The following is a 144,179-nucleotide window of genomic DNA, read 5'->3' as shown; positions in this document are numbered from 1 at the left end:
TATAATTACTTAGCAGGAATAAGTCTAAATCATGGGCAATATAATCTTAAATGCGAAATAAACGTGATAGAACAAGGAAAACCATCCCAACTCAGCCCGAAATCGGGGTGTCACAAGTCATGAGCTACTACAGAGTTTACTAATATTTTACAAAGTCTGGAATTATCATAAATAACAAAGATAAGGGAGAAAACGGGGCTGCGGACGTCAACAGCTACCTCGTTACTCCTAGTCACCGCCTGGCCTGGAAAGAATCAGCGCTCAAGAGCGAACTCAGCTCTGCCTGTATCTGCACACATGGTGCAGGGAGTAATGTGAGTACTCCGACCCAGTGAGTAATAAAAATAAATAACGACTGAAAACATGAAATCTCATAACGGCACAATATAGCGCTATCCCAAGCAGTAAAATCAGTTATACAGTAAAACAGTGAGTATCAGATAATTCTTCTTTTAAAACAGTAAAGACAAATAATTTCCACAGTAAGGATAAATCAAAAGCTTGCCCCTCGGGCTCAATATGTAAATCTCAGTATAGTATCAGCCCCTCGGGCTCACTCCCAACTCACCAGCACACAACATCAGCCCCTCGGGCTCACTCCCAACTCACCACACACAAGCAACGGCCTCTCGGGCCCACTCCCAACTCACCTGGGTACCCTGCGCTCACTGGGGGTGTGTACAGACTCCGGAGGGGCTCCTACAGCCCAAGCGCAATATCAATAGGCCTGAAAGCCTTCACACATCACACTCGAGGCCTGAAAGCCTCCTCACATAACACTCGAGGCCTGAAAGCCTCCTCACATCACTCAACATATCCTCACGTATGGCCCTCGGCCTCAATCAGTCCAGAAAATAATCATAAGCCTCTTGGGCATCAGTAAAACAATAGTGCTCAGCTCAACAGCATTATAAATATCATTAAATCTCGAGTTGAGTATAAATGTAGCTGAGTTCACAAAATAATATAATTCAATTGGACTGAGTTCAAATAATATTTCAATTCGTGAGGAAAATAGTGATGTAAATTCACAAAAGATTTCAGATAATTGGCACGAAGCCCAAATATGGCAATAAGCCCAATCATAGTGAAAAACAATAAATCTTTATCAATTACGCGGTAAAAATATCAACTGGGATGGACCAAGTCACAATCCCCAATAGTAAATGACCCCGCGCTCGTCATACAACGCGTGTCTCATCTCAACATAGCAGTATGTTGTGCAATCCGGGGTTTCAAACCCTCAGTGCATCATTTAAAATCATTACTCACCTCAAGACGGTCCAACGTCTACTCCGCTATGCCCTTGCCTCTCGAATTTACCTCTTCGCGCGTCGAATCTAGTCAAAACCACAACAAATACATTACAATAGGCTAAGGGAATATAACCCAATCAAAAAGACTCGAAAAATATCGAAATTCACGAAATTTGCAAAACCCGAGCCCTGGGCCCACTTCTCGAAAAATTACAAAATTTACATCATCGGATTCCTCGTCTCGCCACGAGCCTGTACATATCAAATTTACCAAAATCGGAGTTCAAATGACCCCTCAAATCTTCATTTAATCCTCTTAAGTTTCAAGCTCTAAACCACCATTTTTGTCCATAAATTATTTGAGTTTTCAGCTCTAATCCATGTATTTAACTTGGAAATAAGTAGAAACAACTCACCTTTGATGCTTGATGAAATCCCCCTTGAAATTCTCTCCAAAATAATCCAAGCCAAATGAAAGAAATGAAAGAAATAAGCCAAATCCGTGTTTTAAAGAATCTGCCCGTGCTTCGTCGAGTTGTACCTTGCACTTGTGCTATACACGTTGTACATCCTATTAAAATTTTCCCTTGTCGGACACCTTCTGCTTAAACACCCATAACGTCTTGTATAAATATCCAAATGATAAATGGTTTGAAGATTTAAAAACTAGACTCGAAGATATTTAATTTTATAGATTGTACACCATATAACTCTTTATATATCCCGAGATATGAGCTTCTAAAGCGCATCCGTAAATTCTGTCGAAATCGCTCTACTAGCCATTTTCGATCCATCATAACTTTCTGAAATAGTATCCAAATCATAAATAGTTTAACTTTCTGAAAACTAGAATGTAAGGGCTACAACTTTCATGTTTTTCAATATTTCTGATTTCTTATAGATTACAAGATATGAGCTTCCAAACTGGACACCTCGCGCCTGAAATTTTCTGGGCACAGCAGAAGCCTAAAAATTTCTGCAATTTTTTTCAAAGATGAAATAGTCCGTTTACCCACCCAAAACTCACCCGAGACCAGTGGGACCTCAACCAATCATGCCAACATATCCCATAACATCGTTCAAATTTTTTCCAACCTTCGTAACGCTCAAAACAATATCACAACACCAAATTCGCATCGGATTCAAACCTATGAACTTTGAAACTTCTAACTTCCACATTCGATGCCGAAATACGTCAAAACTAGTCCGAATGATCTCAAATTTTGCAGACAAGTCCAAAATGATATAACGAAGCTACAGCAACTCTCGGAATTCCATTCCGAGCCTCGGATCAAAATCTTACCTATCAACCGGAATTCGCCAAAATACTAACTTTGCCGATTCAAGCTTAATTCTACACCGGTCATCACAAAAATATTCCGGACACACTCCTAAGTCTCAAATCACCTAACAAAGCTATCTGAACCATAAAATTCGTATTTCGAGCGCTCTAACACATAAGTCAATATCTGGTTGACTTTTCCAACTTAAGCTTCCTTAAAAGAGACTAAGTGTCTCAAACCTTACCAAAATCATTCAGGAATGACTTCAAATTTTTGCACACAAGTCACATTCGACATTACGGACTTGCCCCAACTTTCGGAATCGCATTCCGACCCCGATATCAAAATTTCCACTTCTGATCGAATTTTCTCAAAAACCTACAAATTTCTATATTTAGCCAAACGGCTCCAAAATGACCTACGGACCTCCGAATTCACTTCCGATCGCGCTCCCAAATCCAGAATCACCATACGGAGCTACTCCCAGTCTCGGAATTCCAAACGGACATCAATAACACTGAAATGCATTTTAAGCCAAACTGATGCAATTTCTTCTAAAATGCTATCTTCGACAATAGACGCCAAAACGCTCCCGGGTTATCCAAAACCGATCCGGGCATACGCCCAAGTCCGAAATCATCATACGAACCTGCTGGAACCTTCGGATCCCAATTCCGAGGTCGTTTACTCAAAATTCCAATCCTAGTTCATTTCTTCAATTTTAAGCTTTCAAAATGAGAATTTCCATTTAGATTTGACTCCAAACTTCCTGAATTTTAATTCTGACCATACACACAAGTCAATATACCTGAGATGAAGCTGATCATGGCCTCAAACTGCTGAATGACGCACCGGAGCTCAAAACGACCGATCAGGTCGTTACAAATATATTCATTGAAAAGCATATTATCTTAGAGATTATTACTTGAAGGATTTATAGGCGAAAGATTTATATTTGAAGGACTTGATAAATTGATTGTACTTGTATCTATTATTTGTTGAGAAACATTTATGGTGTTCTTGTTGCCTGCTATTTATATCACTGGTTGATCATTGTTTCCATCATTGTTATCTGCTTCCTATTATTTTTATACGCTATATTGCACAGGTTTATTTGGTAGTCTGGTCCTAGCATCGTCACTACTTCGCCGAGGTTAGGCTAGGCACTTACCAACACATGGGGTCAGTTGTGCTGATACTACACTCTGCACTGTGTGTAGATACTGATACCGGAGCGCTTGGACCGCAGTGAGGGTGTTGTCTTCAGCCCACACAGGCGACACGAGGTAGTCTTGTAGACGTCCGCGGGCCTTGGCGTCACCTCCTATCTTTTCCTTTATCCTGTTTCCTTTACTCATTTCAGAAACAGTGTATATTTTATCTTTCAGACTTTGTATGTAGTATTCTTAGACCGTCTGTGAAGCTGTGACACCAAATTCTGGGTATAGTTGTATTTAGACTTCCGCAGTTTTGTATTAAGATAAATTGTCAGATTTTGTCTTCTGCTTAATTATTTTCGTTATTTGCATGATATCTACTCATCACTGATAATAGTTTAAAACTGGAAATGGTTAAGTAATTAGGATAATTTGGTTTGCCTAGATTTCACCAGTAGGCACCATCACGGCTCTCGAGGGTGTGAAATCTGAGTCGTGACACGTCTGTACTTATCTTCGAGAGGCTACACAACTGTAGGAAATTCCCCTTCTTTCATTCCTTATCATGCGATATTGATTCGGCTCGAAGTATATAACTTATCTTCCTTTACATCCACTCGTATATAACATTACGCACTCAGGGTTCGCCATGCGCCAGTGGTTCGTGATGCTACAGATAGGCTACGAAGGAGTCAGGGATGCTCAAGCATTGTCTCAACATGTTGTTTAGAGTGAAGACCCAGAGGTATTGAGAGACTATTCAGTTGATCGTATGGAGGCATGACGGTTTTCGACATCTGGTTGATGAGTGCGAGCTGGGAAGGTTTAATTGGTTGACTAGTCGTCGCAATTTTGGCAAGGTCACAAGGTGGGTGTTGATTGGGAGTAGTTATTTGTATTAGAGTACCTTGTGATTTGTGTTGTGCAAGCTGTGAAGAGTAGTTTTGTGTATTGTCAAACATTGTTTCCCATGGCTTTGCGCCAAGTGAAGGAGTCCAATAGCGGCACTCAGGTTGTAGAGTCAGACTTATATCAGTTTTGGCTGGAGGCATGTATATATGTGATATTGTTGGATTCCCGGATTTTGCATTTGACCAAGGATCGATATTTTGCATGAGATAATATTGGGGCTTGCAATATTTCTACATTAAAAATGGATCTACATTTCAGCATCAAGGGGAGTTGGAGGAACAACTTCAGATTCATAGAACGTCTATTCAGCTTAGGTGGCATGGTTGCGACAGGACAGGGTGCTTCAGAGGAAATGCAGTGGTTTATGAGCTTCTGGCTACGTGGTTCGTGTTAGGACCATCTGTATTTGGGACTTTGATTGGGATTGTTGCATATCGACTATTCGAAGAAATGAGTCAGTTCAGTAGTGTTGGGTCAGCATAGCAATGAAAGTAAATGGTCCTTTTGAATAGGAATTCTCTACTGGCATTTGTGGCAGCACTCTTGTATTGGATGGTTTGTGTGACTCGATCGAGTTAGGGAGGTGTAGTCCCGATGGCTTAGTTGCGTGCGGGCAGATCTCGAAGGGTTCTTGATAGTTTGACTACGGCTTGAGTTGGGTGTCTTCTATGGGCATAAAGAATATGTGGTACATTATGGTTTTCTCCTGAATCAGTATCCAAAATTAATAGAGTGTTGGCATTACTGGCTATCATATGTGAAGAATGTGTATTTTGGAAAGGACCTTGAGTTTCGGTTTGCGGGTGCGTGGCTAATAGCATGTGATTACTGGATTTTGAGACTTTCGAGGTTCATATTTTGTTGCGCGGCCAGAATATTATATGGGTGCTTAGATAGGATGATGGAAGGTGAGTGATGTATCAGCCATTTGATCTACATAGTTGAGTCCGGGTGTGGGATTTTTAGTATTCCTGAGGTTTTAGGACTAGGTGTCCCCGTATGTGGGCTATTTCTTGTTAGGGTATTGTGAAGAAATGTTGAGAATGGGGTAATTAATGGCATGTATTATCGATAGGTTACCGTTGATTGTCGAAGAATATTTACCTAATTGGGAAGGATCCGGATTTGGTTTGGGCCTATTTGGAATATCAACGAGAATATGTGTTTCGTATTAGGTTCAGTTTGTGTGCTCCTATAAGGTTGTCATTTTGATTAGGTTACCAGGCAGGATGGGTATTATTTGTGCCCCTAGCCTATGTTATGTGCTACTCTTTTATGTTATGCCATACGGCGACATTTTATGATTATTCCCCACGCACGTTGTAATTCTGTTCAGGCTTTATGGCGATGTGGGTGAGATAACCCTCGTGATGTTAATTTCTCATTGCACCTCAGATGTACTTGTTTATTTTATGTCTTATTACTTCTATTCACTTTTTCCCACAGTTTTATTTGTGCACTATGTTGTACTTGATATCAGTATTCATATGATCAGTGAGCCCGAGCATTTTTGGCTCGACAAGTATTTGGGAGTGGGTTGCACACCGCATTAGATGTTATGTAGTATACTGGATTGATGAGTATTTGGGAGCGGGCTACACGCCGTAGCGGATGTTATATGAGATACCCTTTACTTGTGTTTATTTGGGGTTCTACTTTTCCTCTGTGGAACAATTTGATGAAAACTATATTTTCATTGTTGCACATGTTACACTTGTTAGAAAATTCTTCTACTTTACTTTTCCTTACCTGTGCTACGTAATTGAGTTATTGTTGGTTCAGTGTACGAGCTGTATAGTGTGAGAATTCGTGTGTTTCCATGGTGAGTCATTAGTTGGGCTGCTTGTATTGGTCGAGATGTGGTTCTTAGACCTGAGAGTGGTACTATGGTATTTGGGGTGAGGAGTGTTTGGAAGTATGTGGGTATTTCTGCTAAAATTTGGATAATGGCCCTGCCGGGAAAGAGGGTTTTGTGACTTGTTAACTTCATAGGCGGCTACAAGTTCCTGCATGTTTCTTTATCTTGGACAGTGATGTGGAGATCCAGAATAAGGTTATATTCAATGTGAGGTGTGTTGTCGGCATCTAAGGTATTATTTGAACAGCTATGGTGGTCAGAGGTTATTGCTTCGGGCATTGAGTTGTGTAGAGCAGCATGTGATTGTATTCGGGATTGGAATTTTTTGCTCGATTCAGCTTGTTTGGGTGTGTTCAGTGTGATGATGTGGAATTCGGGTCCTATGATGAAATTCAGATGTTGAGGTTTGAGGTCATGTTCTAAGGATATAGGCTAAGGAAGAGATGAGATCTTCAGCTAAATTGCATTGCCAGTTCTACTTAGGTTGGGTGATGGAGAATCACCCCGGTTGTATGTATGGTGAGCTCATGCAATGGTTCGGGGGCTTTGGAGCAACTTCGGCATGTTCGAGGATGAACGTATGTTTAAGTGGAGGAGGATGTAACGACCCGACTGGTCGTTTTGAGTAATTGTGCCCGGTTTGGAAGTTTGAGGTCTTGAGAAGCTTCATAATATGTGTACTGACTTGTGTGCATAGTTGAATTCAGTTATCGGATGATTCAGAGTCGAACGGGAAGAAGGAAACTAGCTTTGGAAGTTTAAACGGTGAGAATTTGACCGGAATTGAACTTTTGGGTAAACAGCCCCAGAATGGGTCGTGGACGACCTCAACAGCTTTGTATGGTGATTTTGGACTTAGGCGCGCGTCCGGATTCAGATTTGGAGGTCCATAGGGTAAATTGAGGTATTTCGGGGAAAGTTGGAAAAGTTGAAGTTTGGAAAATGGAAAAGTTTGACCCATAGTTGACTTTTGTGATATCGAGGTCGGAATGTGATTCCGATAGTTGGAGCAGCTCCATTTCTGGACTTGTCTGCAAAATTTGGCGTCATTCCGGGTTGAATTGATAGGTTTCGGCACGGGTTTTGGAAGTTAGAAGGTTTGAAAGTTCTTAAGTTCAATTCTTGGTGTGATTTGATGTTGCAGTGTTGTTTGATATGATTTGAGACCTCGAGCGAGTCCGTGTTAGGTTATATGACTTGTTTGTGTGTTTAGGCGGGGTCCCTAGGGCCTCGAGTGTGTTCCGGGTGAGCTACGAGTCTTTTTCCCATTGTTTGGACTGCTGTATTCTGCTTCTGGTGTTCTTTCTCCGCTATCGCGAACGGCCCCTCGCGATCGCGATGTGTTGTTGCTGGTTGCCTCTTTTTCCCACATCGCGTTCGCATATAAATTCCCGCGATCGCGAAGGTTTGCTTTCCTCCTCTTTGCGTTCGCATCCATTGCCCCGCGTTCGCGTAAGCTCCTGCCATTGTTCATCGCGTTCGCGTCCCTTATTTCGCGATCGCGAAGGGTATTTCTGGACAGCTTGATTCTCTTCTCCGCGATCGCGACCCAATCTCCGCGATCACGATGCATAAATCCTTGGGCAGAATAAATAGTACTCCAGTCCGAGGGTTAGCCATTTTTAACATTTTTGGAGTTCTAGAGCTCGATTTCGGGCGATTCTTTGTGGGTTTTTCAAACAAAACGATGGGGTAAGTGTTCTTCACCGAGAATTGATTATATTCCATGAATTTGTCTTCAATTTTATCATTTAATTTGTGATTTGGGTTGAGGAAAATGTGGGTTTTTGAAGAAAATGTCTAAAATGAAAAATCGTGATTTGAGGGACCAAATGGTATCGAAATTTAATAAAATTTGTATGGTTGAGCTCGTATTGGAATAGGTATTAAGTTTTTGTAAAATTTGTTGGGTTCCGAGGTGCGGGCCTGGGGGTCGACTTTTGGATCAATTTTTGGATTTTGTTAAAGATTGAGACCTTATGATCCGGAATAGTTTCTTATGTGTTTTATTTGTGCTTTGAAATTAATTTGGTTAGATTCGAGCCGTCCGGAGGTCTTTTCACCCGAGAAGTGCATTTTAGAGTATCGGTTATTCGTCATTTGGGTAAGTATCTTGCCTAACCTTGTGTGGGGGACTTCCCCTTAGGAATTGAGTCTTCTATGCTAATTGTAGTCCGTGTATGCGAGGTGACGAGTGTGTGCTCAAACTTATTTGTAGAAAATATGCTCTAGGATTCTTAGGTCCTTATGTTCAAATGTGGAGAGTATTCCGTTATGATTGAGTTTAATAATTGCTTAAATTGTCTCTATATGCTCCATATGATATTGCTGGCTTTCCTTGAATTCCTACGTGTTGCATTGACCTTTAATCGTCGTAATTGAAGTGATCGTCTTCCTTATTGTTTTGATATTTCTTGGTTGTGAGTTCCTCTGTGACTTTGTACAAATAGGTTACATGTCCAATTGTTGTGATTTTCCGGTGTAGATATCAGTACTTGTTATGTCTTGTTGTTTAGCTAAGGTTTCATTGTGAAGATAATTTTCGGTACAAGTTTGGTTATAGTTGATTCCCTTGCCAGAACATATTTAATCCTTACTGTTGGTTCCCTTGCCGGGATATGGTTGTTTTCCATATTATTCCCTTGCCGGGATATGGTTGTTTCCTTATTGTTTCCTTGCCGGGATTCTTTTGTGATTAGTGTTGGTTTGTATATTATATGGATCAGGTTGCGCGCCCCAACAATATTAAATGGATCGGGTTGCATGCCACAACATCATTATATGATTTGGATCGGGTTTCACGCCGCAACAATATTAAATGGATCAGGTTGCACGCCGCAACATCATTATATGATTTGGATCAGGTTGCACGCCGCAACAATATTATATGATTTGGATCGGGTTGCACGCCGCAACATCATTATATGATTTGGATCGGGTTGCATGCCGCAACAATATTATATGATTTGGATCGGGTTGCACGTCGCAACATCATTATATGAGTTGGATCAGGTTGCACGCCGCAACAATATTATATGATTTGGATCGGGTTGCACGCCGTAACAAGAAAGAATAAAAGTGAATATTGATTCTTATGGTGAGAACGAGAGTAAAAGCACGAAGGGTGGTGCCGTGCGTTTCCTGCTGCTGTGTTTATTTGTTGATTATCAATTCAAGTATTTAAACTGTTTAAAATTCCCTTACTATTGTGATCCCTCGTGTTAGAACCTATAATATTTTCCATACCTCATCATATTTATGTACATATATATATATATATATATATATATATATATACACACACACACTCCAATACCTTAAAGTTCAATAATGGTTACAGTCGTATTTTTACTTAAAGAGGAATTTCTACTAAGTTTTAAATTATTAAATTTCATGAAAAGGGAATAGTTAATTCAATGTTGTATTTTTAAAATTAAAAAGAGGTATTTACTTTACTCAAATGATTTCAACAGAAACAAATTTCATCTTTTCTCGTTGGCTTTCCCAATTAGTTTAGAAATTGAAATTTTACTTATATTTGGCAAATGAGACTCCTTGGGCATATTAAGTGCATCGTACGGACATTATATATTTTATAGCATGTGGGTTCTATTGTTAAAAGTGAAATGGAAAAAGATGGGGGCACAAGGTGCCATGTATGCGGAAGATTCGAAAGTTAAGATTATGATATGAGAAACCGAAGATTGAGATGGTCGGTATTGTGTACTAGACTTGATGTGATTGATTGTGTGGGAATTTCCTTCTTTAATTAAATAGATTCGTACTTGTCTCTGTTCCTGTTATGCCAGTGTTGATTTACTTGTTACTTGATTTACTTGGTTATCGTTCGTTACTACTCGCGTTCTCCTTTATTGTTCTTACTATTTGTATTTTGATTTCTTTCCGTTGTTGATATTACCTCGTTATCTTTAACACGATGCTTTATTATCATACTCTATTCGCTTCATTTGACCAGTAGGTGTCTTAATTGTTCCTCATCACTGAGGTTAGTCTTGATACTTACTGGGCACCGCCGTGGTGTGCTCATACTATACTTCTGTACCTTTTTGTGTACGATCCAGGTATTGATCGATAGTAGTTGTACGGGTTGTCGCAGTGAAGACTCACGGTAACCTGCTGCTGCATTCGCAGGTCTCAGAGTCACCTTCATTTGTAATTACTTCCATTTACTCTTTTGTTTCGGGGCAGTGATGTATTATTTTGTGTAATTACTCTTAGATGGGCTTGTGACTTGTACCACCGGTTTTGAGAAATTTTGAATTATTCAGAGTTGGTTAATTTAAAGTTAGTAAGCATCAATGTTATTTTAGTTTATGTTAGGCTTACCTAGTCTAGAGACTAGGTGCCATCACGACTTCTTCGGAGGGATTTTTGGGTCGTGACAATTATAATAATTTTAAAACTCTCTACTAATGTTCAAAAATATCTTATCTTTTTATTATCTTTGAATTAAAAAAATAAAGAGTTTTTTCGAAATAATTTATTTCCATTTTAAAAAAAAAATATTTCACGTCATACCAATTTTTTCTTTATATATACTCTTTGTTACACTTAAAAGTCGCTATAGAAACTATCAATTAGAAACCAACTTATCTCTTGTTGTGTTGAAAAAAAAACCTTTCACATAAACTAATGATTCAAAACTAATATTCTTCAACGAAAAAAATATTACATCCTTGCAATATTGGCTGACTACAGCTAAATGAAGGGGTTTCAACTTATACCCTTCTATTTCTTGAATGTGCTAAATTGAAATTAATGATAGCAATTGTATATCCAAAGTTTTGTTTATTTGTTTGATGTCCATTTATGCAAATTGACTCCTCAAACAAATATTCTTCAAGAAGAAAAAAGAAACAACTTTTTTTAAAAATATTGACTGATTTTGTGATGCTTCTTTCTCCAGCATGTATGTTTACTTTATTATATATGTAAGTAAATTTTTATTTGGTTTTTTAAACTCTTTTTTGTTATTTAGATAAATATAGACGTGTACCCTATATATTACATTTATTTTAAAAGAATTTCATTTTAATTCAAATATAGTTACAGTATTTCAAAGAACTATACTTATAGGATTTTAAATGTGAAAGAGTTTTATAGTTATTTGGAGTAGTTTTTTTTTTTTTTGCTAGAGGCGAAGTAGTATTTAAATAATTATAAAAATAACAAAAGTTCCTAACATGATTTCATATGATCATTAAACGAATTAAGTACGATAACATGATAAAAAAGGATTAATTTTATTTTTAATTTAAATTCGAATTTTATATATTTATATTATATTATATTATATTATATTATGTTATGTTATGTTATGTTATGTTATATTATATTATATTATATTATATTTTATTATATTATATTATATTATATTATATTTGTATTTAACTAAAATAGTCAAATATAGAATAAAGTTACCATATACTATTAACATTTATTAGCTTGCCACTTGACTTAATAGTAATGTCAATTATATATGGTAACTTTCTTGCTTTAATATCCGAATTAAGTCTCTCTCTCTCTCTCTCTCTCTCTCTCTCTCTCTCTCTATATATATATATATATATATATATATATATATATATATATATATATATATATATATATATATATATATATATTTAAATTAAAAATAAAATTTATCTTTTCTTATCATGTTATCAAACTTAATTCGGTTAATGATCATATGCAATCATGTTAGGAACTTTTGTTATTTTTTTTAATTATTTAAATACTACTTCGCCTCTAACAAAAAAAAACTACTCCATATAACTATAAAACTCTTTCACATTTAAAATCCTATAAGTATAGTTCTTTGAAACATTGTAGTTAGATTTGAATAAAACAAAATTCTTTTAAAATAAATGTAATATATAGTCTACACGTCTATGTTTATCTAAATAACAAAAAAGAGTTTACAAAACCAAATAAAAGTTTACTTAATATAATAAAGTAAACATATATGCTGGAGAAAGAAACATCACAAAATCAGTCAATATTAAAAAAAAAATTCTTTTTTCTTCTCGAAGAATATTTGTTTGAAGAGTCAATTTGCATAAATGGACATCAAACAAATAACAAAACTTTGGATATACAATTTCTATCATTAATTTCAATTTAGCATATTTAAGGAATTGAAGCGTATAAGCTGAAACCCCTTCATTTAGCTGTAGTCAAGCCAATATTGCAAGGGTATAATATTTTTTTCTTTGAAGAATATTAGTTTTGAATCATTAGATTATGTGAAAGGTTTTTTTTCAAACTCAACAAGAGATAAATTGATTTCTAATTGATAGTTTCTATAGCGACTTTTAAGTGTAACAAAGAGTATATATAAAGAAAAATTAAGTCATAATAGGGGCTCAAAAACGTGTAGGATTCAGCAGAGTTTGTCCTCTGCAGGCGCATGTTAAGCAAGTTTTAGCTAACTTGCGCTTCAGCCATGGCTAGACATAGGAAGAAGCTTCCATCGCCATCGGAAGCTAAGGAATATGAAGGAAAGGAGGAAACACATGCTCACAATCAACCTAGTTGCTGGTTAACAGGAATGGGTAGTGCACCTACAGTTTTTCATAAACCAACAAAGGATGGGAAAATTGACGGAACGACGGTGACGCCGGACACATGTATTCAACAGAGATTACTTCCGGTAACTTTTGGTAGTTTTTTGCCACAAAACTTTCAGCAAATTAGGGAAGAAATTGAAGAAAATAAAGCGCAAACTCTGCTGAAAGAAACCACGGAAGCTGCGCAAGTCCATCGGCGATTGCAATTTTCAGCACAGGTAAACTCAGGGCAGATCCGGCAAGATATGACATGTCCAGTGGAAGTTGAGAGGAAAAAGGAAGCCATGCAGAAGAATCGAAGCTCTCAAAAGGGGAAAACATTATGCTATGTACCGCCTGCTATGAGGGATAGTACTTTTGTCGTGCAAATTGAAGATGAGGATACGAAGGAACAGGAGACCTACTGGAGCACAGCTTTGATTGGGTTTGTGCTAGGTGACAACCCTTATGAGAAAGCAATGGACAACTATGTCACAAATGTATGGAATTTTATTGAGAAGCCTCAAATTCTATATCATGAGGATGGATACTATATTTTCAGGTTTGAAAATACTGAAGATAGGGACCTAGTACTCCAAGCAAGACCTTATACATATCAAACAAGCCTTTTGTGCTGCAACAATGGAGAATGGATTTCAAATTTGATCCAGGAAGTGTGAGTGTGATTCCCTTGTGGATCACATTTCTAGGTCTATCACTGGGTTTTTGGTCTACATAAGCACTCAGTAAACTAGCTAGTGTTGTTGGGAAGCCTTTGTACACTGATAAGATCACTGCTGAAATGGAAAATGTGTCCTATGCAAGAGTTTTGGTGGAAACTGACATATCTCAACCACTACCAGATAGTTTGAAATGCAAACTAAGAGGGGAGTAATAATTCAGCAAATTGAATATGAATGGAAGCCAAAGTATTGTTGTGACTGCATTAGATTTGGGCATAATTCAAACGAATGTTGGCTCAAGGAAGTGCAGGAAAAGGCAGTGGAAGTAAAAGTCCAACAAAGGGATGCTGGGAAAAAGAAGCAACAACACAGAGGGACCTTGAAATGGATGCCAAAAGATAAGAGGAAGGATGATGTGATTCAACATACTAGAAATGAAGGGGACATGCAACAAACAAATGACAAAGGAGATGATAAGCTTACTGATAATGGAAAAATGAAGGGGAAAAGTGTACAACAAAGTGCAGTAGTTATGATGCAGTCCACAAAAAGGTTCTCATTGCTGCAGATAGAAGATGATCTAGGGGACGCTGGCCCATCCAGCTTCACCCAAAAATGATCATATGCACCTAGAATATAAGGGGTTTGAACAAGGCCCATAAGCAGAAAGAGTTAAAAATCTTTCTGAGGAAACATAAGGTTGAGTTTATAGGCTTTTTAGAAACAAGAGTAAAGGAAATGAAGGCTAACAAGATAATGAATAAAGTATGCAGTGATTGGAGATTTTGCTGTAACTACAAGGAACATCCAAATGGAAGGATTTGGCTATTGTGGAAACAAAATGTTGAGGTGCAAATACTGTTGCTTGATGAACAGTTTATACATTGTGAAGTCCAAGAAAGAAGTTCCACTTTCAAGACTTTGATAACTATGGTGTATGCAAGTAATGAGGTAAACAAAAGGCAGCAGCTATGGGATAAACTTGTGAATTTAGGAGCAACTATTAAGGAGAGTTGGTTACTTAGTGGAGACTTCAATAATGTCTTCCACAATGATGATAGGATAGGGGCTCCAGTTACACAAAGTGAGATCAAGGGGTTCCAAGATGCAATTATTACCCTGCAACTCACACAAAAAAAACTACAATTTTCTCATAGTCTCTTCTTTTATTTCTAAATTTAACACGCTCCAATATTATGTCACAAACTCAAAGGTTTCTCTTTAGATTAGACTGTTTTGTAATATTCAATCATTGTCGCATGAACAGAAATCAAAACTCCTGTAAAAATAATTATCTCTTTGAATCGTTTTTATGTGCAAAACGAAAATAATTGAACAAGCATGAGAATAATGTCATGAATTGTATGAGGGAGTAAAAACTAGAAAGTACTAATTTAGTTAAATTACAGAAGTAACATTGTAAGTAAAGTACATAAGAATTATTTGGCTTTACTAGTTATTTACGTTATGTTCAAAATATATATATATATATACTTAATGAAAAGCTCTAAACACAAGAAGGCAAGTAGGCAACCAAACAAGTAAAAAGGAATACTTAAAATTTTATTTTATTTTCTGTTCTCAGCGCATGTTAACGGGACCTTGCTAACGTAAAAGTCTATAATTTATTACAAATATCAGGGTTGTACAAAGGAATCCAACAAACGCACCAATCCGATAATCCAAGTCAAACCGAGAAAAAAATCGACTGTGGTTTGGTTTGATTTGGTTTGGTGTTGGAAAAAAAACTCGACCATAATTGGTTTGGTTTGGCTTTAACTAAAGAAAGTCAAACTGAAACCAAACCAATCGACATTACATATATAAAATTTTTAGATATATTTAATATATAAATATACTTATTGTAATGTAATTTATAAATATTTCTTAAAAAATTTCATAATTTTATCTTTTAAGGTATTATTTCAAGGTTGGATTTAGAATTTTTGAATGCTCCAATAAGTTTTATAGTCATTAACATTAGTAAATTAAATAATGCTAACAAAAGCCCAAACCAAAATCAAATCAATACTAATTCTAACAAAAGACATTCAATTCAATATTACGAACGAGAATGTATTGAATATCTATTTTTTTGTTTTGCAATAATTTAGATAAAAATGCATAACCTATATTTATTTTTCTTTAGTGTTTAGTCATGTAATTAATACTCACTTATTAGTCTATTTATTTTAGCATGACTTAGTACTTTTAGATTATGTTTATTTTTATTATAGCTTTTTAATTAGCAATATTTATATTACATAATTTATTGTCTTTATTGTTGAATATTTTAGGATGATGCCATGACACATCTCATATTTTATATTATTTTCTTGAAAAATACTTTATATAGTTGTATCTTACTAGGATTAAAGAAATATTTTGAGCATATATTATATATTTTGTTCTACGAAAATTTTACCGAAAAAAACCCCGAAAACCCCGAAAAAAATCGAGAATGAAAAACCCGAGTTTTATTGGTTTGGTTTGGTTTGGTCTTTAGATTTAATAACCCGACACAATTGGTTTGGTTTGGTAATTGTAAAATCTGAACTAACCCAGCCTACGTACACCCCTAACAAATACACATGCAACTAAGAAATATTCAATTGAAGTAATATTTATTAATCCATAAAGATAATTTAGAATATAGTACATTTTTTGATAAGAAAATGTATTAATAAAAATAAATGGGTAACAATTTTTAAAAATAAATGAATCTTCTAAAGAATATTTCAAGTTTGAAATTAAAAGTCATTTTTAACTGATTTTTGTGAATATATATAATTCATGATTTTTTCTACTTTTAAAATAACAATAATATAGACTTAGGTCGTGTTTGGTATAAAGGAAAATATTTATTAAAAAAAAATTTAATTTTTGCATGGTTAGCTTAAATATTTTGAAATATTTTTCTCATGAACTCATTCTAATTCAAGTGGAGAAAAATATTTTTCCTATGAAGAGAAGGAAAAATATTTTCAAAACTCATTTTTAACCTTCTCCACAATGACAGATCGACATGAAGCTTTATGGGTGCTTAAGTACCCATTATCTTTGACTAGACTTAGTAGATTTGCATAGGAAATTATAAAAAAATTTAGATAAGTATTGAGCGAGCACCCATTACTAAATTTATTTTCTCTTCTTTTGGAACTTTTATCTGCGCGCACCCATGACTTTGAAATTATGGATCCGCCACTACTTCCTCATCCTATTCCTCCCCCGCACTAACCCTCCCCACCCCGCCCCACCCACCCACCTACACTGCCCCCAACCCCACTGACCCCACCTACCCTCACCCAACTCCCCACCCCCACCCACAAACACCCCCACCTACCAACCTACCTCATTCGTGCCTCCCCTCCCCTCACCCTCGTCCCATTGTATTTGTATAAATTATATATTTTTTCACAAAAAAATTCTACTCACTAGTTAATCACTAGAAATGAAGATATCTAGATGAAAGTGTGAGTAGCTGTCACGACCCGAATTTTTCACCCTCGGGAGTCGTGATGGTGCATACTAATGGGAGCAAGGCAAGCCAAATCTTAACTACTTGCTACACTTTCATATTTGCTTCTTTTTAACAACACAAGTCGATAATATGATAAAAGCAAAATTTTAAATAAATAAGCGGAAGTTAACAATTATATATCTTAAGGCTACGTCTATTACAACTCTTAAAACCTCATATACCCCAAAACCTAGTGTCACAGACTGTCTAAGAGTTACTACATACAAGGTCTGAAGAAATACAGTACACTATTTCTGAACAAAAAGGAAATGAAACAGGAAATAGAGATAGAAGGAGATGCTAGGGCCTGCGGACGCCTGCAGGTCTACCTTGGGTCTCCAGGTGGACTGAAGGAAGCACTCCAACTACTGTCCGAAAGCTGCTCCTGGATCTACACACAGTGCAGAGTGTAGTATCAGCACAACCGACCCCATGTGTTGGTAAGTATCTAGCCTAACCTCGGCGAAGTAGTGACGAGGCTAGGACCAGACTACCAAATAAATCTGTGCAGTTCATATATATATATATATATATATATATATACACAGAGCGGAAAAGAAATATAGAAATAACCAGTCAATGTGTGAGGGGGAAATATGTTGTGGGGAAGATAATAGATCCGAATAGAAAGGCATCAAGTAAGGAATAAAACAACATAACTAGAATATCAACAAGGAAGCAGAAATCAACAATTTGCACGGCATCACCCTTCATGTTTTTACTCTCGTTCCACCAAAACAATCATATAATCAAAATGTGCACGGCATCACTCTTCGTGCTTTTACTCTCTTTCCTCACCATATAATCAATAGTATCGGCATGGAATGGTACGTCGTGCGGCACGGCATCACCCTTCGTGCTTTACACTCTTTCATCACAATAACAAACAATGCACGGCATCACCCTTCGTGCTTTAACACTCTTCCTCACCCAAATAACAATCACAAACAAAGGGGCAAGGGAATAAACAAAATAATAATAGAAATTCCGGCAAGGGAACACAATTAAACAATTAAATCCCGGCAAGGGAACAACATCAATAATCTCAACATCCCGGTAAGAGAGATAATTAACAGAGCAACAATATCCCGACAAGGGAACAATTTAATAACTCATTCTCAATTTTTCTTCACAATTCACTTCACAACTCGAGTCAATGCTCTAGAGGTTTGATTATCACTTATTCTTTCACAACTCATTTCACAACTCGAGCCAATGCTCTAGAAGTTCAATTGTCACTTGTACTTTCACAATTTCACTATACAACTTGAGCCAACACTCCTTAATATTCATAGGTCACAATTCTTTCCACAAGCTTTATACAACAATTAGGAATTTTCACCAAGGCATGGATAATACAATGAAATCATGAAAACCAAAAGGGTCATCACCTACCTGTGACCTGTGACGACCCAAAAGGGTCATCACCTATTTCTAATTGAAATCTGTGTCTTCGAGGCCCTGAAAACCTCATTTAGAGTCACCTCGATTTGTGTGCGCAGTCCGGGTGCGTAGCCGGAAAGCTTAAATGTGAAATCTTGTGAAAATTGCTAAGTTTTGACCTCGAAATGAATAAATTTGACTTCGGTCAACATTTTAGGTAAACGGACCTGGACCCGTGATTTGACGATCCCGGAGGGTCCGTAGGAAAATATGAGACTCGGGCGTATGCCCGGAATCAAATTCCGAGGTCCCCAGCCCGAGTTATGAATTTTTAAGTGAAATTGTTCTCTGAAAATGTTTAAAGAAAATGGAAATGAAATCTGATTAGAAAGCAATGGTATCGGGCCCGTATTTTGGTTCTGGTGCCCGTTACGAGTCTTATATATGTTTTGATCACTCTTGTAAAGTTTGGTAAAAAACGGACGTCGTTTGACGTGATCCGGACCCAAATTGGAAAATTGATGTTTAAAAGGAAATCTGAGAAATTTCATGGATCTTGAGGCTCAATTTGATGTTCAATATGTTATATTGGTGATGTGATCACACGAATATGTTCGTAGCGTGTTTTTGAGGTAGTGTGCATGCTTGGTTTAGAGTTTTGAGGGCTCGGGTGAGTTTCTAGTAGGTTTCGGGATGCCTTAGGCTTTAGAAGATCAGATGTTGCAGGTTCAGGAATTTTGACAGGTCTCTGAACCCTCTATCGCGGTCCGCGAGCAATCACGTGCGGCCGCGGAGGGGCCAGCGCGGCCGCGGTCGCCTTGAGCAGTCTGCGGTGGGTACTGTGCGGCCGTGGTCGGCTTGGTGCAGTCCGCACGGGGCAATGATCCGCAGTCTTTAAGGAGCCTGCGTGGTCGCGGTCCTTCTTGCGCGGTCCACGGTGGGAACTTCAGAGGGGTATAAATACACGTGAATTTAAGTTATTTTACACTTTTCAAAACCCCAAAACATAAGAGGCGATTTTCCAAACAACTTTTCTTCTGCGAAATGATTGGTAAGTGATTTCTAACTTATTTTCTTCACTTCTTAACATCTTTTAACATGATTTCAACTTCAAATCAAAGATTTTCATGGGGAAATTGGGTGATGTGGGTAGAATCTAGGTTTTTCTAAAATTAGGGATTTGGACCTCAATTTGAGGTCCGATTTCAAAACAAACCATATATTTGAATTTGTGGGGGAATGGGTAATCGGGTTTTGGTCCGAACCTTGAGTTGCGACCACGTGGGCTCGGGGGTGAATTTTGACTTTTGGGTAAAACTTTGGAAAACTCATTTTCATGCATTGGGGTTGATTCATTTAGCATTTATTAATGTGATTAAGTAACTTATGACTAGATTCGAGCAGATTGGTGGTGGAATCAAGAGGTAAAGCTATAATTGAGACTTGAGTGGTGTTCAAGGCATCGAGCTAAGTGTTTGGTTTAACCCTAGCTTGAGGGATTAGGAGTTGAGTCATATTTTCTACTTGCTTCTTGTTGAGTACGACGTATAGGCATGGTGACGAGTATTTATACGTTGGTGTCAAGCATGACCGTGGGTCTTAACTTGAAAGTTGTCGTGTTTTTGAATGACACCTTGTATACTTTAATTAATAATCCTCTATGATTAATTATTTCCATTAATTGAACTGAGTATTAGCAAAGTGAGATTGGTTATAGCTGATTCTCCCTTGCCGGGGTGACTATTTCGATATCCTTGTTCCCTTGCCGGGAAGTTATTATATTACTTATGTTCCCTTGCCGGGATTTCTTGTGATTGTGAGATGAACTGAAATAGGAGCGGGTGGTACGCCTACCACAAGACATTATGACATGGGAGCGGGTGGTACGCCTACAACAAGATATTATGAAATAGGAGCGGGTGGTACCCCTACCACGAGATATAATGAAATGGGAGCGGGTGGTACGCCTACCACAAGATTGATGAAATGGGAGCAGGTGGTACGCCTACCACAAGATATTATGAAATGGGAGAGGGTGGTACGCCTACCACAAGATATAATGAAATAGGAGCGGGTGGTACGCCTACCACGAGATAGAATGAAATGGGAGCGGGTGGTATGCCTACCACGAGATATGAGAAATGGGATCGGGTTGCACGCCTGCAACAATAGGAAACTGAAAGTGAAAGTTGCCTTTATTTTCTTCATTTGTGATAGAAGTTATAGTGCTAGCTTCCTTATTATTCCCTGTTATTTCTTTTAACTGCTATCCCCGAAGCATATTCCCCTTCCCCAGCTTTAACTGCTTATTACTTGTTTACTTTTACGCCATATATTATATAACTATATAGGTTTATCTGGAGTCTGGTCCAACCCTTGTCACTACCTCGCCGGGGGTAGGCCAGACACTTACCAGCACATGGGGCCGGTTGTGCTGATACTACGCTTTGTGCTCTTTTGCACAGATCCAGGTTTTGGACAGCAGCAGTAGCGCGGGAGCCAGCCTTCAGTCCAGTGAGACACTGAGGTAGCCTTGCAGGCGTTCGCAGGCCCGGCGTCTCCTCTATCTTTTATTTCCGTCTGTTATCTCATATATTCGAGACAAACAGTTTATATTTTCTTTCAAACGGTTGTATTTAGCACTCTTAGAAGTTCGTGAGTAATGTGACACCAGTTCTTGGGTAGAGGCATATGTTGATTCTTGCATTATTGTTCAGTTTTCTTTAAATTTAAGTCTTTTGCATATTTATTTAATTCTGTTGCTTTCATACTATAGCCGATAATTATTAAAAGAAGTAATTGCTAACGATGTAAGCAGTTAAGGATTGGCTTGCCTAGCTCTCATTAGTAGGCACCATCACGACTCCCGAGGGTGGGAAATCCGGGTCGGGACAAGTTGGTATCAGAGCTCTAGGTTACATAGGTCTCATAACTCACGGACAAGCTCAGTAGAGTCTGAGGGATCGGTACGGAGACGTCTGTATTTATCCCCCAGAGGCTACCAAGTTAGGAAAACTTCACTTTTGTTCTTTCTTGTCGTGCGGATTTTTTCCTCAAATGCTAATTGAACTTCTACTCTGTTCTTCATAGATGGCGAGAACACGCGCTTCCTCATCTACTGCTCAGCAGCCCGAGCCCCTACAGCAGCTCCCACTAGGGGCAGAGGGCGAGGGCGAGGCCGTGCTAGAGGCCGAGGTAAGGGCAGAGCTCAGCCCCGAGCAGCGGCACCAGTGGCGGAGCCTCAGGTTGATTTTGAGGAGGAGGTTCCAGCCCCAACATTTCCGGTGGGCCCAGCTCAGGTCCTAGAGGGGTTTATCACTACCCCAGTTCTTCAGGACGCTCTGGTTCGATTGGTGGGCCTTATGGAGAGTGTCACCCGAGCAGGTTTTCTTCTTGTAGCACCAGCCACTTCTCAGGCTGGAGCAGGGGCTTAGACTCCTGCTACACGCACTCCAGAGCAGGTAGCTCCCCAGATTCAGGTTCCAGCGATTCAGCCAGCGGTGGCAGTTCAGCCGAGTGTAGTGGCTCAGACCGGCGATGGAGCGGCTATGTCCGCCGATGCTTTGTGGAGACTGGACAGATTCACCAAGCTCTTCACAATTACTTTCAGCAGAGCTCCTTCTGAGGATCCCCAGGATTTCCTATACAGCTGCCACGAGGTTCTCAGGAACATGGGCATTGTTGAGACCAATGGGGTCGATTTTGCTGCATTTCGCTTATCTGGATCCGCCAAGACTTGGTGGAGGGATTATTGCTTAGCAAGACCAGTCGGATCGCCATCTTTGACATGGGAGCAGTTTTCAGTGTTGTTTCTGGAGAAGTTTCTCCCCGTGATGAAGAGAGAAGCCTATCGGAGTCAGTTTGAGCGCCTTCAGTAGGGTTCCATGATGGTCACTCAATATGAGACCAGGTTCATTGATCTAGCTCGCCATGCTCTTGTCATACTTCCCACCGAGAGAGAGAGGGTGAGGAGGTTTATTTATGGTCTTATTCAGCCGATTCGTCTTCAGATGGCCAAGGAAGCTGGGAGTGAGATTACATTTCAGGAGGCGGCCAATGTGGCCCGCAGAGTTGAGATGGTTCTGTCACAAGGAGGTGGTTATGGGTCAGATAAGTGGCACCGTCATTCAGGTAGATTCAGTGGTACCTTGTCCGGAGGTATAGATTCATATGGTAGAGGCCATCTTCCTAGGCCCTTTTAGTCAGCTCTTCAAGTCTCCCATGGTACTTCAGGTGGTGGTGGTTCTCAGACGCACTATTTTGATCAGCAGCCTTACAGTGCACCATTAGCACCTATCAGTGTCTTGCCGCTTCAGAGTTTCTAGGGTCGTCAGCCCCAGTAACTGAGGGCTTGTTTTACTTGTGACGACACGAGGCACATTGCTAGGTATTGCCATCGAGCTTCGAGCAGTTCTCCGCATCAGGGTTCTCGTGCTATGGTATAGGCACTAGATCCCACAGCCTGCCCAGTCAGCTAGAGGCGGGGGCAGAGGTGTTAGAGGTGGAGGTGGAGGTATAGGTCCTAGAGGTGGAGCTCAAGCCGCCAGAGGTGGAGGCCAACCAGCAGTAGGCCATCCCAGAGAGGCAGTTCAGGGTGGTGGGGCCCAGCCCCGATGTTATGCACTTCCAGCCAGGCCCGAGGCTGAGTCTTCAGATGCAGTCATTACAGGTACTATACTGGTTTGTGATAGAGATGCTTCAGTGCTATTTGATCTAGGGTCTACGTATTCGTAGGTGTCATCTTACTTTGCCCCGTACCTGGTCATGCCTAGTGATTCATTGAGTATTCCTATTTATGTGTCTACACCGGTGGGTGATTCTATTGTGGTCGACCGAGTTCATCGTTCTTGTATTGTAGTGTTTGGGGGTCTTGAGACCCGTGTTGATTTGTTTCTTTTAGACATGGTCGACTTCGATGTTATATTGGAAATGGATTGGTTATCCCCGTACCATGCTATATTGGATTGTCATGCCAAGACCGTGACCTTAGCCTTACCGGGTTTGCCCCATTTAGAGTGGAGAAGGACTCCTGGTTATTCTACCCGAAGTGTTATTTCGTATGTGAAGGCTCGGCATATGGTCGAGAAGGGGTGTTTGGCATCTTTAGCTTATGTTCGTGACTCCAGTGCTGAGGTTCCCTATATTGATTCTGTGCCCGTGGTTCGTGAGTTTCCTGAGGTTTTCCCTTCTAACCTGTCGGGGATGCCACCCGACCGGGACATTGATTTCTGCATTGATCTGGCTCCGGGCACTCAGCCCATTTCTATTCTGCCATATCGTATGGCCCCGCCGGAGTTGAAAGAGTTAAAGGAACAGTTGCAGGATTTGCTTAAGAAGGGTTTCATTAGACCCAGCATTTCGCCTTGGGGTGCGCTGGTTTTGTTTGTAAAGAAAAAGGATGGTTCGATGAGAATATCCATTGATTACCGGCAATTAAACAAGGTTACAATTAAGAATAAGTATACACTACCGAGGATTGATGATTTGTTCAATCAGCTTCAGGGTTCCAAGGTATTTTCAAAGATTGACTTGAGATCTGGCTACCACCAGTTGAGAATTAGGGCATCCGATGTCCCTAAATCAGCTTTTCGCACTCGGTACGGGCATTATGAGTTCTTGATTATATCATTCGGGTTGACCAATTCCCCGGCAGATTTTATGGAGTTGATGAACCGAGTGTTCAGGCCTTATTTGGACTTGTTTGTGATAGTCTTTATTGATGATATCCTGATATATTCCCGCATCCAGGAGGAGCACAAGCAACACCTCAGAGTGGTTCTTCAAACTCTGAAGGATAGTCAGTTATATGCTAAGTTCTCGAAGTGTGAGTTCTAGTTGAGTTCAGTGGCATTCCTGTGTCACGTTGTATCAGTAGAGGGTATTCAGGTTGATCCAAAGAAGATTGAGGCAATCAAGAACTAGCCTAGACCAGTGTCAGCTACAGAGATTCGGAGTTTCTTGGGATTGGCAGGCGACTATCGTCGGTTCGTGAAGGGGTTCTCATCTGTTTCAGCCCTGATGACCAGGTTGACCCAGAAGGGTGCCCAGTTCAGATGGTCGAACGAGTGTGAGGCGAGCTTTCAGAGGCTCAAGATAGCCCTGACTACGGCGTCGGTGTTAGTTTTGCCCACAGGTTTAGGGCCTTACACCGTTTATTGTGATGCATCTCGCATTGGACTTGATGCAGTGTTGATGTAGGATGGCAAGGTCATTGCCTATGCTTCGAGGCAGTTGAAGGTTCATGAGAAGAACTATCCAATGCATGATTTGGAGTTGGCAGCCATTGTTCACGCATTGAAGATTTGGAGGCATTACCTGTATAGCGTGGCATGTGAGGTGTTCACGGATCATAAGAGTCTTCAGTATTTGTTCAAGCAAAAGGAGTTGAATTTGAGGCAGAGAAAGTGGTTGGAGTTGTTGAAAGATTATGACATCACTATCCTATATCACCCAGGAAAGGCCAACGTGGTGGCCGATGCTTTGAGTAGAAAGTCAGCCAGTATGGGCAGTCTTGCTTATATTCCAGTCGGTGAGAGGCTTCTTGCTTTGGATGTTCAGGCTTTGGCCAAACGATTTGTGAGGTTGGATATTTCTGAGCCTAGTCGAGTATTAGCTTGCACGGTCACTCGTTCTTCGTTATTGGAGCGTATCCGTGATCGGCATTTTGATGATCCTTATTTGAGTGTCCTTAGAGACACGGTGTAGTGTGGGGGTGCCAAGCAGATTACCTTAGGTGATGATGGAGTTCTGAGATTGCAGGGTCGAGTTTGTGTGCCTAATGTGGATGGGCTTCGAGAGTTAATTTTAAAGGAGGCCCATAGTTCCTGGTACTTTATCCATCTGGGTGCCGCGAAGATGTATCAGGATTTGTGGTAGCATCATTGGTGGCGTAGAATGAAGAAGGATATCGTTGCCTATGTGGCTCGGTGTTTGAATTGTCAGCAGGTTAAGTATGAGCATCAGAGGCCTGGTGATTTATTTCAGAGGATTGAGCTTCCCGAGTGTAAGTGGGAAAGAATCACTATGAACTTCGTTACTGGACTTCCGTTGACCAGGAAGAAGTTCGATGCAGTTTGGGTCATTGTTGATAGGCTGACCAAGTCAGCGCATTTCATTCCTGTGGCAGTTTCCTATTCTTCCGAGAGGTTAGCTAAGATCTATATCCGGGAGATTGTTCATCTTTATGGTGTGCCAATATCTATCATTTCAGACCGAGGTACGCAGTTCACCTCGCATTTCTGGAGAGCTGTTCAAAGAGGGTTAGGCACCCAGATTGAGTTGAGTACAGCATTTCATCCTCAGACGGATAGACAGTCCGAGTGGACTATTTAGATATTGGACGATATGCTCCGAGCTTGTGTTATTGACTTTGGAGGTTCGTGGGATTAGTTCTTGCCTTTAGCAGAGTTTGCCTACAACAACAGCTACCAGTCGAGTATCCAGATGGCTCCTTATGAGGCTTTATATGGTAGGCGGTGTCGATCTCCGGTTGGATGGTTTGAGCCTTGAGAGGCTCGGTTGTTGGGTACATATTTGGTTCAAGAGGCCTTGGACAAGGTCAGGATCATTTAGGATAGGCTTCGTAAAGCTCAGCCCAGGCAAAAGAGCTATGCAGATCGTAAGGTTCGAGACGTGGCTTTTATGGTTGGTGAGCGGGTGTTGCTCCGAGTGTCGCCTATGAAGGGCATGATGAGATTTGGGAAGAAAGGCAAGCTTAGCCCTAGGTTCATTGGTCCATTTGAGATCCTTGATCGAGTGGGAGAGGTGGCTTATAGACTTGCATTGCCGCCTAGCTTATCAGTCGTGCATCCAGTGTTTCATGTGTCCATGCTTCGGAAATATCACGCCGATCCATCCCACGTGTTAGATTTCAGCACTGTCCAGTTGGACAAGGATTTGTCGTATGAGGAGGAGCTGGTGGCTATTCTAGACCGATAGGTTCACCAGCTAAGGTCGAAGAGTTTTCCTTGCTCAGTGGAGAGGTCAACCCTCTGAGGCATCGACTTGGGAGTCCGAGTCCGATATGCGGGACCAGTATCCTCATCTTTTCCCCGACTCAGGTACTTCCTTCTTCTGTCTGCTCGAGGACGAACGATTGTGTTAGAGGTGGAGAATGTGATGACCCTTTTGGGTCATCACCTGTATTTAATTGAAATCTGTGTCTCCAAGGCCCTGAAAACCTCATTTAGAGTTGCCTCGATTTGTGTGCGCAGTCCAGGCACGTAGTTGAAAAGCTTAAATGTGAAATCTTGTGAAAATTGCTAAGTTTTGACCTCGAAATGAATAAATTTGACTTTGGTCAACATTTTAGGTAAACAGACCCGGAACCATGATTTGATGATCCCGGAGGGTCCGTAGAAAAATATGGGACTCGGGTGTATGCTCGGAATCGAATTCCGAGGTCCCCAGCCCGAGTTATGAATTTTTAAGTGAAATTGTTCTCTAAAAATGTTTAAAGAAAATGGAAATGAAATCTGATTAGAAAGCAATGGTATCGGGCCCGTATTTTTGTTCCGGCACCTGGTTTCCAGTCTTATATATGTTTTGAATCACTCCTGTAAAGTTTGGTCAAAAACAGACGTCGTTTGACGTGATCCGGACCCAAATTGGGAAAATTGATGTTTAAAAGGAAATCTGAGAAATTTCATGGATCTTGAGGCTCAATTCGATGTTCATGATGTTATATTGGTGATGTGATCACACGAATATGTTCGTAGGGTATTTTTGAGGTAGTGTGCATGCTTGGTTTAGAGTTTCGAGGGCTCGGGTGAGTTTCTAGTAGATTCCGGGATGCCTTAGGCTTTAGAAGATCAGATGTTGCAGGTTCAGGAATTTTGACAGGTCTCTGAACCCACTTGCACGGTCCGCGAGCAATCACATGCGGCCGCGGAGGGGCCAGCACGGCCGCGGTCGCCTTGAGCGGTCCGCGGTGGGTGTTGTGCGGCCGCGGTCGGCTTGGTGCGGTCCGCACGAGGCAATGATCCGCATGTCTTCAGGAAGCATGCGCGACCGCGGTCCGCAGTGGGAACTTCAGAGGGGTATAAATACACGTGAATTTCAGTTATTTTACACTTTTCAAAACCCCAAAACATAAGAGGCGATTTTCCAAACAACATTTCTTCTCGGAAATGATTGGTAAGTGATTTCTAACTTATTTTCTTCACTTCTTACCATCTTTTAACATGATTTCAACTTCAAATCAAAGAATTTCATGGGGAAATTGGGTGATGTGTGTAGAACCTAGGTTTTCTAAAATTAGGGATTTGGACCTCAATTTGAGGTCCGATTTCAAAACAAACCATATATTTGAATTTGTGGGGGAATGGGTAATCGGATTTTGGTCCGAACCTCAGGTTGTGACCACGTGGTCCCGGGGTGAATTTTGAATTTTGGGTAAAATTTTGGAAAACTCATTGTCATGCATTGGGGTTGATTCATTTAGCATTTATTAATGTGATTAAGTAACTTATGACTAGATTCGAGCGTATTGGTGGTGGAACTAAGAGGTAAAGCTATAATTGAGACTTGAGTGGTGTTCAAGGCATCGGGGTAAGTGTTTGGTTTAACCCTAGCTTGAGGGATTAGGAGTTGAGTCATATTTGCTACTTGCTTCTTGTTGAGTACGATGTATAGGCATGGTGACGAGTATCTATATGTTGGTGTCAAGCATGACCGTGGGTCTTAACTTGAAAGTTGTCGTATTTTTGAATGACACCTTGTATACTTTAATTAATGATCCTCTATGATTAAGTATTTCCATTAATTGAACTGAGTACTAGCAAAGTGAGATGGGTTATAGCTGATTCATCCTTGCCGGGATGACTATTTCGATATCCTTGTTCCCTTGCCGGGAAGTTATTATATTACTTATGTTCCCTTGCTGGGATTTCTTGTGATTGTGTGATGAACTGAAATGGGAGCGGGTGGTACGCCTACCACAAGACATTATGACATGGGAGCGGGTGGTATTCCTACCACAAGATATTATGAAATGGGAGTGGGTGGTATGCCTACCACAAGATATAATAAAATGGGAGCGGGTGGTACGCCTACCACGAGATAGAATGAAATGGGAGCGGGTGGTACACCTACCACAAGATTGATGAAGTGGGAGCAGGTGGTACGCCTACCACAAGATATTATGAAATGGGAGCGGGTGGTACGCCTACCATAAGATATAATGAAATGGGAGCGGGTGGTACGCCTACCACGATATAGAATGAAATGGGAGCGGGTGGTACACCTACCACGAGATAAAATGAAATGGGAGCGGGTGGTACACCTACCACGAGATATGAGAAATGGGATCGGGTTGCACGCCTGCAACAAGAGGAAACTGAAAGTGAAAGTTGCATTTATTTTCTTCATTTGTGATAGAAGTTATAGTGCTAGATTCCTTATTATTCCCTGTTATTTCTTTTAACTGTTATCCCCGAAGCATGTTCCCCTTCCCCAGCTTTAACTGCTTACTTGTTTACTTTTTCGTCATATATTATATAATTGTACAGGTTTATCTGGAGTTTGGTCCTAGCCTCGTCACTACCTCGCCGGGGTTAGGCCAGACACTTACCAGCACATGGGGCCGGTTGTGCTGATACTACGCTCTGTGCTCTTTTGCACAGATCCAGGTTTTGGACAGCAGCAGTAGCGCGGGAGCCATCCTTCAGTCCAGTGAGACACTGAGGTAGCCTTGCAGGCGTTCGCAGGCCCAGCGTCTCCTCTATCTTTTATTTCCGTTTGTTATCTCATATATTCGATACAAACAGTTTATATTTTCTTTCAAACGGTTGTATTTAGCACTCTTAGAAGTTCGTGAGTAATGTGACACCAATTCTTGGGTAGAGGCATCTGTTGATTCTCGCATTATTGTTCAGTTTTCTTTAAATTTAAGTCTTCTGCATATTTATTTAATTCCGTTGCTTTCATGCTATCCCCGATAATTGTTAAAAGAAGTAATTGTTAACGATGTAAGCAGTTAAGGATTGGTTTGCCTAGCTCTCATTAGTAGGCACCATCACGACTCCCGAGGGTGGGAAATCCGGGTCGTGACATTACCTCGATGCAACGAACACAATTCAAGCCTCAACTACCGTTTTACCTCTTGTTTCCACCACCAACTCGCTTGTATCTAGCCACAATTTGCTTAACGATATCAATAAATGCTAAATGAATTAATTCTAATGCATGAAAATAGGTTTTATAAAGATTTACCCAAAAAGTCAAAAATTGACCCTGGCCCCGCTTGGTCCAAACCCGAAATTCGGACCAAACCCCGATTACCCATTTACCCCCGAGCCCGGATATATAATTGGTTTTGGAATCCGATCTCAATTTGAGGTCTAAATCCCCAAATTTCAATATTCTTAGGTTTTACCCAAAATTCTCAATCCCACCATGAAAATAATTGATTTGAATTTCAAATCATGTTAAAAGATGTTAATGATTGAAGAAAACTAGTTAAAAATGACTTACAATTGATTTGGAGAAGAAAGGTTGTTTGAAAAATTGCCTCTTATGTTTTTGGGGTTTTGAAAAATGAAAATAACTGGAAATCGCGTCTATTTATACCCCTCTCAGACCCTCTCCGCGGACCGCATAAAAAGGACTGCGGCCGCGGAGCTCCACCGCGGACCGCATAAAAAGGACTACGGTCGCGGAGCTCCACTGCGGACCGCAAGAAGTCGAGCGCGGCCGCGGAAGCTTGGCCTTGCTCACCGCAGACCGCACAAATCCAACCGCGGTCGCGGAGGCCCCACCGCGGCCGCGAAGTTTCCACCGCGGACCGCGAGACCTGGCTTCAGAGACTTGCAACTTCTCTGAATCTGCAACTTTTTCCTAAGTTCAAAACTTGCTGAAACACACTCGAGCCCTCGGGGCTCCTAACCAAACACACGTACTAACTCAACAACATCATACGAACTTATATGTGCGATCAAATTGCCGAAATAACCTCAATAACAATGAACCAAACCTCAAAAATCAAGAACCTTTTTTTCAAACTTCATCAAGTATCAAATTTAGCAATTTAGGTCCGAATCACGTCAAATGACGTCCGTTTTCAACCAAACTTTACAGAAATGACTTAAACCATATATAAGACCTGTACCGGGCACCGGAACTAAAATACGGGCCTGATACCATCTCTTTCTAATCAAACTTCATTTCAAATTTTCTTAAAAATGTTCAGAAAACAATTTCCTTTAAAAATTTATTTCTCAGGCTCGGGACCTCGGAATTCGATCCGATCATACGCCCATGTCCCATATTTTCCTACGGACCCTCCAGGACCGTCAACTCACGGATTCAGGTCCGTTTACCTAAAATGTTGACCGAAGTCAAATTATTCATTTTATAGTCAAAACTTATCATTTTTCACAAAATTTCATATTTAAGCTTTCCGGCGACAAGCCAAGACTATGCACGCAAATCGAGGTGACTCTAAATGAGGTTTTCAAGGCCTCAGAACACGAAAGTTTTATTTTACATTCTCCACCTCTAAAATAACCGTTCGTCCTCGAACGGACAGAAGAAGGAAGTATTTGAGTCGGAGAAAAGATGGGAATAATGGCTCCGCATATCAGACTCGGACTCCCAAGTCGATACCTCAGGAGGCTGACCTCTCCACTGAACACGAACAGAAGGAAAACTCTTTGACCTCAACTAACGAACCTGCCGATCTAGAATAGCTACCGGCTCCTCCTCATAAGACAAGTCCTTGTCCAACTGGACAGTGCTGAAATCTAACATGTGGGATGGATCGACGTGATATTTTCGGAGCATGGACACATAAAACACTGGGTGCACGGCTGATAAGCTCGGCGGAAATGCAAGTCTATAAGCCACCTCTCCCACTCGATCAAGAATCTCAAACGGACCGATGAACCTAGGGCTAAGCTTGCCCTTCTTCCCAAATATCATCACGCCCTTCATAGGCGACACTCGGAGCAATACCCGCTCTCCCACCATAAAAGCCACATCTCGAACCTTGCGGTCTGCATAACTCTTTTGCCTAGACTGAGCTGTACGAAGCCTATCCTGAATAATCCTGACCTAGTCCAAAGCCTCCTGAACCAGATCCGTACCCAACAATCGAGCCTCTCCTGGCTCAAACCACCCAACCAGAGATCGACACCGCCTACCATATAAAGCCTCATAAGGAGCCATCTGGATACTCGGCTGGTAACTGTTGTTGTAGGCAAACTCTGCTAAAGGCAAAAACTGATCCCACGAGCCTCCAAAGTCAATGACACAAGCTTGAAGCATATCCTCCAAAATCTGAATAGTTGCTCGGACTGCCCGTCCGTCTGAGGATGAAATTGTACTCAACTCAACCTGGGTGCCCAACTCTTGCTGAACTGCTCTCTAGAAACGCGAGGTAAACTGCGTACCTCAATACAAAATGATAGATACAGGCACACCATGAAGATGAACAATCTCCCGGATATAGATCTCAGCTAGCCTCTATGATGAATAGGAGACCGCTACAGGAATGAAATGCGCTGACTTGGTCAGCCTATCAACAATGACCCATACTGCATCGAACTTCCTTTGAGTCTGCGGGAGTCCAACAACAAAATCCATAGCGATCCGCTCCCACTTCCACTCGGGAAGCTCAATCCTCTGAAATAAACCACCAGGCCTCTGATGCTCGTACTTAACTTGCTGACAATTCAAACACCGAGCTACATATGCAACGATATCCTTCTTCATTCTCCGCCACCAATAATGTTGCCGCAAATCCTGATACATCTTTGCGGCACCCGGATAAATAGAGTACCGGGAGCTATGGGCCTCCTCTAAAATCAACTCTCGGAGCCCATCCACATTAGGCACACAAACTCAACCCTGCAATCTCAAAACTCCATCATCATCTAAGGTAACCTACTTGGCACCTCCGCGCTACACCGTATCTCTAAGGACACACAAATGGGGATCATCATACTACCGATCACGGATACGCTCCAATAAAGAAGAACGAGCGATCGTGCAGGCCAATACACGACTAGGCTCAGAAATATCCAACCTCACAAACTGATTGGCTAAAGCCTGAACGTCCAAAGCAAGTGGTCTCTCACCGACCGGAATATAATCAAGATTGCCCATACTGTCTGACTTCCTACTCAAGGCATCAGCCACCACATTAGCCTTTTCCGGGTGATATAAGATAGTGATATCATAATCCTTCAATAACTCCAACCACCTCCTCTGCCTCAAATTCAGCTCTTTTTGCTTGAACAAATACTGAAGACTCTTGTGATCCGTGAACACCTCACATGCCACGCCATATAGATAATGCCTCCAAATCTTTAATGCGTGAACTATGGCTGCCAACTCTAAATCATGAATTGGATAGTTCTTCTCATGAATCTTCAACTGCCGTGAAGCATAGGCAATGACCTTGCCGTCCTGCATCAACACTGCACCAAGCCCAATACGAGATGTGTTACAATAGACTGTATAAAGCCCTGAACCTGTGGGAAAAACCAACACCGGTGTTGTAGTCAGAGCTGTCTTGAGCTTCTGAAAGCTCGCCTCACACTCGGCTGACCATCTGAACTAGGCACCCTTCTAGGTCAACCTGGTCATCGGGGCTGCGATAGATGAGAATCCATCCACGAACCGACAGTAGTAGCCTGTCAATCCTAAGAAACTCTGAATCATTGTAGCTGATGCTGGCATAGGCCAGTTCTTGACTACCTCAATCTTCTTAAGATCAACCTGAATACCCTCTGCTGACACAACATTACCCAGGAATGCAACTGAACTCAACCAGAACTCACACTTCGAGAATTTAGCATATAACTGACTATCTCTCAAGGTCTGAAGAACCACTCTAAGATGTTGCTCGTGCGCCTCCCGACTGCGGGAATATACCAAAATATCATTAATGAAGACTATCACGAATGAGTCCAAATAAGGCCTGAACACTCGGTTCATCAAATCCATAAAAGTTATTGGGGCATTGGTCAACCCAAATGACATGACCAGGAACTCATAATGCCCGTACTGAGTGCGGAAACCTGTCTTAGGGACATCGGATGCCCTAATCCTCAACTGATGATAGTCGCCAGATCTTAAATCAATCTTTGAAAACACCTTGGCACCCTGAAGCTGATCAAACAAATCATCGATTCTCGGCAATGAATACTTATTCTTGATTGTAACTTTGTTCAACTGCCGGTAATCAATACACATTCTCATCGATCCGTCCTTCTTCTTAACAAACAACACCGGTGCACCCCAAGGTAAAACACTAGGTCTAATGAAACCCTTCTCAAGCAAGTCTTGCAACTGTTCTTTCAACTCTTTCAACTCCGGCAGGGCCATACGATACGGCGGGATAGAAATGGGCTGAGTGCCCGGAGCCAAATCAATGCAAAAGTTAATATCCATGTCGGGTGGCATACCCGGCAAGTCTAAAGGGAATACCTCAGGAAACTCACGAACAACGGGCATAGAATCAATAGAGGGAACCTCAGCACTAGAATCACGAACATATACCAAATAGGCCAAATACCCCTTCTCAACCATACGCTGAGCCTTCACATACGAGATAACACTGCGGGTAGAAAGTGCCTCTCCACTCTAAATGGGGCAAATCCGGTAAGGCTAAGGTCACCGTCTTGGCATGACAGTCCAAGATACCATGGTAAGGTGATAACCAGTCCATCCCCAATATAACATCGAAATCAACCATGTCTAGAAGCAACAAATCCACACGAGTCTCAAGACCCCCAATCACCACAATACAAGAATGATGGACTCGATCTACCATAATAGAATCACCCACCGGTGTAGACACATAAACAGGAATACTCAAGGAATTACTAGGCATGACCAGATACGGTGCAAAATAAGATGACACATACGAGTAGGTAGATCCTAGATCAAATAACACTGAAGCATCTCTATCACAAACCAGAATAGTACCTGTAATGACTGCATCTGAAACCTCAGCCTCGGGTCTGGCTAGAAGGGCGTAACATCGGGGTCGGGCCCCACCATCCTGAACTACATCTTTGGGACGGCCTGCAGCTGGCTGGCCCCCACATCTGGTAGCTTGAGCTCCACCTCTAGCACCTCTACCCCCACCTCTAGCTGGTTGGGTGGGCTGTGGAACACCTGGTGTCTGTACCATAGCACGAGAACCCTGATGTTGAGAGCTACTCGGTCCTCGAGGGAAAAAACTGGCAATGTAACCCGTATCACCACAAGTGTAACAAGCCCTCGTATGCTGAGACTGCTGGCCCTAACGGCTTAAATGACCACCTTGAAAACTCTGAAGCGGCGGTGCACTGATAGGAGCAGGTGGTGCACTATAGGACTGCTGATCAGGATACTGCATCTGGGGACCACGACCACCTGAAGTACCGTGAAAAACCTGGAGCGCTTACTAAAATGGCCTAAGAGGATGGCCTCTACCATACGAATCTCGACCTCTGGATGAGGTACCGCTGAATCGGCCTAAATGATAATGCCTCTTGTCTGACCCATGTCCACCTCCCTGTGACAGAACCATCTCAACTCTATGGGCCACATTGGCCGCCTCCTGAAAAGTAATCTCACTCCCAGCCTCTCTAGCCATCTGAAGACGAATCGGCTGAATAAGACCGTCAATAAACCTCCTCACCTTCTCTCTCTCTCGATGGGGAGTATGATGAGAGCATGGTGAGCTAAGTCGATGAACCTGGTCTCATACTGGGTAACAGTCATGGAACCCTGCTGGAGGCGCTCAAAATGCCTCTGATAAGCCTCTCGCTGAGTAACGGGGAGAAACTTCTCTAGGTATTGCTGTGTGAACTGCTCCCAAGTCAAAGCTGGCAATCCGACTGGTCTCGTTAAGCAATAATCCCTCCACCAAGTCTTGGCGGATCCAGACAAGCGAAATGTAGCAAAATCGACCCTATTGGTCTCGACAATGCCCATGTTCCTAAGAACCTCACGACAGCTGTCTAGATAATCCTGGGGATCCTCAATAGATGCACCGCTAAAAGTAGAAGTGAAAAGCTTGGTGAACCTATCCAGTCTCCACAAAGCATCGACGGACATAGCCACTCCATCACCAGTCTGAGCTACCACACCTGGCTGTACTGCTCTAACTGGCTGAACCGCTAAAGTCTGAATCTGAGGAGCTACCTGCTCCGGAGTACGAGTGGCAGGAGTCTGGGCCCCTCCTCCAGCCTAAGAGATGGCTGGTGCTACCGGAAGCAAGCCTGCCCGGGTGACACTCTCCATGAGGCCCACTAATTGGACCAGAGCATCCTAAAGAACTGGGGTAGCAATAAACCCCTCTGGGACCTGAGCTGGGCCCACCAGAACTGCTGGAGCCAGAACCTCCTCATCAAATCAACCTGAGGCTCCATCACTGGGGCTGCTGCTCGGGGCTGAGATATGCCCCTACCTCGGCCTCGCCTTCTGCCCCTCGTGGGAACTATTGTTGGGGGCTCGGGCTGCTGAGCGGAGGATGAGGAAGCGCGTGTTCTCGCCATATGCGAAAGAACAGAGTAGAAGTTCAATTAGCATTGAGAAACAAAATCGCACGATAGGAAAGGATGAATGTGAAGGTTTTCCTAACTCTGTAGCCCCTGAGGGATAAAAACAGACGTCTCCGTACCGATCCCTCAGACTCTACTAAGCTTGTCTGTGAACTGTGAGACCTATGTAACCCAGAGCTCTGATACCAACTTGTCACGACCCGAATTTTCCACCCTCGGGAGTCGTGATGGCTCCTACTAATGGGAGCTAGGCAAGCCAAACCTTAACTGTTTGCTACACTTTCATCTTTGCTTCTTTTTAACAACACAAGTTGATAATATGATAAAAGCGAAATTTTAAATAAATAAGTGGAAGTCAACAATTATATATCTTAAGGCTAAGTCTATTACAACTCTTAAAACCTCAAATACCCCAAAACCTGGTGTCACAGACTGTCTAAGAGTTACTACATACAAAGTCTGAAGAAATACAGTACACTGTTTCTAAACAAAAGGAAATGAAACAGGAAATAGAGATAGAGGGAGACGCTAGGGCCTGCGGACGCCTGCAGGTCTACTTTGGGTCTCCGGGTGGACTGAAGGAAGCACTCCAACTACTGTCCGAAAGCTGCTCCTGGATCTACACACAGTGCAGAGTGTAGTATCAGCACAACTGACCCCATGTGCTAGTAAGTCTTTAGCCTAACCTCGGCGAAGTAGTGACGAGGCTAGGACCAGACTACCAAATAAACATGTACAGTTCATTTATATATATATATATATATATATATATATATATTACAGCAGAAAATAAATACAGAAATAACCAGTCAATATGGGAGGGGGAAACATGCTGTGGGGGAGATAATAGTTCCGAATAGAAAGGCATCAAGTAAGGAATGAAACAACATAACTAGAATATCAACAAGGAAGCAGAAATCAACAATTTGCACGGCATCACTCTTCGTACTTTTACTCTCGTTCTCACCAAAACAATCATATAATCAAAATATGCACGGCATCACCCTTCGTGCTTTTACTCTCTTTCTTCACCATATAATCAATATTATCGGCACAGAATGGTATGTTGTGCGGCATGGCATTACCCTTCGTGCTTTACACTCTTTCCTCACAATAACAAACAATGCACGGCATCACCCTTCGTGCTTTAACACTCTTTCTCACCCAAATAACAATCACAAACAAAGGGGCAAGGGAATAAACAAAATAATAATAGAACAATTCAATAATTAAATCCCGGCAAGGGAACAACATCAATAATCCCAACATCCCAGCAAGGGAGATAATTAACAAAGCAACAATATCCCGGCAAGGGAACAATTTAATAACTCTTTCTCATTTTTCTTCACAATTCACTTCACAACTCGAGTCAATGCTCTAGAGGTTCGATTATCACTTATTCTTTCACAACTCGAGCCAATGCTCTAGAAGTTCAATTGTCACTTGTACTTTCACAATTTCACTATACAACTCGAGTCAATGCTCCTCAATGTTCATAGGTCACAATTCTTTCCACAAGCTTTATACAACAATTAGGAATCTTTACCAAGGCATGGATAATATAATGAAATAATGAAAACCACAATATAAGACCCACGGTCATGCTTGACACCAACGTATAGATACTCGTCACCATGCCTATACGTCGCACTCGACAAGAAGCAAAAAGCAAACAGGACACAACTCATAATCCCTCAAGCTAAGGTCAGACCAAACACTTACCTCGATGCAACGAACACAATTCAAGCCTCAACTACCGCTTTACCTCTTGTTTCCACCACTAACTCGCTTGTATCTAGCCACAATTTGCTTAACGATATCAATAAATGCTAAATGAATCAATTCTAATGCATGAAAATAGGTTTTATAAAGATTTCCCAAAAAAGTCAAAAATCGACCCCGGGCCCGCTTGGTCCAAACCCGAAATTCGGACCAAAACCCGATTACCCATTTACCCCCGAGCCCGGATATATAATTGGTTTTGGAATTCGACCTCAATTTGAGGTCTAAATCCCCAAATTTTAATATTCTTAGGTTTTACCCAAAATTCCCAATTCCACCATGAAAATAATTGATTTGAAGTTGAAATCATGTTAAAAGATGTTAATGATTGAAGAAAACTAGTTAAAAATGACTTACAATTGATTTGGAGAAGAAAGGTTGTATGAAAAATCGCCTCTTATGTTTTTGGAGTTTTGAAAAATGAAAATAACTGAAAATCACGTCTATTTATACCCCTCTCAGACCCTCTTCGCGGACCGCATAAAAAGGACTGCGGCCACGGAGCTCCACTGCGGACCGCAAGCAATCGAGCGCGGCCGCTGAGGCTTGGCCTTGCTCACCGCGGACCGCACAAATCCCACCACGGTCGCGGAGACCCCACCGCGGCCGCGAAGTTTCCACCGCGAGACCTGGCTTCAGAGACTTGCAACTTCTCTAAATCTGCAACTTTTTCCTAAGTTCAAAACTTGCCGAAACACATCCGAAACACACTCAAGCCCTCGGGGATCCTAACCAAACACACGTACTAACTCAAAAATATTATACGAACTTACCCGTGCGATCAAATCGCCAAAATAACCTCAATAACAATGAATCAAACCTCAAAAATCAAGAACCTTTTTTTCTCAAACTTCATCAAGTATCAAATTTAGCAATTTAGGTCTGAATCACGTCAAATGACGTCCGTTTTCAACCAAACTTTACAAAAATGACTTAAACCGTATATAAGACCTGTACCGGGCGCCGGAACTAATCTGGGCCTGATACCATCTCTTTCTAATCAAACTTCATTTCAAATTTCCTTAAAAAATTTTAGAAAATAATTTCCTTTAAAAATTTATTTCTCGGGCTCGGGACCTCGAAATTCGATTCCGGGTATACGCCCAAGTCCCATATTTTCCTACAGACCCTCTGGGACCGTCAACTCACGGATCCGGGTCCGTTTACCTAAACTATTGACCAAAATCAAATTTATTCATTTTATAGTCAAAACTTATCATTTTTCACAAAATTTCATATTTAAGCTTTCCGGCTATGCGCCCGGACTATGCACCAAATTGAGGTGACTCTAAATAAGGTTTTCAATGCCTCAGAACACGGACATGTGAAAAGGAGAAAACCAGATATGCCCCAGTTAGGACGTGCGATCAATTGGTTTTGATGGGTAGGAGCAGAGGTAAAGGGAGATCTAAGAAGTATTGGAGAGGGGAGGGGGTTGATCAGGCAGGACAACTTCAGCTTACCGAGGACATGGCTCTTGATTGAAAGAAGTGGATAACGAGAATTAGGATAGAAGGTTAGTAGGTAGTCGAGCGTATTTTTATTCTATACCGATGGTTTTAGGGTTAGTCTGGTAGTTTTTCTTGTCTTAAATTGCTAGTAGTTCATGGTGTTTCCCTATTATCTTTCACCTTGTTTTTTTTTAGTATTTTGCTATTGTTACAGCTTGTTGCTACTGTTTCCTTTTGTCGTTATTATCTTTCTGGCCCTATTGGTTGCTATGGCTTGTTTTCACTATTTCTTTTCATCTTTCTTAAGCCGAGGGTCTATTAGAAACAACATCTCTATCTTCTAGGATAGGAATAACCCTACCCTTCCCAGACCCCACGTGTGAGATTTCATTGGGTGGTGGTTGTTGTTGTTAAACACTAGAAAATATTTTTCGAAAAAAGTTTTTCACTCACCAACTAAACATAAAAAAAATAAGGGAAGAATAGTTCGGGACCCTCCTAAACTTGAAAACTTTTGTTTAGTGCATTTAATTTCATGTGGTCTTTAATACCCCCTAAACTAGGCAATTTCATAGCCTCAACCGACCTAGACGCTAAAAATCCATGGGAGTGTGGCACACGCGCCGCCACATGAATTTTTTTGTCCATGTTACAATAAATATATATTTTTATCCTTTTAAGTCCACCAACCGTTTTAATCAGTTTTTTCATGCCAAAATCTGCATAATTTTCTGTTTGAAACATTGTTATTTTGATTAGAATTTTTTATTTAGCTAAAAATAATAATATTTTAATCAAGTTATTTTTACATATTTGGTCAAGAAAAGAAGGAATACACGATTAGAACATATTATTATTGCATCTAAAAAAATAAAAAAAATATGTTGTTGGAACTCAATATATTGGCTAAATAGATATTTTAGCTAAGAATACTAGTAAAATTTTGACCAAATATTTGCGAATTTGACTCGAAAAAGAAAAAAAAATTAAATAAATAATCATTGCATGAAAATAAAAATACACAATATTTTTTTTCTTTTTGGAGAAAATACACCATTTGAACTTTATTATTTTGCTAAATCTTCTTTTTATTTAGATAAAATAAATGGAGTTTCAACTAATTTTTGTAAATTTGGATCGGAAAAAAGATAAGAAATGTATAGTTGAAACATATATTCATTGTATCTAAAAAAAATACAATTGGAATAAAAAAAATATAATGTATATTAAGAAGAAACAACGAGAAATACAATTGGAACAAATAAATTATTATATTTGATTATGTGACAATTAAATTTAAAAAATACCTCACTTGGAAGCTGATTTTTCGATTTTTCATCCCTCCCATGCGCCTAAAAGAGAGTGTATTCACGCTATTTACCACATCAACATCTAGGGGCGGTCAAGAGAATCAAATGTTCAAGTTTAGGGGTATTAACGACTACGTGAAATTTAAGGGGAAACTAAATAAAAGTTGCCAAATTTAAGAGGGTCCCAAATATTTCTGTTGAAAATAAGTGATAAAACTATTTATTTTAATAGAAAAATATCTTCCTTCATACCAATCTCATGCTCGAGGCATGGTTTAATATAACAAGTAAGTAAGAGTTATCAAAGCGGGTCGGCCCAGCCCAACTCTTGCGGGCCACGAAAGTTTATGGGCTGGCCCTTCATGCAAAAGGGTCTTAAAATGGCTAGCCCAATCCAGCCCTAAGAGGGCCACGGGCTAGGACAGGCCAGCCCTTTATTTTTAGTCTTATTTTATAAGATAATTTTATTTTCAAATGGTTAATGAAGCTTCAAGAATCAAGATAAGATGACTAATAAAGAAATGGAAAAGACTTGAAAACATACCAATAAAAGCCAAAATATGATCCATATACATAAACAGATGCATATAGAAGAGACATAAACCCAAAGTAAAATAGAGAAATATATATGCATGTGAATAAAATATGAAGCAAACAGATCATTAGTCAAGTACATAATGGATTAAATAGTCCAAATATTGAACTTATTTATTTGTAAAATAGTAAGATTAGTAAACTCAAGAGAAAAAAACTAATTACCTTGTAGTAAGTCGTCGATGCCGAAGATCAGGAAAGAGGTAGCGATAAAGAATTGAGGATTAAGGGGAGGTAGGCAGAGAGTTGCGGTAGTATGTTGACTATTGAGGAAGAAAAGTTTATGATTGGGGTGCAAGACTTACGTCTTTCGCCCATTCTAAATCTTTACTTCCTTTTTTTAAAATTTAAAATTCGAATTAAATAAATTATTGACCCGCGGGCCAGCCTCGGTCAAGCCTCAAGGGTCGCGGGCTAACTTGGATCGGGCTTCTTAGCCTCAATTATACAATTTGCTGAAAGTATCTTAGCCCAACCCTACCCTAATAGCGGGTTGGGTTGCGCTGGCTTCATTGGCTAAGCCCATTTTGACGGCTCTACACGTAAATATTGACAATAATTAGTAGAAAACAAGGTTATTCAAATATAAAATTATTTTGAACAAGTCATTCTCATAATAAAACATTATATGCAATACTAAAGTAGGAGTTCTATTAAAGAATAATTTAATTTTAAAAAGGAAAAAGGAAGAAAAGTCACTTTTTGTATGGAATATCATGTAATTACCAATAATTTATAATTTTCTTAGAAACTTTTTCATGATAATCCCTTTAGAAATGAAGAATTACACTCTTTCAGTTACAGTAAATTTAGGATTAACCAAATAATTACATGAACATACAAACTAGACAACTCAAAATTCTTACGTGACTTTTCAAACATGTCATCAGTCCTTTCTAAAGCAAAGGTTCATCATGAGATATTTTATCTATCACAAGACAGGAATGTAAGCTCCACAAATTTAAAAATTAAATTACATCCAGAATGAATCATATAAAAGATATTCTATAAGTCTAACAAAAAATTTATAATTTATTCCTTAAAACGCAAACACTGAATTTACCATCCAAAATCACAACTATCTACATACATACATAACAATAAACTGCAGATTGTGGAATATATAATAATATACCACTTCAAAAGTGGGTTCACAATTCGGTAAAAATTGAAGATAATCAGGAACTTCAATTTGGTAAAAATTGAATATACTGGAAGTTATAAAATATGAAACCAAAAAAGAGAAAGATCAATTAGTACCAAATTAGGTTTGATTTTAGTATAATATTTTCAAAAATAAAATACCAAAAGATATCAGATCAAAAAAATTCAAAGCTATATCGAATCAATCCATGAATACTTGGTTGGAATAGGATTTATACCGGTATAAGTTATGTCGGTATAAGTTATATTAAGATAAGTTATGTTGGGATTAGTTATGATGGTATTGTTGTTTATTCATTATTTGGTATGTTGTATTAAGAATGACAATTGCATAATTTCTAATTAAAAGGAAGGTATAAGTTATACCAGAGCTAATTACCCCACCTTCTATAAGGTATAAGTTATCTCGGTGTTAAAATTAACACCGGGATAACTTATACCTGGTTTGCTAACCAAACAAAGTATTAAGGTGGTATTAAATTTTTATACCACCTTTATACCTTCTTATACCTCATACCAAACGACTCCTTAAGGGTCATTTGGTTGGAATATGATTTATACAGGTATAAGTTATATTGGAATAAGTTATGTTGGGATTAGTTATGTCGTGATTGTTGTTTATTTATTGTTTGGTATGTTGTATTAAGAATGACAATTGCATAGTTTCTAATAAGAAGGTATAAGTTATACCGGTGCTAATTATCCCACCTTCTATAAGGTATAAGTTATCCTAGTATTAAAATTAACACTGAATAACTTATACCTGGTTTGCTAACCAAACACAGTAGTAACGTGGTATTAAATTTTTATACCACCTTTATACCTTCTTATACCTCATACCAAATGACCCCTTAGTTGTCTACTTCCACCGGGATTGATATGATCCCGATGTCCTTAATCAGAAATCTCAAGTCCAAGCTATTAAAATTAAAAAAAAAAATTGTAAAAGGTTTTCTCCTTTAATAGGTCTAACTTGAACTCAATTTAATCGACCCACAAAACAGACACCATATACAGAGTAATAAATCAAAAACCAACGACTAGTTCAAGACGAGTATTTATTTTGCCTTTAAGAGTTTGTTTGGATTATTATTACGTATCGTTTCATAATGTATCGTATTATATTGTACTGCATTATATTGTATTGTTTGATGAATACAACGTTTGAATGTATTATATCGTTTGCCGCCGTTTCATGATGTCACACTTCAACAATATGAAGAATAAACTTGCAACACTACTAAGAAAAAATAAATACATAGTAGAATTTAATATAAAAAAGTAAGTTAAAGGATAAAATATGATTATTTAATAATAAGAAAAGACAAGATGAAAGAAAAAAAAGCAAAAAAACGATGCCATCACACAAATTCTATCGTTCCATAAAGTGTCACTTTTTATTATTACGTAACGATAAATTTATCGATACGATATAATAAAATACAAGTAACAATCAAAACAAATATTATATTTAAAGTAACATAACAATACAATACAATAGGTAACGACCCTCCAAACAAGTTGTAAACCATTATTTTTAATTGCAAAATACACTTATTAGTCAGAGGGGCACAATTGTGCATTCATATAACAAGAAGCCCCTATATAGTAAAACCCGCAAACTTGAAAAACTCCACCTTTTTATTCCCCACTCTCTCCTTTTTCTCGCTCTCCTACTACTACTTGCTTCAGCTTCTTTCATCTCTGTACATTGTTTTCTCCTTCCTCCTACATCGTCTAGAGAGAGAAATATTTTTTAGAGAGAGAGAGAGAAATATTTTTTAGAGAGAGAGAGAAAATGGTGGATGAGTTCATGGTGTGTGTGGATAGGATCATAATAGCAACAACATGTTTTGGAGAGTCAGAGTCAGTCGTCAATGGGAGAGAAATTAGCCTTTTGACTAATAATGATGTTGCAAATTTGAGTGTTGAAAATAATTCAAGGGAAATGACGAGTGGAGGGGAGGGTTGTTCAAAGGGAAGTGTAATTAGAGAGTGTAGAATTTGTCAAGAAGAAGATGAAGAAAGTGACATGGAAGCTCCTTGTGCTTGCAATGGCACTCTCAAGGTTCAAATTTCTTTCTGGGGTTGCCTTAAATTTTAAATTTTTTTCTTAAAGTTGAAATCTTTGTTATAAATTTCAGTTTTTTATTTTCTTTCTTGGGTTGGCTTAGGAAATGTGCTTTCTTTCTACTCTTTTCTTTTTCTTTTTGTTATTTTAGTTTTTTTTTTTTAAATTTGTTTCTTAAAGTTGAAATTATTTTGGTTGTAACAGTCAGTTTTTGCTACCCTTTTTATTTCTATTCTTCTTCCCTTTCTGGGGTTGCTTTAATTTTTTTTTTTTGAATTTTTTCTTATATTTGAAAATTTTTGGTAACAAGTTTAAGTTTTTGCTACCACTTTTGCCTTTGCTTTAGCTTGAGAAATGTGTCTTGTTTCTTCTCTTTCCTCATCTTGATTTATTTCAAATGAGTACAAAAAGTTTCTTTCTCTTTCCTTGGTTTGTAGTCTATGTAATATAAAAATAAAAGATTGATGCTTTTTATGTCTTTATGGAAGACTTCAATTTTCTTCTTTTATTTGTTTAATTAACTTTTAGCAACTCCCTATATAAATCATATAAAATGTCAAACGAATTGCACTAACCCATAAAACCTTTTTAACAAATCCAACTTCTTGTAACCAAATTCTTTTTTTTTTTTTTTGGAGTTTGTAGATTTCTTTTTGATTTTTCACATGAGGAATGCTGTATGCTCTGCAACTTTAGGAGTTATTTTTGTTCTTATCTGGAAATAAATCAATAATTGTGCTTGATCACCAAACTTTACTATTTTACAAACCTTTTCATTAAATGTGGATTTTGAAAATTCTATTCTCTTTGAAGAGAAAACTTACCTGCAGCAGAAAATGTGCACCAAACAGTAAATGTATGACAAGAGTCTTTTAACCAAAAGTTTGTTACCTAACCACAGTTAATCATTAACATTTGTAATTGTAATTGTAACTCTTGTGATTAAGGGTATGTTTGGCCATAAAAAAAGATTCTTGAAGTTAAATTTTGGAAATTTATCGGAACTTGGAAAATTACAAAAAGTTATTTTTCAAAATTTTCACATGAAAGCACTCACAAAAATTCAAAAACAGCTACAAATTATATTCATGTCCGAACACAACTCTAATTTTCAAATACCATTTTCAACTTGAAATTTTTTCACCTTTTTCTAAAATTTCACAATTCTTATGTCCACCCACTAAATAAGTTTTAGGGGTTATATTGCGATTTAATTACTTTTTAAGGGAATTTATATTAGTTTTCAAATGTCATAATGTTGTTAGTTAAATGTCATAATGTTGTTAGTTAAATGCTCTTTCAGTTATTCTGGATTCCACCTGTGGATTACAGGCAGTTATTTTAGCTTCAGTTTTTGAGCCACTTTAAATGCTTTTGAAAATAAGATACCACGTTTGAATGATCATTTTCAATGTCTCTTTGGACTGACTCAAGCTGTTACAAATCATAATACTTATGTTCACATTGAGTTTATAGAGCTTGTTAATGCTGCATTTTTACCTTTACTTTCAAGATTTCTTAAGTACACCATTAGATTGAAAAGCTAAGAACTGAAATTGTGTCATATTGGACCTGCAGTTTGCTCATAGGAAATGTATACAGAGATGGTGCAACAAAAAAGGTGACATAACCTGTGAAATCTGTAATAAGGTTGGTAAATTTTAAACACTTCCGCTGTAATTAGAAGATATTTATCTAGCCTCAAGTGAAAATTGAGATGTTATTTTTCTTCAATCAGGTCTTTTCACCAAACTATACCCTTCCACCTGCAAGAAGCAACCCTGATGTAATGGCAATTGATATCAGGTAAGGTTGTCAGTTGTATAATATTTGATGTGTTTTCTCAAATCTTGCAGTCACATTTCTGTGTAATACATGCTTCATTTAATAAAAGTTCTTTTTTAGTTGTTGTGTGTATGGCACTTTTAGTGGTTCCGGCTCATTGAAACTTGCTGTATATGTTGGGACAAACTGTTTTGTAGGTTCATCTAGTTCCGCTATCTACACGAATTGGTTAGTGAATAAGGATTAGTTGTAACCTTGCTTAATCGGCCTCCTTAAAGGAAGATAAGATATAAGAATTTACTGTTCTGTTAAACAGAATATTAATATACCAGACTCCGAAGACTTCTGTTGGCTCACCTTAAATGGATGTTTTGGTGTCAGTTTTCTTGCCTACTTAATGTCTTTACACTGCTAGTTTCAGAAATAGGTCATCATTCTTATCTTTGTCTAGATCACTATCATAAATAGGACGAAGTAACTACTCCAAACAGCTTGAGTACTTAATAACTTGATGGAAATTTTAGTATTATAAATATCTGTTATTTTGAAGTAAACAATGAAACTTCATTCTTTACATAGAAACTTAGAATCTGTTATCTGAAATCTTACAAGTAGCTTTGGCATTAATGAATTTGTTTTCTAGATCAGTAGCTAACAAGCTTTCAAGAGAAGCCTTTAGGGAAATCAATCCTTTTGAATAGTGATCTGGAATTTAGACTAAAGGTTGTTGCATAAGTTGTAATACCATCAATTTCAGAAATTCTTGTACATTACGGATAGATTTACAACAGAATCTATCATTGCCTCATGATCAAAATGGGCAAATGGAAAACAAATATTTTGTATGACTGGTCGAAAAGTGAAGCAGCAGTGTCGGATCCAACTACACTAATATATATAATCTCAAATATCAAGTTTCCAGCATCTATTCAAGTAGTCTGTTTCTGATTGATTTTTCAAGCTTTCTGACTTCTTTGTCCTACCTTTTGTTTAAATCAGGCAAGCATGGGGCCCCGGCATGGATATTAGAAACCCTCATTTTCTGGCTTTTGCCACAGCTGAGCGTCAATTCCTTGAATCGGAGTATGATGACTATGCCATTGCTAGCAGTGGGAGTTTAGCATGTTTCCGCTACGTTGCAATCATCGTAAGTAAAAACTGTGTAATGCTTCTACGATTTAGTGATTCTGTTCGTAAGCATAATATTATTGAAGGTGGTTTATCTTCTATTCATGCAGTTGATGCTACTCTTGCTGATTCGCCAAACATTGATGGTCACAAGGGACTTTTCAATGGTGCAGGACTCATCTACATTCTTCAATGTAAGTTAGAGTTGTAGCTCCGTATATCTTTAGTCAATAACTTGTGCTGGAGAGTGGCAATGTCATGCTGTTCCAAGACTCGGTCCTTTCATTAGGTTTGCATTACTGAATATGATTATAATGTATGCCGTCTCGTATCAAAAATTAATATGACATTTATATCATGTTTCTGTAGTTTAAGTTGTTCGTTGTGGATGCATGTTTATTATGGACAACTTCTGTTTTATTATAATCATTCTATACATAGCGAGACTTGCACAGACACTCTAGTAAATCTGTCTGAAGCATGTTTTGTGAACTTCAGTTTCAGATTTCACTTCTACAGCTGGTGGCTTTCCTCCTCCCTTGTTATGTAATGGCTCGGACATGGTACATGATACAATGCCGAAGGAGGCAGGTGTGTTAACCTAATCGGTTATCCTAATCATTCTCCTTCCTCTTGCCTTCTGCCCTTCAATTTTGTATACCTTTTTTAGTTCTTGGTTGGCTAAATACGATGAAACCATAGTCATAAAGAACTGAATCAAGTACAAAGAGAAGATGTGCATCTCTGATGAACCTGAGAACTAAAATTGCTTAGCTCTGCCTTATTCGAAGTAGCTTATTGGAATAAAATCAGGAAATTGGTTCCTTGGTGTAACTATTGCTAATTTGCTACTATTGATTCATCTCTTCTTTTCTTTTCTTTTTTCAAAAACTTTTCAGGCAGTTAGTTTTTGTCTATTAGTTTCTGAAGCACTACAACTTCTACGCTCATACATCATTGCTAACTTAAAAGACTTCCATAGAGCCAATTTCATTTAATGACTCCTTTTCCTAACAATTTCTTGGATTCTCATATGATCACTATGGTAACCATGGCTTATCCTAATACAGTTAATTCTAGTGAAATGAACCGCTGGGATTTTGAAAGTGGATTTGCACTCAATTGCTCCAGACTAAATTATCCTTGACAGAGTTGGTAGTATATGCATCTTGAAATATAGTGTACTAAAAAAGACAACATTAATGCTTTTCTTTAAGTTGCTTAATTCTGCTCTGTAAGTTGCTGTCCATTGTTAGAATTGCTTGAATGTTGCTATGTAATACTTTCTATCCAACTCAAGTCCTTTTCTTGTAACGTGGTTGAGCTGAATATGAGAAATTTCATATAGTTTCATGCACATATACACAAATGATATTTTTAGTGAAGAAAGACATCTCGACTTCCTTTTCCGTTTTCTTGTTAGAGATCTTAGGCTTCTGATGGTTCTGAAACTGCAGACGGAAAGTTCTTTTGCTTTATCTTACATGTTAACGGTTGATTTCAGGGTTAAGAAGGAAGCCATGGTTGGTAGCATGACCTTTTGCAGCCTTTCTCGTCTCTAATGTTGGACAAATGCTGCTGCTGTACATCAACCTTCTCTTTCCCTAATATCTGTATTTATCTTCCAAGGTGCAAAAGTTAAGCTTAGCACTTTGGTGCTGAAAATCCCTTAGCTCTTCCCCAGTTTCTCCTACCCGTGAACTCGTAAGCAAATGTAAATATGTGAGGATTTGAGTTCACTAGCGGTTTCTATCACCTTGTTCTATAATATCAGATATTGGATGTCACTGAAACAATTGGCCATCCATATGAAATTTCTAATGGAACAGTAAGGTATCTGCATTTTGTTGAGGTAAAGCTTAATTTAAATCATCGCAACCTTGCGATACAGAGGTCAGTTTCATTGGCAGTTTTTGCCTAGTATTGCATGTTTTATCTGAAAATATCGGTCTATGGGGATGGCAACATACAGATCCAGGCAGTTTTGGACTGGGCCTCTTTTCTGTGCTTATAGTGGGAAGTTATATTTAATACTATTATATCTTCTCCTTTATCTTCTCTTCTGGCACTTCATTTTTTTGAAGATGCTGTAGAGGATTAAGTGAAAGCCAGAAAATTGGTTAAATCAAGATTCTTCTGCACTGAAAGATCTGATTAAACTTTATTTTGCATTGTTCTCAAGATTCTTATATCTATTTTTGAAACTTGTGGTAGTCTAGTTGAAAGGTTCACACATGATCAAGCAAGCCTGTCCTCTAACTCACTCTCTAGAAAATTACCCCTATCCAAAAGGGAATAGAGAGAAATGTTCAGAGGCTCAAAACTCGGAAAAGGCATTTTCTTAGATTTAGCGTTCGGACCAACATCTTTTTACCTAATTTTTTTGAGTCCTTTTGGTTAATTTATAGCTATGTCTCTTGATTGGAGTTCAGCTAATCATGGTGGCCGTAGTAATAACATAAGAGGAGTTCCAATTCATGGTGGTCACTGTGTACAGTATAATTTGTATGGCACTCTGTATGAAGTTTCAAGAAAGTATGTTCCTCCTATTATACCTTTCGGTCATGAAACTAATAGTGGGCAGTTAGAACTAATTACGTTATTTTGCGATCTTTGAAGACAGAATAAACTTACAATTCTCTATTCAAATCAGTCAAGTTGAACTGAAAAAGAGAAAAAAACGAACAATACAAAACTTAATTAGGCATGATATCGGTATAATATTTTAAGCAACTGAATATCCAAAATACCAAATCGAAATATTTGAAAAACATATTGAGTTGGCCGATGGGAAATGAGAAGTAAATACTTTTTAGAAACCAAAGTTTACATCAAATTAAACTGGGCAAAATAATCTCGTGGTCACTTAAACTTGTACCCGATTGTCATGTTGATAAATGAACTTTCAAAATTCTCATATGAACACTTCAACTTGAGCATAAGTGAACTAATAAACACCTCTAATCTATGACTCAATCTACGTGGCATCAGTTATTCCTAGTCAGCTATTGTGCGTGTAAGTCACGCCTGGCAGGAGCATGAATGTGATTTTTTCAAGATGAATTTCAGAAACCACTATTGTTTAGTGGCTATTAACTTACTATAGCTACCATATATATAATTACTTCCTATAGCTACTATTCAGTTGTTACGGTAGTGTATTCCCTGTATTCGCGCTGCTGTATTCATGAATACAATATCAAAAAGCGCCTAAAAAACAGGGTAGACCAGCTGTCCGCGCATGTATTCACATGTATTCGCGCCATGTATTCATGAATACAGCAGCAAAAAGCGCCTAAAATCAGGGCAGTCCAGCTGAACGCGCATGTATTCACATGTATTCGCACCATGTATTCATGAATATAATAATGACAATTACCTTAAAAATATGTATGTCCAGCTGTCAAAGAGAGAGGAAAAACATAAATAACGTATTTCATGTCTCAATAGTAGTATGTACCATAAATACTTATTTTGCTATAAAATATAAAAGGTAGCTAGAGAAAATAATATTTTAAAATGATTTTGATTTATAATAAATAAGGTGTATACTTTTGCTATGAGAGGTAAAATTTCCTTTGTTTCAATGGCCAATTGTAATAAACCCAAGGGCCATCTAGTTAGAGGGCTTCTTCTTCCTCCTATGGCCTACAACCTCCATTTTTTATTTATACAAGCTCTGAATTTCTTCTTCTCTTCAAATTTTTTACAGATTCAAGTCAAATTATTTCTTCTCTAGGTAAATATTTTATTCTTCAGGCCAAGAATGCAATGGAAAATCATGTAGTTTGTTGTTGTGGAGTTGACGCTGTTGTGTGCATAACCTGGAAGCCACCAATCCGAGGTAGAAGGTTCTTAGGATACTCAAATTATGGTACAACTAGTCGCTGTAATTTTTTCAGGTGGTTGACCCACCTTTTTCAGATCATTACAAACAAGTAATTTCGGGACTGCTATCAAGAATTCGCGTCAATGAGCAGCGAAGGAACATGGGAAAATAATATGTAATTGCGTTTGTTGTTGTTGCACTGCTCTTTGTAGTGTTATTCTTAGCTTAGGATCTTTTATTATATGTTTATTCTTAACAAACAATGACAATGTCAAGTGTATTAAAGTATTTTGCTGCAATAAAAAGTTATGCTTGGCATTAACATCTGAACATATATTATACAAGTTCAAAACAACCATTTTGATTGTCACTAGCAGGCCATCAAATCTGCATACTAGCAAAAACCAGTTTACTAGTGTGTTTAAAACCAAACCAAAAGAACATTAGCTAAGTTATGAATATTTCAGACCAAATCTTCCACAAAATGACCTACAAATAAGTTTTGATACTAACAGACTTAAACTTTCACAAAAAGAAACTTTTCTTCAAATCATTATGGTTGAGACAGGTTGAAGTTGGACTGAGATTGGCTCAGGTTTCGTTAAGTTGAAGAAGGAGCTTCAAATTGGCTTACGGTTGCCTGATTTATCTCCTTCTAGTCTGTTGTTGAAGCTGCCTTTGTGTTACTGCATTTGTTCCTTTCCACCTTAGTCGAGGTGCTCTATATACAAGATTAATATTGGTCTGGCTAGCATTAATTATTTGCCTAGGATCATGTGTGACTCTGTCCCTTAACCCAAACTACATTCAAATAGAAATATAATTTTATAACTTAGTATAGTAACTAGATACAACAATTGGACAGAATTTCACATACTTACCCTCTCTATGACTGTCCCTGATTCACCAAACAGTATTCCAAATCCAGTAGTCCAAGGCCTTCCATCTAAAGTTCTAAGAATTTGTTGAGGAGTCCTTGATCTTTCTTCTGTAATTCTAGATTGTTGTGTTCCTGATCCACCATCAGCGGTAGTTCTAAAATTTCTTTGTGCTGCAGATCTAGCTATTGCAATAGTAGTAGATTGTTGTACTGCAGATCCACCACCAGCAGTAGTACCAGAATGACCTCCTGATGCAGCTATTGTAGAATGGGCATTTGCAGTACTACTCCCAGTACCAGCCATTGAATTTTGCCCTTTCTAAATTATCCAGAATATAAAAATTCAGCAAAAGACTAAAAAACACTTAAAGCATAAGAAGTATTTGATTTTTACCAGGATTGCACAGTCTTTCTTATTATGCCCTACTGTTTTGCAATGAGAACAGGTCATTGGTGCCCCCTTCTTTGATCTCTTACCAAATTTCTTTGTAAGTTAATCTTGAGCATTCCTTCTATGTTTCTTAGGTCTACCAGACATCTTAGTAATTACAGGAGGCTCAAATTTGGGGGTTTTGAGTTGGAGGCCACGTCTCCATGTCGATCATAGGTTGAATGTAACAATTCAATCCCTTGAGGTATGTTTCCTTCTTATACCAATGCTCAACATAGTCAGCATTGTCATACCTTTAAAAAAAATTGCACAAAGTGTATGGGAGCATGGTATGCCTTTCAGCTGTCACATTCTACATGTACACTCTTTCTTTACAAAATCAACTATGTGTTTGTAAATTCCATCTTGGATCTCAAATCCGGTGTCCCCATTTCATTTATATTCATGCTTGGTGGCTCTTACAGATTGCTCTTCAATGGACCCTATTACCATAGGAGATATATCAAAATTCTACTTTATAGCAAATTCTCTCATATTAGCATCCTCTCCATTACCTTCACTCTGATCTCTTCCAACATGGTTATGATTGACTTGTGCCTAGAAGTAAGTATCCAGCTGTTGAACCAGACATGTTATTCTCCACAACATCACACTTACTACAGTCTTTAAAAAAGACCCTGCACCATGACTATTTGGGATATCTAAGCAAGTCTTCTATTTTCTTATTGCCACCCAATTCTGCCAACTCATCTAGTTTAACCTTCAGAAATGCTTCAAATGAATCTCTTGCACAACCCAGGAATTTCTTCCTTCTTTTCTCACTAATCCAAGTTTTCTTCCAATTGCTCCATATGTGCCTTGCACACATTTTATGTTCAGTATTTGGCATCAATCCAGATATAGCTTGAACAAGTCCCTTGAACAATAAAAACACAATGTTAGAGTTCATCCAATGCAATCTTAAATATTAAAGTAAAAAATGAGATTAAAACAATACACATACCTTCTACATATCAGACACATACCTTCTACATAATTGTTAGTCCTTCACCTTCAGATTCTGTCAGTTTCAAGTCCTCCATTAGACACCTAAAAAATCAGGACCAACTGTTCTTGGTCTCTTTCTCAACCACTGCCCAAGCAATAAGGTATATCTGGTTATTACCATCCTTAGCAATGCATGACAATAGCTCACCTTTACACACTCCCTTTAGAAATGCACCATCAAATCCAATTACATTTCTACACCCTTCTAACCAACCTGTTTTCAAAGCATGTAAACAAATATATATATTTCCACAAAGAAATCTTTACCAGGTTCTATTTCTTTTGAAGTCCTCACCACAACAGTGCTTCCCCGGGTTAGTAGTTCTTATCATGTCAGCATAATCATAAATCCTAGAAAACTCCATTTTTAATCACCTAAATACTTACCCGTTACCTTCTATCTAGCCCTGGCATATTTTATTTTTCCTACATACACACCATACTTAATCCTTATCAACTCTTGCAACTTCTTGAGCTTTATGTCAGGCTGATTAATGATCTTATCTTTGTAATGTTTAACTATCTAAGCTGTGTTAGCAAGCTTGAACCTTGTGACTGGGAAGCATGAATGTATAGGCTAGTATGTGTTAACGATGAAGTTCTGTGTGTGGCCCTGTAAACTGCCTAAAATATGCCATCTACATCTACTAGAGTTGAACCATGTTGCCCTGACCCTATTCCTCTCATTTGTTCTCAACTTTAACTGAACTCTCCTCTGTACAACATAGTCTTGTAAAACAGATCTAAATTGGCTAACATTTTCAAAGACCATTCCCAGTTGGAAAACTATTTTCTTACAGTTAGGGTCAAAGTAGACCTTTCTACTGTATCTTCTTGGAGGAAGGTTATGCACCTCATCATCTGTATCTACATCATCATCAGTATTATCCGCACTCCCTGGATTTGAACTGTCTAGGTACTACTCATCCCCTCCCAATTTGCCAGTATATTTAGTAGACTTGTCCTTGTAAATGTCTTCAAATCCAGGGCTAATGCCTACTGGGCCACTAGGTAGCTCATCTACATTAACATCACTAGATCTGTCTTTCCAGTTCTTCTAATCTACTTTGGTCTGTCTAGCAGTAACAACGTCAGCTTCTATATCACTTGTCTCTCCAACAGCATCCTCATCAACATCATAAAATGAGTCATCTATATCCTCTTCAGCAAAAACACCCTCATATTCACCATCCCCACTCTCAGAATTACTCTCAAATTCATCGCAATCTGAATCCGTGGCTAGATGAAAGTTGTAGAACTCCCCTTTATCCTTAGTAGACTCTTCTATATCAATGACCCTCCCTTTACCCTTCTCCTCAGTGAAAGAACCATTATTTATATCATTGGTAGGTGAATTTGTTGCCCTAGCATTAGCTCTACTTGTTTGCCTTTGTGGCACTTCACTAAAGCCAGCTGTTTGGTCATATGGGATATCAACGGGGTCCACATCACTACTAAATATTTCATCCAATTCAATATCAACACATGATATATTAACAATGTGTCATAAATAAATATTAATAAAATCCCCATCACGAAGGACTTTGCAGAATTCTAACACATCAACATCATACTTAATTGTTGGCCCAAGTAAAGGTGAAGTTTTGAAGACTGATAAAGGAATTTAGACATGGACCAGGTCTATCTTGTGAATCACAATTATGATCAACTCAAACATGTGAGATGCACGTGAAGGAGACAAACATAACTTATCAGAAGTGATATATCCTGATCATGATCAAAAAGGTTGCATATTGGATAATGAGAAAGACTCCTTACATAAAGAGAACACAGTTTAGAAAAATGATAGAGTTAGAGTATGAGGTCAACTAGAACTCTTCCACCATGGAAGAGTAGCATCAGTATCCTAGTCAATCTCTAATTGCTAACTCCTTAAATATTAGTGTTGTTCTCTTTTACAGGTAATGCACATAAGCAGAAGTTAAACGTGAATTGAGAGCAAAATAGCAAGGCAATTTTGCAAGCAATTCGTGTGTGATTCAAGCGTGCAAAGCTGAAGCTACTTGAACCAGATAGAAGAACCAGTTCCAAGTGTCTATCTCTTTTACTCTAATTCAATTATAGTAGGTGATTTTACATTGTACCTTTCAGCTTATTTAGAAGCAATTGTATTAGGTACTTAGAGTTTTCAAGTTAGAGTTAACTTGAAGTTGTCGCAGCAGTTGAAGCTGTGTGCCACAACGGGATTAGAGTTAATCCTAAGTTTACAAAAGAGTGTAAATGCAGTTTTTGGCTCAGTGATTTTAGTGGAGAGTTTGGGAAAATCCTACTGGAAGGTAGGTCGTAGTTTTTTTTCACCTTTTGAGCCAAGTGTTTTCCACGTAAAATCTCTGTGTTCTTTATTTTCTGTATTTATTATTCCGCAATAGTAGTAGTTGGAACACATAGAAGAACCAGGTCCTTCTGTAATTAAGTTAAGCGAAAATTGGGTACCACACAAATCACCCTCCCCCCCTCTTGTGTGGTATTGAAGTATAATACATCATTAATAAATCAAAATAGTCTTTTTTTATTGACTTGAAATGCAAATTTCTCCACACCTAAGTACCCCATATCATTTTGCCCATTTGTTGAATTGAATAACATACAATTCATCAGTGTCAGCAGTTACAATAGTAAGCCATGTTATACCATTTTCATACCTCATTAATGGGCCACCTACCAGTTGTTCCTGATAGTGAAATTGTAATTTCACAAGAACAACCATCCTGCCTCATTACGCCTATGAAAATAAGATAAGAAAAGTCCAGATTAGTAAAATATTCAAAAGAAAGAGACAATATTATCTGAACAGGTCTTTGAAAAGGAACAAGGAAATGTGGGAAAAGAACCCTAACTTTATCACTTTAATTGACAAATTTTTTTATATGATAAAAAGCCCTAATTATTTTTAACCCTATATGCCAAATCAGCGATGAAACCGGCAAAATCCAGAGAGAAAAATAAGAATTTAGTATGTTATTACAAAAATCCCTAATTTTAAACCTAAATAACGAAAGAACCATTGCATGCATATAAAATATTATTCTATTATGACCAACTTCAATAACGAATAAAAATACAAGAAAACGACCAGAAATTTCATGAAAGACAACAATTGGACCTTTAATGACTTCTATGTTTTTGGTGGAGGAGAAAGCAACGGTACACGATTGTCTCAGATTCTTGTTTTTGGACCGATTTTGTAAGAAAAATAAACACAACCTTCAGATGATCTAATAGAAGAAAAATCCTATGACAATCGTTCACTCCATTTGAGCAGACGATTGAAAATGTTAGAGGGGAATTGAGAGAGACGACTGAAAATGAAAATGAAATGAGTGTTTTAGGTCAAAAATTAATGGGAAATAGTCGGTGCTTAGTGGATTTTCGCGCCTAACACAAGGTAGGTTTTAATTCGTTTATTGCTGATTGGGTTGCCACGTTTGTGAAATTGTAATGCATGCACTATGATTCAACTGTCGGAGGTATTTATTAGTTCCCTTATGCTCAAGTTGAAGTGTTCATATGAGAATTTTGAAAGTTCATTTACTGGCATGACAATCTGGTACAAGTTTAAGTGGCCATGAGGCCTTTTTGCCATTAAACTGTTTATCTAAAATTAAAGTGGAAATACATACAACTTAACCCTGATATGTGTAAGGAAAATATGCATCTTGCATTCATGATTTTGGAGTAAAGACCAAGTGTAATATTCTCTCCGTTCCAATTTTTGTGAACTTAAACCTACCAAGCACAAAAGCAGATTGACAGTCATCCACAAGCACACCAAAGTCTACTACTAGTTAGGATATTTGAGATGAGTTTGTATGAAGTATACAACAAGAAATAGGTATGAAGTGTGAGACTTTTGAGGGATTTGGAAGCTTTGGATAAGGGTAACAAAGGTGAAGTTGATGAGTCTATACACATATTCTAAAACAAAGAACTGTTGCACATCATCAATCACTCCATCCCCCACAATTGTCCATGTTCTTTTAAATAGTTCCAAGTCGGGATAAAAAAGGGCTGACCAAAATGCTAGTGTTGTCTTCAAATACTTCCATAGCAAGCATGCATTTGCATGTATTTGTTTCTGTTGTTCCTCACAATAGCCAAGAAGTCCTTGTGATCAGCTAGTAAGTTAATTAATAACTTGAAAGATCTAGATGCTTGTTGATGTTCCTGACTGAAGGATATGCACAAAGGTGTATGATCTGAAAATAATGGCTCGTGCAATATAACCTCTTGTTGTAACATTTATATTCACTAAGGCTCTGTCAGTTCTGCTGCGAACATGATTGTTTGTCCATGTAAATATTTTAAGTTCAGTGAGTCCAGTAATAGGACTCCCATTTTATTTGTCCTCAAAGCCCAATACATCATCGTAGTCACCCATGGCAACCAAGGACCAGCCACTGTATTATCGCCTCGTCTCTTAGCTACACTGTCCTCCATTTCTACTAGAATCACTTTCTACCAAGCACTAATACTTGAGAGTTCTGATAAGTTAGAGCACCAAAACCATTTGTATTTTATATTGCAGATTCATTCGCTACAGTCGTTTCCCCTTGTGCGTTGGATTTACTTTTTACTATCATCCAAACCTTCTCTACTGTTTGAGATGTTTCAATATATGGTTGGTGGCTTAACGATTCTTGCACTTCACTAGCAGGCTTAAAAGGTTGTTCACTACAGTATTTGAGATCGTCTAGGCAAGGTGATACTCCTCAGCTGAAAGCCAAAAAATGCATAAGAAATTATTTAGTTTTTGGCTCGTAATAATTTGTACTTTTCCAAGAGAATAATCATAAGCTTTAATCAAAACTTGGGGTTCAATTCATAAACTTGAGGTGAAGATAAAAAATGATCCACGTCATGCCATGACATTAACTAAGGTGTTTTTTGGGAGGCAACCCAACTTTACTATTTTTTTATTTTTTTTTTCTATTTGTTTACCTTTTCTATTATGTTATTTTTTACAGTGTAGTTTTTTATTTTGTAGGAGCATGGGAAGCAAATTTATTGGAAGGATGCAAAAGCAAGCCAGATAGTTAGAACTAAGTATGGGGTGCGCGCACAAAGGATCAGGCTTGAGAGAAGTCTGAGTATCCCATGAGCTGCTAATGCTTCGGTATTTGGCATAACATGGAGTTTCTTTATCATCTTGTTATTTATGGTGTGCATTGAGGATAATGCACACTTTTAAGTATAGGGTGGGGACACTGTTTGGATGATTTTCTATGCTATTCGAGTTGTGCTATTTTATGTGTGTTTAAAGAAAAATTTTAAAAAAATAGGTAGAAATAACCCCCTTAAGTTTCTTAAGGTTACAGTTCTTTTCTAAGGGATGTCTATTTAAACATGGTAGTAACTTTTTTTAGGTAGAAGTTTCAAAAAAAAATTGGACTTTTCTCCGCTATGGACTTCCTAAACAGTTTTCCTAAGGGTTTGAAGTCTAAAGAAAAATAAAATAAGATATTCTTTTTCTTTTTAGAAATTATAGTGCAATGAGAAGAACTTGAGTATTTATACTATTTGACATGTTTTATATCGAGGCTTAGAGCTAGAGCATTTGCGCTGAGCACTTTCTTCTTGATTCTTGTGATTATATGTCTTGTGAATATATGTTACTTTCTTTTGACACTTGTGCTCATCTTTTGAATCTTGTTATGTACTTTCTATGTGGTTGAATTATATTATTATTGTGCTTAGTTGCCTTAACTTGACAGTCGGATCTGAGCTATTCTAAGTGAGTCATGTGCATTGTGTGAGGTGAGATGTTTGGTTGTACTCTATGCCGTTTCTTACTAGTCTAGAACTTGCCCTGTGTGAAAGTTAAAGTAAAATAAGTAAGCTTTGTGAGTCTAGAAAATAAAATAGGAAATTTATTTTATTGACCGTTGAGCTACTTGCCTACTGGTGGTAAAATTATATGTTGCCAGCTTCTGACTATGTCGGTGAAATGGGACCGCGAAGACAACCCACCACTAGAGCTTGCTTTGCTCTCTCTCCGATTTGAGCTAGTAAAACTTTTCTTTATTACCCACATTACAAGCCGAATCCCCTTTGTTCTTAATTAAATCTTGTTGAAGCTTTACCTCTGAAAGCACTTAAGTCACTAGAAGAGTAAGGAATGAGATTGTGTAGTTTTTGAATGGAACCATAAAAAGGCCAAAAGATGCACATATATATTGAGAGATCCACTAGTTGAAAATACCACCTTATGGGAGTGTTGAAAAGATGTTAACAAGAAAAAAAAAAGTATATACAAGAATACCAAAAATAAAATAAAAAAATATATACCCCTCTAATTCAGTTTGATCAGGGCTAGTGAATTATGCAGAAGTGCTTAAAGACAGTAGGCCGAGTTTATGTATGATTTTGTAGCAATATGTTGAGTGATCATGAAGAGCATATGCTTAAAAGTTAAAGCGTATTGTAGTAAAAGTGGTTAGAAGGGTTAGTCACTACTATCCATATCAATCATACTCGTCCCTTAGCGTACATTACAACATATAAAGACCTAATTGATCTTAGATTTTGCGAGCTTAAATTGGTAGAGACTTACACTACGGACAAGCCTATAATATGGACTTTAAGGGAACATGAATTTTTTTTTTGCGAGAGTGAGCGAATACTTTCAGGTGTGTCCATAAATTATGCTTGGATTCATATTGAGTGAGCAGACTGATTGCTATCTTTGGTTTATTGGTGAGGGCACATAATTTGCAATGGATCGGTAAGGGCATCAGATCTTTGATTGCAAGAAGAAGCGAGTCATAGAGAGGAATCAATTGAAGTCATCTTTTGAGGCTAGGATGGTAGAAAGGGGCATATACATATTTTAAATAGTCTTGGCATGGGTCTAAACTTGAGGAAAGATGTATATAGCTCATATTTTGGGTTCTAAGTGTTGGTATAAACCATGTCATTAGTGTCATACTTGAGTAGGCTTGAAATTGTGTTACTTGCTTATGTGCTTAATTTTAAGTTGCTTGAGGACAACAAGAGTTTAAGTGTGGGATGGCTAGTGATAAAGGGTTGCATGTTTTGAGCGTGTTTGCATATAATTTCTTCTGTGAGTTGCGGAGTTTACACTGCTTTGAAGTGAAAATATGCTTATTACATGTTTCTTATGTGTAAGAATGAACTTGCGCAGAAAAAAATCAAATAGGAGAAAATTGACGAAAAAAGAGCTGAAAAGAAAAGTCCAGGACAACGAAGCAAGGTTCATGTTGCCAGACCGGGATCAGAGCAGAAGAAAATAACAACTGGGAGCAGTCTGGATCGTGCATCTGGACAAGCCCCTAGCTTCTCCACTCTGGAATAGAAGAGGTCAAATTCGCCTCATACAAGCACTAATGGATATAAAAACATCCTAAAACGTCCTTTTGAAGGGGGAGAGGACACTACTTTTGAGAGCGAGAAGACTTTGGAGAGGAAAGAACACGTTTGGAGCAAGGAGGAAGGATTCAACTTCACGTGTTTCCCTCTTTCTTCCTATTTTTCCATTATTATGAATTCTAGTGTTGTAGTTTTACATACTAACATGAGTAGCTAAATTCTTTTATCTAGGGTTCTGATGGAATCTTTTGTAGGATAAATTCTTGTTACGTTTTTTATATAATTGAGTCATTGGATTTCTCTACTTGTTCAACTACGTGCTTATTTCAATTGATTGAATGACCATCAATTGACTGTATCTATTTATTATGTATTACTTGGGAAAAAAGGCACATATTTAGGTAGTTATTGAACAATATTACTTCTAACATATGTGAGGAATCAATATGTCGGGTTTAAATGTGGGTTTAGGAATAACAAATTTTTGACGTGGCCATAATGAGTGGTAAGATAGCGTTAGCTAGTCTACTATGGGAGAATATATCTAATAAATTGTTATAATTACTCGGGAGAGGATTACGACACCAGATCATGTTAGAAAAGATATTTTATGGATTATACAAGAATAATAATATGGATAAAATATTAAGATTGTTGGTGAAACCAAAAAGTACTTATAAGCAGTAAAACAATAAAGTGTGACAAAACTATAAGCTTATAGAATGTAAAATATTTACTAAACACGTAGGTAAAGCAAAAAAATATTTATAAGCTAATTTGACTAGCTTACTAACATATACCTCTTAACTTTACTTTTTGAAAGTATGACCAACATTAATTGCTGTTATAATTTTGGTAAAAATGTTTGGAGAATCGATTAAACAAATAAAAACTGCTACTCTCCAATGGAATTTTCTTTAAAGCACTTTTTGAGAAAGGAAAAACTGAAAAAGCAAATTTTAAAGGTTAAAAGCCCCGGTAGGCCGCAGCAAAAAGCCAAATCAAGAGTTTCATTTCTGCAATCCAAATGGAAACCGAAGGAAAATTTTACAGAATGTGAGACAAAAAGAAGCCCCAGTGTGTTAAAACTTCTCGAAACCGAAGGAGATGATACTACCCTCGATGCCCAAAACGGAGAAAACCCCGAAACCTTCCTGCTCAGTCAAGCCAAGATTTAATGCCTACCCTTCCTGCTGAACTCATCACAGAAATCTTGTTAAAGCTTGCAGTTAAATCCCTCTTGCAATTCAGGTCTGTTTCAAAATCTTGGCTTTCCTTAATCTCTAGCCCTGAATTTGTGAAGACCATCTCTTATTATCTAACCACCGTGGAGTTATGTTTAATGTTTGTAATGCTACACACTATGTCAAGGAGTGTTCTCTTAGCGCTATGTCAAGGAGTGTTTCTTAGCGCTTTACTTTATGATTCTGTTGCTGAGGCATTTGACTTGGATTATCCCGGTACAAATCCCTATTGTTATCCTTCGATTGTCGGTTCTTTCAATGGATTGCTTTGTCTTGCCGTTGCAGTATCTGACGGATTATTATATAACTTGTTTTTATGGAATCCATCAATTAGAAAGTATAAGAAATTGCCTAATTTTAGACTTAATGTAAGCCGCCAACACAATTTGAACAAAGATCGTTACGATTTCAAATTTGGTTTTGCATATGATGCTTTCCGAGATGAATACAAGATAGTGGGTATATTTCCTATTCACAGAAATGGACGATTGTGTCGTGTTGAGGTCAAAATATATAGTCTAAAGTCTGATTCGTGGAGAGATATTGATGATTTTCAGGGTAGGCAGCTGTTGTCTGTTTCGGGTAAGCTTGTGAATCAGAAACTTCATTGGCTTGACTGGGACCAGAACATCATTTTTTTATTTATTTGGCTGATGAGAAATGGGCAAAGGTAGAGCAGCCCTCTGATTTCAAAGGATGTGGTTTTTTGGTGCTAGGAGTGTTTAGAAATGATCTTTCTGCATTTTGTAATTACGAGTGGACGACTCATGTAGATATCTGGGTTATGAAGGAGTATGGGGTAAAAGAATCTTGGACAAAGATGTTTACCATCAAGTTTCCTGATCGCCCTACGGGATATATTTTTACTCCACCCATTTTTATGTCAAATGAAGGTGAAGTTTTGCTTCAGTTTGGATCACGTTTCACGAAATATAATCTAAAGGATGACTCGACCAGATATCTAGATGTTACTAACTTTGCTCCATGTCTTGAGGAGGCAGAAATCTATGTTAAGAGCCTTGTTTGTCCCTTTTTTACAGAAGGGATCACGAAGGCAGCAACAACAGACTGAAGTAACTCAGATATAAACAATCCTTTGACTAATAACCTGTAAGAGGTACATCCTATGCATTTTTCTTAAGGGCTGTTATAATTCCGGTCCATATTGCTTGGGGATCTTGTTAGTCATTGAACTATTTTCAAGAAACGATAATCTTTCGCAAGAGCAGTTATTTTGGTTGTATTACCTGATGTCTTGAACTTCAAACTGATGACGAATGCTGTGTGCTCTGCAACTTTAGGAGTTATTCTTTTTCTTGTCTGGAAAATCAATATCTTTGCCCTTTTCTATTCTCATCCTTTTCATTAAATGTGAATTTTTAATATTCTACTCTTGCAGAAGAGAAAAGATACCTGCAGCTGAAATATAGACCAAATAGTTAAATGCAAAAAATGTGTCTTTTAGACAAAAGTTTGTTGCGTGGCCATAGCTAATTATTACTCCCTCTGTCCCAAAAATGATATACTTTTTGGATTTCAAGAGTCAAACGATTTGTTCTTTAAAAATGACTTTCTCATATACCTTCTTTAAATATTTTGAATTGTTAGTTATTGTGACACATAGTACCCTTTATGTAGTTTCCAATTATATAAATTTTATTTAAAAAAAAAAAACTTAAAGATTCTATGTCCGAATTTATGGTCAAAGTTAAGAAGTTTGACTTTTGAAATCCGAAAAGTACATCCTTTTTGGGACGGATGGAGTACCATACATTTTCACTATAGTTTGTGACTCTTGAGATTAAATTACTGTAAATGGGTAAGATATTAGGAGTTCCGGAAGGTTTCGCACTAAATATTTTGTTATCTAGTACCCCTTTCCTTGAAAAATAATGCTTACTTTCCCAAGTGCCTACTGTTGCATGTCAATTAAAATGGGATATATTGGTTTATATGTGAAATTATGTTTTCAAATGTCATAATGTTCTTAGGTAAAGCTCTTTCAGTTATTCTGGATCCACACGAGTGTTTACAGTTTTGGGTTCAGTTTTGAGCCACTTAAAATGTCTTCCAAAATAAGATATTGAATTGGGTCTTAAGGTCATATCTTCATTGATTGCAATTGAATGATCATTCTCAAATGTGTTTTTCTGGACTGGCTCAAGCTTGTTCAATCATAGTTAACTAGATTTAATTCCCTTTTTATGTCCAATTCATATGTTCACATTTGAATTGATAGAGTTTGCTAATACTGAAATTTCACGCCAATATAATCAAATTTTCAGTACAATGACATGAAAGAACTAGTATTGAGATTCTGTCTTTTATTGGACCTGCAATGTACTCATAGGAAATGTATTCAGAGACTGTGCAACAAAAAAGGTGACATCACTTGTAAATCTGTTATAAGGTTGGTATATTTTAAACACTCTGCTATAATTAGAAGATATTTCTCTAGCCTCAAGTGAAATTGAGATGTTGCTTTCCTTCTATCAGTTTTTTTCACCAAACTATACCCTTCAACCTGAAAGGAGCAACCCTGATGTAATGGCAATTGATATCAGGTAAGTGCATCAGGTTGTCAGTTGTATAATATTTGGTTTGTTCTTACAAATCTTACAGACACATTTATGTGTAATATACACCTTATCGAAACAAAAAAAATTCTGTTGTAGTCTACCTTTTGAGGTTGTGGTGCATTTGAATTTGCTGTATAATTTTGGACAAACTGCTTTATAGGTTCATCTTCTTCCACTATTCTACATCAATTGGTTAGTAAATAAGGATTAGTCGTAACTTGCTTAATTGGCCTCCTTAACGGAAGACAAGATATAAGCAAGTTCAGTTCTGTTAAACAGTTTATGAAAATACAAGATCAGAAGACTTTTTTTGCTTACCTTAAATGGCTGTTTGGCATCAGTTCTCTTGCCTGCTTAATTTCTGTACACTACTGGTTTCTGGAATAGATCAATATTCTTATCTTCATCTGGATCACTATCAGAAAGTTGGAGGAACTTACTCTAAGCAGATGAATATTTAATAAGTCGATTGGATTTTGTAATGGTAATCGTTTGATTTTTGAAGTAAACGTTGAAGACTAAATATACCCCTAAAGTATTTGATTTAGAGCAGATTTATCCCCCGTTCAAAAAGTGGCCTATTCGTACCCCTGCCGTTACACATTTGGCTCGAGTTTGCCCTTTTTTCTAATGGAAATCATCTACCTAAATTTAAAATGCTTTTCCTCATTTAAAAAATAAAATAAAAATCCACTCGGCATTTTAATTAACCCCTCACCGATCTAATGAACCATAACACACACCCCTTCTTTCACCCCCACCCCCATGCCCAGCTCTAATACTAGCTCTTCACACACGCGCACCCACTCAGAGAAAGGAGTTGTGTAATGGCTGTATCTGTGCATCAAAGATGAAGAACACCAGCAACAACACTGAGCTCCCAGCGATTACATTCTCCGAACTAGATCTTTTTCACAAACTGCCTAAAAATACTTGTAAACCGCCTCGCTGGAAGACGAAAAATTTTGCCGCCGCCCGAGTGAAGTTGCGAAGAAATATTGGAGGAGCGAGGAGCAGGCCTGAAACTCCTCTTCTCCGATGGAAGTTTAACGAGCATATTCATCACAATGCTTGTATGACGGAGGAGAAGTCGCCGTCGGAGCTTGATCAAAAGTGTAGCCAGAATGTTAGGAGTGTGGTTTCTGCTAGGAAGTTAGCTGCTGGACCCTTTATGCAGCAGCTACCACAAGAGCTCCACCGTTGAAACCACCTCAAACAGCCACCATCTCGTCCTCCGTTTACATCACCTGAACTCCATTTTTTACTGGCAACGGAACTCCAAAATCAGTTGTTTTCAGTAACCAGAGGTCCACCCATTATCATCTTTCTGTACGCGGCTCTTTTCAGTCAAGTAGAGATAGGGTTTGTCGTTCGAGGTCAGCGGCGAGGGGTTTGTATGGGAGCATAGATTCTGTGATTTCTGTTAGATTGGGGTTGTTTTTTTGTTTTTTTTTGTGGGGTGGGGGTGGGGGGTGTTGTGTGTGTGTATTAGAGTTAATTAGATTAGAGCTATTTGTACCCCTGTCATTACACTTTTTGCTTGGATTTGCCTTTTGTGCCACGTGAAACTGGGGTATGAATAGTCCACTTTAAACTGAGGGTAAATCTCTTTTAAATCAAATACTCTAGGGGCAAAATTAGACCTCTGCCCGAAATATATTACAATGTCTCACATTGGTTTAGGAGTGAGCTATTATTTCATTATATGGGATTGGTTAGCTTCAAGGTCCATTTTCTTTATGTGGTATCAGAACCAAACTCATCCTTGTTCTTGGTTTACCCAATGTTGGGGCCCATCTCATATTGTCACACTTCAAATGTCCAGTCCTGGGCGTGCCAGGAAGGGGGAGGTGCCAGAGTGTCTCACATTTAATGAGGGAATTTCTTTTATTGTTTTGGGCTATCCTCACGTCACTAGCTAGCTTTTAGGATCAAGTTAGGTCCCCTGTGCATTTTCTTTACATAATAGAAACTTGGAATCTTGTTATGTGAAATATTATAAGTAGATCTGATATTAGTGTTCTCTAGTCTGTGCAAATGATTGAACTCTCAAAGTAATATGACTATAAAACCCAGAAGTTAAAATTCACTGGGAAAGGGCTGGGTAATGGCATGGTTCTGTCTTTCTATCTTCTTTGTCTCAAGGAGTCGAGATTTATAATCATGTGTAGTTTCTTTCAAAACTATGTTGAAAATATCATCTGATCTTTTTATTTCTCTGGGGCCAAAGGCATTGAAATCACGTGTGTCTGGAATGATATAGGTGTTGTGAATCATTTTTTGAACATATAGGAGCTGCTTCTGTTCTAAACTCTCCTTAATGAGAATTATCTCATGTTGGTCGCTAGCAAACAATTGACCTTGTGCATGAGCAAGTTCTTTACCTTGATAGGCTAATTAGGTTGTTGTGTTGCAGTGAATTTTTTCTGAAATCAGTAGCTAAAGAGCTTTCACGAGAATTCTTTTGGGAAATCAATCCTTTTGAATTGTGATTTGGAACTCATATTAAAGGTTGTTGCATAAATTTTATTCTTATAGATTACAGATAGATTTACAACAGAATCTCCTATTGTTTTATTTATATCAGTGGTCAATGGTGAAGTAGCACAGTAGGATCCAACTACACTTTATGCATATATTCTCAAATGTCATGTTTCCAGTATCTACCTAAATACTCTCTTTCTGATTTGAGTTTTCAAGCTTTCTGACTTTTTTTTTGTCCTATTGTTTAAATCAGGCAAGCATGGCCCAAGAGTGGATATTAGGGATCCTTACTTTTTCCTGGCCTTTGCTGCAGTTGAGCGTCAAATTCCTGCAACCAGAGTATGATGATTGTGCTGTTGCTTGCAGTGGGAATCTAGCAAATGTAAATGTGAGGATTTGAGTTCACAGGCTGTTTTCATCACCTTGTCCTATAATCTCATATAGGGGTGGCAAAATGGTTAAAAGAAAATAGTTAACCACCCATATTATCCACTAAAAAAAGGGTTGGATAATGAACTTTTTAAAAACGGGTCAAATATGAATAAGAACCATATTATCCATTTAGAAAATGGATAACCAATGGGTCTAACTTTTACATTTGTAAACCCTCAAATTGGGGGGTTCCTCAAGTTAGGAAGACTAAGAATTCTCCCAAAAGTGATCATATACAAGAAGTCATGGATAATATAATATGGGTAACCCATATTATCCACCGGTTAACTCGTTTTTTATCCGTATTAAATATGGGTCGGGTCGGATAATTGATCCGTTTTCGGCCCGAACCATATCCGACCCGCCCCGCCCATTTGCCACTCCTAATCTCAGATATTGGATGTCATTAAAACAATTGGTAATCCATATGATATTTCTAATGAAACTGTTAGTCATCTGCATTTTGTTGAGGTAATGCTTCATTTAATTAGTCAATGGGGAGGCAGTACTAATACTTAATTATTCTATGTTAATTGAACTTGGCTTCTATAGAGAAAAAGTGTATCAGATTGAAATGCAGGCACTTTCTATTTTTGGCTAAGATGTGCTCATGCAAATCCAGGTAAATTTGGATAGGAAAGGTTTATGTTTTTTGTGCTTACACTTGGAGTTTAACATAAACGTTATATCTATTTTTCTTGCAGTTCATTTCTTGAAAATGTAGTAGACAGTTTTGGTGAAAAGCTTAACCTTTCAATTTTGAAATTCTTTTTCAGTGAAGCAAACACTTGCTACCAGTTATTTCTCCTTTTTCTGCCGACGTAGTCTCTCTATTTTTCATGGACAGGAAGTAGTTCTTTATAAAGTTTAGTTGAAAGCTAGTTTTTGTTCTTACCCTTTTTTTTCCTTTTCCAGCAAAGCAAAATGGTTTAACCAACGTTAAGACTTCAATTTTTCTTTTACTCTCTTCTTAATTAGTTTTAAGTCGAGAAGCCTGTCAAGAATTTCAGGATGTTGAAGAACCGATAAATGCAAAAAGACGCACACTTGAGAGGAGGTTGTATACGTGGACCTTCTATCAAAGGTCAATCCATCTTCCACCTCCTTTATGTGGATTTGGAACCTCCATTGCCCCAACAAAATAAAGTTCTTCCTTTGGCAATGCATGCATAATCGTACCTCTTGTCGAGCTTATCTAGCTAAAATAGGAATTAATATTGATGCTACATGTACTATTTGCAAAATTGGGGTGGAGGACATCGAACACATTTTTATTAAATGTCCAGTCTCTAATCGTTTTTGGGAGAATATGGGCCTTCCTTTCCTAAATATTAATAGTGATACAAATTGGCCAGTGAAGCTGAGGGATATCTTCATTCAAAGTAGTAATCACCAGATTAATTGGAATACTTTATTTCCCTTCTCCATCTGGGAAATATGGAAAAACAAGAATCATAATAATATCAACAATCTTAATCGTAACCTGGAAGCAAGAAAGATTATTCATCTAGCATGGGAATTCAAGTTCTTCACAGAGAAAAATCCCTTCATGCTAAAAAAAAATCAAAATTGAAATCAATTAGGACAAACCACCCAAAGGTATGATTAAATTAAATTGTGATGGTGCCTTTTCTAGTAACAATGATGCAGCTGGGTTTGGTGATGCATTCCGAAATAGCAATGGAGACTGGATTGTGGGATTCCACAAAGCAAGTCAAGCAATTTCACCTACGCATGCAGAGTTAATGGCATTACTAGAAGGATTAAAAAATGCTAAAGAAATGAACTTCCTAAACTTGGAAATTGAAACTAACTGTACGGAAGTCATCAAGCTTATATATGAGGATAGCTATAACTTCTCTAACATTGTTTCTAACTGCAGATGGTTAATGGACCAATTGAAGCTCCCACAACTGAAGCATAATTTAAGGGAAGGAAATGAAGTGACACATATGCTGGCCAAGGAAGCTATCAAGAGCTCACCCTCTACTAAGTGTTTTTACCATGCTTGTCCATCCTTTTTTGTTGAACAAGAAGTGATCAAGAACAAGCATGGTGCTTGCAATAGCTTTAAGAATATTTCCACTACTGTTTGTAACTATTTGGCAACTATGGGCAATAATAATGCCCTAAAAATATCTACTATGTCAATGTAATTTTTGTTTATGTAATATAATTATCCGTATTTTGTATCAAAAAAATGAATATGATAACATTGGACCTAAGAAAATAGCAAAAAAAAAAAAAAGAGAAAAGTAGACAACAAACAAATCTAGGAAGCAAGTAATAAAAATACGGAAATTCATGCGCTGAAATTTATCCGAAAATCCACAACAACGCAGAAAGTATTAGAGGCAAGTACGATCATATAATTGAAACATGCAAAACACATAGTTTTAGTTTTTTCCCCTACACATGCAGAGTTGATGCTAGAAGGATTAAGGGGTAGTCGAGCGGTTTTCCTCTTTGTCCCTGTTTCTCTCTTTGTTCCGGCGAGTATGATAGTGTTTTTGTCTAGCACTACTAGCGATTTATGTTATGTTTCACACTTTTGCATAATATTTGTGTTACTGTTTTTCCATTTATTTGTTATCTCTCACGTTGTTGATATTATTTTGGGTTTTTGTTGTTACAGATCTAGTGCTTATGAGCCGAGGGTCTCCCGGAAATAGCCTCTCTACCCCCTCCGGGGTAGGGGTAAGGTATGCGTATACTCTATCCTCCCCAGACCCCACTTGTGGGATTCTACTGGGTCATTGTTGTTGTTGTTGTTATAACACCACAAAGTATTTATTACTTTTTCCATCCCAATTTAGTTGTCCAATTTTAATTTTCCAATTATTATGAAAAAAATAAAAGAATACAAATTATTTATATTTCTCTCTTAAATAATTTTTTTATGAAAACAAGGAATTCTAAAGAAGTCATGAATGAGCAGTTATGATTCTTTCTTCTATAGTATGTTAAGAATATTGTAGTTATGGAAAAATTTAAACTCCTAAATATTAATAGTTCTTACAAAATTCAAATAAGGAAAGATTTAATAGTTAAAATTTTAGTCAATTTAAAGTCATAAAAATTAAGAAAATAATACAATGACAATGACAATGACTATTTTGTTCAGTGTGAACTTTATTTTAAGGGGTAAAAAAGATGAACAATATTTTGCTAAAGAGCTTCGTACTTTTAATATAATAATATAATATATCGATTTTTTGGTAATAAATTTATATGATTACTCATTAAAAGGACTAAAATCGGTATATGTGGATTTCAGGTTTCTAATTCTTCTTAATTGGATTAATTTCACAATTCATAGTGTTTCGGAAAGTAAATTAAAGTACTTTTGGACGCGGTGAATTGTTTAGTTAGAGTCCTTAAAAGCTTTTTTTGGCGTGCATGTAAGACTACATTTCTTTCTCCATGATTAATCAACTTGCTATAATTTAGCCTGGGGGTGGCTCAAGGGGGAGGTTAGTAAAGCCTTTACTTTAGGCCCCTAAATTTTGGGACCCCTAAAAATAATTTTAGTTGTGGATTTACAATCTTTTTTTCGCTTAGAAGTTTATAGAAAAAAGAAAAAAAAATACAAAATCCTTATAAAAAAGGAAAGAAAAACTATCTATTTTTAACAATAAAAATATTTTAGAACTTTGAATTAAGATGCTCACATCTTCATATTGATAAATAACGTTTATTACAATAAGATCCAAGGTAACAAATTGTAAATACATGACTAACATCTTATAAACTTGAATTTTCTTACCAATATGAATATAAATATTATATTTTATAAGATAACTCCATAACCTGCAACAAAAAGAAACCAATGTAATATTAATACTATATTATGCAAGATAACTTTACGATAGGCAAAAAAAATAAAAAATTACGGCCACTTATCAAAATTTGGCTTTAGGCCACGACTTTTATTGAGACGCCTTTGATTCAGCAATACTATAAGACATAGACAAGTTTAACACAGTAAATTTACTTTTATGCATCTTTAATCAAAAGCAAGATCATAAGGAAATGGAACATTAATTTACTTTTTTTTCCGGACTAAGTAAACTATATGTTGTTCCAAATAACACAAAGTACAAGAAATTCTACCAATAATCCAAACAAGAACAAGCCCCATTTTTGAAGTGATGAAATCTAGATCTATCTCTTACTATAATTTCCCTCTCATAAATCCTTGAAATAAGCTTAGTAGCTGCATGACAGTCACTGCAGACCCTAAGTTCTTTATGATTCTAATAGGGGCACCAGAATTAGATGCAATAAGAGCATAAGCTATGGCTAACTTTCACTATGATATGAAAGTGCATCTTCCTTCTCTTCCTCTTCAATGTCAAACAACACTTCTCTTGTTCCTGACTTATGACCCTGTTCTTGCAGCCTTCTATTAATCTCATCTAGCTTCAGATATATCCGTTTAGCGTGTGGATGAGTCTTATCGCCAATAAGGAACTCGTGCATAGCACCATCAATATCGACAATGCTACTACCAGAGCTTTGTCGATTCCATGATCTTTCATCAATTTCCTTACATTTTTCACATCATCCCACTTGTTCAAGCTAGCGCACATATTCGATAACAACACATAATTCCCGCTAGTCTCTGGCTCTAGCTATATCAACTGTTTTAATGCTGATTTACGTACCTCTAAGTTACCATGAACACGAGCAGCTCCAAGTAAAGACCTCCAAAGAACTGCATTTGGCTTCATAGGAATGGTCTAAACTATTTCCTCAGCCTCCTTCACCCGGCGTGCTCGACCCAAAAGATCCACTAAGGTCCCATAATGCTCAAGCTTAGGCTCAATTCCATAATCCTCCTTCATTGACTCAAAAAATTCGCAGCCTTGATCAACCAACCCTACATGAGAGCAAGCACATATTATAACTAGCATAGTTACATCATCAGGAACCAAACCTTCTAATTCCATTTTCTCGAAAAGGTCAAGAGCCTCCAGCCCAAGGCCATGCACTGCAAGTCCTCTAATCATGGCATTATAACAATATGTGTCTCTTTCGAGCAATTGATCGAACAACTGTCGAGCAATATCAAGACGGCCACAATTTGCATACATGGTGACTAAAGCTGTGCCAACGAAGCGGTTGAGCTTGAGGCCATTCCTAAGCACAAAAGAATGATCCCATATCCCCTGACTAAGCGTACCCAAATCAGCACAAGCACTAATCAACGCCACCAAACTAACTTCATTAGGACTGGTCAAAGATTTCTGCATTTGATTAAACAAAAGCAAAACTTCTAATGACAAATTAGTGCTATCATAAGCATTATCAAAACAGGCTTCCGATTGAACAGAAGTATTATGGGCATAAGCTGTAAGTATGGAGTTCCAAAAAGCTAAATCCGGTCTTGTGATTTGATCAAAGAGGAATCTTGCAACCCCCAATTCACCACTCCTAGAGTAGAAATTAAGCAACGAGGCTTGAACAAAATGATCATAAGGTGGTTCAAGGAATTTCAAGACATGGGTGTGCAAGGCGCGACCATGTTGAAGCCATGGTTGAGAACTACAAGCCTTAAAAAGAGAGGGGTAGGTGTAATTATTGGGCTTGAGAGTGGTTTGAGTGAGCATACGAGAGTAAAGAGCTAAGGAAAAGTGAAGTTGATCATCTTTCCTAGCAAGGGTTGATGAGATGAGGGTATTGAAAAGGAAAATTGTTGGATTGCTTACTTGGTTGAAAATGGTTAGCGCATAGGAGTTGGTGGCGGCAAGGGTGGAGGACGAAATGAGTATGCGACTGAGAGGGTAAGTGTGGAGAATAAGCCCAGTTGTGATCATTTGAGCATGCACTTGCTTGAGAGTGGCTATGTTTTTGCATTGTTCTATGAGTTTGAAAATTGGGTGGGCAGATTTTCGGCTCAATGTTTTCATGTGATGTGCTCGAAGCTTTGCGAGACAAACATAACCTTTCACAAGTCACTAGTGCAGAATGAGATTTCTTCTTTTGATAGTGCACTTGCACAGGATTAACCGCACAACAGAACTCAATAACAATTCAGATCATGCCCACATCTGAAAATTAAATAAAGACATAATTAGAACTCATCATTTCAACATATACAAATTTAGCACTTATGTGAACAAAAATCATACATATGGTCATTATGGTCAAGATTTCTTTTTTTTTTTAATCGATTTAGTTACTGATATGAAAATTTGTTCAAATAATCTCACCACCATGCTCAGATCACATCACTTTCAATTAGGATAGTCACAATCTTCCATTATAAATAAAATAAGGAAAAACATAAACTTAATCGAAATTTGATAAATAAACTAAAATTCAAAAATCCTTATGAAAGAAACACAAATTACCAACAAAAAGAAAGTGGAAAGGTGAATCACAACATCTTTCCGTAAAGTGAGAAAGTTAGTACTTCCAGTAATTTAGAACAATATATATCAAACATCACTAGTGTTTTGCAGTCTAGAAGTCATAGTTCATATGAAAAAGCGAACCTAATGCCATAATCAACTGAGGTGTTCAAGCATTTAGTCTCCTACGGAGCCCAGCAAATGCGCGACAAGCTTAGCGCTAGCTTAACAAAATAGAAGCAACTCAGAGAGGTTGTTAACAGCTTGTGCATGAGCTCATGCTGCCACATGGGAGGCAGTTACATGCAAGTCGCAGTAATTTTACTGAAATTAATTAGGAGAATAGCTTATTACTCATGCGGTACATAGAGTATTGAGTATTAACAGTAGCCTTGTGTCGGTGATAACTTATACCAGATATAGTTTCCTGGACCCAACTTTCAGCATTCAAACTCATAGTTCCTAAGCTGATGGTCATTGAGTCATTGGTACCAACTGGTATTAGAGTCATTTGAATCCTCGAAACAGTGTTGAAATGGCTAAAAGACCGCTAGAATATACTGAAGTGGATGTAAAAGAACTCACTAAGCAGCCTAAATAGTTGCCACCTCACAGGGGTAGATGACAGAATACCCTCGGTCAGTGACTATATACCAGTGAATAAGGAGGCTTATATATTTTTTGATAAGTAAAAAAGAAAAACATCACATGTTTGTTTTGGTTGGAAAGAAATTTTGTTCTTGTCATTTGTATATTACCACAGGGACTCAAATAGATGCATTGCGGAGCATAAGTTTTACAAACCACTCACTGAGGCCTTATTAGATGAATTGGATGAACCAAGATATTTTCTAAGGTGGACCAGAGAGCAGGTTACCATCAATTGAGAATGACAACTGAGATTATCTTCAATACAAATATTGGCGATGCCATTTGGCCTAACCAATGCACCATCAAGGGCGGCTCCGTAAAATTGGTGGTCTAAAGCCAAACTTTAATAAGAGGCCTTATACTTTTTTTATTAGTACGTATACACACAAATATGCAAAAAAATTAATCTTGCCATTTTTTTCATACTTGTTGTTTATAGCATATATTCTTAAATGACATAGTCTTTAACTTCACATAGTAATATTATTATTTATATTAAAAAGGAAAATTTTAAATAAATGAGATATTAAACATGTATTTGCAATATGTTACCTTTGATATTGTTGTAGAAAATATATTTACTAATATGAAGATTTAAGTAGTTTAATTCAAAGTTTTAAAAATATTTTTACTGTTTAAGAGTAGACACCTTTCTTTCTTTTTTACAATTTTTTTTATACTTTACTATTTTTCCTACAAACATTAATATTGTCTAATTTGAAATAAAGTTATAAAATCCATTATTAAAAATTTTGGGGGACCTAAATCAAAGCTTTACTAATCTCCTACTAGAGCCACTTATCCGCCCCTGACATTCTCAATAAAATTTATAGAGTCTCACTTAAAATAAGGTAACAATGACAAGAGCATTAAAGGCAGCGAGTTTGTCATTCAGTTACCAAATGTGAATGAAGCTGGTTGAACAGTACGTTTATAGTGGGGTAGTAATCTGTAAATAATTGTTGATTGTCAATGAGGGACGGCTCAACAAAACTGGTGACCTAAACCAAAATATATTAAAAAGACCCTGAAACGTCTTTTATAAAATTCATATAATATTGAGACACAAAAAAAACCTACATGACTTTGATATAGTGGTGAGAGAACAACTCATGATGTATGAGTTAGGCGCGTGCCATATGGTATTGAATTCTTCCCTTAAGTGAAAATGGTAAAAGGTGAGCCTATTATTCATCATGTTTTGAACCTTGCGACATTTGCCCCGGGGAATTCTTAGTTAAAAAAGATGAGACACAAAAGAACTTGCTTTCTGGTATGTGGTTCAATCAAATGTGACTAAAAGAAATAGTTCATTTAGAGAATCGGAGTTGAAATTAGAAAGTAAAATCGTAAAAACCATGAAAAAAAGACTATACATAAAGAAAGAAAATTAAAATTGATGAGAAGGTAAATATATTATTTAATTTAGTGAGAATTTTTTTTTCCAATTAACTCACTCAATCTTACGTCTACCAAATGGTAAAAATTATTAAAATTTGAAATCTTTTATTAATAATTATATGAATATAAATTATGGAGTATATATTATATAATAATATAATAGTACTTTTATTTTTGGGGCCTAAATTATTTGGGGGCCTAAGGCAAGGGCTTCACTTGCCTTACCCTAGAGCTGCCCTTTTACACCATCCACCTTAAAAAGCTCGATGAACACCATCTTTAAGCCTTAATCATGTAAATTTGTATTATTTTTCTTCAATTATATACTAATTTCCTTCTTCAATACTTCAGTGAGAGGTTTAGTTTACGCTCTTCAATTTTATTCAAGATTTATTGTGGATACAAATACTAGTGACCTTGGTAGTAGGAGCAGTATATTTTCTTATCAACATTAATTACTATCAACTTAGACTTGATCTATTTATGCAATCTTTGAGTAGTCATATCACCTTTTTACTTTCAAAACATACACTCCCCTCCCCCCAAAAAAGAACCCAAAAAAAATAAATCAAAACTGATAAGCCAAAGGTGCATACTAACTTTCAGTTTCAAGCATTGCCAAGTCAAATGGAGTTCAAATTAGCCATTTTTATCAAGTGGCTTCAACAATAAACTATTACAAAAGCACACTGTTTGATTTAGCCATCATATTAGAAAAGAAAACGTCAAGTAATAATACAAGAACATAAATAAAGGGGAAGAGAAGAACGTAGACGTACTTGGAAGAAGAAACTTATGAAGAAGTAGCCATTTGACTCTTCAATTTCCCTTCAGTCTCTTTTTTTATTTTCTCCCGGCCGCCTCCTACATGAAAACCTTCTTCCAGAAAATGACGAGAATGTCAATCTATTAAGGAGAGCAGAGCAATCTTCTCCGAGGACAACTTTGGAATTAAGCGAAACATTATTTAAAAGAGATTTTTATAAATAAATGAAAAAACAGAATTTTTTTCAATAATGTATTTGTCAAATTTTGTAAGTTTTTGGAAATTTTTCGAAAATGAGTTTTTCAAAAATCAAAAAGTCTTTTGGACCATTTATTCAAAATTTTCAGCCCCATTCACAAAACTGCAATATTTTTTCAAGTAAATGCATGTCCAAACAAAATTTCAAATTCCAAATACTATTTTCAACTTAACTCCAAATACTACTTTTTTTAAAAATTATAATTTTTATGTCCAAACGCCTACTATATTAGAAACTTATTTACCCTCACTAGAGATATTTTAAATTAATTGCAACTTCATATACGATTTACCAATTATATACAAATTAGTATAATTAGTATTGATTGTAGCCTTTTAATTTGGTAAATCCCTTTAAATGCTCATAATTCCTTTCTTCCCCACACAAACCACAATCACATTTCTTTCTAAAGGATTTTTCCTCTTTCCCTCTTTGAAATCAACTCTATTTTTACACTGATTCTAAAAGATTTTCTTCTAAAGCTCATAATTTTCTCTAACAATGGCGAAGGAAGGGATTAATTTTTTATCTATCTGAATTTTTTAATGGCCAGAGTTTGGAGCTGAAGTTCGCCAGTTACAAAAACAAAAATTTCGCTAGTTACAAACAAAAACTTCAGCTCTAGAGCTGAAGTTCGTCAGTTACAAAACAAAAAATTCGCCAGTTACAAAAATAAAAACTTTCGCCAGTTACAAAATAAAAACTTCAGCTTTAGAGCTGAACTTCAGGTCAGGCTACTAGAATGCTGAAGTTTTGCGTGATTGCCTTTGCTAATTCAGCCCCATATGCTGAAGTTATGCAAAAAGAATACGCTTGTAATTTTTTTTATAAAACGGGCACAAATTAAAATGTGACTACAAATGCTCCAAAAGTAACGAATATTGTACTGTAAACTTGGGTCAGTCTATTGGTCATTGCATGGCTTTTTAGAGAGACACGTGTCCCACCAACCCCAGATAACAAACACGTGTACAGTTATTGGTCCGGGTTCAAACTTCAAAGAGAGAAAACTGTGGGTGGAACTTACCAGAAATTAACTGGATGTATTCACTCATCGACAGGGACAATTTTGGTCTTCTTCGTGTTCAATTATTTAGTTACACAGCTAACTTTTTCTCTTTTTGTTACTCATCCTCTATATTTTCTTTACTTGCTCCAGCTACATCTGGCTTTTGCTTCCGCATTTATTTCAAAAAAATCCCAATTTTCTCATTTTTATGTGGATTTCCGTTCCCAGGTAAAGTCATCTCAGAAAATTTAATTCTAGCGATTGTGAAGTATATACAAAAGAGAGAAACCATCGACCAACTGTTTTACCCCAATTATACAGTTTAATCGAATAGGACCTGTGATGAGATAATAATTTAAAAATAACAGAAGCTGAGAAAATCAAAGAAGAGAGAAGAGCGCAAAAGTAAACTCACCACCAAAAACGTAGGTGGTGTAGAGCGAGAAGAACAGGTCACAGCGCCAAAAGCAAGAACCAGTTTATCTTCCACGTCGGAAACGGAGGAGACGACGAAAAGGCGCGCGTAACCAAGAGAGAGAAACAGATCACGGAAGGAAAGGAAAAGAATTCAGCGATTTCGCGTCCTCAAAATCGGTTGTGTAAGACATGACAGAAAGACCAAAATAACCCCCGGATTTTGATACAAAAAAGGGAGTTTGTTGTAATTGCAGAGGCGGATGTAGAGTATATCCGCCGGGTGCATTTGCACCCAGTATTTTCGCCGTCGATCATAAGTTTATATGCAAAAATTAATTAAAATTGCAACAAATAGTAGGTTTGAACCCATAACTTTAAAAATACAATGGGCTCAAAAACCTTAAAAGTTGAATATAAATCCCGAATCTGCCTCTGTTCTCTGCTCTGTGATAATTGCTATCTAGGATAAAAGTAGTAATGGAAAGAGAAGTACTTTGATGCCATCAATGTATTTGACGAAATTCCCAGTGAAAGGTCTTCATGATCAACGAGTTTGGATCAAATGTATAGTGCAAATCTTGATTTAAGTTGTTTATGATATAATGATGTCGTGCTTGGGAAGTTTCTGCTCTTGCCTGGATGACATTTCCTCTCTAAAGTTATGAATTTGAAACGGTTTGAGGTTTGAGATTTACTGACTGGTGCAATAAAGGTTTCACATTTTTTTGGAAGTGAATTGTGTTCGTTGACAATAGGTATGCCCACAGCCAATTACTGAAGGTTACTAAGGAATTAACGAAGAAATTGAGTTACTCTGTATTTTGCTATTGAAATTATTTGGCAATCTAAGTTTGTGCCTTTGTATTTAATACTAGTTTGCATTTCAACTATGTTATTTCAGTTTGTAATTTATTCGCTCACCTTTTTTCCAGGCTTCCGGCACTACTTTCTCTGTCAAGTGTATGGCAATTCTGACCTTTCGATTGAGGTTGTAATTAAACTGTCCGAAACGATGCATCGAAGGCTCCTCTTCTTCTGCTAACTCTAGGTGATCCACGGAAACCTAGCTCAAACTCTGTGAGCTCATTTATTTGTTCTTAAATATTTTTCTTTACCGTAAGAAAATTATTGCAGTTAGTTATATCAACTACTGCTTGCTATTAATTGCACAAATAAAAATGAATGTTAAGTAAAATCTACTAATTGCTTGCTTTATTGCAGTTTGCAGGTGGGTTCTTCCGTGATAGCGTGGGTTATGGGTTTATGGATCACTGGCTTCTCTCGCCATCTCAAAGCCTCATCTGCCCAACATCATTACTTTCTCATTCTATTCATGTAAAATATGGATTCTAATAAAATTTATAATCACAAAATAGTTTAAAAGTTAAAATTGTGTGTCTAGAATCTTGCTTAAAATTGTTTTTGATAAGTAAATAACTTTTTTAGAAAGAAAAAGCACCAAAGGAGAGGTGTAATAATAACAAAACCACAAACGTAACACAATATTATGAACCCCACATGACCAGTCTTGAAACTAGGTCCTTTTATTGGTTAAATGTTTTCCATAGTACAAAGAATATAATATGAAGGATACCTAGTGTTTGTATTAAGTACATCACCTAGGAGTCGATCAATTTAGGACAAGTTAAGTTTAGTTTTCTGGCCAAGGATCAATCTGATTTTGCCAGCTTAAGTTGCACCAATGACAAGGCTGGTTGTTAATTGTTATGCTTTTGCCTTATTTGTCTCTAATTACATTTCTCTTCATCGTTTTAGGAATTTTACAGAGTATAATATATATAAAGCCTATTGTTTGTATTATATACATATAAATAGGAACTGATCAACCATTGGCAAGCTGAGGTTTGTTTTTCTAGCCAACAATCTCTCTTTCTGACTATGATGACTTTGTTATGCCAATGACATGGCTTACTCTTATGGTTTTGCCTTATTTGGCTCTAATGAGATTTATGTTTATTGTTCTGGGAATTGTGTGAATGCTTTGTTATCTTTATCTTATTTAGACTGAGTTAATAGATGTGGTATATTTATTTGGTAGGCTGCGCAGATGGAGCTCAATTCAAATTGCAGAGTCAATAAAATCAAGGAGGAATCTGATGCTTTGAGGGGTTTAGCAGAGAATTGGATCCAAAAATAATCTTTAAATATCCTTTTTGGTTTAAATTGACCTCTCTTTCTTGAATCCCTCCCAGAAGCATTTGTTTGATTTTCTTAAGTCAAGCTAATGAATGGCCCAAATTCCCTGATTTTTAAATTCATATGGAGTGATTCTACATCGTGTAAAATTAGCAGCTCCTAATGAAGCCATGTGAGTGAAAAGACTATATGCATCAGTGAAGCATACTAATTTTTGTTGAACACTGGAGGGAGAAGAAGAGCAAGTATTTCCTTTCACAATCACTGTTACATTGAGCACAATCACAGTTAATCGCCATCGGTACCCATAAAAACTTGGTCTTCTGCGGTCTGCATCATAAAAGATTACAATCATAAAGTAGTAGGACTTTCTAACTTTCCTATTGGCTTGAGTGCACAGTTACATTAATTCTGATGTTGTTTGTTAGAGAAGAGGCATATCGCTCAAGATTAAACTTCTGTAGCAATAGGAAAATGCCAACTCTGTACTACTATTGCTGCCAGAGTTCTTACTGCTCTTAAGTTATTAGTTTGTACGCAGAGGCGGAGGTAGAATGCTGGCAGCGGGTTCGGTCGAACCCAGTAACTTTAATTCGAACTCTGTATTTGTCTTATAAATTCATTAAATATGTATAAATTATTAATTTAGAACCCAGTAACTTTTAACGATTAAAAACCTGAACCCATAAACTTGAAATCCTAGCTTCAGAGTGATAAAATAAGGATTGTGTTAAATTTCATCTTCCACTTCCTGTTCAAGCTTTTTATGGCATTTAAAATGTAGCTGATTTTTTTTTTTGTTTGACAGTTATGTGATCCACAATTGAATCATTTTTAGCATGCAAAATTTAATCAATATAGACCTTTACAGTACTTTCATTTTAGCTTTATTACCTGCTACTTCAGATCCAAATTTTTTACTTCTTTCACTTCCAGAAGTAACTCCTGCCCGTTAACAATGTCTTGGACACGTTTCAAACAAAATCTTTCGAATTCAATTAAGAAAATCATCCTGGAAAAATTTCTGACTCTGTGCATATAAGTCTATCAGTGCTGTCCTACATAGAAAAGGAACACATCTTTGCACTAAATATTGGCTATAGAAGCAAAAAAAAAAGTCAAGCCTCTAGGTATAAATGAGGCCGAAATGGAAGCCGCAGATGTGATATCAGAATCTTCAAGCACAGGGTTAAAGCTGGAACCACCAATACCATAAAAATTTGTAAAAGGCGAGTCCCCTTATATATTTATAGTTGAGATTTTCTTCTTTCCTCTGACTTCTGAATTTTTATGCTTATAATATAATGCACCTTAGAATTGCTTATTTCCTTACAAAACTACCTTCTTTTTGCTCTTATTTATGTTTGCCAACTGCAGGAAGTATGTACCTTTTTTGGGATCTTTTTCTTCTGGAAAATAAATCCTTTTGGGTTTAGATATGTATGGTATAGTCTCACTCCCCTTACCCTTCACAATTTTGTCAATTCTGTAACTTGTGAACAAAAATGAATCTTAATTTACTGTGTTTGTTCCTGATACATTCAGTGTATTGAAAATTGCCCGGAGAAAATTACACTATTATTCTACCCATAGCTCTCTAGATGTTCTGTTCCTTAATTGTTTTTGCCTAGGTCATCATCAAAAGGTTGGGATTACAACTTTTCATCTTTTACATACTAGAATGTCAACAAGCGGACTGAAATTATACTTCAAGTTCAGAGATAGAGTGAGCACCGTACCAAAGAATTTCAAGTATTCGCTTTTATTAATTTTACTGATGTTTTTTATCAACAAATGGTTTCTCTAAAGCCCCAAGTTAAAAGACCCGTTCTTCGTACTTATAGCTTTCTAGCATAAGCCCGTAGTTCCATGACTTAATACTCTTCAGTAATCAACATCATTTTTGTTTTTATCTTGAAATATGATAAAGCTTCGAGTCTAAGTTCCTTAGTAATGGGTTTAGAAATTTCATGCATTGATTCCTATTCTCTTTACATATTTTCTGTAGACAGTAGTCCTAAAAAAAGGCAGTCAAGAGCAATACTGAAGAAAAAAGTACCATAAAGAGAAGCTTCAATGTCTTACAACTCACATTTGATAGATGAAAAGGAAAAACTTCTGGCAGCTGCATTTTGGTTTCTGGGCTCTCATTACTTCAACTTCTTTCCGATTGTCAATCATCACTTGACCTGTTTATGTATGCTTTGAAGTCTACTTTAATATGTAAATGCATGATCAATAATTCTGCTAATTTCTCTTGGTTGCCTATGATCTGCTTTTTACTTCAGCGAAGGTTTGTAGAAATGTTAAAGCTAATCCTTGTGGCCTAATAAGATATTACTCTTTAGAATGAATAGTCATATTTAAATCTATTTAATTTTTGTAATTGTAATCTTAAATAAAGAGATTCAAGTTTAATTTGACATAGAAATTGTTCTTCCCCGTTAGTTGAATGTGCAACACATTACATCTTGCTTTATAGTTTTTGAGTGATTACTCCAACAGTAGCAACCTATGCGACTATCTATCAAAAACTTGTAACCGGAAAGAACAGAGGTTACCTTTGAAGCCAACATGTGAGTCTCAATGTGACATATAATTTGTAATTACTAAGTCTCTGTTTCACAAAATAGAAAGCATTATTATTTAATGATATGTTCATTGTCATTAATTTTTCTGCTGTTGAGCTTGGCATAACGATTTTTTTTCAATCAAATTTTGCAAAACGTTATTTATAAGAACAGTGTTAATATGTTGTTTTTAATTAAAAAAAGATATATTATGTTGGCCCGTTGCACGGGCATACCCTAACTAGTAATACTATAGAGAGAACTTCATTTATAGTAGTAATACTATAGAGAGAACTTCATTTATAGCCCATCGGGCAAAATAAATTTCATTTGGTAGCCCACAAATTACCCCATACAAGTCATAGCCTAAAAATAAAATAAGTGCTAGCCGGAAACTTTACTAATTCCCTCGCCGGAAATCCACCCAGCCAACTATGACCATGACCGCTCCTCTCGCTTTCCTCTTCTTCCTTACTAGTCACATCAATTTCTCAAGCAATGATTTAATCCTTGAAACAAATTTCACCAACAGATGCAAAAGTCACAAGCTCAAAGTAAGTGGATTTTGAATTTTACTCGTCAATTCGCTTCACCCAATTTATCAAATCACTATTAGTAGTATTTCAATTCAACGGAACAATTTCAAATCTCACTTTTCATAACAAACAAATATTAACAGAAGTTCCAAACCCAGACATGAGTTTCTTTTCTTGATTCAAAGTGCAGAATCAATGACACCAATAAGAGCAGTAGCGGAATTTCTTTTTTAATAGTCTGATTTTGAGTTTTGTGGCGACGGGTAAAAGTCCAGATCTTTTTATTTCGGCAGTGGTGTAGCATAAGGCTCAACCTTGTCTTCTTCTCTGATTTTCTCTTACAGTTTCTGTGAATATGTAGATAATATTTTGAAGATCTTTGGTTAAAAGTTTAAAACTCCGGCGATCTTGTTACCATTTTCGGTGACTGTGAGGCCTTGGACGCTGGTGGCTGGTTTCTCAATGAGAGGAAGAACAGAGGAGATGATTATGCATAAAGTTGAAATATCTACAAAACATACTGTTATTATACAAAAATTATACAAAATAGACTATCACTATACAATTTATATACAAATAGACTGTTACTATACAATTTATATACAAATAGAGTGTCATTATACAAAATATATACAAAAATACAATGTCATTATACAAAAAATATACTAAATAGAATGTCATTATACAAAATATGTACAAAATAGACTATCAACAACAACAACATCCCAGTATAATCCCACAAGTGGGGTATGGGGAGGGTAATATGTACGCAGACCTTACCCCTACCCCGAGAGGTAGAGAGGCTGTTTCCAGGAGACCCTCGCTTTAAGAGAGCAATAAGAGACAATATATTAGTACTATCAATAGACTCATAGTAAATAACATAAAATAACAAAATAACAACAATATACAAAATAGACTATCACTATACAAAAATATACTAAATAGACTGTCACTATACAAATAGACTGTTACTATACAAAAAATATATAAAATAGACTGTCACTATACAAATAGACTGTCACTATACAAAAAATATACAAAATAGACTGTCACTATGCAAAAAATATACAAAAATAGTCTGTTATTATACAAAAAATATACAATAACACTTAAAGATCCAGAAGTACATTTAAAAAGGCAAAAAAGGGTTGCTCTATCACACCAGGTGAGGGTCAAACCTGCGACCTTCAGCTTAGGAAACAAGCGCTCTAACCACTGAGCTACAGGCGCTTATGTTGTCATGCTTATTCCTTTCGGCTACTATATGCAATACGTTTGGGCCGAAGGGCCATTTTTTGTAAGTAGGACAAAACATGGACTATTAAAATTTTAAGGGACTATAGAGAGTAGTTTTCTCAATACTATATATTGCGGCGACTCAAAAGGACTACTTAAACAAACAAGTTGTCTCTTTTCTTGGCCGCATAAATAAATAATAAAAACACTATTCAATATGTTCCTAAGCAAAAGAAAGTTAAATTCCATGAAAATATAAAAAAGATTAAGGGGATTTAACATTTTGAAATTAGTATCTCTCTAAATAGTTAGTCGCAAATTAATAAAGATACATGAATAAAAAGGTAATATTAGAATTTAACTACGACTTGAAATAATTTTTTGAAAATTAGAGAACAAAAGAGAAATAAATTAAATAATAAAATTAACTTCATTAACAACAGTTGCTCTAAATAATGGTCAGCTATAAAACACTATATAGTGCGGCGAAATGATGGGCGCGCATATATATATAATTAACAATCCAGCCTACTAGTGATATTGTTTGCTCTGGGCTTAGGCCCTCACGGGTTAAAACGCGTCACTAGGGTCTAATGCTTGTTAACTCATATACCCAGCATCTCTCTTGTGTTTTGCCGATGTGCGACTCTGTCTAAAGTCTGGGGGTGTTACAAATACCTCCTCTTATGGCCTCAGTGTCCTCGCTGAGGTTTGCCCCACCGTATGGGATTCGCCTAGACTCAACACTGAGGTTTGCCCCGCCTAACTGGGATTTACCTAAACTCAGTTGAACTCTGACCCACCATCGACAAGGTTGATACAAGAGTGACTCTGATACCATATGTAACAACCCAGTTTACTAGTGATATTGTCCGCTCTGGGCCTAGGCACTCACGAGTTCAAAACGCGTCACTAGGGTCTAAGACTTGTTAACTTATATACTCAGCATCTCTCTTGTGTTTTGCTGATGTAGGACTCTGTCTAAAGTATGCGGTGTTATATATATATAGACACACACACTGACTATTTTTAGTTTAAGCAATTGGACAACTATTTAGGTTAGTTCTATATATATATATACACACACACACATATATATATATATACACTGACTATTTTTAGTTTAAGCAATTGGATAGCTATTTAGGTTAGTTCTTCTTCAAAAAATATGCGGAGAATTAACGCTAAATGCCTATCAAACCCAAAAAAAAATTCATGTTTTAGCCCAACCTAAAGTTTGTTTCAATTTTGTAGAAATGGCGTGGGATAGTCACTTTTTAATATGGTATTCAGTTTTTATCCAGTATTTTAATGCTGAGCAAAAATAGCCAGAACTCTATTAAAATTAATATGAAATGATATTTTTACCCTTTCTTCATGAGTGCTGTGTAAATATTAAGGACATGGTATCCTTAACATTTATACTAAACACATGATGTTAAGGACTCCATGTCCTTAATATTTATACTGCACATATGAAGTTAAGGACATGACATGACACTTTATCCTTAATATTTACACAACATTCATGAAGTTAAGGACTTCATGTCCTTAATATTTATACAACACTCATAAAGTTAAGGATATTATATCCTTAACATTTACACTGCACACATCAAGTTAAGGACACCATGTCCTTAACATTTACATTGCACATATGAAGTTAAGGATATGAGGCCCTAAATTTTAACAACAGAATGTGCAAATATAAGTTAAGGACATTATGTCCATAACATTTACACTGCACACATGAAGTTAAGGACGCCATGTCCTTAACATTTACACTGCACATATGAAGTTAAGGACATGACATGACACTTTGTCCTTAGTATTTAAACAACATTCCTGAAATTAAAGACACCATGTCCTTAATATTTACAGAGCACCCATGTTTAGCACACGAGTATTTTCTTTCGGGCGGATAAAAATTTATTAAGCACTGGCTTGTATACGTTGAAAATCAGAGAGTCCGATTTTATGATCATTATAGCACTTCGCAGAGACCGCCCCAGAAGGCTCGAGGCTCAACCCGGGGTTCGACCCCGAGGGTCTCAATGATCGAACTCGAGGCTGTGCAAATCAATGGCTATGATGGACAAACGGGAAGTTCCCAAGGCACGTGATTAAAGCTGACCAAGTCTATTGGACTAGTTCAAGCCCGTACCGTGGCATTAAATGGTTGTACCAGCCTCAAACCCTTGTAATAAATGCGACTGTACTATGTTGGGATTCTTCCTCATATATAAAGTGGACCCTTGTCATTTTTTAACACAATAACACACAACATTCAATACAAGAATATTCTCTGCTCTCTAACTTAAATACATTCTCCTTTGATTCTATTACTTACATTTATTGCTTACATTTATTGTGTTTCATTAATTGTTCTTCATTTATTACTCATTATTGACCATAAAGAGCTCAGATCAAAGCTCTTAGTATTGTTAGACCTTCATTGGCCGGTTATAGCCTAGTGCTTAGATCGACCTCGAGGCCCCATATAGGCCAGCTCGAGGCCCCGAATCCCAGCCACTCCGTTTGCTCGATACACTGCCTTCAAGCTCTTATCATATTTTCTAGTCTCACACATAGCATCTATTGCCTAACAACTAGCATAAAAACAAATCCCCTATTTTTAGAACTACGAAATCAAATCAAATTGTAATTACCATTTTCAAGATAAACAGTTTGGCGCCCACCATGGGGCTAAAAATAATAGTGGTTGTTTTCTTGCTGGTTTGCTACATAACGCAAGTTATCTTTCACGCTTTTTCTTGTCCAAGAATCTTTGATTTCAGGTCAAAATACCTAACTCAGTGAACGCACATGAAAACAACGGTCTTGAGGATCATAGAGAGAATGGTGTAGTTGTTCCAAGTATTGGTGTACCATAACGAAACCCTAAGGATGCACCAGAACCAATTCCCGTGGACGTGGTCTCGCGCAACGCCCAACACGTCGACATAATTTCCCACACCAATAGGAGTATACGCCAAGAAAACCAACAAGAAGCTCAGGAAATCCCAGCGCGAGGGGAGAGAAAGGTTAGCCTTCACGTTATTTTTGAGATGTTACAGGCACAACAGCTGACAATTGCTCAACTGCAAAGACACCAAAAAAATCCAAGCATAGCAGCACCAAAAACGGCTCATCGAGTCGAACAGGTACCAGAAAGATCGAGTAACAACATGTCAGCATCCGACCCCGCTATTATGAAGATGCTTGAGGACCTCACAAAGAGGATTGAATCGGTCGAAAAGATGATTAAAGCTAATGACAAAAAGGTGGAGACTTACAATTCAAGGGTCGACCAGATCCCGTCCGCAACCTCGATCCTGAAGGGGGTTGATTCAAAGAAATTCGTACAAAAGCCATTCCCGTCAAATGCTGCTCCGAAGAACATCCCAAAGAAATTCAGAATGCCTGATCTCTCAAAGTATAACAGAACCTCGAACCCCAACGAGCACGTCACTGCTTACACTTATGCGGTGAAGGACAACAACCTGAGGGATGACGGGATCGAATCCGTCCTGCTAAAAAAGTTCGAAGAAACACTTTCGAAAGGGGTCATGATGTGGTACCACAACCTAGCTCTGAATTCAATAGACTCATTTGCCATGCTGGAAGATTCTTTCATAAAGGCACATATCAGTGCCATCAAGGTGTCTACAAGGAAATCTGACGTCTTCAAAATCAAACAAAGAGAAAATGAGATGCTGCGGGAGTTCGTATCTTGCTTTCAAATAGAGCTAATGGAATTACCACCAGTCTCCGATGACTGGGTAGTGCAGGCCTTTACCCAATGTTTGAATGAACGAAGCTCAGCGACTTTGAAGCAGCTGAAGCAGAATTTGGTTGAATATCTCGCTGTGACTAGGTCGGATGTCCACAACCGATATCAGTTGAAGATTAGGGTCGAGGACGATCAACTGGGAGCCCCCTTGGGCTAGGTGTATCCAAGCAGACTCCTGGCAAAGGAGCCAAAGCCAAACAAGGAAAGGTACCAACCATACACTGAAGATCAAAGAAATGCCCCACGACATAACATACCCCGAAATAATCGAAGGGTAGATCGAGGTCAGAATCCTCGGGGACACGTAAGTATAGCCGGATTTGATAGACACACAAGGCCGACGCAGGCATCCCACTTGTCGGAATACAACTTCAACGTTGACGTTTCAGATATCGTATTCGCCATCAATAAAATTAGAGATACCAGGTGGCAAAGACCTGTACTATCTGATCCGTCGAAGAGGAACCCCAACTTAGTGTGCGAATTCCACGGCACACACGGTCATAGGACCGAAGATTGCAGACAGCTCCGAGAAGAAGTAGCCCGGCTACTCAACATAGGGCACCTCCGAGAGTTCCTTAGAGATCGAGCCAAAAATTAGTTCCGGGAAAGAAAGGTGAACAGGAAAAATAAAACAGATGAGCCGCAACATGTCATCCACATGATCGTTGGAGGAATCAACATCCCGCAGGAACCCATTGTCAAAAGAACAAAAATATCTATCACCAGGGAGAAACGAACTCGGGGTTACATACCCGAAGATGCTCTCACATTTAGCGATGAGGACATCGAGGCTCTGTCTCAACCTCATAACGATGCCTTGGTAATTTCTTTTCTTGTGAATACATTTCAAATTAAGCGTGTGCTTGTGGATCCAGGTAGCTCGGCCAGCATTATCAGGTCAAGGGTGGTGGAGCAGCTCGGACTGCTGGACCATATCGTGCCCGCCTCTTGAGTCCTTAATGGATTCAACATGATGAGCAAAACAACGAAAGGGGAAATCACCCTCCCGGTCAACGTGTCCGGCACGACCCAAAATGTCAAAGTCCATGTTATCGAAGGAGACATGAGGTACAATGCCTTGCTCGGAAGGCCATGGATACACTGCATGAGAGCAGTACCATCAACCCTTCATCAAATGATGAAGTTTACGATGAAGGACGGAATAAAAACCGTGTATGGGGAACAACATGCGGCGAGAGAGATGTTCGCGATGCACGACGTGGCACCGACATCAACGCATTCAACATCGAAGGAGACAAAGGATAAGCAAACAGTGAAGTAGCAATCACAAGACACATTCTCGGCTACACCCAAATAAAACAAGTAAAGGATCGTGTCGCGTTCTCGAAGCAAACGTTTGAAGCATATCAAGGCTCAAAGCGCCATCACCACTAAGGTATAACCATCTCACTTTTTATTTACATCTTACACTAACCTTTTGTAGGCGCCCGATCAGAACTGTAAAAGCGCTGTCCAACTCGAAGACCTTAGGTTTCAAAGCATACGTTGCACTCTTTTCCTTCGATCGGGTTTTATCCTAAGAAGGGTTTTACCCTCAAGGTTTTTAACGAGGCAACACCTATATGTTACCTAAGGAGAACTTAACAAGTATTCAATGCTACTCTTCAATCAACCTCGAACACTGGGGGGCACCCTCTGGAAGATCACCTTCTCGAAGAAGTCAAGATGAGCCAAAAAAAGGTCTCGATAGGAAAATGGTGTATCGGTCCAAACGGTCGAATGAACCGTATTGGCATAGAATAATTGAGCCCTTGATGGCGAAAACATGTATACTTGTGCCAAGTAATCAAAAGATATCTTTTACCACCAAAAACGCTTCGCACTTCAAAGAAGTATGCTACTTTTACAAGAAATGGCTCCAGAGCCAAAAAATCTCCCGAACACTCGGGGACTGACATCAAAAAACTCGAAGCCACATGAACTCTGAGCCGAAAACTTCGAACTCGTAAGCCTTCAATGAGGCAACACCAAGTTTACAAAGAGCGGCTCCAGAGCCAAGAAACTTTCGATGTCTCGGGGACTGTCGTCGACTGTCACCCCATCTTTTTGTCGAAAACCCGAGGCCATAAGACCCTATGCGGGCAACCTCGAGCTCATAAAACCTTCATAAGGCAATACCAAATCTATAAGACCTCAAGCAAGGCGCGAGTTACACTTGTACCAAGTGGCCAAATCTGTAATACCTCAAGTAAGGCATGTTAAAATTTATAAGACCTTACAAAAGACATAAATCCCGATCTTAAAGTTAAGGCTATACATTCAAACTTGTAAGACCCTTAAAAAGGCATACCCTCGATGTAAATACCGAAACTACTTCACTCGGGGACTGAAAGGCTCCGGCCAAACTCAATGACTACGGTCACAAGGCTCCGACCAAACTCACGCGACTCGAGGACGCCTGACTGTCGCTATAAAATGACAGGCCTTCAATTACTTCAAAAAAACTTTGAAAAGAACCGTTTAATCAAGCTACCCTCGGCATAAGCAAAAGAGCTTCGATCATATCAGCTCCAAATAATAGGCTTCGAAACAATTCAGCCATCGAGCAAAACCTCCCGAGGTCCTCATTTATCGCTACATAGCGGCTCACAATCGAGGCTCTCATCGAGCCTTCAAAGATTCGGGCGAACACAAAAACTTCAAAAAGTCTTTAACGAGGGAAAATAAAGCCCACATTAGAGGTCGTACCGACCCAATGCGTAAGAGCCACTGTCGCTAGCCTATATTAAAAAGTCGTACCGACCTAATGCGTAAGAGCCACTATCGCCAGCCTATATTAAAAGGTCGTACCGATTCGACGTGTAAGAGCCCAGCCACCAGCCTATATTTTGAGGTTGTACCGACCCAACGTATAAGAGCCTAAAAGCCAGCTTAAAAACCTAAGGGCCAATGAGCTTGAGTCGAAATCCGACTCGAAGACTTAGCCCGAAACAGTTAACTAAAAATGCCTAAGGGCAAATGCGTAAGAGCCTACGAGCCAGCCCAACGAGCTCAGGGCTGATTTGCAAACCTAAGGATTTTACCTCGAAGTCCAGTTCACCTGGCCAATCATCGACGAACGTATAAGTTCTAAATGAAGAAATACATACTCAAGCAGATAGAAATTCATGGAAGGAGAAAACCGAAAGGTTTCTTTGTATACGCATATATGAAACAATGCAAGGCTACATTTACAAAGTTCTCTAAGAACACTGTACGAAGAATCAAAAAGAAAAAGCCTAGTCTACTCTCCCCTCAGGGACTGCGGCTCCATCGGCCTCCCCCTCATTATCTTCGGCATCAGACACAAGGAACTTGGCGTCGTATTCATCCATCTTGTCCTGCTCAATCTCTTTGGAGAGCTCGAAGCCCCTAGCATGGATTTTCTCGAGGGTTTCCCTCCGAGATTTGCACCGGGCATACTCATTGCTTCTGATCTCCCGATCGGAAGCCCCTCTCAACTTAGCTCAAACATCAGCAGCGTATTTTAAATAGACGACCACTTTCTTGTCGGCCTTAGCCCGAATCTCTTCAGCTTCAGCTCGGGCATCCACGGTGTCGGCCTTCATCTCAAAAAGGTTGGACTTGAGCCTTGCAATCCTGCTCGTCTGAACCAAGCTATTTTCATGGTTATTCTGGAGTTGTACCTCGAGGGAAGAAACTTTGGCCAAAGCATTCTTCTTGGCCGCAATATGGGTATCTATCTGAGCCTTTAGCTCGTTACACTCATGCTTGTCCTGGCCAACCTCTCCCCAAAGGCGTTCCAGACCTCTGTCTTACTCTGCCACTGAAGTATCAAAATATTAGTCTCTGAGGATAGAAGAGGAAGCATGCATTCCCTCGGAGCAAAGGTTACTTGTTTCTCAAGATGGCTTTCGTAGTTCAGGCTTCGATTCGCCTCGTACCGAAGATGACTCAATTCTTTTCCCCTTTTATCACAAAGAAGCCTGAGGGATTTCTCCCCATCCAAGGATTTCCTCAACCTGGCTTCACAGCGGAGCAGCTCGGACTTGAGCTTTTCAAAGGCCTATGAAAAAGAAACTCAATAAGAAAATGAAAATGTGAAATCAAAAGACCAACAAAGTCAACCAAAGATCACCACAGAACAAAGCCGCTGAGCCTCCTCAAAGGTTAAGCGCGCATCTGATGGCCTGGTCTCACTGACCCTAGTTAAACCAATCTTGGTGGGGATATGGTGGCTCAAGACCCTACTTGATTTAGGTGGCCCCTAGTCTCGAACATCCCTCGAAGTACCTTCAACGGGAAAAGAAGACGACGACAAGAGAGGAACCATTTTTTCGAGGCTAGAAGCCTCAGATACCATAGGATCAGCTGATACATCTTCTTTGAGCCTCCGAGCAGGGCTTGCCTCGCTATGAGCACCCTCATCCTTCAAGGACTCTTTCCGTTTGTTATCAATCCTCGACCCCAAAGCTGACGACCCTTCCTTCTCCCCGAGGGAGCACGGTCTTATCTCAGAAAATTCTCCAATGCCTGCGGCGACGGAGTTAGTACACATAAAAGAAAGTTCCTTTCAAAGAAAACGAGCCACAACACGTACCATGGTGTTTTTCCTCCCATCTACCCTTGGATAGATCTCACCACTTAGCTCATCATAAGTCAAGAAAGCTGCCAATTTCCAAGACCAATCCACCAGGTTGGGAACCTCGTATGGCATCCACGGAATTGCTGCAAAAATTAAGAAAACGTCTTTACAGAATCCACCTCCACTATGGACAAAAGTAATAAGAATACAAGTGTACCACTTACGTGTGAAATTCCATTTCTCAGGAAATAGGAAGAACTCTACAGGGATAATATCGACGGTCCGCACTCGGACGAATCGACTCATCTACCCTCGGTCCCCGTATTCTTCATTGCTGGAAATATAGGGCCAGGTGGATCGACTTTGCAAAGTAATTAGGCCTCGGTAATGCAAAGGCCGGTACAATCTAATAAGATGGCTGAGGGTGAACTCGAGCCTGACTTTATCTACAAAGTACCTTATCATCAACACTATCCTCCAAAACTACGAGTGAACCTATGCTAGGGTAACCTGATATCTTCTACAAAATTCGATCACAACGGTATCGAGGAGGACCAGTGTAAAAGGGTACGTATATACGTTCAAAAACCCCTCGACATGAGCCATGATGCTTTCTTCCAAGGAAGGTACCTGCAGTACCACCTTTTCTCCCCATCCGTAGTCTTTTCTAACCGCCTTAAGGTGTTCTTCCCCTATTGAGGAGATAAACCTCGATGCATGCTCCCAATGGCCATGAACATTGGGAGGTCTCTATAATGTAACGTCCTTCCTCGAGACAAAGCACCTCGAAGTTAGCTCACCAGACATCAGCGGTGTACCACCAACCGAGTGCAAAGTACAGGCAGAGCTCTCCTCTCCTTGGTGAATGAATTTGGACGTAGCAGCCATGGCTATGGTAGAATGAGAAAAGGAAGATGAAGACTTGGACGAAGACTTTGAGTTGAAATGGTAAGAGAACTGGCAAAAAGAATAGGAGCTCTATGAAAGGGATAATTATTCAAAGTAGTGGAGTCCCCACATAAGAAACAAGCAAATGCATATATAAAGGAGGCAACGGCTGTTCGCCTATCCTGAAGGCCAATAAATTCTGACCATGTCAGTACCATTTTTGGGGAAGTGTACCGGTGGGGCCACCCCGGTCACTTCGTAACCATGTCACATAAATGACACTGTCATATAGAACTCGGGAGCCATTGAGACCCCGAGTACTCCTGCTATTACAAGCATCAGTTCTAAAAAATTATTGACCTAATCTCGAGATGGTGCCCGATCTCGAGGGTCCCGATTACTCGAAGTATGGGTTCCGAAGATCCAACATAAAAGTCCAAAGGCTAACTCCGCGTAAACACCGAAATATGAAATTCAAAGATTTGAAGCAGAAAAATCTTCTTAAATTACCAAAAATATACAAGGGGGTGTCTTTACAAAACCTTTCCCCGCAAGAAATTCATACACAAAAAAGAAAGGAAGACAATGTGGGTCTATTCTTCACCACCACTACTCTCTGGGTCATCTCCTGAACCCTCGTCTGAAGTGGCCGAAAATGCCGATTCTTTATCCAAGACTCGGGCTTCCTCAATCTCACCTGAGAGATCAGCGCCTTTGGCGCTTGCTTCCTCGAGAGCCTCCCTTCTTGCCTTTGAACGAGCATAAGCGATGGCCCGAGTCAGCTTCTGCTCGGCCTTCTCTGATATCTCTCAGGCTTGTTCATTCGTAGTAGCGACATCTTTCATGTATGAAGACGCATTTTCTTCGGCCTCAGACTTGGCCACAGATAGTACAACAGCCTCCTTTTGAGCACTCCGAAGAAGACCCTGGATCGATGCCAACTCAGATCGCAAAAGTTCTCTCTCCGAGGTCACAACCTCATTTTGCCCACTCAGCTCGAGGATCTCTACATTCTTGGCTGCAACCTCTTCCTGAAGTTTCCTCACCAGGGCATCCTTTTGCCTAATCTGCAAAGGCAAAACAAGTTGGTGAGCATCGAATATTAAGAATAAAAGGGTGAGTTCATTGATGCCATGTTACCTACTCAGCAAGGCCATCCCTTTCACGATGCACTCCCTCCAAACTCGCCCGAAGCCCGCTCAACTCCTCCCCCTTTAGAGCAGATGAGGCCTCTGACTCCTTCAACACCAAGGTGAGCTTCTTGAGCTCCTTCCCGCAGCATGAAAGCTCATCTTGAAGCCTAGAGTAGGCATGATCGTACATTTTCTTAGCTTACAATAACATAGAAAAGTTAGAAAGTCAAGAACAAAGATTTAAAGAAAATGATATGTCACAATTATCACCTACTGTTGAAGCCTCTCTGCCTCATCGAGAGAAACGAGAGCATCAAGATCAATGTTCTCATCAACTCCGGCGAAGAGGTCTCCGAGCACATCTTCCCCTCCACGAGAGGCCCCCACATCTGCGGTAGCCGGGTCCTGTGCATCCCTGATTTCCCCCGGTGAGTACGAAGGGCCCAATTAAGGCTACCCAGAGCATTAATTTCTCTAAAGGTCTCATCTTGCCCCCAAAAAACTTCGGGTTTAGGCTCTCCGGAATCACCAGCCACGAGTTCATCGACACGGACTGTACCATGTCCGACTTGAAACTCGAGGACTATGCCCGCACCCTCCTCGAGGGCCTCTTCAGCACGAGTTTGGTCCATATCGACCACCGCCAATTCGGCGACTTTTCGCCCAGCAACTTGCGGAGCATCTGCGCCTCGTCTCGCCCTTTGTACCAAAGGGCCTTCATCATCATCATCATCACCTTCAACCTCGATATGGGGACTTGCCACAATAGCCGAAGTCGATACCTAGGCGTCATCCCGATGCCTGCTGTAAGCACGTGATTTTTGACCTTCCCCGAGAATTTTCACATTTTTAGCGTGAATATGTGAAATTGGGTCTAGTATAGCTATTTTAACTATTTTACTTTATTTCGTTGCAAAAAGAAAATTTCAAAAAAATACATATATAAATTTTAGTTTATGTATTTCTCATAAACTTGAAAAATACCAAAATTGCACTTTATTTTTGTACTTTATACAATTTCGAAAATTACAAAAAATAAAATATAGTTCTATTAAGGTTTTATAGTCATTTTAACTTTGAAAAATACAAAAATATTACCTCATATTTTATCTTAATATTTAAAACGAAAATTACAAAAAAATAGTTTCATTAATATTTTGTAGCTATTTTAAATCTTGAAAAAATATTTAAAAAGATATAGTTTTGTTTAAATACTAGTCTTATTTTTGGTAGTTATTTTGCTTACATAGGACTAGTTAAGCAACGTGTTCCTATTTCTCGGGTCCGGGCAAAAGAATAATATTCGGGTTTAAACTACCCGGTTTTAGGCCTAATTTTCGGACCTAGCCCATAATAAACCGTGTCCAGGACACATGGGGAACCCCACCACGCGTGGGGGACATATGCCTCGAACCCCACCACGCGTGGGGCTCATTTTCATGGGCATTGTGTTACAAAACACGGACAAAAAGGCAAAGGGGAACGGACAGACTTGGAGACTTTTGGAAATTTTGAGATATACTACTGTTCATGCTTCTTCTTCAAGAAGAAGAAGAAGCAAATACCCAGCTAAACCCCCGTCAACCTGCTGCCCCACGACCCCTCCAAACAAAAACCAGTCGACACCCTCACGACCACCATCAACCACCCCGTCTCCTCCCTCACCCAAACAACCACCTCCATCGCCAGAAAAACCACCATTAACGACCTCACGACCACCACAAAACCATCACCAAACACCCACCACCTACGTCCGCAACCAACTAGCTCCCTTCGTCGTCATCGCGACTAACTCCCCCACTGCCCGAAACCACCATCAACCACCCTGTCTCCTCCCTCACCAAACGACCACTCCGTCCCGGCCAGCTGACCCTCTCCGTCTCGCCTGCATCGTCAACAAACACCCAAACCCCACGTCCCAAGGAGCAGTCGACAAAAAACCAGTCCACCAAAACCTCCGACCACCCTAAACCATCGTCAAACAACTATCACCCCGTCGAGCAGCAGCTGTTGCTGCTGCTGCTGTGTCACCTTCCCCAGCGCCGCGACCAACAACAACATCCAGTTTCCCTGTCGTTTCCTCACGCCCAGCAGTGGAACAAACGACCACTGAACACCGTCCAAACACCACTGCTTCAGCTATACTGTCCAAACACGACCACCACTGCTTCAGCTGATGTTATCGTTGTTCTTTCACTGTTGTCGTGCGGTCCGTTGAGGTCGTCTTTGTTCGTCGAGGTCCGGCGCGTCGAGTCCTTCCGTTGTAGTCGATGTTGAGGTTCGGTCCATGGCTCTATGCGTTTCTGTTTATTCAGGTTAGTAAGCCTCGATGTATTATTAAAGAAATTTTACGTTCAATGTTCGAAGTTGCAATATATCAATTGATATGATAATTTTCTGCTTATGTGTTCATCGTATGCATTTTTGCTCATTTTGCGTTATGTGATTCCTGTTTATTTGATGTCATGTAATTAAGTTGGGTTAATTGTTCTACGACGTAAGTTGGATGTTGGTTTGTTCGTGGCCCTTTGCTTAGTTCACTCGGATAAAATTGGCATTAGTACTCGTTGTTACTACTCCCGAAACACTCGTTCGCTAAACTCATTTTATTAATTTTTTTTGACAAGTTATGAGATTTTAGTTGTAAAGAAGTCGTAAGGTTAGTATTGTTAAAGGCGTAGAAATGGCATCCTTTAAAAATAAATAAATAATAATAAAAAAAATAAAAAAAAATAATAATAAAAAAAAATAAGATGAGACGAGCCTCGCCGAAAAAAAAATACAAGCTGCGGCGCCCTCTAAATGTATATATTAAATACTTAGATTCCGGGACGGGCCGTTAGCAAATTTCACGGCCTTACCCAAAATAATAATGCGCTAGTTGCTCTAGGCGCGCCTTTAATAATTTTATCTCCCTAAACTCGGGTGCACATTTATGTGACCCAAATCCAAATCTCAACGGAGTCGAAATATGTCTCTAGTCACGGGCACATTGATTGTGGCGTGGCCCGAGATGCATTTCCATGACGTTGTAAATTCTTAAAAAAAAAATAAGAACGAGATGAGCCTCGCCGAATAAAAATACAAATTGCGGGGCCCTCAGTAAATACTTATTTTAAATTACTTAGAATTCAGGAGGGCCGCTTAGTGAATTTCGTGGCCTTCCCAAAATAATAACGCGATAGTCTCTTTAGGCGCGTGTTTAATAATTTACTTTCTTAAAACTTGGGGTGTGCATTTCATGCGACCCAAATCCAAATCCCAAAACGTCAAATAAGATATGTTCCGGATTGTGGGTGCATTTCATGTGACGCAGTCCAAAGACATGTTTTAAGCGACGTTCACATTCCTAATAATAATAATTAATAAAGCGGTTAAAAGATAAAATTTGCACATGGTTCATAATTGTATTAAAAATCAGATAAATAAGCCGAATATAACAGTTGAGCGACCGTGCTAGAACCACGGAACTCGGGAATGCCTAACACCTTCTCCCGGGTTAACAGAATTCCTTATCCGGATTTCTGGTACGCAGACTATAATATAGAGTCATTATTTTCCTCGATTCGGGATTAAAATTGGTGACTTGGGACACCCTAAATCTCCCAAGTGGCGACTCTGAAATAATTAAACCAATCCCGTTTCGATTGTCCTTTAATTGGAAAAAACTCCCATTGCACCCCCTCGGGCGCGGAAAAAGGAGGTGCGACAGCTCTGGCGACTCTGCTGGGGACCTAAACACCCAGAACCACTGGTTCAGGGTTAAGAATTCGAGCTTAGAATAATTGTTATTATTTGGCTTTATTTTTTATCTGATTATTATATGTTTTGAGCCTAATGTGCTAAATGCTGCTTTTACCGCTTTGATATTATTTGAACTGTATATAAACTGTGCCGAAACCTTTCTCTTCTTACCTCCGGGGATGTGCTTACTGGTTGAGACTCCCTATTCTGTTAGTGTCATACCCTAAATAAAAGAGGCTCGGAAAGTTTCTAAGCCGGCTGGCCTTTTGGTTCCCGGAAAGGAGCTCCTTCCTCAGCTCGAGTTGTCCGCTCGGGTACACTGTCTAGAACACCGACCCAGGTTTTTGAACCTAGTATAACAAAGCCACATGCCGGATCCCTAGTAGGAACGTTTATTTGCATCATGTGCATTTGACTTAGGGGACTCAACATAGGGGTTGGGTCCGTCTAGGACAAGCAACCTGAAAATAATAGACAATCTTTCGGCATCCTATGTGCTACATGTTGTATTTAGTCAAGGGCGTATGGGTCATTTGGTCATTTCCAGCATGATGTTATTTTAATCAAAGCATGGGGAACATTTGTGGAATCCAAGAAGTCTTGGAATTCCCCTATGTCCCCCACACTTGCTTTTTGGGAAAACACATGAGGAACATTTGTGGAATCCAAGAAGTCTTGGAATTCCCCTATGTCCCCCACGCTTCATATGTTGGGAAAAGTGCATGGGGAGCATTTGCGGAGTCCAAGAAGTCTTGGAAATCACTATGTCTCCCATGCCACATTTTTGAAAGAAATAATAAATATAAAAAAAATAAAATACATATAAAAACAAGGCATGGAAATTCAAAAGATTTTGTATGTTGTCATCATTTTCCACAAATTAGAAAATCGTGAAAAGATGAGGAAATGACAGTGTAGAGATATAACTACTAATTTTTAGAAAGAAAAAAAAATGTCCAAGTAGTGTCGAAACTCTGCCGAAATTTTGAGAATATAAAATAAAAAATATATGTCTTATTAGTTTGTTTTATTAAAGCAAAGGAAAAGTAGAAAAAATAACCATTGTTTTGTCTTATTTTTTTAAAAAAAAAAAAAAATTAATAGAAAAGAAAATTGTTTGTTTTGCCATAAAAATGAAAATAAAAAAAAGGTTTTGTTTTAAAATGGGTTTTATTTATTTATCTGTTTATGAAAATGTCGAAATAAAAATAAAAATAATAAAATAAAAAGAGTTGGGTGTTGAAAGTAGTTTTATTATTTGTTGCAATTATATATATATATATATATATATAAAATCCAAAAAGTTTTTCTTTATTTCCAAAATATGTATATATATATCTTTATCTGTTGCAAGAACATTTGTCTTACCAAAAGTTTTTAGATCCCAATTTTCAAAACAAATAATCCAAAAATATTTTCCATTATTGACTTCTTTAGAAAGTCTTTCTAGTTGTTTCTTTAAAAAATAAAATAAAAAAATAAAATAAAAATAATATAAAAAAAAACAAATCCAAAAATATTTTGATTCTTCTTTCAGAAATTGAAAAGAAAATTCAAAATTCAAAAAAAAAACATTTTTAGGAGCATTTCTTATATTAAAGGTAAAATTCCGAAAAAATATTTTCTTCTTTTCTTTAGAATAAAAAAAATGAAAATTCAAAAAATATTAGTCTTTCTTTTAAAAAGAAAATCAATCAAAAAATAATATTTCCTTGCTTCTTTTAAAGTAGTTCTTTTGAACGAAAATTCAAAAAAAAAGTTAGTTCATCTGCTTATTATTATTTGCCTACTTATTCTTATTTGCCCGAACTACGCGGGTTTGATTCTCACCGGATGTGAGATACGTAGGCAACCCTCATCGGGTCCAACCCCACCTGTTGCTAAAATAGCCAAAAATCAAAAATTTTAATCTTGTCATAAATAAGTCGGGTGATGTCCAACCCCACCTGTTGCTAAAATAGCCAAAAATCAAAAATTTTAATCTTGTCATAAATAAGTCGGGTGATGTCCAACCCACCTTTTGCTAAAATAGCCAAAAAACAAATAAATAAAAAATATATGTCAAATTTTAATTTTGTCATAAAGAAGTCAGGTGACGCTGTTTTATCAAGACATAGCCGAATGTTCCCGAAAGGGACGCCGGAAGGCTGACTTTGCATAAACAGCCACCTTTGGGTCATTTTTAAGATTTGGTCCAGTTGACCCACACAGCCTTAAAAATCTTCGTCCCCGAGACGTTGAAAGACCGTGCTTGCAATATTGAGTTTTCTAATTTAAAAAAATGATAAAAAGAGTCATAAATAAGTCAGGTGATGCTGTTTTGTCATAAATAGCCGAATGCTCCCGAAAGGAACGCCGGAAGGCTGACTTTGCATAAATAGCCACCTTTGGGTCATAGGATTTTTGGTCTAGTTGACCCACACAGCCTTATAAATCTTCGTCCCCGAGGCGCTGAAGGGCCGTGTTTGCAATACCAAGGTTTTGTTATAATTTGAAAAAAAAAGAGTCGACGGTTAGGTGAATACCGTTCAAATTTTGTCATAATAAGCCGAGCCAGTTTCGGCCGCGTCTTAAACCGTTCTTGCCGAAATAGCCTTAGAGTATCTCTCAGTTGTCGAAAGATTATTTTCGTAAAAGAACGGACAAGTTTGTAAAAGTGTCATAAAATAATCCTCCCCGGCCTCAAAATTCATGTGAAATTTGGAAGGGGCCACATTTGCAAAAAATAACCATTTGGTTGCATTTGTCGAACAGAGAAAGGGAGCTGGAATTTTGTTTTTGAGTCTACCAATCTTTTGATTAGAACATGCGGTTTGTTTGATTTTCAAGTTTGCGGGTCATCTTTAAATCCTTGAAACCCAGTTTGTTCTAATATGAAAATTGAAAAATGTTTACTGTTGTTTATCTTTTATTGGTCCGAACTACGCAAAGTCTGATTCATGCGGGGTCATGATACGTAGGCAATCTCCATAAGATTCGACCACAACAAAAAAAAGAAATGAAAAAAAAGAAATGGAAAAAAGAAATAAAAAGAAATGAAAAAAGAAAATAAAAAAAAAAAGAAATGAAAAAAGAAAATGAAAAAAAAAGAAATGAAAAAAGAATGAAAAAGAAAAGGCGAAAAAAAGAAAAACATCGAAAAAGAAAAAGAAAAAAGATGTTGTTAATAATGAGGACCGACTGAGTCCATTCTAACCTGTTTGTTTTGCAAGAAAGTTAAGGTGGTTGGTTTGTGGTAAGCCGGACAATGACACCCGGAATCCTTTACTTGCACCTCATGGTGCACACTCTGCGGGGATCAGGCCTGATGACAGAAGTCATTGCAATACTAATGCAAAGCTCAGTGGCTACGATGCCACGTTGGATAAAATGGAAGGACGCTCCGTTCCTTGGTTAACAAGAAAGAAGCAGTTGGTGGCTTATTTTGTTGTCATTTCTGTTGTCCGGATTATTAAGGTTGTAATTGGGATTTTGTCATGTGTCAAACCTTCTTATCTTTCCATTTTGTCGTAGCAGTTTGTTTAAATTTTGTCCAGTTTGTGTTAGGATTTTATTCTGCTTGTGTTGTTTGTTTTATTATTCAAATCATTACGCCGGTAGTCTAATACAAAGTCGGTCTTTTGTTAGTTCCAGTCGTCTTTTGTTTAGTCCTTTTATCATTTCATTCAATGCCGATTCTAGGGACATGACATGCGCACTCACTTTGGGCCTAGTCTTTAAAGTTAATCCTAAAACCCTGGAAAGGCGATCAGACCATTTAAAGAAAATAAGGACGGTTTGAGATTATTCAGAGCTCGAGTCATGTGGAACTGGGGCAAGTTAAACACAAAGAAAACCGTTAAAGAAAGATTCGCCTAAATTGGCATGAGGGTCGTTCATAATAATGAGAATGAGAGTGTCGCCCAACGGTGCTTTAGAAGTGACAAATGAACAAGCAGATGTTGAATATAATTGTCAAGTCCAGCACCATCGGAAGAGACTATAAATCTATTGTTTAATTGTGTTGTTTGCACTTGGCATGTCTTGAAGACTGGAATGACGAAGGCATTTTGTTCTGCTACCTAAACACTTTATCCTTCGTTACCCCTTTTGAGCCTTATTTATTTTTCTTTCATACCCCTCGTTCGGAATCAGTAGCAACGACTAGAAGATGCGAACATGGAAGATAAAAAAAAAGAGAATAGCAAAACAACAAAAAACAAGCAAGAAAAAAAGCAAAAGAAAAAAAAAGAAAAGAAAAGAAAATTGATAACAGAGAAAAAAAGAAAATCAAATGAAAAAGAGGAATTGGGAACTACGTTTGACCTGATTCCTCAAAGAGGATACGTAGGCGCTTCACGGCTCGGTCATAGTTTTGAAAAATAAAAAAAAAATGAAAAAAATCAATTAAAATATCCCCAAGCAAGAAACTGGGGAAAAAGTTGCGTTTGTTGTAAATAAATCTAATTCTGAAGGTTGTAATTAATAACCCAAAATTAATGCATTTTTGAGCCTTTAATACCTTTTTTTTCTAGCCCTATCCAAAACCCACGTTACGGTCCAAAGAAAGACCTTCTGATCAGTTTTCAAAAAAATGCCAAGTCAAACAAATGAAGAGTCTTACCGGCGAACATAACATTCTGTTCCACAGCAGAAAGGACTCTAATCTCCAACAGAAAGAGTCATACCAGCAACACTCCAAATCCCCAGCTGGAAAGTGATACAAATGAGAGAGTCTTATCGGTGAAAACCTTCACAGGCACCATAGGGCGATGAAAGCTGAGAGAAGAACCCAAAAATGAGAGAGACTTGATAGTGAAAACCCTCCGGGCACTACAAGTCGAATAAGATTGAGAATCAGAGGGGGAATCGCCAATTAAAGATCTTGAAAGATGATTGACGGTAAAGGATAGGCCACATACGCATGTCATGGCCATTAGAGTCGGTATCTGCATTTGATAGGGTTTTTATTTATAGTTTCTTTTGTCAAAGAGTCATGTTTTTTCCTTTGTCTTTTTATTCTGTCCCCTTTTATCTTTTTCCTCTCATAGAAAATCCCCAATAGAGTCTGTCTGGTCAGAACAAGTACGAAATGACTTCAAATAGGCCATCAGCTTTCCAAAATGAGATCTGACTAGTACATCCAAGTGGTATAGTCAGCAGGAAACAAACGCGAAGCCAGTGTCAAAAAGGTATCCCCAGCAAAAGGGAATTGACAGAAGGATTGACAAGCGTCAAGAGGGATACCGTTGCCTTTATCAAAAGTTATAAACCTCAAGGCCAAGGCCCATGGACAAAGTAAGGAAAGCAGTGAGCATGATTTGGCGAAATCCATACTAGACTAAAAGGTTGGGGAAATGCCGGTTTCCGAGCTATGCCACAAAAGCAAAGAAGGAAAAAAGGAAAAGTCATCCCGTTAGGAGTATCACAACCAACCACCATGTTTTAAACTAACAATTTTGTTTGATTTGAAACAGGTAAAGGAAATGGCATTGATGCCAGAACTGCGTGCCACAAGGGATATTATCAAACTGGGGCAGAAAATTTTCCTTCCATTTAGAAAATTTTCTGGAAGTCAGGTACCCCCAGCTGATAACATTTTACCCCCAACAGGTAAGTAAATCAAGGGAGGTAGTCTTTGAAGGAAGAAGCTATGCAAAAACAAAACAAAAACAAAAAAGGGCTTAAAAAAAAGAATAATAATAAAAATGGGGAAGGTAGAAAAGGAAAATTCATCCCAATCCCCAGCAAGTATTCGAGGTAAGACATTTTCAAGTCTTAAGGATATTTTGGGTCCATCCGCCCTCAAATAGGATATGTTGGGTTCATCCGCCCTCAAATAGGATCTGTTGGGTTAATCCGCCCTCAAATAGGATCTGTTGGGTTCATCCGCCCTCAAATAGGATATGTCGGGTTCATCCGCCCTCAAATAGGATCTGTTGGGTTCATCCGCCCTCAAATAGGATCTGTCGGGTTCATCCGCCCTCAAATAGGATCTGTCGGGTTCATCCGCCCTCAAATAGGATATGTCGGGTTCCATCCGCCCTCAAATAGGATATGTCGGGTTCATCCGCCCTCAAATAGGATTTGTAGGGTTCATCCGCCCTCAAATAGGATATGTTGGGGTTCATCCGCCCTCAAATAGGATATGTTGGGTTCATCCGCCCTCAAATAGGATATGTTGGGTTCATCCGCCCTCAAATAGGATCTGTTGGGTTAATCCGCCCTCAAATAGGATCTGTTGGGTTAATCCGCCCTCAAATAGGATCTGTTGGGTTAATCCGCCCTCAAAAAGGATCTGTTGGGTTCATCCGCCCTCAAATAGGATATGTTGGGTTCATCCGCCCTCAAATAGGATATGTCGGGTTCATCCGCCCTCAAATAGGATATGTCGGGTTCATCCGCCCTCAAATAGGATATGTCGGGTTCATCCGCCCTCAAATAGGATCTGTTGGGTTCATCCGCCCTCAAATAGGATATGTTGGGTTCATCCGCCCTCAAATAGGATCTGTCGGGTTCATCCGCCCTCAAATAGGATATGTCGGGTTCATCCGCCCTCAAATAGGATATGTCGGGTTCATCCGCCCTCAAATAGGATCTGTCGGGTTCATCCGCCCTCAAATAGGATATGTCGGGTTCATCCGCCCTCAAATAGGATCTTATTTTCAAAGTTATTGTTAAAGACAGGCGCCCACCTGAATAACGAGAGGAATACATTTTGTCTTTTCATTTCTGTTCTAGGTCACCCACCAGTATAATGCGGGAATACATTTCTGTCTCTTCACTTCTGTTCTAGGTCACCCACCAGTATAATGCGGGCATATAATTTTTCATATCTTTACCACCAGGTGCCCACCTGTATAACGAGAGGAATACATTTCAGTCTTTTTATTTCAAGTGTTGAAATTGGGAGCCCGCCCAGATAACAGAGGCATAAATTCAGTCTTTATTTTCAAGTGTTGAAATTGGGAGCCCGCCCAGATAACAGAGGCATAAATTCAGTCTTTTATTTCAAGTGTTGAAATTGGGAGCCCGCCCAGATAATAGAGGCATAAATTCAGTCTTTTTATTTTCAAGTGTTGAAATTGGGAGCCCGCCCAGATAACAGAGGCATAAATTCAGTTTTTATTTTCAAGTGTTGAAATTGGGAGCCCGCCCAGATAACAGAGGCATAAATTCAGTCTTTACTTTTCAAGTGTTGAAATTTGGAGCCCGCCCAGATAACAGAGGCATAAATTCAGTTTTTACTTTTAAGTGTTGAAATTGGGAGCCCGCCCAGATAACAGAGGTATACATTCAGTTTTTACTTTTAAGTGTTGAAGTTGGGAGCCCGCCTAGATAACAGAGGCATACATTCAGTCTTTTTACTTTTAAGTGTTGAAGTTGGGAGCCCGCCCATAATAACAGAGGAATACATTCAGTCTTTACTTTTAAGTGTTGTAATTGGGAGCCCGCCCAGATAACAGAGGCATACATTCCACGTCTTTACCCATAGGAGATGCATTTCCTCCTAAAGTTCAGTTTCACCATAGGAGACGCACTTCCTAAGCAAGTTTCGCCAGTAGGAGACGCACTTCCTAAATCCATTGTACCAGTAGGAGACGCACTTCCTAAAAAGTTTCACCAGTAGGAGACGCACTTCCTAAGTTTATTTCACCCAATAGGAGACGCACTTCCTAAGCAAGTTTCATCAATAGGAGATGCACTTCCTAAGCAAGTTTCATCAATAGGAGACGCACTTCCTAAGTCAGTTTCACCATAGGAGACGCACTTCCTAAAGCAAGTTTCACCAATAGGAGACGCACTTCCTAAGCAAGTTTCATCAATAGGAGACGCACTTCCTAAGTCAGTTTCACCATAGGAGACGCACTTCCTAAAGTTCAGTTTCACCATAGGAGACGCACTTCCTAAGTTCATTTCACCCATAGGAGACGCACTTCCTAAAGTTCAGTTTTACCATTAGGAGACGCACTTCCTAAGAATAGGTTCACCAATAGGAGACGCACTTCCTAAGTTCAGTTTCACCAATAGGAGACGCACTTCCTAAGTCCTTTGTACCAATAGGAGACGCACTTCCTAACCTAAGTTTCACAAGTAGGAGACGCACTTCCTAAGCTGATTTCACCAATAGGAGACGCACTTCCTAAAAATATTTCACCGATAGGAGACACACTTCCTAAGATAAGTTTCACCAGTAGGAGACGCACTTCCTAAGTTCAGTTTCACCAATAGGAGACGCACTTCCTAAAAATATTTCACTGATAGGAGACGCACTTCCTAAGTCCAGTTTTACCATAGGAGACGCACTTCCTAAGTTCAGTTTCACCAATAGGAGACGCACTTCCTAAAAATATTTCACCCCTAGGAGATGCACTTCCTAGTTTGATTCATTTTAAGTTCGACCATAGGAGACACAATTCCTAGTCCAGTTTTTTTGAAGTTTACCCGTAGGAGACGCACTTCCTAATCGAGATTTTATAGGAGACACACTTCCTAGTTCTAGTCACTGAAGTTTTCACCCTTAGGAGACGCACTTCCTAGTTTAGCTCATTCCGATTCAACCATAGAAGACACACTTTCTAGTTTGAGTCATTGAGGTTTTTATTTTAGCAGACACATTTGCTAGCAAGAGTTTTGGTTTTACTCATAGGAGATGCACATCCTAGCCTAGTCTTTAGTTTACTCTCATCATTGCATCAGTAGTGTAAGTAAGTTACGATTTTGCTAACGACTCACAAATCTTCCCAGTACAAACTGGGTTAGGAAATTTTGTTTGTTTTGTTTGTTTTGATTGTCAGGGACCCACCTGTAGAACGGAGGTTTTTGCGTGTCGAAGATAGAAGAAGTCAGGAGTCTGTTTGTAGAACGGAGAAACATCTTTTCAAGATCAAGCAGTGACCCACTGTAAAGCAGAAGGTTACAACAAAAATCCCCAGCACTCAATCCAAGACAGAAGCAACAAGAAGCTCGCCCCAAGAATGCAAGTCCACAGTCTGGGATGATCAACAGAAGCTGGTCACCAAAAAACAAAAAAAAACAAGAAGAAGAAGAGAAAAAAAAAGAAAAAAGAAAAAGAACCCAAATTACGGAAGTGGAGAACAAATGTGGTCTGCTCAAGAACTAGCACCTACAACTAGCAAGTATCAAGGTTCAGATCCAAAGTCTGCATCAAGCACCATTCAAGACTCAAGACCAATTTTCAGAAGACTTAAGAGATAGGAATCCTTGTAACAAGTAGCTGATAGGCTTAGTTAGTCTTTTTCAGTTTTCATTTTTGTTGTAATGACAGGACCGCGGACCGGAACCTCGACGGAACGGCACCTCGATCGGCTCTCCACCTCGGTGCACCTCACTATCTCTCTCATATCCCGAACTACACGTGGCCTGATTCCTGTATAACCAAGGATATGTAGGCAGCTCAGATACCAGGGCTCGGTCACAATCCCTCCCTTTCCTTAAGTGTAGTCCGTCCAAGTAATGGTCGGGTCAAAAACACGTCTAGTCGTTCTTTGTCGGAAAACTCTTCGTGTTTCCAGTCAAAGAGGGGCAGCTGTAAGCACGTGATTTTTGACCCTCCCCGAGAATTTTCACATTTTTAGCGTGAATATGTGAAATTGGGTCTAGTATAGCTATTTTAACTATTTTACTTTATTTCGTTGCAAAAAGAAAATTTCAAAAAATATATATATAAATTTTAGTTTATGTATTTCTCATAAACTTGAAAAATACAAAAATTGCACTTTATTTTTGTACTTTATACAATTTCGAAAATTACAAAAAATAAAATATAGTTCTATTAAGGTTTTATAGTCATTTTAACTTTGAAAAATACAAAAATATTACCTCATATTTTATCTTAATATTTAAAACGAAAATTACAAAAAAATAGTTTCATTAATATTTTGTAGCTATTTTAAATCTTGAAAAAATATTTAAAAAGGTATAGTTTTGTTTAAATACTAGTCTTATTTTTGGTAGGTTTTTTGCTTACATAGGACTAGTTAAGCAACGTGTTCCTATTTCTCGAGTCCGGGCAAAAGAATAATATTCGGGTTTAAACTACCCGGTTTTAGGCCTAATTTTCAGACCTAGCCCATAATAAACCGTGTCCAGGACACATGGGGAACCCCACCACGCGTGGGGGACATATGCCTCGAACCCCACCACGCGTGGGGCTCATTTTCATGGGCATTGTGTTACAAAACACGGACAAAAAGGCAAAGGGGAACGGACAGACTTGGAGACTTTTGGAAATTTTGAGATATACTACTGTTCATGCTTCTTCTTCAAGAAGAAGAAGAAGCAAATACCCAGCTAAACCCCCGTCAACCTGCTGCCCCACGACCCCTCCAAACAAAAACCAGTCGACACCCTCACGACCACCATCAACCACCCTGTCTCCTCCCTCACCCAAACAACCACCTCCATCGCCAGAAAAACCACCATTAACGACCTCACGACCACCACAAAACCATCACCAAACACCCACCACCTACGTCCGAAACCAACTAGCTCCCTCCGTCGTCGTCGCGACTAACTCCCCCACTGCCCGAAACCACCATCAACAACCCCGTCTCCTCCCTCACCAAACGACCACTCCGTCCCGGCCAGCTGACCCTCTCCGTCTCGCCTACATCGTCAACAAACACCCAAACCCCACGTCCCAAGGAGCAGTCGATAAAAAACCAGTCCACCAAAACCTCCGACCACCCTAAACCATCGTCAAACAACCATCACCCAGTCGAGCAGCAGCTGTTGCTGCTGCTGCTGCTGTGTCACCTTCCCCAGCGCCGCGACCAACAGCAACATCCAGTTTCCCTGTCGTTTCCTCACGCCCAGCAGTGGAACAAACGACCACTGAACACCGTCCAAACACCACTGCTTCAGCTATACTGTCCAAACGCGACCACCACTGCTTCAGCTGATGTTATCGTTGTTCTTTCACTGTTGTCGTGCGGTCCGTTGAGGTCGTCTGTGTTCGTCGAGGTCTGGCGCGTCGAGTCCGTCCGTTGTAGTCGATGTTGAGGTTCGGTCCATGGCTCTATGCGTTTCTGTTTATTCAGGTTAGTAAGCCTCGATGTATTATTAAAGAAATTTTACGTTCAATGTTCGAAGTTGCAATATATCAATTGATATGATAATTTTCTGCTTATGTGTTCATCGTATGCATTTTTGCTCATTTTGCGTTATGTGATTCCTGTTTATTTGATGTCATGTAATTAAGTTGGGTTAATTGTTCTACGACATAAGTTGGATGTTGGTTTGTTCGTGGCCCTTTGCTTAGTTCATTCGGATAAAATTGGCATTAGTACTCGTTGTTACTACTCCCGAAACACTCGTTCGCTAAACTCATTTTATTAATTTTTTTTTGACAAGTTATGAGATTTTAGTTGTAAAGAAGTCGTAAGGTTAGTATTGTTAAAGGCGTAGAAATGGCATCCTTTAAAAATAAATAAATAATAATAAAAAAATAATAATAAAAAATAATAATAAAAAAAAATAAGATGAGACGAGCCTCGCCGAAAAACAAAATACAAGCTGCGGGGCCCTCTAAATGTATATATTAAATACTTAGATTCCGGGACGGGCCGTTAGCAAATTTCACGGCCTTACCCAAAATAATAATGCGCTAGTTGCTCTAGGCGCGCCTTTAATAATTTTATCTCCCTAAACTCGGGTGCACATTTATGTGACCCAAATCCAAATCTCAACGGAGTCGAAATATGTCTCTAGTCACGGGCGCATTGATTGTGGCGTGGCCCGAGATGCATTTCCATGATGTTGCAAATTCTAAAAAAAAATAAGAACGAGATGAGCCTCGCCGAATAAAAATACAAATTGCGGGGCCCTCAGTAAATACTTATTTTAAATTACTTAGAATTCAGGAGGGCCGCTTAGTGAATTTCGTGGCCTTCCCAAAATAATAACGCGATAGTCTCTTTAGGCGCGTGTTTAATAATTTACTTTCTTAAAACTTGGGGTGTGCATTTCATGCGACCCAAATCCAAATCCCAAAACGTCAAATAAGATATGTTCCGGATTGTGGGTGCATTTCATGTGACGCAGTCCAAAGACATGTTTTAAGCGACGTTCACATTCCTAATAATAATAATTAATAAAGCGGTTAAAAGATAAAATTTGCACATGGTTCATAATTGTATTAAAAATCAGATAAATAAGCCGAATATAACAGTTGAGCGACCGTGCTAGAACCACGGAACTCGGGAATGCCTAACACCTTCTCCCGGGTTAACAGAATTCCTTATCCGGATTTCTGGTACGCAGACTATAATATAGAGTCATTATTTTCCTCGATTCGGGATTAAAATTGGTGACTTGGGACACCCTAAATCTCCCAAGTGGCGACTCTGAAATAATTAAACCAATCCCATTTCGATTGTCCTTTAATTGGAAAAAACTCCCATTGCACCCCCTCGGGCGCAGAAAAAGGAGGTGTGACACCTGCGAGCTTTAGGTTTCTCTAATTTGGAAGACTCGGCCAACGCCTCCTTCTTCCTCTTCTTGCCCTTATTGGGTTTCGAGGTCCCTTCCTCACCATCAGGAGATGATCTCATCGACACTTCATCCCCGAGGCCTACATAAGCATGAGGTATCAAACTTACCACCACAAAAGATATTCATAAGGAAACATGGTAAAGATAGTAGTAATAAGCATATTGTGGTTCTTGGCCTACCACCGCGTTTTGGCTAAGTCATGCCAGGAATGCTCGATATAAGGGAAAATGGAGTCCAACTATCTGATCCATCCAGATAGGTTTTGAACCGCGCCGGGATACCAAGTGGTGGCTGCATAATGAAAAGAAGATCACTTTTCAGAAGGGGATGAAAAGGAAATAAAATATGCTCGAGGTAGGGGCACTTACGGTTCATATTCCATTCCTTCGGGAATGACATCCTATTAGCCGGGATGATGTCTGAGGTCCTCATTCGGACAAACCAGCTCATCCACCCCTGATCCTTGTCCTCGTCGATGCTTGAAAAGAATGGCCTCGCAGATCGAGGGTGAAGCTTGATCAAACCCCGGAAGAGACGAGGGCTGTATAATCTGACCAAGTGATTAAGGGTGAAGGTCATACCCTTGACCTGGTTGGAAAAGTATCAGAGCATATAAACGATCCTCCAGAAAGAAGGATAGATCTGATCGAGTGTCATTCGGTACTTATGACAGAAGTCGAGAATCACCGGATCTATCGACGGGGAAGAAGGATCCGAAGAATCTACGGGACCTAGGGTAAATGGGTATGTATACACGCCGAGAAATCCAACTTTGTGGTCTACTATGCTTTCTTCAGAATTGGGGATCTCTACTAACACTGCCTCCTCCCATTGGCAGTCTTCCTTCACTCTATTCGTATTGGTCACCACGCTGATGTATCGAGACACATGCTCAAATTGGCCTGGTGTAGAAGGTGGATTTTCGATAGAAAAATCAGATACAATATCGAATTGGGTAGGAGCACATTGCTCGATATTTGGGGGTACTTCTGGTTTACCCCTGGATGGGCGAGACGAAGAAGCAGCACCCTCTTTCTGAGGTACCGTTCTAGGGTCCTAGCCATGACTATAAAAAAAGGTTTCTAAGAAAGAAAATATGAAGGCAAGCGCAGAAGGGAGAAGAATGTAAAATATGGTGAACTTAGCTTTAGAAATTTGAAGATGTTGTAAAAGTGTGAATAAAAAAACGATTGAGGTATTTATAGAAGCCATATGGGCAGCATTTGGGAAGCGGAAAGGTCGAACCAATAGCGATTCGTGGACTTCTCGATAGTCGTGTTGACAGCGACTCCTGCGCAGCCTTTGAGTCATGACATTTAATGCTCTGATGGACTGATGTCATGATGGTAGTATCTAAGAGGCAAGAATTCAAGACCATTTCTTGTCGTTTTCATTCTAAGAATCGTGGGGACTATCTGTATACAGTGAAAATCAGAGAGTCCGATTTTATAATCATTATGGCACTTCGTAAAGGCCGCCCCATAAGGCTCGAGGCTCAGCCCGGGGTTCGACCCCTAGGGTCTCAATGATCGACCTCGAGGCTGTGCAAATCAATGGCTATGATGGACACATGGGAAGTTCCCAAGGCACGTGATTAAAGCTGACCAAGTTTATTAGGCTAGTCCAAGCCCATACTGTGGCATTAAATGGTTGTACCAGCCTCAAACCCTTGTAATAAATGTGTCTGTACTATGTTGGGATTCCCCCTCATATATAAAGGGGACCCTTGTCATTTTGTAACACAATAACACACAACATTCAATACAAGAACATTCTCTGCTCTCTAACATAAACACATTCTTCTTTGATTCTATTACTTACATTTGTTGTATTTCATTAATTGTTCTTCATTTATTACTCATTATTGACCATAAAGAGCTCAGATCAAAGCTCTTAGTATTGTTAGACCTTCATCGGCCGGTTATAGCCTAGTGCTTAGCTCGACCTCGAGGCCCCGTATAGGCCAGCTCGAGGCCCCGAATCCCAGCCACTCAGTTTGCTCGATACACTGCCTTCAAGCTCTTATCATATTTCCTAGTCTCACACTTAGTATCTATTGCCTAACAACTAGCATAAAAATAAATCACGTATTTTTAGAACCACAAAATCAAATCTAGTAATAATTACAATTTTCAAGGTTAACAGCTAAAGAGTAATACATTTTAAATAGTGGCTAAAGAGTAAAGAAATCTCTAATTAGTGGCTAACTGTGCACTTCTCCCTCCAATATTTGCTCATCTGGCCCAAATACATTACTCAGCCTACCCTCTTTTTCCCTATTTAATTTATCTGAACTAATATGTACATTGCAATTCCAAATATTGCCTTCCCTTTTTAACAACAAATTTGAAAACCACATAACAACTTTTCTCTTCTCATGTATTATTCAATTCACTTAACCCAAGCATTTCATACGTATTTCCCACAGCTTTTAATCTTTCTATAAAAATTTGTACATAACTTTTAGATTACAACTTTCTTAGCAATTCTACATCTTTTTCATATTATAATGATCTCATTTTGGAGCTGATTTGAGGTGCTTGAGATTGAATCGTTGAAGACCCACCATTGTTGAGCTTGAAGCTCTTTAATCTAAATTTTTAACTTGAAGTTTTATTATTTTATTTGAAGTAGCTATTATAAAATATTTCTTCTAGTACCTAGGGGAAGTTCATACTGAAATTTAGTCGCATTTAGAGATGATTTGAGGTGATTGAGATTGGATATTTCAGCTAAAAATTAAAGAAGAAACGTAGTCACCCAATAGTATACCGCTAAGTATACAACTATATTATACAGTTTATTGTAGTATACTTCATCAGTAAACAACTTTGCAATAGTATTGTCACGACCCAACTCCCACCGAAGTTGCAACATTGCCTAACACTACTTGCTAAGTAAGCCAACAGTCACATAATAACTAAGCATTTGAATAAATATGGTTTAATAAACTTAACAGCGGAATTATTATAATTATCTAATAAAAACAATAATAATACTGCTACAACTATCCTCAAAATCTGGTGTCAACGAGTACATGAGCACTACTGAGTATCAAAATACAAGCCAAATCCTTAGTACAATGGTCTGGATAATAGAACCGTAATAAGGGAAATAAAGGAAAGAGAGTCAAGGTCTGCGAACGTCATAACAGCTACCTCGAAGTTTCCAAATACAAGTACCAATACGGCTTTAGCAATCACCACGTGCAGATGTAACTGGATCTGTATACAAAGTGTAATGTGTAGTATGAGTATGACCTCATGTACTCAATAAATAACAGAATTAACCTTGGGTTAAAAGCAGTGACCAACTCAAAAGAAGACAGTCGAAAACTAATATTAAGGAACACAGATATAATGATGACAATAACTATAAGTAACTCAAAGGAATTATCATAATTAGCTCATTCACATTACAATAATTTAGACATCATTTCAAGTATTGTGAGCACGTGATTTTTCATTCCTGTGACGAAATATACAGATCATTCAAACAAAGGAACCTGTATATTTCGTTCATGTTTTAGTCTGGTACTTCATTACAAGGCCTGAATATGTTGTTTTCTTTTGAATGATGTGTGGACTCTCGTTTGGCCTGATTTAGCTGAAGTTCGTCAAACTTTGGAGACGTTTTTTCTCTAGCAATGTTTAAGCATCCCTCAAAATAGTTCCTTTGTTTGTTTTCCTCAGCAAATCTGGTTATATTCTGTTGTCCGTCCATTAGCCTTTTTGAGTAAGCTCAGTACTTCAGTTTGTTACCTAGCCTTACTTGACTCATGTATAAATTCATAAAGGCTTACAGATAGATATAAGATCTAATTTTAAACTTGATAATTCTCAGATTAGTTTAGTTTTTTGCCTCTTGTTATTTTAATGTGTGGAAATGCTTAAAGGCATATGATTCTGAGTATTGGCATTGGGCTATGGCGTTTGGATCTCTTTTATCTATGGGCTTAGTCTGGAGCCCAGATCTCTCCATCAGTGCTGTGTCACTGACACATATAGCACGCTGCGTGTCACCTGGGCCTGGACTCAATAGCCCAATTCTGAGTGGGCGCGTACAGTTCAGCCCCTGGACCGAGTTAAGCCCAGTTTTCAATTGACCACTACTGATCTCGTTCGCAATGGGCTCAGTCCAAAGGCTTGAAAGCCAATGGAAATGATATCCACACAGGCAGTAGTTCGAAATTACATGATTTCAGAATGATTCCTTCATAATCGAAGCATGCCTTCTTAAATAATAGTAATAGTTTGAGGCCTCATAGTTTCCAATCAAGAATCTATACGTGAGGCGTACCATATTGGAAAGGGATGTAGTTCATGGCCTTCAAGGTTTAATTTTGCATTCCCTTTAAAATTGGAATCAAATACGTGTCGTGCCAAATAAAATCTCAAAGTGCACGTTCCCTTCTGACGCGTATAGCATGTAACCTAAATGAAGGCTAAAACAAAATGAGGTAGAAGAATTAAAATTGTAACACCCATATGTCGTATGCTCCTAAGAGTCTTTTTGGCCTCGCAACAATCTCACATTAGCTTTAGGAAAATAATTGTACATTCGTAGTTTGTTTTAGGCATGTTTAATATACCATTGCGATTGTGGACACGTTTGCGTGACATGATTATGATTTCTAAAATAAAACCGGAGTATGCGTTCGTGCAACTTTGGCCCGAACATTCTTAATAATAATAAAGCGTTATTAATTTTGGACACATTCGCGTGACATAATTTTTGACGCACCAAACAAATGGGTAAAAGTGGATAATTTTATTTCCATTAAATCATGTAATTTCGAACTACATGCCGGGCCTAAGCACTGATTTAGTGGTTCACAAGTTGCCCACTGACCCGACATTCCCTCCTGTCAAACCGAACCTGAGAAAGTTCAAAACGGATATGAGTGTAAAGATCAAGGAAGAGGTCACCAAGCAGTTCGATGCCAAAGTCATTCGGGTCACCCGGTATCCCACCTGGTTAGCCAATGTCGTGCCTGTACCGAAGAAGGATAGCAAGACCAGGGTGTGTGTTGACTATCGGGATCTCAACAAGGCGAGTCCAAAAGATAATTTCCTATTGCCAAACATTCATATCTTGATTGATAATTGCGCCAAATATGAGATTGGTTCTTTTGTGGATTGTTACGCGGGTTATCATCAGATCTTAATGGATGAGGAAGATGCAGAAAAGACGGCATTCATCACGCCGTGGGGAACGTACTGCTATCGGGTCATGCCATTTGGTTTGAAGAATGCTGGGGAAATCTACATGAGGGCAATGACAACAATATTCCATGATATGATACACCAGGAAATCAAGGTGTACATGGATGATGTGATTGTAAAGTCTAGAAAGCAGTCTGACCATGTTAGGGATCTGAAGAAGTTCTTCCGAAGGCTTCACAGGTATAATCTCAAGCTTAATCCTGCAAAGTGTGCTTTTGAGGTGCCGTCTGGAAAGTTGTTGGGGTTTGTAGTCAGCCGTCGGGGCATTGAACTAGATCCTTCGAAAGTCAAGGCCATCCAGGAATTGCCACCTCCGAGGAGGAAGACCGAGTTGATGAGTTTGTTAGGGAGATTGAATTATATCAGCAGGTTCATCGCTCAGCTCACGACAACTTGCGAGCTGATCTTCAAACTGTTAAAGAAAAACGTTGCGGTCAAGTGGACAGATGAATGTCAGGAGACGTTTGATAAGATAAAGGGGTATTTGTCAAATCCACCCGTGTTGGTCCCGCCAGAACCAGGGCGACCGCTAATTCTATATTTGACGGTTTTGGACAATTCATTCGGCTGTGTATTGGGTCAACATGACATCACTGGCAGGAAGGAGTAGGCCATATATTATCTCAGCAAGAAATTCATGTCGTACGAGGTCAAGTACACTCAGCTTGAGAGGACATGTTGCGCCCTAACCTGGGTGGCACAGAAGCTGAAACATTATTTGTCATTGTATACTACTTACCTCATATCTCGCTTGGATCCATTGAAGTATATCTTTCAGAAGCCTATGCCCACAGGGAGGCTTGCAAAGTGGCAGATCTTGCTCACAGAGTTTGACATTATCTACGTGACTCGAACTGCAATGAAGGCACAGGCCTTGACGGACCATTTGGCAGATAACCCGGTTGATGAAGACTATGAACCTTTGAAAACGTATTTCCCCGATGAAGAGGTGATGTACATTGATGAGTTGGAACAAGCTGAGAAGCCTGGATGGAAACTTTTCTTTGATGGGGCTGCAAACATGAAGGGCGTGGGGATAGGAGCAGTACTTATTTCTGTAACAGGGCAGCACTACCCTGTTACGGCTCAGCTTCGTTTTTACTATACCAACAATATGGCTGAGTGCGAGGCATGTATTCTGGGTTTGAGGTTAGCTGTGGATATGGGTGTCCAGTAAGTCTTGGTCTTGGGTGACTCGGACCTCCTAGTGCACCAAATTCAGGGAGAATGGGAAACACGGGATATGAAACTCATACCATACAGACAATGTTTACATGATCTTTGTCAAAGGTTTCAGTCGATAGAATTCAGGCATATCCCAAGGATCCATAATGAAGTCGCCGATGCTTTGGCTACTCTGGCGTCAATGTTACATCATCCAGATAAGGCTTATGTGGACCCTTTTCAGATTCAGGTCCGTAATCAGCATGTTTACTGTAATATGGTAGAAGAAGAACTTGATGGGGAGACATGGTTCCACGATATCAAAGAATACCTCCGGATGGGGGTATATCCGGTATAGGCCACAGGTGATCAGAAAAGAACAATTCGACGATTGGCAAGCAGATTTTTCTTCAGTGGAGGGGTGTTATACAAAAGAACCCTAGATCTCGGATTGCTAAGATGCATAGATGCCAAACAGGCCACAGTTATCATGACTGAGGTACACTCCGGAGTTTGTGGACCGTATATGAGTGGGTACGTTCTAGCAAAGAAAATTCTCCGAGCAGGTTATTACTGGCTCACTATGGAGCGAGATTGCATCAGTTTTGTGCGCAAGTGTCATCAATGCCAGGTGCACGGAGATTTGATTCATTCCCCACCATCTAAATTACATACAATGTCGGCACCATGACCCTTTGTTGCTTGGGGCATGGATGTCATTGGGCCAATCGAGCAAGCAACATCAAACGGACACAGGTTTATTCTGGTAGCCATTGATTATTTCACCAAGTGGGTTGAAGCGAAAACTTTCAAATCTGTGACCAAGAAAGCAGTGGTCGATTTTGTGCATTCAAATATCATCTGTCGGTTTGGGATTCTGAAGGTAATCATCACAGACAATGGCGCCAATCTCAACAGTCATTTGATGACAGAGACATGTCAGCAATTTAAGATTATACATCGCAATTCCACCCCATATTGCCCTAAAGCGAATGGAGCAGTCGAGGCAGCCAATAAGAACATAAAGAAGATACTTCGGAAAATGGTAGAAGGGTCCAGACAATGGCATGAGAAGTTACCTTTCGCATTGTTGGGTTATCACACTACTATTCGCACTTCGGTAGGAGTCACTCCTTATTTGTTGGTGTATGGCACGGAGGTGGTAATACCCACAGAAATTGAAATCCCATCCCTTCGGATTGTCGCTGAGGCAGATTTTGATGACGTTGAATGGGTCAAAACCCGCTTGGAGCAATTAAGTCTAATTGATGAAAAGAGATTGGCAGCAGTATGTCACGGCCAATTATACCAACAGAGAATGGCGAGATCATATAACAAGAAGGTACGTCCACGGAAGTTCGAAGTGGGTCAGTTAGTGTTGAGACGTATCTTGCCTCATCAGGCTGAAGCAAAAGGAAAGTTCGCCCCGAATTGGTAGGGGCCATTTGTCGTAACTAAAGTGTTGTCCAATGGCGCGTTATATTTGACAGATGCAGAAGGGAAATGTGTGGAAATGGCTATCAATTCCGATGTAGTCAAAAGATACTATGTATGATTTCTTTGTTTGTTTGTACTTGTTTGTATTTGGCATATTTTGAAGATTGAAATGACGAAGACATTTTGTTCTGGTATCTAAAACACTTTATCCCTCGTCACCCCTTTTGAGCCTTATTTATTTCCTTTCTTACCCCTCCTTCGGAATCAGTAGCAAAGATCAGAAGCACAAGCGTGAAAGAAAAGTAAAGGAAAAGGAGAAAAGAAAAGAACGAAAGGGAGAGAAGAAAAATGAAACTTGAAAAAAAAAGATAAAGAAAAGAATGAAAAGAAAAAAGAAGAAAAAAGAGACAACAACAAAAAGAGAAAAAGAAAGCAAAAAGAGAAAGGAAAAGAAAAGAGAAAATCACAACAACAAAGTAATTCCTGTGACATGAACTACGTTCGACCTGATTCCTTTTAAGGATACGTAAGCAGCCTCACGGTTCGGTCTCATAAAAAAAAAATCCAAAAGCCCCCAAGCAAGAAACTGGGGCAGAAGTTGTGTTTGTTGTGAGAAACCTGATTCCGAAAGTTGTAACTTTAACCCACTTGAATTGTTTTGAGCCTTTTATACCCTTTCTTTCTAACCCTGTCCAAAATCCCACATTACGGTCCAAAGAAAGACCTTCTGATCAGTCTTTGAGAAATGTCAAGTCGAGCAGGTAAAGGTAATTTCATGTTAGGGGTAACACTTTGGTTCAAGCAGGAAAAATAAAAATGAGAGAGCCTTATTGGTGAAAACCCTCATGGGCACCGTAAGGCGATGAGAGTTTAGAGAAATTAAAATGAGAGAGTCTTATTGGTGAAAACCCTCACGGGCACCGTAAGGCGAAAGTGAGTTGAGAGATGAACGAATGAAAGAGGTCTGCTGGTGAAAACCTTTCAAGGCGCCGCAGGATGAACAAGGTCAAGGTTTGGGTAAAGTAATCAGGTCATGGAAATTCTGGGGCAACGAAGTACGACAACTGAAAGTTGATTGGTTGGACAGATTGGGCCGATTAATCCGAAATGCATGTCATGATCATTGGTACCAACTGTTCCACTCAGATAAGTTTCTTTTTCTTTTTCCTTTTGTTAGCAGTTATTTGGTTTTGGATTCTTCTTATCCTTAACCCGCAAAGTCATTGCATTTCATTTTCTTTTGGGTATTTATCTAAAGATGTTTCAATGTCAGTCTTGTTCAAAGCAAGTCGAAGCTCACTACCAACTTCCAAAATTGCAAAGCACATCGTGGTCGGAGCATACTAAGGATAACATGATGTAAGAGGGGGATACAAGGAATCACCGGAAGTTTCATCGGTGAAATGGTTTGACAATGTCATGGGAGATGCAAAAGTTCAGATAAAGGGGTCAGAGGTAAAACAACAGCGGGGGTATAGAACACTCGGCTCGTCAATGGTAATAGGGTTTGAAAGTCAGTCAGAAAGTCAAAGCGGTTCAGGGCCAGTTCGGAGAAGCCAGTCAGAACAAAACATTGCAGCAAAAAGATCTTCAGCAAGAATGCCATCGGCTAACCACCACTTTAAACTGACAAAATTTTCTTTGATTGAAACAGGGGCAGAAAAATTTGTTTGATTCGGAAAAACTCTCCGTAGGGGAAAATAGCAAGCACCAAAATAGGTTTGACCGTAAACTTTCAGGACCCTCATGGAAAATGGGACCTAGTTTAAAGTTCAAAAATAGCATAATCTAGAATAAATGTATCCCAAAGGAATATAAGTTTGTTTAAAAGTTTGCAGGTTCGAGAATAGGAGTTGCCAGGACTCTCCTGAATAATGAGACTTAGTTTAAGATTTCAAGTAGATAACAACATTTAGCGTAAGTTCTACTGTAGGATAGTATAATTCAGCCATGAAAGTTGTCATCCTTAAGATGAAATTTGACCTTTGATTTTTCAGGACCCTCCTGGATAATGGGGAGTAGTTTAAAGATTCTTTAGATAACAAGATTTAGCAGAAGTCACACTTTAGAAGAGATAACTTAGATTTTTAATTGACGTTTAACTAGGAATTTCAGGACCCTCCTGGATAATGGGACCTACCTTTCAATTCTTAGTAATACTTGGTAATACGATTTAGTTTTACACTCACATCTATGCCCAGCCACCAAACTGGGGTAGGAAAATTTTCTTTGTTTTGTTTATTTTGAAGTCAGGAGCCCGCCTGGAGAGCATGGAGTACTTCCAAGTTAAAATCAGGAGCCCGCCTGGAAAGCAAGGAATACTTTCAAATGCAGCAGTCAGGAGCCTTCCTGGAGAGCAGGGAATATATTTTCAAGTTCAGCAATCAGGAGTTCGCCTGAAAAGCAGGGAATACTTTCAAATGCAGCAGTCAGGAGCCCGCTTGGAGAGCAGGGAATACCTTCAAGCGTAGCAGTCAGGAGCCCGCATGGAGAGAAGGGAATACATTTCAAGTCAGAAGTCAGGAGCCCGCCTGGAGAGCAGGGAATACATTTCAAGTCAGAAGTCAGGAGCCTGCCTGGAGAACAAGGGAATACATTTTCAAGTTCAGTAATCAGGAGCCCACCTGGAGAACAAGGGAATACATTTCAAGTTCAGTAATCAGGAGCCCACCTGGAGAACAAGGGAATACATTCAAGTTTTAGAAAGCGGGTGTCCGCCTGGAGAAAGGGAAGCATTTAAGATTACAATTCAAGGCGGCAACAAGGGGATTCCACCAGGAGAATACCAGTCAACAAGGCAACAAGAACCATAAGAGCAAGTTTGAAGATATAGATATGATTTTGTAATGCATAGATCATATGCTAGTCTAGATTCTTTTCATTTTGTCATAGTGTAATAAGGGGGTTCAGTAAGCAGTAGCAGCAGTAACAACAACAGTGAAATCACAGCTCCATGGTAGTCCCAGCTACCAAACATTCCTGAACTACACTGACCTGATTCCTTTTTAGCCAAGGATATGTAGGCAACCTCAGAAGCAAGGTGCGGTCAAATCTTTCAAAAATGCTTCCCACGGAGTATTCAAACGGGCAAAAATCGCTCGTATCCGCTCACTTATATTTGCACGAAAACTCTTCGTGTTTCCGGGCAAAGAGGGGAAGCTGTGAGCACGTGATTTTTTCCCTATATGAATTGCTCCAACAAATTCAAAACAAAATAATTTCTTTCAGTGTTTGCAATTTTGTTGGATTTCGTGGCATTTTTTGTTAATTATTTGCATTTGTTTGTGCACTATGTTATTTAATTCAGGAAAAATACAAAAATATATGTTGCATCCGCATTTAGGATTTAATTACATTTTCAGATTAATTAGCAAATTAGTTTGTTTTATAAAAAATGAAAATCACAAAAAATAATTCATTTTGCATTTTTACTTTTTAATTTTGAATTATATAATTTTTATTTAAATTTAGGATTTAATTAATTATTGTAAATACCATTATGAGTGATTAATTTAATTGGGTAGGATAATTTACTTTAAAAATTATTATTAATTAATTTAGGATTTTTTTTTAATTTTGGAAAAAGAAAAGAATTGTGAAATTGAAAAAGGAAAAAGAAAGAATGAAAGAAATCCAAATCTGGGCTCAAACCCAATTTAATTGTCCCAGCCCAAATGAAAATCACCCAAATACCCGGCCCAACCCACGCCTGACCCGGTCCGTATCCCCCCCCCAAACGAAACGATGTCGTTTCAATAAGTATTGATCTGAGCCGTTGATCTCCCCTTGATCGAACGGCTCAGAACTGAAGCCCTGGGAGTATTTAAGTGTCCGAACCCTGTTCCCCCTCCCTCAGATCTCCTTCTGCTCAACACCCCACCAGAAACACCCGAAACCCTAGTTGAGCTGCCCCCTAATCCCCGGCCTCCGGTGGCGGAGCCACCTCCAAACGCCACCAAAATCACACCACCGAACCACCCTGACCCCTTCGTTCCGAATCCCCACTCCGTTTCCCTCGAATGTTGCCCCAGCTCCTCGAATATCAGATAAAAAATGAACCCCAGAAAGCCCAAGTCAAGTTTTGGCAAAATTTTGTGCCGTATCTGAGTTTATTCGTGTGTTCTTCATAAGAGCACATGATTAACCTCAGATTTGGCCAGAAAATCCGAGGATCTGAAGACCCAGGCTTCCCTTTATTTTTTGAACTTTTCTCAGGTATTTTTTTTTCTTTCTTTCTTTTGGTTTAATCTGTCCCTCGTTTGTTTTCAAATTTTCTGTTTCTTCTCCTCTTCTCGAATCATTCTTCACTTGTTCCGGAATCTATTCATTCATGCATGAGTAATCGGAGTCTTGTTAGGTTAGTTTTAAAATTGTTAGTTTGGTTAAGTTTAGTTAGTAAACCATTTAGTTTGAAGTTTAATTGTTCTGTGTTATTTGGTAGTCAGATAATTGCTAATTGGGCCGTCTCAGTTTCGATTTGGGATGCCTTCTCTTTAAGTTTGTTCGAATTGGGTTTTAGGGTTTGGTCAGTTTCAGCTCATTGAGTGAAGGCCCAAATTTGGAAGCCTGCCCGTTGGACAAGTTTGGGTCCGGGTCTTTGTTCATTTGACCCCATTTGGTCCAAGGTAATTTCAGAGGTTGTGGGGGGTAGTTCAGGAAATTGGCTTAGGGAATCTTTGGTGTAACAAAATAGGAAGCTTCCTAAGAAGCTGGGGTGGGAATTAATGTGGAAATCTGTTTTTTAACTTAGGGATAGCTAAGCAAGAATGAAAATATCAAAAGGGTAGAAGTGCAAATCTGAATTCTTTTAGGCTGCCCTGTTTCTTGCCTATAAAGGCATCATTTCTTGCCTTTCAAGGCAGAACCAAGAGCTGAAAAGAAGAAAGGCTCAGAAAAATCACAAACAGTTGAATTTTTTTTTAAAAAACACTGTTCTATTGAACCTCCTGCTTTGAAACCCTGAGGCTTTCCATTCCTGAGGCAGTTTTGCTTTATTTGGGGTTGAAATGGATTGAGTTCGAGTTTGTCACAGGTTGGGAAAAGGCAATTGGCAACCTCAAGGGTGAAATGGCTAAACAAGCCAAAAATTTTAAGGATGAAAGAGAACATTGTTACGCCTTAATGGCACGGCTAGAAAGGGACTTGAAACAACTCCAAGAGTAGAACCAGGTAGCCGAACGAACTTTGGAAGCCAGAACCAAACAAATTGGGCGTTTGTTGCAAGAGAAGGGTGTCATAAGAGAGCGAGTCAAAAGGGTCACCAAATATATCGCAATGAAGTGCAGTAGCTGTGAGGATATGACGAGATCTATGTTCTTCGCTATTGTGATAATTTTTGTTCACCGAGTAATGGAAGATCTCTACCACCTTCAGGGGGATTTAGCGAGTCGGCCCGCAACAAGGCCGAATGATGCCTCGCGGGTCCTAGGGACAATTGAGGCATTGATGTATTCGTGATTTATTGAGTCTGTGTTTTCTTTCCGTTAAAGTCTGCCAGTTGTTTTGGAGTCTGTATTTCTGTTATCAGAGTATGTGGGTTGTTTGTTTTTGAGTCTGTATCTCGAGTCTGTTAGTTTCTTTCGAGTCTGTTAGTTTCAGTCTTTGTAATATCATTATATATATATATATATATATATTTGTAATAGCGTTATATATATATATATATATATATGAAAACTGAAAATCCCAAAATGTTTTACTTCACACTTATCCCCAAGAACTACGTTTGGTCTGATTCATGCGGGGTCATAATACGTAGGCAATCTCCATAGGATTCGACTGTAACCAAATAAAAGAGAGACAAAAATAGCGGAAAAACAAGAAAGAAAAGAGAGAAAAATAAAAATCAAGAGAGAATAAAAACAAAGAGAGAACGAAAGGAAGGAAAAGAAAAGAAAGAAAAGGGGAAGTTTGCAATCGGAAGAAAGAAAAGGTCGGTATGACGCATGCAACCAAACAAATACATAATAGAGTTGGTTAACTATGTCACGACCCAAACTGAAGGGCCATGACTAGCACCCGACCACACTTGCCGAGCACCAACGTACATGTCATATAACCTTCATTATTATCTTTTAAGGCTGACGAGATCAATATAAATGGTAGACCTAGATCATGGACAACCAGCAATAAAATATGATGGCATGCATATACATAGCAGGGGATGACCAGACAATCAAGAAACTACATATAAGGTATGAGCTACCACGCTACTATGAAAGACTATACAACAAAAACTAGCCGACAAGGCATACCAAACTATACATGAGCCGACACTTGTCTATGAGCCTCTAAAAGAACATAAGTGTTGCAACATAGCCGGAACAGGGCCCCGACATACCCATAATGTCTATAACAAAAATTGCATACCAAGACCAAGGCAAGTCCGGAGAAGGGATCTCGCCAATCACCGCTGAACTGGACAGTCTACTGTGGTGGGGGAGCTGCACCTGTCTGTCTATCAGGACCTGCAGCACGACATGCAGCGTCCACAAATAAAAGGACGTCAGTACGAATAAAGTACTGAGTATGTAAGGCAAGGAACCATAAATACGATCAGTAATGTAAGCAAGGATAGAGAATATACAACCTGTAATATCTTAGTACCTCTGAGGGCTACTTACATGAAATGCATGATACATATGTATAAATACATAAACCTTTAAAGCATTCGCCTCTGTGGGCATCATCATCATCATATCGTACCCGGCCATAATAGGCTCGGTAGAATCGTACCCGGCCACGTGGAGCTCGGTAAAACCCAACTGATCAGTGGTTGCACAATAGGTGCCGTACCCGGCCAACTATAGCGTGGCTCGGTAGAGTAAAATAGATACATATATATAATGCATGCTCGACTCATGGAATCACATTCTAAACCTTTCGGAGTGACGTAAGGTCGGTATCCTCTGTACACGTTATTAGGACTAAGTCTTCACTATGAACCTTATAAGATTCAGGAAGTATGAACAACATTGATAACATAAGAATAAGAGAAGCAACATTAACATCAATCGTTCCATAAGAGGGAAAACAATGTAAGTACTGCTAGCTTCTAAGAGTAGAGTATCTTTGGAAGCTCGTTCATTACATTATGTACAATCGGAGTCGTGCAAAAGAAGGAAAGGGATAGCCTCACATACCTTGTATATACTGCCCCAATCTCAAGCTATGCAATTGTCAAAACTCCTTAGTCTACAATAAGAGAAACGATACTATCGTTATCATTTAAGCGTCATAACTATTATGTATCGACCACAACCTATTTTACGATGAAACGGACAGCACCTCCCCTATATATATGACCTCACACCATTCAAAACAATCACCAAACAGCCCAAACATCATCAATAATAAACATATTGAGCCTCCCGAAATAGTCCACACACAGCCTAATCACTCCATACATACGACGACCACCGTAGTCGTGTCAAACAACCTGGAAATGTTACGAATAACTATCAGCCCATAAACCTACATATATATGGTGTTTCTCCACACCCTTCCTCCTCCAAAACTCCACAAGATAGTAGTAAAATACGCAGCCCAACAACAACGCAAAACAGTCCACAAAACAATAACACTACTACCAAACCTTTCGATATATATCTCACAAGTTCTAGCTTCAATGGCTTAGCCGCAACTTGGATAATCTTAAATACATATAGAGTAAGAGGTTACTTACCTTTATACAGAAAGAACAACTCCAATTTGACCTTAAATTTCCAAGAAATATCCCTCCAATGCTGCCACAACAACAAAAAAATGAAACTAGCGATCAATTAGTGTTTTTCGGCACTAGAATCACTTTAGAAGGCTTGAAATCACCTAGGATTAATATTAAGAACATTAGGGAGTATTTACAGAACATATACCCTTTAAAACAACCTCCCACACGAGTTGGAACGACACAAAAATGAGCAACAACAAGAAGAACAAGAGACTTACTAGCGCCACGGAATTCCCGACACTTGATTTGTGTTGTTTGCCCTTTTTTGGGTCTTGAATCTTGAGAGAACCTTGAGAGGATGTTCCTAGGGTTCTAAGGTCTGAAAATAGTGAAAATAAATGACTTAAAACGGGTTGGAGTCATCCTATATAGGTCCAAATATCTTAAACCGACTTAGTGGGCCCCATAGAGAGGTGCTTGGCGCAGTCTCGCGAAAACGCGAATATCTCTCTACTCCGAAATTGTATCGATGAACGGTTTAATGCGTTGGAAACTAGACTCATAGATCTTTAATTTTGTTGGTAGATCACCCCGTAATTCCTTGTAAATTATGAGAAAAGATTAGAAACATTTGACCTAATGTTTAAGTAAAATTATGAACCTAAGTTGCGACAACTTTTGTCGACTTTTGTTTCATAACTCGTTTGACTTCAAGACTTATGATACAGATATTATATGATTAAAATACCTTAATAAATGACCTCTTGAGTGTATTAAGCACCGCTAGATTACCTGAAAATACGAGTTACAACATCCTTGATTCGTTTAACTTCTAATACTGGTTAATCACCCTTATACACTCTTGTATCACTTAAGACCAATAGGATTGACTTCTTATCATCTCAAAGATAATTCCTTTTTGGATTTATGTTAACTAATATATGGCATGAACTAACACATGTGGATATGGGTTGTAACACCCTCCCCCCCTTAGGAACATTCGTCCTCGAATGTAAGGGTTTAGGGGGAGTTTAAATCACCGTGGATTCCAATGGAAATTTCCGATCAATTTTCCCCTATAAAATGGTCACTAGAAAAACTTGCATGTAATTAAGCCCAACATATGGCTTCACAAGGCTACACAAAGCATTATGCGTATTTACATTATCTACATATCACCATTTTGTATTAAGGAGGAGTATTCTCAAATTATTGCTTACCTCATAAAGCCGTTTCTTCTTCCAATGTATCCTGTCTTCCACCAGCATCCTTGTTATCTTCATTCTGGAATAAGTAAGGGTATTTAGACTTCATCTCCTCTTCTGCTTCCCATGTCATTTCTTCCATATTTTTGTTCCTCCACAATACTTTGACGGAAGCTACATCTTTTGTTCTCAGCTTGCGGACTTGCCGATCTAATATCGCCACTGGCACTTCTTCATATGATAGGTCCTCTGTAACTTGTACATCTTTGATAGGGACGACTCGAGAAGGGTCTCCAATACATTTTCTCAACATAGATACATGGAATACCGGGTGGACAAATTCCAATTCGGATGGCAATTCTAACTCATAAGCAACCTGTCCAATCCGTCGAAGAATTTTATACGGCCCGATATACCTTGGACTCAGCTTACCTTTCTTCCCAAAATGCATAATACCCTTCATTGGTGAGATCCTCAGGAAAACCCAATCACCAACCTCAAACTCTAGATCACGACGTCGGACATCAGAATAAGATTTTTGCCTGCTTTGTGCCGTCCTCAATCGCTCCTGTATCACTTTCACCTTCTCAATAGCTTGGTGAATCAAATCTGGCCCATATAATTCTGTTTCACCGACTTCGAACCATCCAACTGGTGATCTACATCTCCTCCCGTATAGTGCCTCGTATGGGGCCATTTTAATACTGGAATGGTAGCTATTGTTATAGGCGAATTCTATGAGTGGAAGATGATCATCCCAATTCCCCTTAAAATCTAGAACACATGCTCGTAGCATATCTTCCAGTGTCTGAATGGTACGTTCAGCCTGTCCGTCAGTCTGCGGATGAAATGCAGTGCTGAGATTTACTTGTGTGCCTAAACCCTTCTGGAAAGACCTCCAAAAGTTAGCCGTAAATTGAGCTCCTCGGTCTGATATAATAGATATGGGCACACCATGAAGCCTAACAATCTCCTTGATATACAACTTTGCATAATCTTCAGCCGCGTAAGTTGTCTTCACTGGCAGAAAATGGGCACATTTTGTAAGTCGATCAATTATCACCCAGATGGAGTCAAACTTATGATAAGAGCGAGGTAATCCAATAATGAAGTCCATATTAATCACCTCCCACTTCCAGGTCGGAATCTCTATATTTTGAAGCAATCCACCGGGTTTCTGATGTTCTATCTTTACTTGTTGACAATTGGGACACTGGGCTACAAATTCAGCAATAGACTTCTTCATATTATCCCACCAATACTGCTCCTTGACATCATGATACATCTTTGTCGAGCCGGGATGGATGGAATATCGGGATTGATGAATCTCATTCATAATCTTCTCTCGCAACCCTGCCACATTAGGCACACACAATCGGCTCTGGTATCTCAGTGCCCCATCTTTTCCGATCCTAAAAGCCATACTTTTACACTGTTGAATGCTTTCTCTTAATCGTACTAAGATAGGATCTTCATATTGTCGTGCTTTTACCTCGGCTACCAAAGATGATTCTGATGTATTCTGTACAGTAACACCTCCGTCATCAGAGTCTAACAATCTGATTCTCATATTGGCTAGCTGATGAAGCTCTTTAATCAACCCCCATCTACCTGCCTCAATATGTACTAAGCTTCCCATTGATTTACGGCTGAGAGCGTCTGCCACAACATTGGCTTTACCGGGATGATACAATATCTCGACGTCGTAGTCTTTCAATAATTCAAGCCACCTACGCTGCCTCAAATTCAACTCTTTCTGCTTGAAGATGTATTGTAAACTCTTGTGATCTGTGTAGATGTCAACATGGACGCCGTATAAGTAGTGCCGCCATATCTTCAAAGCATATATTACTGCAGCCAATTCCAAATCATGGGTTGGATAATTCTTTTCATGCTTCTTCAATTGTCTTGATGCATAAGCAATCACATTCCCATGCTGCATCAATACGCACCCCAAACCTATACCTGAGGCATCACAATATACCACATAACCTTCTGTTCCTTCAGGAAGAGTGAGCACTGGTGCAGATGTCAATCGATTCTTCAACTCCTGAAAACTACGTTCACAAGTGTCAGACCACTGGAATTTGGTAGCTTTTTGTGTTAACTTAGTCAATGGTGATGATATAGAGGAAAATCCTTCTACAAACCGCCTATAATATCCTGCTAGCCCTAGGAAGCTGCGGACTTCTGATGGTGTTGTAGGTCTCGGCCAATTCTTTACTGCATCGATCTTCTGAGTGTCGACACTAATACCCTCATCAGATATCACATGGCCAAGGAATGCTACTGAGTTCAGCCAGAATTCACATTTGGAGAGCTTAGCATATAACTTACGATCCTGAAGCGTCTGTAATACTATCCGCAAGTGGCCCGCATGTTCCGCCTCCGAACGAGAATACACTAGAATGTCATCAATGAATACAATCACGAACACATCAAGATAGGGCCTGAATATAGTATTCATGAGATCCATAAAAGCTGCTGGGGCATTTGTTAGCCCGAACGACATCACCAAGAACTCAAAGTGCCCATATCTTGTCCGGAAGGCCGTCTTTGGAATATCTTTCTCCCTAACCCTTACCTGATGATACCCTGAACGTAAATCAATCTTGGAGAAATACTTGGCACCCTGGAGTTGGTCAAACAGGTCATCAATTCTTGGAAGTGGATACTTGTTCTTTATAGTAGACTTATTCAACTGTCGATAGTCGATACACATCCGTAACGACCCGTCTTTCTTCCGCACGAATAGGACTGGTGCACCCCAAGGTGAAGTGCTAGGCCTAATAAAGCCCTTATCCAGCAAGTCCTTCAACTGCACCTTCAACTCTCGCAACTCTGCCGGGGCCATTCTGTATGGAGGAATAGAGATCGGTTGAGTGTCAGGCAACACATCAATGCTAAACTCAATCTCCCTTTCAGGAGGAAGGCCCGGGAGTTCATCTGGGAAAACATCTGGGAATTCGTTAACCACAGGGATTGATTGTAAAGTAGGCGGTTTCGCCTCCACATCCCTAACGCGAACGAGATGATAAATGTAACCTTTTGAGATCATTTTCCTTGCCTTAAGATAGGAAATAAACCTACCTTTCGGTGTAGCAATGTTCCCTTTCCATTCAATGACGGGTTCACCCGGAAATTGGAACCTAACCATCTTCGTACGACAGTCAACATTTGCATAGCATGAGGCCAACCAGTCCATTCCCATTATCACATCAAAATCAACCATTTCTAACTCAAATAAATTTGTCGAGGTTTGACGACTACAAATCATCACAGTGCAACCTCTATATACCCTTCTAGCAATCACAGAATCTCCTATCGGAGTAGATACCGCGAGGGGTTTACTTATCAATTCAGGTTCAATGCCAAACTTATTAGCCACAAAGGGTGTAACATATGATAATGTAGATCCCGGATCAATCAACGCATATACATCATAAGAAAACACAGATATAATACCTGTAACAACATCTGGAGACGACTCGAGATCCTGTCGACCTACTAGAGCATAGGTTCGATTTTGAGCACCACTCGAACTCGGCACTGCACCTCTACCCCTACCACGACCTGTCGACTGCTGAAAACCCCGTGCTGGAGGTCGAACTGATGAGGAAGAACCAGACACAGATCCAGTCGGCTGAGCCATACCATCACCTCCTCTATTAGGACAATCCCGCATCATATGGCCAGGCTGCCCGCACGAATAGCATGCATCAGAACCTCGACGACACAGTCCAAAGTGGGCCTTGCCGCACTGATCACAATGTGGTGTTGGGGGTCTCATCTGACTAGTATCCCTGTGATGTTGCGAGCCAGATGCCCGCGAACTCTGACCTGGACCAGAATAGGATCGATCATATCGAGGCCTCTGAAACTGTGGAGGAGCACTAGCTACAGGTGGCGCCGAACTCCTCGAAAACTGTGGCCTGATGCGGCCTCTGAAGTCATCAGAATACCCTGCAAATCTCGCCCTCTTATGCTGGCCTCTATCCTGCTCCCTAACTGCCCTCTGCTGGCGCTTACGATCCTCTAGGGTCTGGGCATAAGCTTGAATACGGGAAATATCCATGCCCTCCACCAAGGAGGCTGTCGTACACTCATTTATCAGATGTGGTCCCAACCCATTCACGAACATATGCACCCTATCACTCATCTCGGCCACCATATGGGGAGCATACCTTGCCAAAGAATCAAACTGCATACTGTACTCTCGTACACTCATATTACCTTGTCTAAGGTTCAAGAACTTATCAGCTCTAGCTCGTCGTATCTCAACTGGCAAGTAGTGACGAAGAAAGGCCTCAGAAAATTCCTTCCACACAGCTGGAGGAGGGTTCGGACCCCTGGATCTCTCCCAACTATCATACCAGAGAACCGCTAAATCCCGTAGCCGATAAGAAGCCAACTCTACTGTCTCTGTATCACTAACATGCATAACACGAAGTGTACGATGAACCTGGTCAATAAACGTCTGTGGGTCCTCCTTGGGGTCTGATCCGGTAAACACTGGAGGGTCTAAATTAATAAAATCACGAACTCTTGTACTAACTGGTTTCTCAGCAGCACCTGTATTCTGCCTCTGAGCCTGAGCAGCTACCAAGCTAGTCAATAACTGCAAAGCACTCCGCATATCCTGGTCTGGAGTGTCAGACGAAGGAACTGGAGGCGCTGGGTGCCTTCTAATATCCTCTGGAGGAGATGGAGTAGATGAGGTATGAGAGGGCATCTCACTTTGAGCCTCACTTTGTCCTGCTCTGACTTGGGGCACCTGACTGGTACCCTCTCCCGCTGCTGTATCAAGCCGCCTACTAATCGTTTGCTTCCTAGTCGAAGGCATCACTGAAAAAAAACAAGGTGAATATTAGAGACAAACACTTACGACTCAACTCTACGCACGATCTAGATTCAGGAAGAAGGTAACAACCCTAGATGTCATGTAGCCTCCTGATTATAAATGTGGCGCGCTACACATCCATAATCAAGACTCTACTAGACACGGCTCATAGACAACCCCTAGGACAGACTTGCTCTGATACCAAGTTTGTCACGACCCAAACTGAAGGGCCATGACTAGCACCCGACCACACTTGCCGAGCACCAACGTACATTTCATCTAACCTTCATTATTATCTTTTAAGGCTGACGAGATCAATATAAATGGTAGACCTAGATCATGGACAACCAGCAATAAAATATGATGGCATGCATATACATAGCAGGGGATGACCAGACAATCAAGAAACTACATATAAGGTATGAGCTACCACGCTACTATGAAAGACTATACAACAAAAACTAGCCGACAAGGCATACCAAACTATACATGAGCCGACACTTGTCTATGAGCCTCTAAAAGAACATAAGTGTTGCAACATAGCCGGAACAGGGCCCCGACATACCCATAATGTCTATAACAAAAATTGCATACCAAGACCAAGGCAAGTCCGGAGAAGGGATCTCGCCAATCACCGCTGATCTACTGTGGTGGGGGAGCTGTACCTGCCTGTCTATCAGGACCTGCAGCACGACATGCAGCGTCCACAAATAAAAGGACGTCAGTACGAATAAAGTACTGAGTATGTAAGGCAAGGAACCATAAATACGATCAGTAATGTAAGCAAGGATAGAGAATATACAACCTGTAACATCTTAGTACCTCTGAGGGCTACTTACATGAAATGCATGATACATATGTATAAATACATAAACCTTTAAAGCATTCGCCTCTGTGGGCATCATCATCATCATATCGTACCCGGCCATAATAGGCTCGGTAGAATCGTACCCGGCCACGTGGAGCTCGGTAAAACCCAACTGATCAGTGGTTGCACAATAGGTGCCGTACCCGGCCAACTATAGCGTGGCTCGGTAGAGTAAAATAGATACATATATATAATGCATGCTCGACTCATGGAATCACATTCTAAACCTTTCGGAGTGACGTAAGGTCGGTATCCTCTGTACACGTTATTAGGACTAAGTCTTCACTATGAACCTTATAAGATTCAGGAAGTATGAACAACATTGATAACATAAGAATAAGAGAAGCAACATTAACATCAATCGTTCCATAAGAGGGAAAACAATGTAAGTACTGCTAGCTTCTAAGAGTAGAGTATCTTTGGAAGCTCGTTCATTACATTATGTACAATCGGAGTCGTGCAAAAGAAGGAAAGGGATAGCCTCACATACCTTGTATATACTTCCCCAATCTCAAGCTATGCAATTGTCAAAACTCCTTAGTCTACAATAAGAGAAACGATACTATCGTTATCATTTAAGCGTCATAACTATTATGTATCGACCACAACCTATTTTACGATGAAACGGACAGCACCTCCCCTATATATATGACCTCACACCATTCAAAACAATCACCAAACAGCCCAAACATCATCAATAATAAACATATTGAGCCTCCCGAAATAGTCCACACACAGCCTAATCACTCCATACATACGACGACCACCGTAGTCGTGTCAAACAACCTGGAAATGTTACGAATAACTATCAGCCCATAAACCTACATATATATGGTGTTTCTCCACACCCTTCCTCCTCCAAAACTCCACAAGATAGTAGTAAAATACGCAGCCCAACAACAACGCAAAACAGTCCACAAAACAATAACACTACTACCAAACCTTTCGATATATATCTCACAAGTTCTAGCTTCAATGGCTTAGCCGCAACTTGGATAATCTTAAATACATATAGAGTAAGAGGTTACTTACCTTTATACAGAAAGAACAACTCCAATTTGACCTTAAATTTCCAAGAAATATCCCTCCAAATGCTGCCACAACAACAAAAAAATGAAACTAGCGATCAATTAGTGTTTTTCGGCACTAGAATCACTTTAGAAGGCTTGAAATCACCTAGGATTAATATTAAGAACATTAGGGAGTATTTACAGAACATATACCCTTTAAAACAACCTCCCACACGAGTTGGAACGACACAAAAATGAGCAACAACAAGAAGAACAAGAGACTTACTAGCGCCACGGAATTCCCGACACTTGATTTGTGTTGTTTGCCCTTTTTTGGGTCTTGAATCTTGAGAGAACCTTGAGAGGATGTTCCTAGGGTTCTAAGGTCTGAAAATAGTGAAAATAAATGACTTAAAACGGGTTGGAGTCATCCTATATAGGTCCAAATATCTTAAACCGACTTAGTGGGCCCCATAGAGAGGTGCTTGGCGCAGTCTCGCGAAAACGCGAATATCTCTCTACTCCGAGATCGTATCGATGAACGGTTTAATGCGTTGGAAACTAGACTCATAGATCTTTAATTTGGTTGGTAGATCACCCCGTAATTCCTTGTAAATTATGAGAAAAGATTAGAAACATTTGACCTAATGTTTAAGTAAAATTATGAACCTAAGTTGCGACAACTTTTGTCGACTTTTGTTTCATAACTCGTTTGACTTCAAGACTTATGATACAGATATTATATGATTAAAATACCTTAATAAATGACCTCTTGAGTGTATTAAGCACCGCTAGATTACCTGAAAATACGAGTTACAACATCCTTGATTCGTTTAACTTCTAATACTGGTTAATCACCCTTATACACTCTTGTATCACTTAAGACCAATAGGATTGACTTCTTATCATCTCAAAGATAATTCCTTTTTGGATTTATGTTAACTAATATATGGCATGAACTAACACATGTGGATATGGGTTGTAACAAACTATTTAGGTGCATTCATGCCCAATGTGCGGTTACTATTTAGGTGATCATGTTATAGTCTAATCGCTAACAAGGTTGTTGTTGATGTATTGAGCTTAGGCAGGTGGTTAGTTGACTGGCATTCTGGCAACTCACTCCTACAACACCCGATCGAAAGACAGGCTGAATATGGTCGACCAGGAACCGGAAACAAGTATTGTCGACCCATCGAAAGAGGTGGAAGAAATGGATGTTAATGCGATGAGGGAAGAAATGTATAAGCTGAAGCAGCAGATGGTTGAAATGTACCAAGCCTGGGCGAAGGGGCACCCACCACCAGTTTATCCCGCCAACCCTGCTTATAAGTATAACAATTAAAGTCCAACACTTATAAGAATATTTCAGTTACCAGCTATCATGAGGAATGATACATCTCTATGCCTACATGTCAAATAAATAATTTTACGGTGGTATCCCCAGGTGCACTTACTCTCAACATACTCAAGTTGTCTATCTCAAATGCCCACTTCATCACATGCACACAATCACTCAGCATTGTACGGGTGTCTGTCATCAGTGCCCATCACCAAAACACGTATATGTATATCACTATAGCACTAATCAAAAGCCAATATAGCCTGTTGCGGCGTAAATGCCGATCCAAATAATAATAAAGTCAATGAGGCCTGCTGTGGCATGTGATAAGTAGGGATTTTGACTACTTATTTGCACTCTTTTACTTTCGTTTTAGCTCAAAGTTGCTTAAAGGTATTCCCAAAAACTGATGAAGTGTGCTTTCTTACAGAAGTGTTGGAATATGAGTAAAAGCGATGAAAATCAACTCAAGAAGGAGCAATTTTGGATAAGGACTAAAATAAAACAAAAAGTGTAAAATGTGGACCGCACAATATTGTGTGCGGCCACAGACTATGAAGAATCCTCTATCAAATTTCCTATGCAAAGTGCGGACCGCACAATTATAGGGCGACCGCATAAGATAAGGTTCAAAGAGGTGTGACTTTGGGACCATGAAGAAGTGTGGACCGCACTATTATTGTACGGACGCAGAATTAAAAGTGCGGCCGCACTCAGAAATGTGCGGACTGCAGAAGCCTCCCATACCAAAGCTCGAAGTCAAGAGTGCGGCCGCATTCAAAGATGTGCGGTCTGCAAAATCTGAAGAAGTGCGGCTGCAACCCAGAATTATACGGCCGCAGAAGTCTATCATGTCAAGATAGTTTCAAAGTGCGGACCCCACACATAATTATGCAGCCGCATAATCTCCGCAGGGGCAATTTTGTCAGATAATTTCAGCTGGGTATAAATAGTTCTTTTTGTCAAATTTAGGTCAAGTTTGAACATCAAAAAAAAGATAGCCATTTTTCCTTTACTGTTTTGGGTAACTTTGTAATAGTTTATCATTTTAACATTGGATTTTCTTCCCTTTATCATTTATGAGTTTAATCTTATTTTCTTCTTTAGTTTCTTCAATTTTCTCTACAAGTAGCTAAATTCTTAGCTAGGGTTGTGACCCAACCCTAGTGTGCTCACCCAATCACAAACAAGCCCTAAATTAAAAGGTTGAATCTAGAGATAGTAAGATCCGACTTGATCATCTATCACTTGTTTTGTGAATTACCCATTTGGACTTGAGAAAGCAAAACTGGGCAAAACCAGTCTAACTACGATGTATAGAGTGGGTAATTGCGTGTGATTGCTATACTACACCCCAATCAATCAAATTTGCCCTAAAACACACAACTCATTAGGTAACCACCTAGGTGGAAGTCACGACCCTAGATCTTTTATAAACTTGAAAAACAACACCAAAAATATTGTTCTCTATATTTTCATTTACAAATATTAGCATAAAAATTAGAAGTAGAAAGAAATAACCAAACATGTGGAAGTGCATTTTGGGCACATCATACACTTAGTCTAGATATATACCTAATCTAATATTAGCTCTTTGTGGAATCGACCCCGACTCACGTCAGGTAATTATAATTGCATCGACCACTTCACAATCCCAATTAGTGGTGTGAATTTGGGCGACATTAATTTTGGGACCGTTGTCGGGAGCTAAAAACGGATTTAGCTATATATTTGGTTTTGTGTGTGATTTGTCTTCTTTTCCTTCCGGGTTACTAATCTCTTTGTGAAACAATTGTAGGTGATACAATGGGTCTCAACAACATTGATCCTATTGGAAATGTGGAATTGGGGGAGGACGTGGATGATGACCAAGTTGATGAGGTTCCTCTTGAACCTCAAGCAAATAGACGAGGCCGACCGCCTCATGACAATGTTCCCGTTCCACCCCCACCTCCTCCAAGAGTGGCGGCACACCGGGTGTTGCCAAATGAAGGATAGGCAAGTATCATAGTTCCACCCCGCATTAGGGTGGGAATTTTTTAAATCATAAATGTTATGCTTACACTATTGGAACAACGAGGATTCTTCACCGGGGCTCCGAGTCAAAATGCATACAAGCACATGAAAGGGTTTGTTGACACTTGCTGGGGGAGTAAACAGACCAACGTCTCCAAGGATGTTTTACGATTGAGGCTATTCCCTTTCTCTCTACGAGAGAAGTACTTGGATTGGTTAGAAAGGCTGACAAATCATTCGATCCATACATGGGATGAATTAGCCGAGAAATTTATTTCCAAGTTCTTTTCGCTTGGGCATATGGCAACTTTTAGGGATGAGATTCTAGCTTTCAAATGAGAACCCAATGAGCCTTTGCATGAGATATGGGAGAGATACCGAACAATGGTCAAAGAGTGCCCTAATAATGACATAACGGAGGCTGTGATACAACAAACTTTCTATAGGGGGATCAACATTACCAATCAATGCATGGTCAACCAACTTGTTGGTGGAAATTTCATGACAACGCCATATGCGTAAGCTTGTGAGATCTTAGATGAAATGGCAGATACTTCATCGGCATGTCAAAGTAGAGCAAATGTTCCTCAAGCTGATCTAAATGTGACTCACTTACATAAAGAATTACATGATCATGGGCAAACAGTTGCCGAGTTGACCACCACAATGAATCAACTAGCCAAAGCTCAACTTCAACAAGTGCAAGGTCCCAAGCAAGTAAATGCAATGGAGGGATTTAATTTAATGGTAAGCAAGAGAAGGCAAAAGGGTTCTCAAGTGTAAAAGCGTGTTGAACATTATGTGCAAGCTGATAGTGGATTTGATCAAGATGGACAATACAATGAACAAGAGGAGGAAGTACAATATGTGAACAACTTCCAAGGGCAAAGAAACAACAATGAAGGCCAAATCAACAACTATGGCGACCACAAGGAAATCAAGGAAATTGGAATTCAAGCAATCAAGGTAGTTGGAACAATCAAAACAACCAAGGGAATTGGAACAATCAAAGCAATCAAGGAAATTAGAATGGTCAATATAACCAAGGCAATCGGAGTGGCAATAATCAAGGCTATTGGGGAGGTAATAATCAAGGAGGGTGGAACAACGACAACAACCGGGGTTCGGGTTTTCAAAAGCCCCTGATGTTTCAACAACCGAGCAACCCGCCTCCTTACCCTTCTCAAGGTCCAAGCTCTTCCAACAATGAGATGAGACGCATTGAGAACATGTTTAAACAAATGATAGATAAGAATGACGACTCCGATGCTCAACTAGCCTCTCACAATACTTCTATTCGCAATTTGGAAGTTCAATTGGGCCAAATCTCGCAAGCTTTGGACACTCGTCCTAAGGGGTCACTACCAAGTGATATGGTGGTGAACCCAAAGGGTGGAAACAACACGGGACATGCCATGGCCGTGACTACATGGAGTGGAAGAGGTGGAGATGCAACCACCTCCAAACAAAAGAAAATTATGGATGAGGAACAATTGGTACAAGAAGATGAGATGCCAAGCAATGAAGTGCAAGCAAATAAAGAGGTGAGAATTGATATTGAAGACAATGTTGAGGAGACTCAAGAAGAAGTGAACCCGTCTAGGGAGCACATTGTTAACATACCGAAACCAGTAGTGCCAAAAGCTAAGGCACCAACACCAAGGCCTCCTCCATACCCTCAAAGGCTTGCCAAGCAAAATAGCGAGAACCAATTCAAAAAGTTTATTGACATGATGAAGAGTTTGTCTGTTAATGTACTATTGGTTGAGTCCTTGGAGCAAATGTTGGGTTATGAAAAGTTCATGAAGGACTTGGTGACCAAGAAAAGGTCGATGAATTGTGAGACTACAAAGATGACACATCAAGTGAGTGAAATTGTGCACTCAATGGCTCCTAAATTGGAAGACCTGGGCACTTTCACAATCCCTTGTACCATCGGAAGTGCCGACTTTGCCAAAGATTTATGTGATCTTGGGGCAAGTATCACATTGATGCCCTATTCGGTGTTCAAAACTTTGGAATTGGGCAACCAAGACCCACATCCATGAGGTTACAAATGGCGGATCGTACTAAGAAGAGACCATTGGGTATTATTGATGATGTTGTATACGGTAAATCGGAGGGCCTGATTTTATGATCGTTAGGGTGCCTCGTAGAGACCACCCCCGGAAGGCTCGAAGTTTAGGTTGGAGTTCACCCCTGAGGGTTCTCAACGGTCAACCCCGAGGCAGTACAAATCAAAGGCTATGATGGACAGACGGGAAGTTCCCAAAGCACGCGATTAAAGCTGACCTAGGTCTAGCATGGGCCCGTACTGTGGCATTAAATGGTTGTACCAGCCATATATCTTTGTAATAAATCCATTTGTACTATGTTGGGATTCTCGCATATATAAAGGGGATCCTTGTTATTTTATAAGATTATCTGATCCACAATATTGAATACACAAGAACATTCTCTTCGCTCTCTAACACATTCTCTTTGCTCTCTAACACATTCTCTTTTGACCCCCTTTATTTGCATTTATTGTTTGCATCCATCGTGTCCTATTTATTGTTCTTCAGTTATTGCTCATTATTAGCCATAAAGAGCCGCCATCAAATTTATCATAACTGTTGATCCTCCATTGACTGCTCTTAGTCGGGCATCCGACTCGACCTCGAGGCCCAGAGTATGCAAGCTCGAGGCCCTGATTTCCAGCCATTTGGTTTGATTATTGCACAGTCTACGAGCTCTTGTCTTATCTTTTGATCTTTCACTTAGCATCTATTGTCTAAACAATTAGCATAAAAATAGATAGCATATTTTTAGAACCACAAAATCAAATCTAATTGTTATTACCATTTTCACGGTAAACAGATGTATTGGTTCGTGTTGACAAGTTCATCCTCCCGGCGGACTTTGTGATTCTTGATTATGAAGTGGACTATGATGTGCCTATTATTTTGGGTAGACCTTCCCTTGCTACGGGGAAGGCTCTTGTTGATGTGGAAGCCGGTGAGCTCACCTTCCGGATGGGTGATAAAAAGGTGGTCTTCCATGTGTGCAAATCTATGAGGCAACCAAATAGTAATGAAGTTTGTTCGTTTGTGGACTTGGTGACTAATGTGATTATTGATGATGCTAGTGCCACAATTAATATTGAGGATACTTTGGAGGTCGTTTTGCTTAATCTTGATGATAATGAGGAGAAGGATGGCTATGTGGAATGTGTTAATGCTTTGCAAGGAAAGGGGTCATACACTTATGAACCCCGCAAGTTATCCTTGGATCTTGAAAACCGGAAAACTCCTCCAACAAAGCTCTCAATCGAGGAGCCTCCTACCTTGGAGTTAAAGACATTGCCTCCACATCTCAGGTATGAATTCCTTGGCCCTTGTTCTACTTTATCAGTTATTCTTTCCTTTTGCTTGACTAACGTGCAGGTAGACTCCACACTGGCGGCGCTACAAAAGAGGAAGAAAGCTATAGGATGGATATTGGCGGATATTCGGGGCATAAGCTCCGCCTTTTGCATGCACAAGATTATCTTGGAGGAGGGTGCCAAATACTCTGTTGAATATTAAAGGAGGCTAAATGAAGCAATGCAAGAATTCTTACAAGAACGGTGACCGGGTGGAGAGTGTGTATGGACTATCGCCAGCTCAACAAAGTCATAAGGAAAGATCATTTCCCACTTCCCTTCCTTGATCAAATGCTTGATAGGTTGGATGGTCGTGGTTTCTATTGTTTCCTCGATGGGTATTCTGGCTACAATCAAATTTTTATTGCACCAGTGACTTTTCAACGATGTATGATGGCTATCTTCACTGACATGGTAGAGGAATTTCTTGAGGTCTTCATCGATGACTTTTCCTTGGCCGAGAATTCTTTTGATGATTGCTTGAAAAATTTGGATAAGGTCTTGGCAGAAATGAAGAAATAAACTTGGTATTGAATTAGGAGAAATGTCACTTCATGGTCGAGGAAGGCATTGTCCTTCGCCATAAAATTTCAAAGAATGGTATTGAGGTCGACAAGGCCAAAATAGAGGTGATTTCTAAACTCCCACCCCTACATCCGTGAAGGGAGTGAGGAGTTTCTTGGGTCATGCGGAGTTCTATCGTTGATTCATCTAGGATTTTCCAAAGTGGTGAACCCCTTATGTAAGCTTTTGGAGAAGGATACCAAGTTCCATTTCAATGAAGATTGCATGAAGGCATTCGAATTGCTTAAGTTCAAGTTGACTACTACTCTTATTATTACTGCACTGGATTAGAGCTTACCGTTTGAGCTCATGTGTGAAGCAAGTGATGTGGCGGTTGAAGCAGTTTGAGGGTAACGAATCAACAAAATCTTCCATCAGGTCTACTATGATAGTAAGACCATGAATGATGCCCAAGTCAATTACACGGTGACCGAAAAAGAGCTCCTTGTTATTTTCTTTGCTATGGAGAAGTTCCGCCTGTACTTGATGGGTACAAAAGTGATTATCCACACTGATCATACTATGCTTCGGTACTTAATAAGCAAGAAGGATTCAAAGGCGAGGTTAATGAGGTGGGTGATTCTATTGCAAGAGTTCGATCTAGAGATCCAAGACCGTAAAGGTAGTGAAAATCAAGTTGCGGACCACTTGTCTTGATTGGAGGAGGAGGGGAGGCCACATGACGGCCTTGAGATCAATGATTCCTTCCTTAACGAGCAACTTTTAGCCATATCAATAATGAGTTCTCTTCAAACCAAATGAAGAAGCTCAAACGGGATTGCCTTGACTATTATTGGGATAAACCGTACCTCTTTCGGATTTGTACCGATGGTGTGATTCGAAGATGCGTACCGGAGGAGGAACAAATGAAAATTCTTGAGGCTTGCCATTCTTCACCGTATGGTGGTCACCATGGTAGAGCGATAACGGAGGCAAAAGTGTTGAGTTCTGGATTCTATTGGACTACTCGATACAAGGATGCTAGTGAGCTTGTCAAGTGTTGTGTTGAATGCCAAAAGGCCGGTGGCATTTCAAAGAAAAATGAAATGCCTTTCACCACCATTTTGGAGATAGATATTTTCGATGTGTGGGGTATGATTTCATGGGTCCGTTTGTTAGCTCGTGTGGGAACACCTACATTCTAGTCGTGGTTGATTATGTGTCTAAATGGGTCGAGGCTGTTGCTTTTCCCATCAATGAAGCGAGGAGTGTGGTGGCATTGTTGAAGAAGAAAATCTTTACAAGATTCGGTACTCTAAGGGCTATCATAAGTGATGGGGGTTTGCATTTTTGCAACAATGCTTTTGATACCTTACTCACAAAGTATGGTGTCACTCACAAAGTATCAATCCCCTATCATCCTCAAGAAGGCAGACAAGTTGAAGTCTCCAACCGGGAGATCAAGAGTATTTTGTCAATGACAGTGAATGCCAACTGGACGGATTGGTCTAGAAAACTTGATGATGCTCTATGGGCTTATAGGACGGCCTACAAAATACCGATCGGGATGTCTCCATACCACTTGGTGTTCGAGAAGGCGTGTCATCTTTTGGTGGAACTTGAAATAAGGCCATGCAGGCTTTGAAGAAGTTGAACTTTGAGTGGGATGTCGCCGCAAACTTTAGGGTGGAACAATTGAATGGTCTAGATGAATTCCGGTACCATGCTTACACAAGCTCGTTCCTATAAAAGGAGAAGATGAAGTATCTATATAACAATTACATCTGAAACAAGGAGTTTAAAGAAGGTGATCTCGTGTTATTGTTCAATTCCTAGTTACGGATGTTTCCGGGTAAGTTGAAGTCCAAATGGAGTGGCCCATTTGAAGTGGTGAATGTA

The 144,179-nt window shown here is 39.0% G+C and overlaps 4 protein-coding genes, 2 long non-coding RNA genes and 1 pseudogene across 14 annotated transcripts; 5 read left to right on the top strand and 2 right to left on the bottom strand.

Moving 5' to 3' along the window:
- Window positions 1-44,051: 44,051 nt before the first annotated feature.
- LOC104225893 (uncharacterized) lies at window positions 44,052-49,310 on the top strand. 2 transcript variants are annotated; one of them, XM_070165160.1, is made up of 7 exons: window positions 44,052-44,485; window positions 46,067-46,138; window positions 46,227-46,294; window positions 47,273-47,420; window positions 47,512-47,595; window positions 47,900-47,992; window positions 48,906-49,310. In XM_070165160.1, the coding sequence occupies exons 1-7, from the start codon at window positions 44,216-44,218 to the stop codon at window positions 48,909-48,911; spliced, it is 741 nt and encodes a 246-aa protein (XP_070021261.1). In that variant the 5' UTR covers window positions 44,052-44,215; the 3' UTR covers window positions 48,912-49,310. The 2 variants fall into 2 exon arrangements, with proteins under 2 accessions (XP_070021261.1, XP_070021262.1); XM_070165161.1 differs by lacking the exon at window positions 47,900-47,992 and having other exon boundaries at window positions 44,114-44,485; window positions 48,906-48,999.
- Window positions 49,311-61,857: 12,547 nt separating this feature from the next.
- LOC104225901 (uncharacterized) lies at window positions 61,858-69,805 on the top strand. Of its 4 annotated transcripts, none has more exons than XR_011404304.1 (3): window positions 61,858-64,703; window positions 67,456-68,718; window positions 69,517-69,805. It is a non-coding gene; the product is annotated as an uncharacterized lncRNA (long non-coding RNA). The 4 variants fall into 4 exon arrangements; XR_011404306.1 differs by lacking the exon at window positions 69,517-69,805 and having other exon boundaries at window positions 61,858-63,256; window positions 64,490-64,703; window positions 67,456-68,089; XR_011404305.1 differs by lacking the exon at window positions 69,517-69,805 and having other exon boundaries at window positions 61,858-63,256; window positions 64,425-64,703; window positions 67,456-68,089.
- Window positions 69,806-71,623: 1,818 nt separating this feature from the next.
- LOC104231932 (pentatricopeptide repeat-containing protein At5g43790-like) lies at window positions 71,624-78,578 on the bottom strand (annotated as a pseudogene).
- Window positions 78,172-82,918, top strand: LOC104231933 (uncharacterized). 5 transcript variants are annotated; one of them, XR_712208.2, is made up of 5 exons: window positions 78,172-79,248; window positions 79,426-79,541; window positions 79,715-79,828; window positions 80,553-82,095; window positions 82,659-82,918. It is a non-coding gene; the product is annotated as an uncharacterized lncRNA (long non-coding RNA). The 5 variants fall into 5 exon arrangements; XR_011404261.1 differs by having other exon boundaries at window positions 79,715-81,879; window positions 82,028-82,095; XR_011404262.1 differs by having other exon boundaries at window positions 78,172-78,304; window positions 79,715-82,095.
- A 5,145-nt stretch (window positions 82,919-88,063) lies between these two features.
- Window positions 88,064-88,945, top strand: LOC138882941 (uncharacterized). Its single transcript, XM_070163587.1, has one exon. The coding sequence runs from the start codon at window positions 88,064-88,066 to the stop codon at window positions 88,943-88,945; it is 882 nt and encodes a 293-aa protein (XP_070019688.1).
- Window positions 88,946-109,792: 20,847 nt separating this feature from the next.
- LOC138882939 (uncharacterized) lies at window positions 109,793-129,720 on the bottom strand. The gene is made up of 6 exons (XM_070163586.1): window positions 129,485-129,720; window positions 128,702-129,133; window positions 128,386-128,602; window positions 111,801-111,888; window positions 111,544-111,676; window positions 109,793-109,973 (listed from the first exon to the last, which is right to left on the bottom strand). Exons 1-6 carry the CDS (start codon window positions 129,718-129,720, stop codon window positions 109,793-109,795), a joined length of 1,287 nt encoding a protein of 428 aa, XP_070019687.1.
- Window positions 129,721-139,518: 9,798 nt separating this feature from the next.
- LOC138882938 (uncharacterized) lies at window positions 139,519-140,421 on the top strand. Its single transcript, XM_070163585.1, has one exon. The coding sequence runs from the start codon at window positions 139,519-139,521 to the stop codon at window positions 140,419-140,421; it is 903 nt and encodes a 300-aa protein (XP_070019686.1).
- Window positions 140,422-144,179: the final 3,758 nt, after the last annotated feature.

The sequence above is a fragment of the Nicotiana sylvestris genome, chromosome 12, assembly GCF_000393655.2.
Source record: "Nicotiana sylvestris chromosome 12, ASM39365v2, whole genome shotgun sequence".
In the NCBI taxonomy this organism is placed as follows: Eukaryota; Viridiplantae; Streptophyta; class Magnoliopsida; order Solanales; family Solanaceae; genus Nicotiana; species Nicotiana sylvestris.
This window is presented reverse-complemented; position numbering and strand designations above follow the sequence as displayed.

Bases quoted from the DNA above. Each gene is read 5' to 3' on its own strand.
- LOC104225893 (XM_070165160.1), top strand. From the start codon at position 44,216: ATGGTGGATGAGTTCATGGTGTGTGTGGATAGGATCATAATAGCAACA. The intron at 46,295-47,272 runs GTAAGGTTGTCA...TGTTTAAATCAG, and splicing joins GTAATGGCAATTGATATCAG to GCAAGCATGGGGCCCCGGCA. The intron at 47,596-47,899 runs GTAAGTTAGAGT...TGTGAACTTCAG, and splicing joins ACTCATCTACATTCTTCAAT to TTTCAGATTTCACTTCTACA.
- LOC138882941 (XM_070163587.1), top strand. From the start codon at position 88,064: ATGTTACAGGCACAACAGCTGACAATTGCTCAACTGCAAAGACACCAA.
- LOC138882939 (XM_070163586.1), bottom strand. From the start codon at position 129,720: ATGGCTTTTAGGATCGGAAAAGATGGGGCACTGAGATACCAGAGCCGA. The intron at 129,134-129,484 runs AGAACATCAGAA...TCATCCGCAGAC, and splicing joins AATTGTCAACAAGTAAAGAT to TGACGGACAGGCTGAACGTA. The intron at 109,974-111,543 runs GTGTCACACCTC...GCGTTTGGACAG, and splicing joins GAGAAACCTAAAGCTCGCAG to TATAGCTGAAGCAGTGGTGT.
- LOC138882938 (XM_070163585.1), top strand. From the start codon at position 139,519: ATGTTTCAACAACCGAGCAACCCGCCTCCTTACCCTTCTCAAGGTCCA.